The sequence below is a fragment of the Lethenteron reissneri genome, chromosome 70, assembly GCF_015708825.2.
Source record: "Lethenteron reissneri isolate LAM-NWPU_2019-01 chromosome 70, ASM1570882v1, whole genome shotgun sequence".
Lineage (NCBI taxonomy): Eukaryota > Metazoa > Chordata > Hyperoartia > Petromyzontiformes > Petromyzontidae > Lethenteron > Lethenteron reissneri.
The window spans coordinates 1061894-1193534 of NC_083848.1; the positions used below are offsets into that span (position 1 = coordinate 1061894).

The 131641-nt window shown below is 48.3% G+C and overlaps 2 protein-coding genes and 1 pseudogene across 4 annotated transcripts; 2 read left to right on the plus strand and 1 right to left on the minus strand.

Moving 5' to 3' along the window:
- Positions 1–10946: 10946 nt before the first annotated feature.
- LOC133360917 (tumor necrosis factor ligand superfamily member 10-like) lies at positions 10947–28079 on the minus strand. The gene is made up of 6 exons (XM_061579802.1): positions 27253–28079; positions 18251–18358; positions 17604–17649; positions 16728–16850; positions 15114–15306; positions 10947–14452 (listed from the first exon to the last, which is right to left on the minus strand). Exons 1-6 carry the CDS (start codon positions 27529–27531, stop codon positions 14155–14157), a joined length of 1047 nt encoding a protein of 348 aa, XP_061435786.1. The 5' UTR covers positions 27532–28079; the 3' UTR covers positions 10947–14154.
- A 33716-nt stretch (positions 28080–61795) lies between these two features.
- On the plus strand, positions 61796–80572 carry LOC133360943 (PABIR family member 2-like). 3 transcript variants are annotated; one of them, XR_009757318.1, is made up of 10 exons: positions 61796–62387; positions 65142–65220; positions 66870–66916; positions 68046–68097; positions 70891–71052; positions 71790–71869; positions 74058–74122; positions 75296–75413; positions 76400–77988; positions 78060–80572. XR_009757318.1 is itself a non-coding variant. In XM_061579827.1 (9 exons), exons 1-9 carry the CDS (start codon positions 62242–62244, stop codon positions 76539–76541), a joined length of 891 nt encoding a protein of 296 aa, XP_061435811.1. In that variant the 5' UTR covers positions 61796–62241; the 3' UTR covers positions 76542–80572. The 3 variants fall into 3 exon arrangements, 2 of the variants coding, with proteins under 2 accessions (XP_061435811.1, XP_061435812.1); XM_061579827.1 differs by having other exon boundaries at positions 76400–80572; XM_061579828.1 differs by having other exon boundaries at positions 71793–71869; positions 76400–80572.
- A 42692-nt stretch (positions 80573–123264) lies between these two features.
- On the plus strand, positions 123265–131099 carry LOC133360952 (DNA-directed RNA polymerase II subunit RPB1-like; annotated as a pseudogene).
- Positions 131100–131641: the final 542 nt, after the last annotated feature.

A 131641-nucleotide genomic window follows, 5' to 3' on the forward strand; every position in this document is an offset into this window, starting at 1 on the left:
CAGCACACACATAGCTAACACACACACAGCACACACACAGCACACACATAGCTAACACACACAACACACACAGCACACACACACAGCACACACATAGCTAACACACACACACATAGCTAACACACACACAGCACACACATAGCACACACACACATAGCTAACACACACAGCACACACATAGCTAACACACACACAGCACACACATAGCTAACACACACAACACACACAGCACACACACACAGCACACACATAGCTAACACGCACACAGCACACACATAGCTAACACACACACATAGCTAACACACACAGCACACACATAGCTAACACACACACAGCACACACATAGCTAACACACACAACACACACAGCACACACACACAGCACACACATAGCTAACACACACACACATAGCTAACACACACACAGCACACACATAGCTAACACACACACAGCACACACACAGCACACACATAGCTAACACACACACAGCACACACACAGCACACACATAGCTAACACACACAACACACACAGCACACACACACAGCACACACATAGCTAACACACACACACATAGCTAACACACACACAGCACACACATAGCACACACACACATAGCTAACACACACAGCACACACATAGCTAACACACACACAGCACACACATAGCTAACACACACAACACACACAGCACACACACACAGCACACACATAGCTAACACGCACACAGCACACACATAGCTAACACACACACATAGCTAACACACACAGCACACACATAGCTAACACACACACAGCACACACATAGCTAACACACACAACACACACAGCACACACACACAGCACACACATAGCTAACACACACACACATAGCTAACACACACACAGCACACACATAGCTAACACACACACAGCACACACACAGCACACACATAGCTAACACACACACAGCACACACACAGCACACACATAGCTAACACACACAACACACACAGCACACACACACAGCACACACATAGCTAACACACACACACATAGCTAACACACACACAGCACACACATAGCTAACACACACACAGCACACACACAGCACACACATAGCTAACACACACACAGCACACACATAGCTAACACACCACAGCACACACACAGCACACACACAGCACACACATAGCTAACACACACACAGCACACACACAGCACACACACAGCACACACATAGCTAACACACACACAGCACACACACAGCACACACATAGCTAACACACACAACACACACAGCACACACACACAGCACACACATAGCTAACACACACACACATAGCTAACACACACACAGCACACACATAGCTAACACACACACAGCACACACACAGCACACACATAGCTAACACACACACAGCACACACACAGCACACACATAGCTAACACACACAACACACACAGCACACACACACAGCACACACATAGCTAACACACACACACATAGCTAACACACACACAGCACACACATAGCTAACACACACACAGCACACACACAGCACACACATAGCTAACACACACACAGCACACACATAGCTAACACACACACAGCACACACACAGCACACACACAGCACACACATAGCTAACACACACACAGCACACACACAGCACACACACAGCACACACATAGCTAACACACACACAGCACACACACAGCACACACACAGCACACACATAGCTAGCACACACACAGCACACACATAGCTAACACACACACACATAGCTAACACACACACAGCACACACACACACATAGCTAGCACACACACAGCACACACACACACATAGCTAACACACACACAGCACACACACAGCACACACATAACACACACACACACATAGCTAACACACACACAGCACACACATAGCACACACACACACATAGCTAACACACACACAGCACACACACAGCACACACACACACATAGCTAACACACACACACATAGCTAACACACACACAGCACACACACAGCACACACACACATAGCACACACACACACATAGCTAACACACACACACACATAGCACACACACACACATAGCTAACACACACACAGCACACACACACATAGCTAGCACACACACACACATAGCTAACACACACACACAGCACACACATAGCTAACACACACACACACACATAGCTAACACACACAGCACACACATAGCTAAAACACACACACACACACACATAGCACACACATAGCTAACACACACACACACATAGCTAACACAAACACAGCACACACATAGCTAACACACACAGCACACACATAGCTAACACACACACACACAGCACACACATAGCTAAAACACACACACACATAGCTAACACACACACAGCACAAACATAGCTAACACACACACACATAGCACGAGTAGCTAACACACACACACATAGCACGGTTGGCTACGTACTGTGCAAAAGAAGTTCAACACACAGACACTACATTACCCTACACGCTACACTATACACTACACTACTATCCACTATACACTACACTATAAACACACTACATTACCCTATACGCTACACTATACACTACACTACTCTCCACTATACACTACCCTATACATACACTACCCTACACTATACACTACACTATAAACACACTACCCTACACTATACACTACTCTATAAATATACTACCCTACACTATACTATCCACTACACTATACACTACCCTACATTATACACGACACTATACACTACCCTGCACTACACACTACTCTACACTACACACTACCCTACACTATACACTACCCTACAAAATATACTACACTATACACTACACTATACACTACACACTACCCTACACTATACACTACACTATACACTACACACTACTCTACACTATACATTACACTATACACTAGCCTACACTATACACTACCCTACACTATACGCTACACTACACACTACCCTACACTATACACTACACTATACACTACCCTACAAAATACACTATACTATACACTACAATACACTATACACTACCCTACAAAATATACTACACTATACACTACACACTACCCTACACTATACACTATACTATATACTACACTATACACTACACACTACCCTACACTATACACTACACTATACACTACACACTACCCTACACTATACACTCCACTTTATGGTAGTGTATTTAAAGTGTAGTGTATAGCAGAGGTGGGACAAAGTCATTGTTATGCAAGTCCAAGTCGAGTCTGAAGTCATCAAATTCATGACTCGAGTCTGACTCGAGTCCAAGTCACATGACTCGAGTCCACACCTCCGAGGTGGGACAAAGTCATTGTTATGCAAGTCCAAGTCGAGTCTGAAGTCATCAAATTCATGACTCGAGTCTGACTCGAGTCCAAGTCACATGACTCGAGTCCACACCTCAGAGGTGGGACAAAGTCATTGTTATGCAAGTCCAAGTCGAGTCTGAAGTCATCAAATTCATGACTCGAGTCTGACTCGAGTCCAAGTCACATGACTCGAGTCCACACCTCAGAGGTGGGACAAAGTCATTGTTATGCAAGTCCAAGTCGAGTCTGAAGTCATCAAATTCATGACTCGAGTCTGACTCGAGTCCAAGTCACATGACTCGAGTCCACACCTCTGGTGTATAGTGTAGGGTAGTGTATTTATAGTGTATTCATAGTGTAGTGTATAGTGTAGTATATAGTGTAGGGTAGTGTATAGTGTAGTGTATTGTGTAGGGTAGTGTATTTATAGTGTAGTGTATAGTGTATTCATAGTGTAGTGTATAGTGTAGTATATAGTGTAGGGTAGTGTATAGTGTAGTGTATTGTGTAGGGTAGTGTATTTATAGTGTAGTAGATAGTGTAGGGTAGTGTATTTCTAGTGTAGTGTATAGTGTAAGGTAGTGTATTCATAGTGTAGTGTATAGTGTAGGGTAGTGTATTTCTAGTGTAGTGTATAGTGTAAGGTAGTGTATTCATAGTGTAGTGTATAGTGTAGTGTATAGTGTAGGGTAGTTTATTTATAGTGTAGTGTATACTGTAAGGTAGTGTATTCATAGTATAGTGTTGGGTAGTGTGTAGTGTAGGGCGGTATAGTGTAGCGTAGTGTTTTATAGTATATGTAGTGTAGTGTATAGTTTACTCTGTACAAGTGTAGAGTATAGGGTATTGTAGTGTGTCCTGTGTAGTGTATAATGCAGTGTGTAGTGTATAATGTATACAAATGAAGTAACTCATCGTCAAAACTTAAAATAGCATAGTCTTGCGCATTCTTGGATGGCATTGTGTTCCTTTAGGCGTTACGTTTTTTTTTGTAATTACTGGCAAAACATCGTAACTCAGAGTGTAAATGTTGTGGCTTGGCTCTCCAACACACACAACCGGTTAGTGCTGTACTAGTAACGAATTGTAAATGTTGTAGTGTGTTTAATTCTTCAACACAGAGCAACCGGTTAGTGCTGTACTAGTAACGAATTGTAAATGTCGTAGTGGGTTTAACTCTCCAACACACAGCAACCGGTTAGTGCTGTACTAGTAACGAATTGTAAATGTCGTAGTGGGTTTAACTCTCCAACACACAGCAACCGTTTAGTGCTGTACTAGTAACGAATTGTAAATGTTGTAGTGGGTTTAACTCTCCAACACACAGCAACCGATTAGTGCTGTACTAGTAACGAATTGTAAATGTTGTAGTGGGTTTAACTCTCCAACACACAGCAACCGGTTAGTGCTGTACTAGTAACGAATTGTAAATGTTGTAGTGGGTTTAACTCTCCAACACACAGCAACCGGTTAGTGCTGTACTAGTAACGAATTGTAAATGTTGTAGTGGGTTTAACTCTCCAACACACAGCAACCGATTAGTGCTGTACTAGTAACGAATTGTCAATGTAGTAGTGGGTTTAACTCTCCAACACACAGCAACCGGTTAGTGCTGTACTAGTAACGAATTGTCAATGTAGTAGTGGGTTTAACTCTCCAACACACAGCAACCGGTTAGTGCTGCACTAGTAACGAATTGTCAATGTAGTAGTGGGTTTAACTCTCCAACACACAGCAACCGGTTAGTGCTGTACTAGTAACGAATTGTCAATGTAGTAGTGGGTTTAACTCTCCAACACACAGCAACCGGTTAGTGCTGTACTAGTAACGAATTGTCAATGTAGTAGTGGGTTTAACTCTCCAACACACAGCAACCGGTTAGTGCTGTACTAGTAACGAATTGTCAATGTAGTAGTGGGTTTAACTCTCCAACACACAGCAACCGGTTAGTGCTGTACTAGTAACGAATTGTCAATGTAGTAGTGGGTTTAACTCTCCAACACACAGCAACCGGTTAGTGCTGTACTAGTAACGAATTGTCAATGTAGTAGTGGGTTTAACTCTCCAACACACAGCAACCGGTTAGTGCTGTACTAGTAACGAATTGTCAATGTAGTAGTGGGTTTAACTCTCCAACACACAGCAACCGGTTAGTGCTGTACTAGTAACGAATTGTCAATGTAGTAGTGGGTTTAACTCTCCAACACACAGCAACCGGTTAGTGCTGCACTAGTAACGAATTGTCAATGTAGTAGTGGGTTTAACTCTCCAACACACAGCAACCGGTTAGTGCTGCACTAGTAACGAATTGTCAATGTAGTAGTGGGTTTAACTCTCCAACACACAGCAACCGGTTAGTGCTACGCTGCGCTACGAACCCGGCGACCCAAGTTCGATTCCCGCTCACAGCCAACACCAGCAGACGGTTATCTGAACCGGTTATGTGCCTCCCGTAGGTCCACTCAGCCTCGAGTGAGTACCTAGTATAGTGTGTAGTGAACTTTGCCACTGGGGAGACAAAGGTCGGTCGGGCGTGGTGCTGGCCACCCACCCCCTCGTGTGTCATGCCGGCCTTCATAGGTGATGCTACTAATCGCTAACGGCACTTGCCCCAACAGCCCCTTAAGGCTACACGGGGGATCTTTGTTCTTGGTTAGGGTGGGGTGGGTGGCTTGAGTTGAACAAACATCGGACTCAGGATTTAAACTCCCGAACCTCTGATATCTCCCCGAAAGCTTTACCCAAACCGCCCACTCCCTGAGCAAACCTGACCCAGCCAGCAAACATCCCTGTTGGCCCTTTGGAGCGCAAACATTGAAGTAGTTAGCAGCAGTAGTTTGCCCATCAATCCTGCAGGCAGGGACGTTCACGGTAAGAAGGATCCTTTGCCTATAGGCACTGGGAGTTCACTCAGTGTTGTCGGTCCTCCTGGCCCGGCGTCAAACGCCTCCGCTGATGAGGCAGCCGATAGAAAAACCGTGGCCACCGGGTTCAAAGTTTTGCTTGCTTTGCGCCCGCTGTGGCCGATGAGAATGTGTAGAACAAAAAATATATATCCGCTGAAGTTTGACGTTTTTGCGGTGGCTTGGAGATGTTGACTCTCTCGCCGGGTAACCAGGAGGTCGTGGGTTCGATCCCCTGACGATGCCTGCTGGGGAGGGGGGTGGACTTAAACCTGGTGTAAAATAAAAGTGTATAATTGTATTTCAAGAATGGTCGTCTAAGGCACAGAGTCAATCGGGGCGTGCGTGTCCCGGCGTCAATCTGACGAAGTGAAAATCCCCACGATGACGGTGGTGAACAACTCTTGCGACTCGATTGAACGGCAAGCGTTAAAATAAATGAACGCGAAGTTGATTACCTCCGCTGCGTGGTACACAGGTACTCCTTTGTGTACGAACATTCAAATAACGAACTTTTAGATATGCGAACAAACGCTGTCCCGTATATAGAGTTACCCATTCGGACCGAGAGTCATAATTTCAACCGCCACGCAATAGATGGCGGTGGTGGCATCTACATCTGCAGAACGTGAAGAACCAGTGGCATCTACATCTGCAGAACGTGAAGAACCAGTGGCATCTACATCTGCAGAACGTGAAGAACCAGTGGCATCTACATCTGCAGAATTATAAGAATCAGTGGCATCTACATCTGTAGAACGCGAAGAACCAGTGGCATCTACATCTAGAGAACGCGAAGAACCATTGGCATTCACATCTACAGAACATGAAGAACTAGTGGCATCTACATCTGCAGAATTTGAACAACCAGTGGCATCTACATCTGTAGAATGCGAAGAACCAGTGGCATCTACATCTAGAGAATGCGAAGAACCATTGGCATTTACATCTACATAACGTGAAAAACCAGTGGCATCTACATCTGCAGAATTTAAGAACTAGTGACATCTACATCTGCAGAATATGAAGAACCAGTGGCATCTACATCTGCAAACAAACATTCCCACCAAAAAACATACGCCGCCATTTTCTTTTGTTATGACAAAATGGCCACCGAGGCACATGCCACAAAAGTTTGGCTACTAACGAACAGCTAACGATTTTTAATTTCACCAGGTAAGTCCCACTGAGCTACACTGAGCTCTTTTTCAGAAGCAACCTGGCCACACATTATAGCTCAACGAAATTGGCTTAATCATTATCGTGTGGAAATTTATAGCAGCCAAATAACTCTTTAAACACGTGACGTCGATTCTAAATGTGGAGGAACCAACTGGAGGGCCCAGAGGAAATCCACGCTGGAGAGAGAGAAACACGCAGTCTGCGAATATACAGCAAGCATCAGGGTCGGGATTATAGCTACGACCTCCTGCATACCAGGCGAGGTAATTAACATCTTTGAGTCACCGTGATGATGATGAGAGAGAGACGCAAACTCCAAATACATAGCAGCAGGCATCAGGGTCGGGATCGAACTCACGAACTCCTGTATACCAGGCGAGGTAGTTAACATCTCCTAGCCACCGTGATGATGATGAGAGAGAGACGCAAACTCCAAATACATAGCAGCAGGCGTCAGGGTCGAGATCGAACCCACGACCTCCTGTACACCAGGCGAGGTAGTTAACATCTCCTAGCCACCGTGATGATGATGAGAGACACGCAGTCTGCGAATGTACAGCAGGCGTCAGGGTCGGGATTGTAGCTACGACCTCCTGCATACCAGGCGAGGTAGTTAACATCTTTGAGTCACCGGAGGGAGGCAGACGGGGGGGGGGGGGATCCCCCTTTATCTGCACCCCCCTCCCTCCCGCCCTTTAATTACCCTATGAGCAATAGCGGCACAATAACAATAACATACTCTGAATAGGATGGTTAACGGCGAAGCACCTATTTATAGGCAGAGTCATTCAGAGCGCGAAAAGGGGGTTTTTGCGAGAATTCCTTCAACGGGCGGAAGGGGTCCAGGAGCTGTGGTAGGAGGTAGTGGAAGGCAGGAGATCTCGTAGTTTACCCCGCTGGTGACGATGGCTGAAGAACAGTGGACGAAGGAAAGCGAGGGAGTTGTGCAGAGGATAACGAGCGCAGAGAATATGAAACAATCGGAATTGGTGTGCTGTACCCTTCTCTGGCAATAAGACAGGAGTTGTGTCAAGATGGTCAAACAGCAAATAAATGTTACCTCTTGCAAGGAATCAAGTTACTGCATTAACCACACGCGGGAATTGTGGTGAACATCCAAACACACGTGCATTGTCTTTAATAATAATGTAATCATAATGTATTACATTAAATTTCGAATTAAAGCTTTCGTGACTGCAGGGATTAATCTTCTTGGTTCTTTCGGTAAAGTCACGTAGAAGGGAAGTAATAAAATAATAAAAATAAAACAATAAAATACAATTCTCACGACGTTTCGGCCACAACGCAAGCAGCCGTCCTCAGGTGAAGAAAAGGGGTTTCGGAAAGACAGCGTTCTTATTATGGTTTATTTTTGACCCAGCTTAAAAATACGCTGCCAAGCTTAGCAGTGTTCATTAGGACGCTGTCGTTCCGACAGCCCTGTTTCTTCACCTGAGGACGGCTGCTTGCGTTGTGGCCGAAACGTCGTGAGAATTGTATTTTATAATGTTTTATTTTTATTATTTTATTATTTCCCTTCTACGTGACTTTACCGAAAGAACCAAGAAAATGTATTACATTGTCTTTAATAACAATAATGAATGTATGGGCATTGTCTTTTAAACTGATTGGTCTACACCAGAGACAGCAGCGGGCCTTCTTCATGGCCTAGTCTCACCAGCAGTGTCAGACCAGAGGACAACGCCAAAAGGCGGACAGGACAAGGACAATGCCACGCGTATCAGAGCATTAATAGCTCGGCATCGACCAGCAGCTATACCATGGGGATACACTTTTTGCCAGTATCAAAGTACGATGAAAAATAAGCCGAGGTTGTGTACCCTTTCTGGCAGGAAACGGACACCGCTCAGAGGTTTTTCTTGAGCTTGCCCGGTGAAGATTTCGAGGCGGGTGCAGTGGGAGATCGATGCCAGACCCCCCACGACACTGCAGGGTAGAGTGTCGTGGGGGGTTTGGTGGCGACGAGAACCGGACGACAACCAAAGGTGCTCGTCGTCGGATCGTGGGGAACCCGGCGACTCATCTGCCGGAAGGGAAGTGGTGGGGAAGGGGATAGCCACGCGGGTAGGTCCCTCGTCCCGGTGCCCATCATGATTCGGGGCTTCGAATGTTGCGAGCGTCCGTAGGATTTGGTCGTGGGCACATAACCCGGTGCTGCTCGCAAGGCAGCGGGTCCCGCCGTTAACACTGAACACCCGGGATGCCTTAGGATGCCTTGGCCTGGCCTAGAGATTCTAGCAATGATGCTTTGGCCTGAACCACAGAGATTCTGGTAATGACTCCTTGTTCTGGCCTACAGAGATTCTGGTAATGACTCCTTGTTCTGGCCTACAGAGATTCTGGTAATGATGTCTTGGACTAGCCTACAGAGATGCTGGTCACGATGTCTCAGCCTGGCCTACAGAGATTCTGGTAATGACTCCTTGTTCTGGCCTACAGAGATTCTGGTCACGATGCCTTGGCCTGGCCTAGAGATTCTGGGCATGATGCCTCAGCCTGGCCTACAGAGATTCTGGTCATGATGCCTCAGCCTGGCCTACAAAGATTCTGGTCACGATGTCTCAGCCTGGCCGATAGAGAATCTGGTCACGATGCATTGGTCTGGCCTACACAGATTCTGGTCACGATGCCTCAGCCTGGCCTACAGAGATTCTGGTCACGATGTCTCGGTCTGGCCGATAGAGAATCTGGTCACGATGCATTGGTCTGGCCTACAGAGATTCTGGTCACGATGCCTCAGCCTGGCCTACAGAGATGCTGGTCACGATGTCTCAGCCTGGCCTAGAGATAATCTGGTCGTGACTTTATCCTTGAGACTAACTTCGTCTTGACAACTGGGGAGCATCTCACACGAACACTGAACTATAATGAAGCCTTAGGCTGGCTGGCTGTATGTATGCCACCCCTTGGTATTAGCACCGAACTATCCAACTCCTTGATCATTGGTTTTCTACCCTTCTATCTGGCAACAAAACTGACACCTTTTTTACAAGGAGTCATATTTACATAGACCACAATACCTGCGGTCGGAATGCAAACAAAAAACACAACTCTGATAATGTATACACTGTCCTTGAAATTGATTGGTCCACACCCGAGACAGCTTTTCTTAGAGCCTAGTCTCACATGGGCGTCATCTGGTCCAACACCATGTGAGACTAGGCTCTAAGGAAAGCTGTCTCGGGTGTGGACCAATCAACTTCAAGGACAGTGCACATTATCAGAGTTGTGTTTTTTGTTTGCATTATGACTGCAGGTATTGTGGTCTATGTAAACATGACTCATTTTAAAAAAGGTGTCAGTTTTGTTGCCAGATAAAAGGGTAAAAAAAACCAATGATCATATTTTTACTGGCAAATTAGGTTCCAATGGTATCCAACTCCTTAGTGTCTGGCCCACCCCGTGAGCTCTGATAGATGCCGAGGAAGCCTGCTATCTGGTGAGTGGGCCTCTCTCTCCGTGAGCGGAAAGGAAAAAATCTAAAACAAAAGATTGCTAACGTCGCATTTGAACTCCTTTATTTGATTTGAACACGCACGTAAAAAATATATATTTATACACATTACACATTTTTACACGGGCACAAAAAATAGAAAAACGTACGCTCAGATAAAAGTCCTGATTCGTTTACCTTTGCGTCCTAAATTAGCGTAATGCAGACCGTGCCGACATTCCAAGTCTCTGGTTTAAAAACATTGCCGCAGATTTAGATATTTGTTTTATATTTACAATGAATCCATTCAAATGAACGTTACAATGATGGTTTAACGCATATTAAGTAGTAGTTGCGATGTTATCCATAATAGAGGGTTTTTTGGGGGGGTTAGATCGCTTATAAAATATACAATGTGTCGTTAATAGCATCATTGCCCGACAGAGCAATGACGACTGATGAAACGACCCTTCGTGGTCAGGTGGGATGTGGAACAACAGCAAACCAATATATGTGTATCTGCTGTACTTTTATACAGTTTTGCGATGAATGTCGAGAGACAAACTATGTTTTGCTACAGGTTATGCCTGCCATTGTTCCACGCATGAAGCCAATGGTTTGTAGTTTCATTTGAACTCACTTTTCATGCCCACCTCTAACCATTATGAAAAAAACAAATATAACATTTTAATGATTCTCAGTATTATTCGATTTTATACTGCCAATATCATCCCGAAAGCATTTAAAACCAGCGTTCCTACTGTCACGTACATTAACACAATGTATTGGGACTGTATATAGGGTGCGGGATTTTTAAAAACAGAATCGTGGCTCCAGAAATCACGCGATTGGTTCTTTAGCACGTGACCGTGTCACATGCGCATTCAGTGAAATATACATTTTGTTATCAGAATTTAAGAATAGGTTTTACCTTTCTGGCAATAAAATAGAAATCTTTTGCAAGGAATCATGTCTGCATTAATCACACAGTACTTGTGGTGAAAATGCAAAATAAAAAACATGCTCTGGTAGTATATTATGCATTGTCTTTGAATCCGATTGGTCAACACCAGAGACAGCTTTCTTTAGAGCCTAGTCTCAAGCATTGTTAGACCAGAGGACTATGCCAAAAGGCGAACATTTTGTCACCTGTAAAAAACGATAAGATCACGTGGTACGAGCGACTCCCCAGGGCCACGTGGAGCTCTTCGAGGCCACGTGGCACGTCGGCCATATTGTTTCTCGACAACCGACGCCCCACCCGGAAAAAATATGTATTTTTAAAAAAGTAGTGCCACGCACGTTTCGCCAAACGTTAGAGCCTCTTTGTCTGTCTGTGTTCGGTTTTTGTTAAAGTGCAAAAAAGATCGGTTAGTGTTAAGCGTGGTGGGGGAGGGGGTAGGAGGAGATAATATAAAATATTGAGTCAAAGTAATCGGATAACATTGGGTCGGCGCAAACGGAGCGATCGTTCAGAGTCAACGTCATTGCGGAGAGAAAGGCCGGGGGGTGAGGGGGGAGGGAAAAGGGGGGCTGCCCCCCCCCCGCCCCACGCAGACCCCCTACCATTCTGATGGTAGCGCCCTGGTGTGGCACCACAGCCACACCATACCCACACCACCACACCGACACCACACCACACCAACTCACATCTCACCCAAACCACACCCACATCAGACCCACACCACACCAACCCACATCTCACCCACACCATACCCACACCACCACACCGACACCACACCACACCGACTCACATCTCACCCAAACCACACCCACATCAGACCCACACCACACCAACCCACATCTCACCCACACCATACCCACACCACCACACCGACACCACACCACACCGACTCACATCTCCCCCAAACCACACCCACATCAGACCCACACCACACCAACCCACATCTCACCCACACCATATCCACACCACCACACCCACACCACACACCACACCACACCCACATCAGACCCACACCACATCCACACCACACACCACACCATACCCACACCACACCACACACGACACCATACCCACACCACACAGCATATCCACACCACACCACACACCACACCCCAGAGTACCTCCCAAAAACCTGCATGGGAAGATGCAGCAGCTGCTGCCCTCGGACGCAGGGCCGGATCTTTCAAAACGCGACAACCCCATTGATCAATCGCTCGCTACACCCCCATCGATCTATCGCGACACCAACCCACCATCGATCGATCACAACACCCTCCACCATCGATGGATCGATCGCGACACCCTCCACCATCGACAGATCGATCGATCGATCGCGACACCGCCCCGATTGGTCGATTGACGACGCCTACTGGCAACGGAACATGACGTGGCCTCTTCCAACAGAAGTTGGGAAATCTGGTGGGCGGATGCGAGGGGAGAGGAGGGAGTGTGAAGATATTGGTGGCTTTCTCAAGGTACCGCATCTTCCTCCTCCTCCCTTCCACTCCACCCCGCCCAGAAGGGCCTCTTCCACCAGAAGTTGGGAAACCTCTGGGTGGCGGGGAGGACAGGGCAGGGCAGGATGTGGTGGTTTTTGGCTTTCTCAAGGTGCCGCCTATTCCTCCTCCTCCCACTCCACTCCACTCCACCCCACCCAGAAGGGCCTCTTCCACCACAAGTTGGGAAGCCTCTGGGTGGCGGGCGGCTGGGAGGACAGGGCAGGGCAGGATGTGGTGGTTTTTGGCTTTCTCAAGGTACCGCATCTTCCTCCTCCTCCTCCCACTCCACTCCACTCCACCCAGAAGGGGCTCTTCCACCACAAGTTGGGAAACCTCTGGGCGGCGGGGAGGACAGGGCAGGGCAGGGCAGGATGTGGCGGTTTTTGGCTTTCTCAAGGTGCCGCATCTTCCTCCTCCTCCCACTCCACTCCACCCCGAAGGGCCTCTACCACCAGAAGATGGGTAACCTGGTTGGGCGGCGGGGAGGGGATGGTGTGGCCGTTTTGGCTTAGTCAAGGTGCCACCTTTTCCTCCTACTCTCACCCCACACCACCCCACTCCACCCCACACCACTCCACTCCACCCCACATCACCGAGTCTCTCACACCAGAAGATGGGAAACTTGCGGGCGGCGGGCGGCGGGCGGCGGGGAGGGCGGTGGTTTTTAGATTTCTCAAGGTGCCATCTCCTCTTCCTCCTACCACCTCACCACCACCACCACCAACCACCACCAACCACCAGACCCAACGAGACCACCACCACAGCGCCCGCTTAGGCTCAGCCTCGAACTCATTTCTTTGCCGCCGCTTCGCGTCACTCGAGGAGGAAGGATCCGAAGAAGCTGGCCTCCGGGTCGAAGTCGACGAGCGTCGGGTCGGACACGGCGATGAAGAGCTGGTCGCCTCGGCGCAGCGAGAACACGCCTCCCAGTTGCACAGAGTGGAGGCCGTACTGGGCGGAGGCCGACCAGCACTTGGTCTGTGCCGCTTTGGCGAGCAGCAGGGGCTTGGGGTAGTGGTCTGTGCGCTTGTAGAGGTAGAGCACCATCGTCTGGACCTGCCGCTGGCGGGCCGACAAATCGGATGCGGGACCGGAGGCCTCGTGATGGCCCCTGCAAGCGTACGGATGGACGGACAGAGACGTGTGGCTTCAGCGAGACAGTCTGAAACTTAATGTCGCATGGACGGAGGCGCAGACAAACAAACGGAAGGACAGAGACGTGTGGATTTAGTAGGACAGTTTGAAACAAATGTTGCATGGACAGGCGCACGGGCGAAGAAACAGACGGACAGAGACGTGTTGATCTAGTAGGACAGTTTGAAACAAATGTCGCATGGACGGAGGCGCAGACAAACAAACAGAAGGACAGAGACGTGTGGATTCAGCGAGACAGTTTGAAACTTCATGTCGCATGGACGGGCGAAGAAACAGACGGACAGAGACATGTGGATTTAGTAGGACGGTCCGAAGACAATCGTCGCATGGACGGGCGCACGGACGAACAGACGGACGGACAGGGACGTGTGGCTTTAGCGAGAAGGTCCGAAGACAAACGTCGCGTGGACTGGACGCGCGGACCAACGGACGGACAGACATGTGTGAACTTGAACTAGTCAGACGGTCCGAAGAAACACGTCGGACAGACATGACGACACGGGAGAGGGGTGCGCGCACGGACACGTTTGCCTTTCGTGGCTGCGGCCAGCCGAAGCCGCGCTGCCGCCCGCTGCCAGGGGTGTGGGGGGGGGGGGTGGGAGGTCACCGTCCCTCACCTGTGCGAGTCCCCTTGCCGCGTGCTGAAGCGGAAGTAGGTCTGTGCGTAGACGTAGTAGGAGCCGTGCTGCCGGGCCGTGAGCGTCGCGCCTGTGAAGTCCATGTGCTGCACGTGGACCGAGCCCAGCTTCTCCTCCCAGCTGTACAGCACCTTGCCGCTCTGAGCACCCAGCAGCTTCTGCAGGTGTTCGCCTGGAGTGGGAGGTGGGGTGGGGTCGACGGGTACGTTCGGTTTCTCCCATCGGTGCCGCAGTTTTGCTTCTTGTTTGAACGGAACGGAAAAACTTGGCGAGGGCCACCGGCCTCGGCACGCTCCGTGGCGCGTCGCGTTAACCGGGGTGAAGCGGCGTGAACCGTTTGAAGGAGGAAAAAAAATTTTGAAAATTGAAAAATTGAAAAATAGATGGGGGGGGGGGGGGGGGCGGGGTGGTGAATGGGCCCCACTGCTGCCCCAACCAGGTGAGAGTAGCAATCACGTCGGGGGTGGGAAGGCGGGAAATTTCCAATGAGAGAATCAGAATCTGTATTTGTTACTGTGCAGGAGGAATCCGGTGGGCTGTGAAGATCTTTTTTTTGTTACCGCCACAGATGTCCCAGTAGGGGCCACGTGGTTAAGAACGCTACAACAACAAACACGGCTGACCACCACGGAGAGAGACACCGCAAACTCCAAAATGTGCGGAGTAGTATGTTGATGCTGCTACTACAGCTGCCACTAGTCCCTTCTCAGAAAGTACCAAACTTTGTGCGTTCGATAAACCGCCATGGTTCCCTGCGCACGACTGCGTATGTCAGGTCAGGCCCGGGACTTTGTTGTTGCATCAGCTGGGGAGGTCACGTTGAGAGGAGAAGCTTGCGACCCCAAGCCCGGGCGTCGCCATCGTCAGCAGAAGCAGTTAACGGGGCATTCCAGTTACGTATGGAGTTGCGTAGATATCCAGAGGGTTCCATAGAGATCCATAGGGTTACATAAAGATGCAAAGAGTTGCACAAAGATCTGCAGGGTTGCACAGAGACCGACAGCGTTAGAGATCAATGTCTCCATAGCGATATATAGAGTTATGTAGAGATGCATAGGGTTACACAGAGATGCATAGGATTACATGAAGATCTTATAGAGTTGCATAGATATCCACAACTTCAAAGGCAAGCTTGCATCCAAGGCCCCGTGTGTGTTCGTTGCTGTGTATAGTGTAGTGTATAGTGTAGTGTATAGTGTAGTGTATAGGAGTGTATGATGAGGGGTTGACAGGTATGTAATTGTGTAGTGTATAGTGTAGTGTATAGTGTAGTGTATAGTGTAGTGTATAGGAGTGTATGATGAGGGGTTGACAGGTATGTAGTTGTGTAGTGTATAGTGTAGTGTATAGTGTAGTGTATAGTGTAGTGTATAGTGTAGTGTATAGGAGTGTTTGATGAGTGGTTGACAGGTATGTAGTTGTGTAGTGTCTAGTGTAGTGTATAGTAGTGTATAGTGTAGTGTATAGGAGTGTATGATGAGGGGTTGACAGGTATGTAGTTGTGTAGTGTATAGTGTAGTGTATAGTAGTGTATAGTGTAGTGTATAGGAGTGTATGATGAGGGGTTGACAGGTAATACGGTCGCTCCCTCACCTTCACGAAGTTGCGTAACGGTGGCATCCCGCGGTTGCTTGCCCGTCACGTGAGCGATCGGCCGTTTTCTGGAGGCCGTGTGACCCAAACCGCCCAATGGGGACGCAGGATTCGACGACGATGCTGAAGGGGAACAGTGGTGGCGGAAACAACAACAAAAACAACAAAAACTTAAAACGCGGCGACATTTAGACATAAGAATATACTACCGGAGCATGTTTTTTTGTTGTTGCATGTTCACCACAATTATATGTGGTTAATGCAGACATGATTCCTTGCAAAATGTTTCAGTTTGGTGTATTAACATCTTGACACAACTGTGTTATTGCCAGAAAGGGGAAAACCTATTCTTATATTTTGATACCGGCAAGGGAGGTCCCGTGATTACATTTAGACACTCGGGCCCGTAGCTTTGTGCGTGCACGCGTGCATAGATTGCGACTGAAACGCAAATGTTTAAACTCGATAAAGTTAATCTACGGGGTTTGTTGTTGTCAATTTGTGTGTAGAGGAGGCCATCTTGACTGCAATGGGAACAAAATGGCCGACGTTACCATAGCGATGATGTTTAAGCAATTACTTTGAAGAGTGTGCGATTTTTATTGCACACAGCAAATCGTTCGAAGATTTATGTTCATTATTAACTTGACCTTGTCATCGTGACGAAATTTTAATTGAGGGAATATGAGAGAGAGGGATGAGTAGCAACCACCAATAGGGGAAACAAAATGGTCGACGTCGCCTTAGCGATGGGAGCTTTAAAGAGTTTAACATTGGATTACGAGCCTCATTTAATCTCATTAAAACTGCACTGGTTACAACTCAATGCAGTTTTGTATCGTTTTGTTGTTGTTGTTTATTAAGAATGTAACACACCTGCAATCGGGTCACCAAGTTGGCTTGACATGATTTCTCTTGATTTCTGCAAACAGACGCCCGTTACATTAAAACCCTCCGTCCCACTCATCACCACCATTCACCATCGACAAAGACAAAGATCCCCCGCGTAGCCTTTAACGCGCTGTCGGGGCAAGTGCTGTTCGTGAGCAGCGTCTATGAAGGCCGCCACTGTGGCACGCACGAGGTCGATGGACATCACCACCTGCCACACACCGCACCAGGTGACTCATTTGAGGCTGAGTCGACCTAGGGGGAGGCCCAGGACCGGTTCAGATAATCGTCACTGGCGGTGTTGGCCGTGAGCGGGAATCGAACCCGGGTCGCCGGGTTCGTAGCATAGCGCTAACCGCTACACAACCACTACACACCCACAACAACAACAACAACCGCCATTCGCCACTAAGTGGCGGTGACGTCACCACGACGCTTGTGCCAGGCCATGTGCACGTTGAGGCCACGTGAAGTGTCGAACGCCCGCTGGCAGGAGGCCACGGGGCAGACCCGGCAGGTGCCACGGGTCGACTGACACACAAGCACACGCACAGACACACGCACACACATGTACACGCACACGTACACACGTACACACACACGTACACACGTACGCAGGTGTGAACCCTCACCTTTGCGATATGATTGTCCATGTAATAGAGGAATTCTTGGCACAAGAGGTCGTCGCTGTCGGTCAACGAGAGGCATTTTTGCAGCTTCGTCGCGGATTCCTGACGCACCTACGTGTCGGAATTACAGAAAAAAGTGCGAGGCATGTTAACAAATCATCACCACCACCACGATCCAAGGGCAGATAAACCGTAGGTGTCCCACCGCATATTTCGTCGTCTGTTTTACACGTTTATCTCTGTGTGTGTGTGTGTTGTTGTGCCAAGATGCTTTACTTCATCAGGTGTCTGCGTGTGTCTCTCCTTCTCATCATCACGGTGGCTAGGAGATGTTGACTACCTCGCCTGGTGTACAGGATGTCGTGGGTTAGATCCTGACGATGCCTGCTGCTGTATATTTGTAGTTTGCGTGTCTCTCTCTCTCATCATCATCATCACGGTGGCTAGGAGATGTTAACTACCTCGCCTGGTCTACAGGAGGTCGTGGGTTCGATCTCGACCCCTGACGCCTGCTGTATATTTGGAGTCTGAGTCTCTCTCTCACTCATCATCACCACGGTGGCTAGGAGATGTTGACTACCTCGCCTGGTCTACAGGAAGTCGTGGGTTCGATCCTGACCCCCTTACGACGCCTGCTGCTGCTGCTGTATATTTGCAGTCTGCGTGTCTCTCTCCTCGTGGTCGCGTGGATTTTTGTTCTCCGGGTCCTCCGGTTTATCCCTCCACGTTTAGAATCAACAGTCACGCGTTGAGATTATTGAGATTATTTTTGACTGCTCATAAATGGTTCCAATTGATTGATGGTGGCCACTTTTGCTGAACTGTCATTTTTGGTGGCCAGGTCGCTTCTGAACAAATGTGTTCATATTCTTAGGGTTTTTCGGTAAAGTCACGTAGGTAAAAAAATCTAAATTAATAAAAGTAAAATAAAAAAATATTTTTTTTATTAACTTTTATTAATTTTAATTTTTTACCTACGTGACTTTACCGGAAAAAACCTAAGAATATGAATACTTGCAGTCACGAAAGCTTCAAATCTAGAAAAAAATGTGTTCATACCCTCGGTGGGGCTTTGCCTGGTAGGATGTGGCATGGTTTAGTGATGTATTGTTTGTGTGTGTCTGGGTGACTTGTGTTGACCTTTCATGTACTTTGCACTACCGTCTAATCGTGTTGTTGTCGTTACGTTCTTACCCTGTGGCCCCTGACTGGGACATCAGTGACAGGAATAGCTCTGTAGCTTATTGGATTCCTCGTGCAGTATATACATGAATAGTCTGACATTTGTATAATTATCATCACGGTCCGCACCCACTCCATTATGTGCGACTGCACTCATCCAGGACATAGAGCTGCATGTGCATTTTCGCTCGCACCAAAGTTTGAAAACGTAAAAATAGGTTTCGCAAAAGGCACCAGTGAAGATGTTCCGACCGCAAACAGCTGATATGCTTCTTCTTGGTTCTTTCGGTAAAGTCACGTAGAAGGGAAATAATAAAATAACAAAATAAAACATAATCAAATAATTCTCACGACGTTTCGGCCACAACGCAAGCAGCCGTCCTCAGGTGGAGAACAGGTAGAATCAACGCGTTGAAGACAGACCTGTTCTTCACCTGAGGACGGCTGCTTGCGTTGTGGCCGAAACGTCGTGAGAATAATTTTATTATGTTTTATTTTATTTATTTTATTATTTCCCTTCTACGTGACTTTACCGAAAGAACCAAGCAGATGAATCCCTGCAGTCACGAAAGCTTTAAATCTAAATATAATATTATTATATTATTGTTTTATTTTATTATATTATTATAATAATCGAAATATGATATGGTTCTTGCGTGGAATCAAGTTTTGCGTTAATCACACACGGTACTCGTGTGTGCTGATCTTTAAAAGTGCATTGATACATTTTTGATACTCCTACTGATTGATACTCGTGCTCTTATGGAGTGACTCATGCTGCCAGCGATGGCCTGCAAAGTGTGGTCGTACGTGTTATGGATTTATTTTTCGATGTAAAGCTTTCGTGACTGCAGGGATTCATCTTCTTGGTTCTTTCGGTAAAGTCGTCACGTAAAATGGAAATAATAGAATAATAAAATAATTCTCACGACGTTTCGGCCACAACGCAAGCAGCCGTCCTCAGGTGAAGAACAGGTCTGTCGGGGAGACAGAGTCTGATTTATTGTTAAATTTTAATCACGGTTCCTGTGATCGTTGTTGTTACATTGTTTTTTGTCGCTTTGTTTTGGTGATTTCGAAAACGTTTTGGTTTAGCCACGTTTGTTTGTTGTAGTACAGAGTTAGACTGGTAACTTTAATCTAAATTGGCTTACGATTCATCTTCTTGGTTCTTTCGGTAAAGTCACGTAGAAGGGAGATAATAAAATAATAAAAATAGAACATAATAAAAAAATACAATTGTATTATTTTATTGTTTTATTTTTATTATTTATTTTATTATCTCCCTTCTACGTGACTTTACCGAGAATAAAAATAGAACATAATAAAATAATACAATTGTATTATTTTATTACGTTTTATTTTTATTATTAAATTATTATCTCCCTTCTACGTGACGACTTTACCGAAAGAACCAAGAAGATGAATCCCTGCAGTCACGAAAGCTTTAAATCGAAATTATCTTACGGTTGTTATTGTTTGACTTGCATCCCACTGGGACTTTTTTGCACGCAGCGTTGAAACGCTGTGCTTTTTTCTGGAAGACGTTGCTGCTTTTTCCTGGATTTCCCTGTTGCATCATCCTCACTTTAAGATGTTTCTTTGTTCACGTGTTTGTCTGTTGCGGTTGCACCCGATTCAAGAGCCGCATGGCTCACAGGGCTACACCAAATACATGAAACTGAACTTGTGAACATGCAAAAAAACATTGCTCTGACGAAGATGATGATAATGATGATGATAATATTTGGGCATCGTCTTTGAAACGGACCGGTCTACACCAGATGATTGCAGCCGCCGTCTTGATGACCCAGCCTCAGCAGCAGTGTCAGGCCAGAGGGGGGCAAAGCCTCAAAGACGAACAGCACAAGGACAATGCCCGTGTGAGTGCATTCTGGGACCTCGCCCCAATAGAGACAAAGATCCCCCGTGTAGCCTCTAACAGGCTGTGGGGGCAAGTGCTGTGAGCAGCAGCTATAGACACACAGATAAAGGTCCCCCGTGTAGCCTCTAACAGGCTGTGGGGGCAAGTGCTGTAAGTGAGTTGCAGCAGCACTTACAGACACAAAGACAAAGGTCCCCCGTGTAGCCTCTAACAGGCTGTGGGGGCAAGTGCTGTTGGTAGCGAGCAGCACCTATAGACACACAGACAAAGGTCCCCCGTGTAGCTTCTAACAGGCTGTGGGGGCAAGTGCTGCGAGTAGCAGCAGCACTTATAGACACACAGATAAAGGTCCCCGTGTAACCTCTACCAGGCTGTCAGGGCAAGTTTTGTGCAGTGCCGGGAGTCGAACTCGTCTCGTTTCTGCCTCGGGGTTCGTAGCACACACAGAGACAATGATGCAATCACACACCCACCCCTCACTCACTCCCCCCTCGCCCACCCCCTCATCCACCCACCCACCCACCCACTCACTCACCCACTGACTCACCCACTCACTCACCCACCCACTGAACCACTCACCCACCCACTCAACCACTCACCCACCCACTCAACCACTCACCCACCCCTCACTCGCCCGCCCCCTCGCTCCCCCCACCCCCTCACTCACCCCCCACCCCCTCACCCACCCCCTCGCCCACCCCCTCATCCACCCACCCACCCACTCACCCACCCACTCAACCACCCACCCACCCACTCAACCACCCACCCACTCACTCAACCACTCACCCACCCACTCAACCACTCACCCACCCACTCAACCACTCACCCACCCACTCACTCACCCGTCCCCTCGCTCACCCACCCCCCCCACCCACTCACACACCCCCTAACCCCCCTCACCCCCCACCACTGCGGTGTTTACGAGTTTTGACTGCCCTGGAAATCCCCAGGTCTGAGCGAAGCGACTTTTGAGTTGAACAATACAGCCAACTTCCTCATTCGCGACATTTAAGTTTGAATGCTCCCCTCTGCACAAAGGACCCCCCCCCCACCACCACCACCCCCTCCATCCCCTCCACCCCCTTGGCGTATCCCCTTTATCGAACCCTTTCGGGCAAGGGGGTTTTGGGGGCAGCTAGTGTGAGGTTTGAATACTGTTTTTAAAAAAATATTTTTTGGTTTATTCCAGGATTCATACTCTTAGGTTTTTTTTCGGTAAATTCACGTAGGTAAAAAAATAAAATTAATAAAAGTAAAATAAAACAAATTAAAAATTAAAAAATTATAAAAATTCACGACGTTTCGGAAGCAACACAATTTTTTTACCTATTTGGTGACTTTACCGAAAAAACCTAAGAGTATGAATCCTTGCAGTCACGAAAGCTTCAAATCTAGAATTATTCCAGGATGTTTCTGTTTGCGCGTCGTCACTTTAAGATGTTTCTCTGTTCGTATTCTTGTTTGTTGTGGTTGTTGTGTTTGTTGTGGTTGTTGTGGTTGCACCAGACTTAAGAGCCGCATGGCTCACGGGGCATTACCAACTAAATAAAACTTGAAACTTGAAAAAGTTCCAGTGGCGTGGTTACCGTGCAGGCGAAGACGTCGCGAGTTCATTCATTATTAAATAAATGTTGTTGTTGCTGTTGTTGACCAATCTCATTGGTGGGTGGCTACGTACGGTGCTAAAGAAGTCCAGCACACACACACACATTAGCACGTTTGGCTCCGAGGCAAACGCCACAATTGGCAGAAGAAGGCCCCACGCCTATTGCTGGGCCAGTAACGAATGTTTAGACTCTGGTGTGTTGCATGTCTATGTATGGTAGTGGCGTCTCTCTCTCCTATCTCTCTCCTAACTCTCTCTCCTATCTCTCTCCTAACTCTCTCTCCTATCTCTCTCTCCTAACTCTCTCTCCTAACTCTCTCTCCTATCTCTCTCTCCTAACTCTCTCTCTCCTAACTATCTCTCTCCTATCTCTCTCCTAACTCTCTCTCCTATCTCTCTCCTATCTCTCTCTCCTAACTATCTCTCTCCTATCTCTCTCCTAACTCTCTCTCCTATCTTTCTCCTAACTCTCTCTCTCTCCTATCTCTCTCCTAACTCTCTCTCCTATCTCTCTCCTAACTCTCTTTTCTATCTCTCTTTTTTTATTTTCGGTGTAGTCAGCACTTTGCTTCGTTCATAATTTTTTTCTTTTTTTTCAATGTTTTGCTTTATGTGCCCCCTCCCCCACCCCCTTTTTTAAATTAAATATTTCACAAAATATTTACTGTGTGCCCCCCCCCCCCCACTCTCTCTCGTTCCCTCTCAATCTCTCTCTTTTTTTTCTCTCACTCCTATCTCTCTCCTATCTCTCTCCTATCTCTCTCCTCACTCCTATCTCTCTCCTCACTCCTATCTCTCGTATCATCTCTCCTATGAGAGATGATACGAGAGAGAGACGCCACGACCTTACATAGACATGCAACACAACAAAATCTAAACATTCCATTGGACCCAGCAACAGTCCTGACCCAGCAAATCCATTCGCTCCATCTTCAGGAAACTGTGGGTGGGGTGGGGGGCCTCTTGCCTGGCTAACAAGCGCCGTGACCTCAAAACGATGAGAAAGATGCTGCAAAGTGACACTGACGGCCGCTCTGTGCTGCTTCCAGTGTTCAGGGGCCTGCTCAAGGCGCGGCTCCGGCTGGAGCACGCCACGTACCACACACGTGTCGGTGATGTGCACGTCTTCTTCGAACGCTGGGGGGCCGGACAAGCCCCTCTATGTACCAGCGTGGACGGCACCCTCGTGGTGTTCACCTTCTGATGAAGCGCTCGCTCATCACCGTGGCGTGCGCGATGACCACCACCACTGCCACCACCACCACCACCTTCACCACCACCTCCACCACCATCTCCACCACCACTTCATCCACCTCCACCACCATCTCCAACACCACTTCAACCACCTCCACCACTTCCACCACCTCCACTACCACCACTTCCACCACCACCACCTCCACCACCACCTCCACCACCATCTCCACCACCACTTCATCCACCTCCACCACCATCTCCAACACCACTTCAACCACCTTCACCACTTCCACCACTTCCACTACCACCTCCACCACTTCCACCACCACTTCAACCACCTCCACCACTTCCACCACCTCCACCACCACCTCCACCACTTCCACCACCATCTCCACCACCATCTCCAACACCACTTCAACCACCACCACCACCACTTCAACCACCACCATCTCCACCACCACTTCAACCACCTCCACCACTTCCAACACCTCCACCACCACCTCCACCACTTCCACCACCACCACTTCCACCACCTCCACCACCACCACTTCCACCACCATCACAACCACCAGCACCACCACCACCGCCACCACCAGCACCACCACTTGACTTTTCTTTCGTGTTGTGCGCGGTGCATTTAGTGCCACAGCCGCGTGGATTTATAGCGATTGTTCATTTGTGTTGCTGGTGACTTTGTGCGTTTTTTCGTATCGGAATCGCATCCAGTGTTGTTGCTGCTGCTGGCGGCAATAAAAGTTGTTTAAAAGTCTCAAAGTCTCTCCCCTCTCTCTCCCCTATCTCTCTCCCCTATCTTGATCATCATCGCTGGTGTTGACAAAGACAAAGGTCCCCCGTGTAGCCTCTAACAGACTTTCGGGGCAAGTGCTGTTAGTAGCGAGTAGCAGCTATAGACACACAGGCAAAGGTCCCCCGTGTAGCCTCTAACAGACTTTCGGGGCAAGTGCTGTTAGTAGCGAGTAGCAGCTATAGACACACAGACAAAGGTCCCCCGTGTAGCCTCTAACAGACTTTCGGGGCAAGTGCTGTGAGTAGCGAGTAGCAGCTATAGACACACAGGCAAAGGTCCCCCGTGTAGCCTCTAACAGACTTTCGGGGCAAGTGCTGTGAGTAGCGAGTAGCAGCTATAGACACACAGGCAAAGGTCCCCCGTGTAGCCTCTAACAGACTTTCGGGGCAAGTGCTGTGAGTAGCGAGTAGCAGCTATAGACACACAGGCAAAGGTCCCCCGTGTAGCCTCTAACAGACTTTCGGGGCAAAGTGCTGTGAGTAGCGAGTAGCAGCTATAGACACACAGGCAAAGGTCCCCCGTGTAGCCTCTAACAGACTTTCGGGGCAAGTGCTGTGAGTAGCGAGTAGCAGCTATAGACACACAGGCAAAGGTCCCCCGTGTAGCCTCTAACAGACTTTCGGGGCAAGTGCTGTGAGTAGCGAGTAGCAGCTATAGACACACAGGCAAAGGTCCCCCGTGTAGCCTCTAACAGACTTTCAGGGCAAAGTGCTGTGAGTAGCGAGTAGCAGCTATAGACACACAGGCAAAGGTCCCCCGTGTAGCCTCTAACAGACTTTCGGGGCAAGTGCTGTGAGTAGCGAGTAGCAGCTATAGACACACAGGCAAAGGTCCCCCGTGTAGCCTCTAACAGACTTTCAGGGCAAAGTGCTGTGAGTAGCGAGTAGCAGCTATAGACACACAGGCAAAGGTCCCCCGTGTAGCCTCTAACAGACTTTCGGGGCAAGTGCTGTGAGTAGCGAGTAGCAGCTATAGACACACAGGCAAAGGTCCCCCGTGTAGCCTCTAACAGACTTTCGGGGCAAGTGCTGTGAGTAGCGAGTAGCAGCTATAGACACACAGGCAAAGGTCCCCCGTGTAGCCTCTAACAGACTTTCGGGGCAAGTGCTGTGAGTAGCGAGTAGCAGCTATAGACACACAGGCAAAGGTCCCCCGTGTAGCCTCTAACAGACTTTCGGGGCAAGTGCTGTGAGTAGCGAGTAGCAGCTATAGACACACAGGCAAAGGTCCCCCGTGTAGCCTCTAACAGACTTTCAGGGCAAAGTGCTGTGAGTAGCGAGTAGCAGCTATAGACACACAGGCAAAGGTCCCCCGTGTAGCCTCTAACAGACTTTCGGGGCAAAGTGCTGTGAGTAGCGAGTAGCAGCTATAGACACACAGGCAAAGGTCCCCCGTGTAGCCTCTAACAGACTTTCAGGGCAAAGTGCTGTGAGTAGCGAGTAGCAGCTATAGACACACAGGCAAAGGTCCCCCGTGTAGCCTCTAACAGACTTTCGGGGCAAGTGCTGTGAGTAGCGAGTAGCAGCTATGGACACACAGGCAAAGGTCCCCCGTGTAGCCTCTAACAGACTTTCGGGGCAAGTGCTGTGAGTAGCGAGTAGCAGCTATAGACACACAGGCAAAGGTCCCCCGTGTAGCCTCTAACAGACTTTCAGGGCAAAGTGCTGTGAGTAGCGAGTAGCAGCTATAGACACACAGGCAAAGGTCCCCCGTGTAGCCTCTAACAGACTTTCGGGGCAAGTGCTGTTAGTAGCGAGTAGCAGCTATGGACACACAGACAAAGGTCCCCCGTGTAGCCTCTAACAGACTTTCGGGGCAAGTGCTGTGAGTAGCGAGTAGCAGCTATAGACACACAGACAAAGGTCCCCCGTGTAGCCTCTAACAGACTTTCGGGGCAAGTGCTGTTAGTAGCGAGTAGCAGCTATGGACACACAGACAAAGGTCCCCCGTGTAGCCTCTAACAGACTTTCGGGGCAAGTGCTGTGAGTAGCGAGTAGCAGCTATAGACACACAGACAAAGGTCCCCCGTGTAGCCTCTAACAGACTTTCGGGGCAAGTGCTGTGAGTAGCGAGTAGCAGCTATAGACACACAGACAAAGGTCCCCCGTGTAGCCTCTAACAGGCTGTAGGGGCAAGTGGCTGTCAGCCCCTCTGCAGGCCGGCACTGTGACACACACAGAGGAGGTGGGTGACCGGCACCACGCCCGGCCGCCTTTGTCTCTCCCCCAGTGGTCGACGTTTTGACTTCACACAAGAGGCTCAACACGCACACACACACACACAGCCACGGTTGGCTACGCGCTTCGCGAACGACGTTCAAGGTCACTCACCTTCTGCAGGGAGAGCGTGAAGTAGCCAACGAAACTGGCGGTCGCGAGCAGTTGCAGCAGCACGAGGGTCAGAGCGACCACCACCAGCCTCTTGGTGGTGGTGGTGGTGGCCGTGGTGGTGGTGGTGGTGCAAGCTACGGATTTGATTGACACGAGTGGCAACTCTGAGCCAGATCCATCGCTGCTGGTGCTACTGGTGCTGCTACTGGTGCTGTTGTTTCGGCCGCTGACGCCACTTTCGACAAAGGAGGCATCACTCCAAGTTGACTTCGAAGCCATTTTGCTCTGCTCCGTGTCTCTTCTCGGATGCAGGCTTGGGGTGTCCCGGTGGCACGCCTGTGTTGGGAGCCGTGGGATGCGTTGGGATGTGTGGGATGTGTGGTGTGGGATGTGTGGTGTGGGATGAATGGGATGTGTGTGAGTGTGGAGGGAGCCAATTGATCGCTTGGCTCACAGCTGTGGCAACACTCGGCACACACCACCACCACCAACACCACCACTGTCTGCCCGCATGTGTCAGAGTGGTTGTGGTTGTTGTTGTTGTTGTTAACTGTTGCACTTAAGAAGTGCAACAGTCAACAACAAACAGCGTCGCCTGCGCGCGCGCGCGTGCGTGTGTGTGTGTGCACGCGCGTGCGTGTGTGTGTTTGTTGTTGTGTTGTTGTGTTGTTGTGTGTGTGTGTTGTCCTGTGGCTGAGCACAATGCATTAATAGCGCTCGGTCCGAGTGTGCTGCGTGGTATGATGATGATGATGGTGGTGATGGTGATGATGGTGATGATGATGATGGTGGTGGTGATGATCTGATGCACACACACACGCACGCGCTCACACACACAGAGAAAAACCCAAAACGCACCAACGCTTATATACTTTGGAAGCCACTCCCATTTGAAACGCGTCACATTTCAGCCACTCACCATTTCAGGCACTCAAGGGCCTTACTTTGCATTCTAAGGAAACGAGAGTGCTCTCACGATCGAGTTGGGGAGGGGGATGTTTTGTTTTGGAGAGGTTTATATTTCGATCGCGTAAAGCGTGGATCTTGGAAGATGCGTCAACGTAAATTTACGCGATCTAACCCCTAACCAACATCCAAACAGACGATAAAAACCACCCACACACACACGTACCCACCTGTGTTGTGTGTTGTAGGTGATATTGGTGACGAAATCATCCTCCTCCGAGCAGCGCCGCATGAAGTTATAGTGTGGGTCCTGGAAGATACGATGTTATAAAGGGGGCCCTAGATTTAAATTAAAAAAACACATAAATATGAAAAAAAATATTCTTGGTTCTTTCGGTAAAGTCACGTAGAAGGGAAATAAAAATGTTTTTAAATATTTTTTATCTTGTAAAATAAAAATATTTAAATTAATAAAATAATATTAATGTAAAATATTATTTTTATTATTTCCCTTCTACGCGACTTTACCGAAAGAACCAAGAATATGAATCCCTGCAGTCGCGAACGCTTTAAATCGAAATATTAAAACACATTTAAAAACATGTAACTCACGCAATAAACTTATTGTATGTTTTTAATTTGCTATACAGCCGGATAATACGACCAATCGTTAACCTTAAACACCCGGTCGTTCGTAAAACTCGAAGGACGGTATAGTACTATCAAGTTCAAGTTCATTGATTAGGTGTAGCCCTGTGAGCCGTTCGGCTCTTGAATCGGGTGCAACCGCAACAAACAAAAAACAAAAACATGAACAAGAAAACATCTTCAAGTGACTAAGTGCAAACAGAAAATCCAAGAAAAGACAGCAAAATGTTGCAGAAAAAGCACCGTACACCAACGCTGCGTGCAAAAATCCCAGTGGGATGCAAGTCAAACAACAACAACAACAACCACAAGACAACTTAGATTAAGGCCATCAGTCTTACTCCGTACTACAACAAAACAAACATGGCCAAATAAAAAAACCTTTCTAAAATCACCAAAATAAAGCCATAAAAGTCAAACAACAACAATAACAACAACCACAAGACAACTTAGATTAAGGCCATCAGTCTTACTCCGTACTACAACAATACAAACATGGCTAAACCAATACACTTTTCGAAATCACCAAAATGAAGCCATGAAAGCAATGAAAAAGCAATCATAGGAACTGTGACGGAATTTTCACAATAAATGACATAAACAACATGTACTACCAAAACCCTGCAGCCATAGCTGGCTGTATGAGTCACTCCACAACAGCAGGAGCATCAGTCGGAGTATCATAATTTTTCAATGCACCTTTAAGATCAGCGCACTAAATCAAAACACAGGTCATACTTTGCAGCGATCATCCGGAGCGAAACATTTTATTTTAGGCCACTGAATATCACTGGCAGCTAGGGGTGTACAACTCCTCTAGAGCATCTTCTTGGTTCTTTCGGTAAAGTCACGTAGAAGGGAAATAATAAAATAATAAAAAATTAAACATAATTAAATACAATTCTCACGACGTTTCGGCCACAACGCAAGCAGCCGTCCTCAGGTGAAGAACAGGTCTGTCGGGAAGACAGCGTCTAAATATACGGTCCAAGCCTGGGGGTGTTTCATTCAGACGCTGTCTTCCCGAAAGACCTGTTCTTCACCTGAGGACGGCTGCTTGCGTTGTGGCCGTAACGTCGTGAGAATTGTATTTTATTATGTTTTATTTTTATTCTTCTATTATTTCCATTCTACGTGACTTTACCGAAAGAACCAAGAAGATGAATCCCTGCTGCAGTCACGAAAGCTTTCACTCGAAAATCCTCCAGAGCAGTTTTGAGTGAAGATCTTATAGGTAGTGAATCAAGTTGCAATTTATTGGCAACAGCATTCCAGACCCTGGAGCAACAGAGAAAGTGCAGAATCACTGAATCGGAATTGATAGTTCTCGATTCGAAGTTTTCGTGACTGCAAAGATTCATACTCGTAAAGTCACGTAGGTAAAAGAATTAAAATAAATTAAATCACGACGTTTCGGGCACAACACAAGCAATAATTCTAGATTTGAAGCTTTCGTGACTGCAAGGATTCATATTCTTTGCAGTCACGAAAGCTTCAAATCTAGAATTAATGCCCTCTACGGGGAGGAATTCCACCGATCTGTTAAAGTTTTTAACAGACAACGAGACAAGAAGTCACAGCTTCTCGAGACGATGTTTTACCTACGTGACTTTACCGAAAAAACCTAAGAACACAAGCAATCATCATCAGGTGGGGATAACTTAGCGAAAGCACAACACACTTAAGCGGTATGAAATCAGAGGTCGCAACCGGGTACCCGATACCCGTACCCTACCCGAAACCCGGCTACCCGTACCCGGCCGGGTACGGGTAGCCGTTTGCGACCCTGGTGCGGCCGGGTACGGGTACGGGTAATGCCGTGAGTCACTGGTGAGTAACTAGATTTGAAGCTTTCGTGACTGCAAGTCACGTAGGTACCTACGTGACTTTACCGAAAAAACCTAAGAATATGGTGAGTAACTGTTTGTCACTAATTTCGGGTAGGGTACGGGTAGGGAACGGGTACCCGTACCCGGCCGGGTACGGGTATCCATTTGCGACCCTGGTGCGGCCGGGTACGGGTAAGGAATCAAAACCCGTTTGCGACCTCTGTATGAAATACATTAAATCGCGACGTTTCAATTGCAACACAAGCAATCATCATCAGGTGCGCAAAACCACAGCAAGAAACTTTTGATAGCTTGAAAGCGTTGCGCGCGGGAGCGGTGGCGTCGTGGTTAGCGCAGAGCCACGGACCCGGCTAAGACCCGAGTTCGATTCCAGCTCACAGCCTACACCACCGGTGGTGACGATGGTCTGAACCGGTACCTGCGGCCTGCCTTAGGTTGGCTCAGCCTGAGATGAGTAACACGGTGTGCGTGTGTGTGTGTGTAGTAAACGTCGCCAACTGGGGAGACAAAGGCGGCCGGGCGTGGTGCTGGCCACCCACCCCCTCGTGTGCCACAGCGCCGGTAGCCTTCATAGACGCTGCTCGCTACTAACAGCACTTGCCCCAACAATCTGTTAAAGGCTACACGGAGGATCTTTGTCTTTGTTGCGTGTGACAGGTGTCTGTGTGTGTGTGTGATGTAGATGGAGTGATGTGGTACAGGAGGACGTGGAGCTGAGTGGACTTGCCGATGACTGCTACCAGCGGTGTCAAGATCGGCCTCAGTGGAGGAGGCTCGTGACGGACGCTACTGGGCAGTTGGAGGCAGTCGCCTTCCAACAACAACGGAGGGCGGAGGAGCGACGCTCACAACAACGAGCGGAGCGCCAGGTGGCTAAAGCACAGCAAGTTGGTACAGTAGGGGGCACAGGTGGTGCATCAGCCAGTCATCTCGGTCATCTCGGTCAGTCGACCCGTGGCACCTGCTGGGTCTGCCCCGTGACCTCCTCCTGCCAGCAGGCGTTCGACACTTCACGTGGTAGCCTCAAGGTGCACTTGGCCTGGCACAAGCGTCGTGGTGACGTCACCGCCACTTAGTGGCGAATGGCGGTTTTTGTTGTTGTTGTTGTGTGTGTGAGAGAGAGACCTATGGGGAGCGGTGGTGTAGCGGTTAGCGCGCTGCACTACGAACCTGGTGACCCGGGTTCGATTCCCGCTCACGGCAAACACCAGTGACGATTATCTGAACCGGTCCTGGGCCTCCCCTAGGTCGACTCAGCCTCAAATGAGTACCTGGTTCGGTGTGTAAACATCGCCGCTAGGGAGACAAAGGCGGTCGGGCGTGGTGCTGGCCACCCACCCACTCGTGTACCGTTCCGGCCTTCATAGGTGCTCGCTAACAGCACTTGCCCCTACAGTCTGTTAAGGCCAGCCTCCACATGTCTTCGTAATCGGTGGGATATTTGTCTTTGTGATTGTGAAAAGTGGAAGTCAGAGGTCGCTTCGATTCGCAGAAAGAGGAACCCACTTATTTGCCATCATTTTGAGAAGCCCTAAAGGGGAGATTGACCCCCCCCCCCCCCCCCCAATAAAACGCGTGGGTAGCTGCCTGGATGTAGCATCATCAGCCGTTGTGCAGTTCCCAGAAAGAGGTTATTTTGTTGCAGCAACAACACACACACCAGGGGGCTCCTCAACTTACGAACAACACATACACCGTGTGCTCCTCTACTTACGAACAACACACACCAAGGATCCTCAACTTACGAACACACACACCAAGGGCTCCTCGACTTACGACTGAGAGGTCTGCTCGTAAGTATGTTCTTAAGTCCAACTTTACTCCTGACGATTCCAAACTCGTTGTACTCAACATTATACACTACTACATTACATTATACACTACTACACTACATTATATACTACAAAACTACATTATAGACTACTACTCTCCATTATACACTACTACACTACATTATACACTACTACACTACATTATACACTACTACTCAACATTATACACTACTACATTACATTACATACTACTACACTACATTATACACTACTACACTACATTATACACTACTATGCTACATTATACACTACTACACTACATTATACACTACTACACTACATTATACACTACTACACTACATTATACACTACTACACTACGTTCACGTTCTGCAGATGTAGATGCCACTGGTTCTTCACGTTCTGCAGATGTAGATGCCACTGGTTCTTCACGTTCTGCAGATGTAGACGCCACTGGTTCTTCACGTTCTGCAGATGTAGATGCCACTGGTTCTTCACGTTCTGCAGATGTAGATGCCACTGGTTCTTCACGTTCTGTAGATGAAGATGCCACTGGTTCTGCACGTTCTGCAGATGTAGATGCCACTGGTTCTTCACGTTCTGCAGATGTAGATGCCACTGGTTCTTCACGTTCTGTAGATGAAGATGCCACTGGTTCTTCACGTTCTGCAGATGTAGATGCCACTGGTTCTTCACGTTCTGCAGATGTAGATGCCACTGGTTCTTCACGATCTGCAGATGTAGATGCCACTGGTTCTTCACGTTCTGCAGATGTAGACGCCACTGGTTCTTCACGTTCTGCAGATGTAGATGCCACTGGTTCTTCACGTTCTGTAGATGAAGATGCCACTGGTTCTGCACGTTCTGCAGATGTAGATGCCACTGGTTCTTCACGTTCTGCAGATGTAGATGCCACTGGTTCTTCACGTTCTGCAGATGTAGATGCCACTGGTTCTTCACGATCTGCAGATGTAGATGTCACTGGTTCTTCACGTTCTGCAGATGTAGATGCCACTGGTTCTTCACGTTCTGCAGATGTAGATGCAACTGGTTTTTCATGTTTTGTAGATGTAGATGCCACTGGTTCTTCATGTTCTACAGATGTAGATGCCACTGGTTCGTCACGTTTTGTAGATGTAGATGCCACTGGTTCCTCATGTTCTGCAGATGTAGATGTTACTGGTGTCTTCATGTTCTGCAGATGTAGATGCCACTGGTTCTTCACGATCTGCAGATGTAGATGCCACTGGTTCTTCACGTTCTGCAGATGTAGACGCCACTGGTTCTTCACGTTCTGCAGATGTAGATGCCACTGGTTCTTCACGTTCTGTAGATGAAGATGCCACTGGTTCTGCACGTTCTGCAGATGTAGATGCCACTGGTTCTTCACGTTCTGCAGATGTAGATGCCACTGGTTCTTCACGTTCTGCAGATGTAGATGCCACTGGTTCTTCACGATCTGCAGATGTAGATGTCACTGGTTCTTCACGTTCTGCAGATGTAGATGCCACTGGTTCTTCACGTTCTGCAGATGTAGATGCCACTGGTTCTTCACGTTCTGCAGATGTAGATGCCACTGGTTCTTCACGATCTGCAGATGTAGATGTCACTGGTTTTTCACGTTCTGCAGATGTAGATGCCACTGGTTCTTCACGTTCTGCAGATGTAGATGCAACTGGTTTTTCACGTTTTGTAGATGTAGATGCCACTGGTTCTTCATGTTCTACAGATGTAGATGCCACTGGTTCGTCACGTTTTGTAGATGTAGATGCCACTGGTTCCTCATGTTCTGCAGATGTAGATGCCACTGGTTCTTCACGTTCTACAGATGTAGATGCCGCTGGTTCTTCACGTTCTACAGATATAGATGCCACTGGTTCTTCACGTTCTACAGATGTAGATGCCACTGGTTCTTCACGTTCTACAGATGTAAATGCCACTGGTTCTTCACGTTCTGCAGATGTAGATGCCACTGGTTCTTCACGTTCTGCAGATGTAGATGCTGCTGGTTCTTCACGTTCTGCAGATGTAGATGCCACTGGTTCTTCACGTTCTGTAGATGTAGATGCCGCTGGTTCTTCACGTTCTGCAGATGTAGATGCCACTGGTTCTTCTCGTTCTGTAGATGTAGATGCCACTGGTTCTTCACGTTCTGTAGATGTAGATGCCACTGGTTCTTCACGTTCTGTAGATGTAGATGCCACTGGTTCTTCGTGTTCCACAGATGTAGATCATCACAATGACTGGGAAATGTTAACTACCTTGCCTGGTATGCAGAAGGTCTTGGGTTTGATTCCTGCTTCATATTTGGAGTTTGCGTGTCTCTCTCTTTCATCACCATCACGGTGGCTAGGAGATATTGACTACCTCGCCTGTTATGCAGGAGATTTGGGGTTCAATCACGACTCTCACACCTGCCGTTGTATATTTGCGTGTCTCTCTCTCTCTCAACGTCACGCGTTTAGACTATTTTTTATCATCATTATTATTATTCTTGCTGCTATAAATGTCCAAATTACGTGGCCACTTTTGTTGAGCGGTCATTAGTGGTGGCCAAAGTCGCTTCTGAAAACAAAAAAGTGAATACCTCAACGGAGCTTTGCCTGATAATTGATTTTTTATCCTTCTATCTGGCAACAAAACTGACACCTTTTTTTACAAGGAGTCATAAGAGTAAAAAAACAATTATCATATTTTGCTACTGGAAAATGAGGTTCCAATGGTGTAAATGCTTACCCCGAGCTCTCATACTCTGATGGTGCATTGTCTTTGAGTTGTGCGCCTTTTGGCGTCATCTGGTCCAACACCATGTGAGACTAGGCTCTAAGGAAAGCTGTCTCGGGTGTGGACCAATCAACTTCAAGGACAGTGCATATATTATCAGAGTTATGTTTTTTGTTTGCATTATGACTGCAGGTATTGTGGTCTATGTAAACATGACTCCTTGTAAAAAAGGGTGTCAGTTTTGTTGCCAGATAGAAGGGTAAAAAAACAATTATCATATTTTTTTACTGGCAAATGAGGTTCCAATGGTGGGGCTTTGCTTGTTCGGATGGTAATGGTTGAGTGTTGTATTTGTTTGCGTGTTCGGGGATTTGTTTTGCTTTTCTCGCACTCTGCACTCCCTACCGTGTTTGAAGTGATCACCTTCTTACCACGTGCCTCCTACCGGAGATCTGTCACAAAAAGCGCTTCATATCTCATCTGATTCCTCCTGCAGTCGAAATACATGTTCTGATTCTTAGATATGGGGCCGTCCATAAATTACGTCACGCAATTTTGGACCCCCCTCGTCACACGGCGTCACAAAAAGTCAGACCCCCCCCCCTCAAATATGACGTCACAAAGCTCTGCCCCCCCCCCCCACAAAACCATATTTCCATTTTGAAAATAAAACGTGCTTCAAATCGCTTTAAACTATTGTCATTGTAGTGCGTATTTAATGTGGCGCTGCACTCTGATGGAGCATCTACAAGTCTACAAAAGGTGGGTCACGTTTGGGTGACATCATCCCAATCTCCCCCTTCCCCACCTCACCTCCCCATGAGTGATGGGGCAGTTGTGGAGAGGTACCCTGTCCTGGAAAATGTTTGTTGTGACCAGCTCCTGATTTTGACAGCGGAGGTCTCAATCCCAATCAAGTCGGTCTCTTCGTGTGCCCCTGTGTCGGTCTTCATAGCTGCTGCTGCTGCTGCTACTACTCGCTTGCACGATGATGAATCTTCGTCTTTGTTTTATTTTCGAGAACTTTTAGAGTCACTGCAGTAATGCGTTTCTGGGGTTTTGTTGAGCTTTTTACGACTCTTTTTTTAGAACATTGCGTTGTTGTTGTTGCTGCTGCTGTTATCGTAGCGAACTTTGTCTGGGTGTAGTTGTTGTCTTCTTGGTTCTTTCGGTAAAGTCACGTAGAAGGGAAGTAATAAGTTATAAAAATAAAACGTAATAAAATAATTCTCACGACGTTTCGGCCACAACGCAAGCAGCCGTCCTCAGGTGAAGACCAGGTCTGTCGGGGAGACAGCGTCTGAATGGCAGCCCTGTTCTTCACCTGAGGACGGCTGCTTGCGTTGTGGCCGAAACGTCGTGAGAATTATTTTATTATGTTTTATTTTAATTATGTTATTATTTCCCTTCTACGTGACTTTACCGAAAGAACCAAGAAGATGAATCCCTGCAGTCACAAAAGCTTTAAATCGAGTAGTTATTGTCGTCATAGTTTCACACTTTTGGGGGGCAAAGGAATGCCCCCCCCACGACACCCCCATTATGTCATTTGAGCAGAGAGGTCCAATAACCAGTTTTAATACGCAAAGTTGGTGGGTGGAAAATAGCCATACTATTTGGTTATTTCGGTAAAGTCACGTAGGTATGAAATAAAATGTATTTTAAATAAAATGTATATTTTTAAATTTGTATTTTATTTTTCTACCCACGTGACTTTACCGAAAGACCCAACAAGTATGGATTAATGTCGTCACGAAAGCTTCAAATCAATAATAGCCACGTAAAATTTTGATGTAAAGCTTTCGTGACTGCAGGGATTCATCTTCTTGGTTCTTTCGGTAAAGTCACGTAGAATGGAAATAATAACATAATAAAAATACAATTCTCACGACGTTTCGGCCACAACGCAAGCAGCCGTCCTCAGGTGAAGAAAGGGTGTCTGTTTCAGACGCTGTCTTTCCGACAGACCTGTTCTTCACCTGAGGACGGCTGCTTGCGTTGTGGCCGAAACGTCGTGAGAATTATTTTATTATGTAACATTTTTATTATTCTATTATTTCCCTTCTACGTGACTTTACCGAAAGAACCAAAGAGTATAGATCCCTGCAGTCACGAAAGCTTCAAATCAAAAATAGCCACGTTCTGTACTTTCGAGGCATAAGCAAATTGGGAAATACCACTTGCTACCCAGGAACAAAAAACTAGAATACATTTTTAGTTACACAGCGTCAAATCAAGATCGTGACACCACCGTCACGTGATTTGCATGTGTCTGCCCCTCAAAATCGCACCCCCCCCCCTTCTCTTAGCTACTACACGTGGTGTAACCACTACACGTGTAGTAGCTACTACACGTGTAGCTACTACACGTGTAGTAGCTACACGTGTAGTAGCTACTAAACGTGTAGCTGCTACATGAGTAGTAGCTACTACACGTGTAGCTACAACACGTGTAGATACAACACGTGTTGTAGCTACTACACGTGTAGTAGCTACTACACGTGTAGTAGCTACAACATGTTTTGTAGCTACTACACGTGTAGTAGCTACTACATGAGTAGGTACTACACGTGTAGTAGCTACTACATGAGTAGGTACTACACGTGTAGTAGCTACACCACGTGTAGTAGCTACTACACGTGTAGTAGCTACTACATGAGTAGGTACTACACGTGTAGTAGCTACTACATGAGTAGGTACTACACGTGTAGTAGCTACACGTGGTGTAGCTACTACATCGACTCCAGCTCAGTGACTCTGCACTTGCTCTACTGCTATAGTACTATACCGCCCGTCGACTTTGACGAACGACCGGGTGTTTGAGGTTAGCGATTTGTCGCGTTATCCGGCTGTATAGGAAATGAAAAAAAATCGGATTAATTTACTATGCGAGTAAAACACGTGTGTGTTTTAATATTTACGTTGTTTTTAAATCCTTTATATTAAGTTCGCTTGCTTGCTTGCTTAGGACCGTGCAAATCTTTCGGTCGTTTTTTAACCCACTTCCCGTGATCCAATCGAGCTGACATTTTGCACACAGACTCGTTGTGCGAGACAATTAATGTTCGTGAAATTTTTTTTCCAAAATTTTACACTGTTTAGGGAAAACAAATTAAATATTTAATTACCAATTGCTTAATACTGGCAGACAATCATCTGACCCATAGGTGGCAGCCATCTCAAGCCAGAGGACGAGAGGACTCTAGCCGCCACGCATATAAAGGATTTAGAGTGAAAAACTTTGTTTTTACGGGTTATACTTATTTGGTATTTTATTTAGGGCCCATTTATAACAAAGTACGATACAGGACCGCACCTCGCCTCATCTGGCACGGGGGGGGGGGGGGGAGTGAGGGGATATCAGCGAAGGACACGGAGACAAAGTCCACGCGACCACGAGGACAGAGACAGAGAGAGAGAGACACGCAGACTCCAAATATAGAACAGCAGCAGGCATCGTCAGGGTCAGGATGGAACCCACGACCTCCTGTAGACCAGGCGAGGTAGTCAACATCTCATAGCCACCGTGATGATGATGAGAGAGAGAGACACGCAGACTCCAAATATACAGCAGCAGCAGCAGGCGTCGTCAGGGTCAGGATGGAACCCACGACCTCCTGTAGACCAGGCGAGGTAGTCAACATCTCCTAGCCACCGTGATGATGATGAGAAAGAGAGACACGCAGACTCCAAATATACAGCAGCAGACATCATCAGTGTCAGGATGGAACCCACGACCTCCTGCACACCAGGCGAGGTAGTCAACATCTCATAGCCACCGTGATGATGATGAGAGAGAGAGATACGCAGACTCCAAATATAGAGCAGCAGCAGGTATCGTCAGGGTCAGGATGGAACCCACGACCTCCTGTAGACCAGGCGAGGTAGTCAACATCTCCTAGCCACCGTGATGATGATGAGAGAGAGAGACATGCAGACTCCAAATATAGAACAGCAGCAGGCATCGTCAGGGTCAGGATGGAACCCACGACCTCCTGTATACCAGGCGAGGCAGTCAACATCTCCCAGCCACCGTGATGATGACGAGAGAAAGACGTGGGGATAACCCCGGGGAAGAACCCCCGCGTGTCAGACGCGTGGGTGGTGTAGACGCTCACCTGAGGTCAACAGCTTACAACAACACCAACACCTGAGGTCATTGATGCCGTAAGTAATGAATCGGTGGGATTTTGGTTCTGAGTTGGTTTTTCCCTTTGCAGACATGTCCACGTGATAAGTCACGTGGTGAGCACACCGAAACGGATCGACCGGTCTGTTGTTGTTGTTGTGATGATGATGATGTTGTTTCGATGTAAAGCTTTCGTGACTGCAGGGATTCATCTTCTTGGTTCTTTCGGTAAAGTCACGGCTGCTTGCGTTGTGGCCGAAACGTCGTGAGAATTATGATTTGTTATGTTTTATTTTTATTATTGTATTATTTCCCTTCTATCAAGAAGATGATGTTGTTGTTGTGATGATGATGATGTTGTTGTGATGATGGTGATGTTGTGATGATGATGGTGTTGTTGTGATGATGATGATGTTGTGATGATGATGTTGTTGTGATGATGATGATGTTGTGATGATGATGGTGTTGTTGTGATGATGATGATGTTGTGATGATGATGGTGTTGTTGTGATGATGATGTTGTGATGATGATGGTGTTGTGATGATGATGATGTTGTTGTGATGATGATGATGTTGTTGTGATGATGATGTTGTGATGATGATGGTGTTGTTGTGATGATGATGATGTTGTGATGATGATGGTGTTGTTGTGATGATGATGATGTTGTTGTGATGATGGTGATGCTGTGGTGATGATGGTGTTGTTGTGATGATGATGTTGTGATGATGATGGTGTTGTGATGATGGTGATGTTGTGATGATGATGTTGTTGTGATGATGATGATGTTGTGATGATGATGGTGATGTTGTGATGATGATGGTGTTGTGATGATGGTGATGTTGTGATGATGATGGTGTTGTTGTGATGATGATGATGATGATGATGTTGTGATGATGATGATGTTGTTGTGATGATGATAATGTGTGATGATGATGGTGTTGTGATGATGATGATGTTGTGATGATGATGTTGTTGTGATGATGATGTTGTTGTGATGATGATGGTGTTGTGATGATGATGATGTTGTGATGATGATGTTGTTGTGATGATGATGATGTTGTGATGATGATGGTGTTGTTGTGATGATGATGATGTTGTGATGATGATGGTGTTGTGATGATGATGTTGTGATGATGATGGTGTTGTGATGATGATGATGTTGTGATGATGATGTTGTTGTGATGATGATGATGTTGTGATGATGATGGTGTTGTTGTGATGATGATGATGATGTTGTGATGATGATGGTGTTGTGATGATGATGATGTCGTGATGATGATGGTGTTGTGATGATGATGATGTTGTGATGATGATGTTGTTGTGATGATGATGATGATGTTGTGATGATGATGGTGTTGTTGTGATGATGATGATGTTGTGATGATGATGGTGTTGTTGTGATGATGATGATGTTGTGATGATGATGGTGTTGTTGTGATGATGATGATGATGTTGTGATGATGATGGTGTTGTGATGATGATGATGTTGTGATGATGATGATGGTGTTGTGATGATGATGATGTTGTTGTGATGATGATGATGTTGTGATGATGATGGTGTTGTTGTGATGATGATGATGTTGTGATGATGATGGTGTTGTTGTGATGATGATGATGTTGTGATGATGATGGTGTTGTTGTGATGATGATGATGATGATGTTGTGATGATGATGGTGTTGTTGTGATGATGATGATGTTGTTGTGATGATTATGTTGTTGTGATGATGATGATGATGATGTTGTGATGATGATGATGATGTTGTTGTGATGATGATGATGTTGTTGTGATGATGATGTTGTTGTGATGATGATGTTGTTGTGATGATGTTGTTGTTGTGATGATGATGTTGTTGTGATGATGATGATGTTGTGATGATGATGATGTTGTTGTGATGATGATGTTGTGATGATGATGATGATGATGTTGTGATGATGATGATGATGTTGTTGTGATGATGATGATGTTGTGATGATGATGATGTTGTGATGATGATGATGTTGTTGTGATGATGATGATGATGTTGTGATGATGATGTTGTTGTGATGATGATGATGTTGTGATGATGATGTTGTTGTGATGATGATGTTGTTGTGATGATGATGTTGTGATGATGATGGTGTTGTGAGGATGATGATGTTGTTGTGATGATGATGATGTTGTTGTGATGATGATGTTGTTGTGATGATGATGGTGATGTTGTTGTGATGGTGATGTTGTTGTGATGATGATGATGATGTTGTTGTGATGATGATGCTGTTGTTGTGATGATGATGTTGTTGTGATGATGATGATGATTATGTTGCTGTGATGATGATGTTGTTGTGATGATGATGGTGATGTTGTTATGATGATGATGATGTTGTTGTGATGATGATGGTGGTGTTGTTGTGATGATGATGATGATTTTGTTGTGATGATGATGCTGGTGGTGATGTTGTGATGATGATGATGATGTTGTTGTGATGATGATGTTGTTGTGATGATGATGATGGTGATGTTGTGATGATGATGGTGATGTTGTTGTGATGATGATGGTGGTGTTGTTGTGATGATGATGATGATTTTGTTGTGATGATGATGCTGGTGGTGATGTTGTGATGATGATGATGATGATTTTGTTGTGATGATGATGATGGTGGTGATCATGATCAGCTTTCAAACCCCTTATCAGTGGCCGACCTTGTTACAGACCAATTCAGACCGCATTGGTCAACACGTGTCCCTTGTAAGTCTCAACGTTTATCCTACAAATCGCCATCATCATCATCACCACCACCACGAGGGAGAGACACGCACAAATAGACAATTAAAATGTGTGGCCCCTTTTGACAACGGGCTTGACGCCGTATCAACCTGAAGACTCAATTTGCCTGCTCAAGAATACGCGGTGAACCGTGTGGGTTGACAGCTTTGCGATCACGATGTGTTGGGTTTCTTCTGAGCTCTTACAGATTTGAATATTCAAAGAATGGGGGAGGGTGGGGAATCCATTTCCGACATGAACGAGATTCCGTTCTCTGCAGCACTGGTTTGAGGCTGAGTCGACCTAGGGGAGGCACAGGTTACCGGTTCAAATAATCGTCACCGGTGCTGTTGGTGGCCGTGAGCGGGGATCGAACCCGGGTCGCCGGGTTCGTAGCGCTGCGTGGCGCGCTAACCGCTGCACCACCGCTCCCCAGACACACACGTGCACACACATACGTGGACACACACACACGTACAGACACACACGTGTACACACACACGTGTGCACACACACGTGTACGCGTGCACACACACGTACACGTGTACACACAACATGCACACACACGTACGTGTACACACATACAGACACACCTGTATACACACACACCGGTACACACACACACACGTGTGTGCGTGTACACACACACGCGTGCACACACACGCGTGCACACACACACGCGTGCACACACACACGCGTGCACACACACACGCGTGTACACACACACGCGTGCACACACACACGCGTGTACACACACGCGTGCACACACACACACACGTGTACACACACGAGTGTACACACGTGCACACACACACACACACGCGTGTACACACACACACACGTGTACACACACGAGTGTACACACACACACATCGGAAATACCCCGGTGTTTATGGGCGAATATGAGGAAGTCTTCCCATGCAAATGTAAACCGGGCCAATGGGTTTCCTTTCTGTCACCCTGACCACTGATTTTTGCAAATCGCGACGTGTGTGTGTGTACACGTGTGTGTGTGTACACGTGTGTGTGTACACGTGTGTGTGTGTGTACACGTGTGTGTGTACACGTGTGTGTGTGTACACGCGTGTGTGTGTACACGTGTGTGTGTACACGTGTGTGTGTGTACACACGCGTGTGTGTGTACACACGTGTGTGTGTGTACACGCGTGTGTGTGTACACGTGTGTGTGTACACGTGTGTGTGTGTACACACGCGTGTGTGTGTACACGTGTGTGTGTGTACACGTGTGTGTGTGTACACACGCGTGTGTGTACACGTGTGTGTGTGTACACACGCGTGTGTGTGTACACGTGTGTGTGTGTACACACGCGTGTGTGTGTACACACGTGTGTGTGTACACGTGTGTGTGTGTACACGTGTGTGTGTACACGTGTGTGTGTGTGTGTACACGTGTGTGTGTGTACACTGTGTGTGTACACGTGTGTGTGTGTGTACACGTGTGTGTGTGTACACGTGTGTGTGTACACGTGTGTGTGTGTACACGCGTGTGTGTGTGTGTGTATATTTAGCTCTGTGGCTACCCCCTCCTTCGAATCGGTGACATGTAGTGTATAGTGTAGTGTATAGTGTAGTGTATAGTTGTATTGTATAGTGTATTGTATAGTTGTAGTGTATAGTGTAGTGTATAGTAGTGTATAGTGTAGTGTATAGTAGTCTATAGTGCAGTGTATAGTGTAGTGTATAGTGTATAGTGTAGTGTATAGTGTAGTGTATAGTTGTAGTGTATAGTATCGTTTATATTAGTAGTGTATAGTGTAGTGTATAGTTGTAGTGTATAGTAGTGTATAGTGTAGTGTATAGTAGTGTATAGTGTAGTGTATAGTAGTGTATAGTGCAGTGTATAGTGTAGTGTAGTGTATAGTGTAGTGTATAGTGTAGTGTATAGGTGTAGTGTATAGTAGTGTATAATAGTGTATAGTGTAGTGTATAGTAGTGTATAATCGTGTATAGTGTAGTGTATAGTAGTGTATAGTGTAGTGTATAGTAGTGTATAGTAGTGTATAGTGTAGTGTATAGTGTAGTGTATAGTGTAGTGTATAATAGTGTATAGTGTAGTGTATAGTAGTGTAGTATATAGTGTATAGTAGTGGTGTATAGTAGTGTATAGTGTAGTGTATAGTAGTGTAGTGTATAGTGTAGTGTATAGGAGTGTATAGTGTAGTGTAGTATATAGTGTATAGTAGTAGTGTATAGTGTAGTATATAGTGTATAATAGTAGTGTATAGTAGTGTAGTGTATAGTGTAGTGTATAACAAACCTGTCACCCCCCTTATCAGTGCCCTACCTTATTACAAACCAACTCAGACCGTATTGATCACCCTCTGCCCCTATACATCTCAACGTTCATCTACAAAGTCCCACCACCACAAGAGAGAAAAACGCGAACAAATAGGCACACGAAACTATTTACTTTATCACCTGTTTGCCCAAATTGTAACTTCTACGCAACCGTATGGAACTGAAAACTCAATGACAGGAAGACGTTGGGGTGGGGGTGACACGTGCCACCCCCCCCTCACCCCCCCCCCTCCCCCAATGATCCGATCGAAATCCCTAATTTCGATCGGATCATTGGGGTTTATTGGCAATAAATCGATATTTTGAGACCCCCACTGCCACCGTGTAGCATATTATTATTATTATGAGATGATAAGACAATAATCCGAGTCTATAATTGGCAATAAGTAACGGCAAAGCGATTCTAAGCGACTCACAGAATTCCCTGAAGGCATCAACACCTTCAGCGAGCGCGATTCCGAACAGCCTGGCACAGCAGTCAACCCAAGGCACCTGCTGGGTTTGTCCCGTGACCTCCTCCTGCACCTAGCCTGGCACAGCAGTCAACCCACGGCACCTGCTGGGTCTGTCCCGCGACCTCCTCCTGCACCTAGCCTGGCACAGCAGTCAACCCACGGCACCTGCTGGGTCTGTCCCGTGACCTCCTCCTGCACCTAGCCTGGCACGGCAGTCAACCCACGGCACCTGTTGGGCCTGTCCCGTGACCTCCTCCTGCACCTAGCCTGGCACAGCAGTCAACCCACGGCACCTGCTGGGTCTGTCCCGTGACCTCCTCCTGCACCTAGCCTGGCACAGCAGTCAACCCACGGCACCTGCTGGGTCTGTCCCGTGACCTCCTCCTGCACCTAGCCTGGCACAGCAGTCAACGCACGGCACCTGCTGGGTCTGTCCCGTGACCTCCTCCTGCACCTAGCCTGGCACGGCAGTCAACCCACGGCACCTGCTGGGTCTGTCCCGTGACCTCCTCCTGCACCTAGCCTGGCACAGCAGTCAACCCACGGCACCTGCTGGGTCTGTCCCGTGACCTCCTCCTGCACCTAGCCTGGCACAGCAGTCAACGCACGGCACCTGCTGGGTCTGTCCCGTGACCTTCTCCTGCACCTAGCCTGGCACGGCAGTCAACCCACGGCACCTGCTGGGTCTGTCCCGTGACCTCCTCCTGCACCTAGCCTGGCACGGCAGTCAACCCACGGCACCTGCTGGGTCTGTCCCGTGACTTCCTCCTGCACCTAGCCTGGCACAGCAGTCAACCCACGGCACCTGCTGGGTCTGTCCCGTGACTTCCTCCAGCACCTAGCCTGGCACAGCAGTCAACCCACGTCACCTGCTGGGTCTGTCCCGTGACCTCCTCCTGCACCTAGCCTGGCACAGCAGTCAACCCACGGCACCTGCTGGGTCTGTCCCTTGACCTCCTCCTGCACCTAGCCTGGCACAACAGTCAACCCACGGCACCTGCTGGGTCTGCCCCGTGACCTCCTCCTGCACCTAGCCTGGCACCGCAGTCAAACCACGGCACCTGTTGGGTCTGTCCCGTGACTTCCTCCTGCACCTAGCCTGGCACAGCAGTCAACCCACGGCACCTGCTGGGTCTGTCCCGTGACTTCCTCCTGCACCTAGCCTGGCACAGCAGTCAACCCACGGCACCTGCTGGGTCTGTCCCTTGACCTCCTCCTGCACCTAGCCTGGCACAGCAGTCAACCCACGGCACCTGCTGGGTCTGTCCCTTGACCTCCTCCTGCACCTAGCCTGGCACAGCAGTCAACCCACGGCACCTGCTGGGTCTGCCCCGTGACCTCCTCCTGCACCTAGCCTGGCACAGCAGTCAAACCACGGCACCTGTTGGATCTGTCCCGTGACTTCCTCCTGCACCTAGCCTGGCACAGCAGTCAACCCACGGCACCTGGTGGGTCTGTCCCGTGACTTCCTCCTGCACCTAGCCTGGCACAGCAGTCAACCCACGGCACCTGCTGGGTCTGTCCCGTGACCTCCTCCTGCACCTAGCCTGGCAAAGCAGTCAACCCACGGCACCTGCTGGGTCTGTCCCGTGACCTCCTCCTGCACCTAGCCTGGCACAGCAGTCAACCCACGGCACCTGCAGGGTCTGTCCCGTGACCTCCTCCTGCACCTAGCCTGGCACAGCAGTCAACCCACGGCACCTGCTGGGTCTGTCCCGTGACCTCCTGCCGGCAGCGAGCCATGGACACGTCACGTGGCTTCTGAGTAGTGGCTGACCGTGGTGGTGACACCACCGCCTGTTAGTGGCGAATGGCGGTTGTTGTTGTTGTGTGTGGGTGTCGTGGATGTGTGGGGTGTGAGTGTGTGAATGAGTGAGTGGGTGGGTCAGAGGGTAAGTGACGTGTTGGGCGAATTCACGTAGACTCCAAATGTTAAATGTCTGAGTCGGACTAGACTAGAGGAATGTGGATTGTTAGTCAGTTCTTGAGTGATCATTGAATGCCATTGTTGTTGTTGTCGTCGCATCGAGCATTTAGCAACGTGTAGGAGGGGAAGGGAAATCCCCAAATAAGTATAACCCGTAAAAACTAAGTTTTTCACTCTAAACCCTTTATATGCGTGGCGGCTAGAGTCCTCTCGTCCTCTGGCTTGAGATGGCTGCCACCTATGGGTCAGATGATTGTCTGCAGTATTAAACAATTGGTAATTAAATATTTAATTTGTTTTCCCTAAACAGTGTAAAATTTTGGAGAAAACTAATTTCACGAACATTAATTGTCTCGCACAACGAGTCTGTGTGCAAAATGTCAGCTCGATTGGATCACGGGAAGTGGGTTAAAAAACGACCGAACGATTTGCACGGTCGTAAGCAAGCAAGCGAACTTAATATAAAGGATTTAAAACAGTCTGCCTCAGCAGCAGATCATGTCCATTATTCGACTAAACGATCAACTAAACTATTGTCTTGACTTGAAGCTTTCGTGTGACCGCAGGAATTCAGATTGTTTTTGGTCTTTCGGTAAAGTCACGTTGGATAGGTTGAAAGTAATAAAAAATAAAGTCAACAAAACACTACGACGTTTCGATCGCAACACAAGGAGCAAGATGACGATCGCTGGTTGATGACGTTCTTCCTGAGAATGCTCAATTTGAGAGAGAGATAAAACACAGAACCAGAGACATATAGACAGACATATAAGCAGACAGATATCTATGTATCTTTGTGATATCTGTCTGCTTATATGTCTGTCTATATGTCTCTGGTTCTGTGTTTTATCTCTCTCTCAAATTTAGCATTCTCAGGAAGAACGTCATCAACCAGGTAGGGTGTTGCTGTTATATTATCCGACTCTGTTGTATTACATTTCTAAGTGTACTAGATTTGTGTTTCTATTTCATTTATACCTGATGATGATTGCTTGTGTTGCAATCGAAACGTCGTATGCTATTATTTAATTTATTATTTTATCTATAGACGTGACTTAACCGAAAGAACCAAAGAGTAATTCCTGCAGTCACGAAAGCTCCAAATTAAGTTTCAGGTTTTAATTCTCCGAAATCGGGTTTCATTGTATTCAAGAAAAAACCCGATGCCTGCCGCTGGCAAAATCGGTTTTTAAATCCTTTATTAAATCCTTTATATTAAGTTCGCTTGCTTGCGTGCTTGCTTGCTTGCTTACGACCGTGCAAATCCTTCAGTCGTTTTTTAACCCACTTCCCGTGATCCAATCGAGTTGACATTTTGCACACAGACTCGTTGTGCGTGACAATTTATTTTCGTGAAATTTTTTTTCCAAAATTTTACACTGTTTAAAGATTTTTTTTTTATTTAATTACCAATTGCTTAATGCTGGCAGACAATCATCTGACCCATAGGTGGCAGCCATCTCAAGCCAGAGGACGAGAGGCCTCTAGCCGCCCCGATACCACGCATATAAAGGATTTAGAGTGAAAAACTTTGTTTTTAATTTTTCCCACCCATGATGTGTTCATAGTTCTTGTTCAGAAGCGACATCACGAATGATAGCTCAGCCAAGTGGCAGATCGTCGTCACCACGTGGAAATGTATTGTAGCAGTCAAATACTCTGAATACTTCATTAGACCACCTTTGCCAGTAACAAAATATAATAATAATAGGGTGTTTCCCCTTTTTTTATAGGTAAAAAGGTTTCAGTTTTGTTGCCAGAATAAAGGGGAAACCCCCTATTATTACTCTGAATACTATTTCGCTATTTCAATTTCTATTTAAAGCTTTCGTGACTGCAGGGATTCATATGCTTGGTTCTTTCGGTAAAGTAACGTAGAAGGGAAATAATAAAATAATACAAATTTTACGTAATAAAATACAATTCTCACGACGTTTCGGCCACAACGCAAGCAGCCGTCCTCAGGTGAAGAACAGGGCTGCCATTCAGACGCTGTCTTTCCGACAGACCTGTTCTTCACCTGAGGACGGCTGCTTGCGTTGTGGCCGAAACGTCGTGAGAATTATTTTATTGTGTTTTATTTTTATTATTTTATTACTTCCCTTCTACGTGACTTTACCGAAAGAACCAAGAAGCAGCACTATTGTCAGCTGTGTGGAAGGAACTCGCACTAGTTCAGTTTCCAGTAATGCTGTCACTCCCCCAGAGCCATTCTTTGAAGGCGAACCCTCAACAGCTAATGGTATACAAGAACCAGAAGTCGCAAACTGGTTTTGATTCCTTACCCGTACCCGTACCCGGCCGCACCAGGGTCGCAAATGGGTACCCGTACCCGTACCCGGCCGGGTACGGGTACCCGTTCCCTACCCGTACCCTACCCGAAATGAGTGACAAACGGTTACTCACCAGTGACTCACGGCCTACCCGTACCCGGCCGCACCAGGGTCGCAAACGGGTACCCGTACCCATACCCGGCCGGGTACGGGTAGCCGGGTATCGGGTAGGGTACGGGTAGAGCGCTTGGTGGAAAAACGAGAAGTTCCAACGATGGACTTTTGAACTGAATATTGCCAAATGGGCAGAAGGTTTCCAAACAGTGGCTACTGTACTCACCCTCAACAGGTTGTGTGCACTGTCAGTTTAACACGTAGCAGGCTTTCGCGACCAATATTATTCATAATCAACGTTTTTGGGTTAGATCAAGTTATTTATAAATGTGTCGTAACCCTCCACCACCCGACATGATGCTGGATGCAATTATCTAATGCAGCAACTTGATGGGGAACGCAAATACTGGAGGGACATTTTGAAAAGAGTTGTAGCAGTGATCAAGTTCTTGGGTGAAAGAGGACTTGCGTTTGGGGGGGGATGATGAACGGTTTGGGTCAACCCACAACGATAATTTCCTTGGCATCCCAGAATTGCCATCACAATTTGACCCATTCTTAGCTGGACATATTTAAAAGTTTGGCGGAACAGGAAGAGGCACAGTGTCCTATCTGTCGTCGACAATATGTGAAGAGTCTAACATGTAGGCTTTCGCGATGATGCTGGATGCAGTTACCAGCGAAACGTCGTACAACTCAAACATGGTAAATGTTGTGGTTTCACGCTTCGACACACCGGTGGGGCTAAAGCAGTGAACTATTTGTCTTTTGTCAACGTGACACTTTTTTACTGATTGGCCGTGTCGGGTGGTGGAGGGTTACGACACATTTATAAATAACGCGATCTAAACCACAAAAACGTTGATTATGAATACGTGAAGAACTCGTTGAGCTAATGGGTCAGAAAACTCGCCAAACAATAGCGGATGAGATTCGGGATGCCAAATATTTTTCAATAATTGTTGACTCCTTCACCCCAGACCTGTCACATGTGGACCAATCGACGTTCATATTCTGGTTTGTTAATAGCAGCGGTAATGTGGTGGGGCAATTCCTGGGATTTGAGCCAATCGAGAGACACACTGGTAAAAAGTTGAGCAGACTGTGTGACTTTGATGGTGGAGAGCCTTGGGTTGGACCTCTCAAACTGTAGAGGCAGTCATATGACAATGCAAGCAACATGTCAGGAAAATACAATGGGGCTACAGGCCCACCTGAAACAAAAAAACCCCTCTGATAGAGTGTGTGCCTTGCGCAGCGCATTCACTCAACTTAGTTGCTGTTAACGCCTTAGACGACAGGAGCCCAGAGGCTGACGAGTCTTTTTTTAACATGTTGCAGGAATTCATCTTCTTGGTTCTTTCGGTAAAGTCACATAGAAGGGAAGTAATACAATAATAAAAATAAAACATACCGAAAGAACCAAGAAGATGAATCCCTGCAGTCACGAAAGCTTGAAATCGAAATGTTGCAGTACAAATGTTGCTCTTCATCCACACACAGAGATGGGGGAACGTCTTTCGGAAGACAGATGTCAGACCGGCATTAAAATCGCTGTCCAGTACTCGGTGAAGTGCTCGGGCATAGTCAACCAAGGCACCGTAGAGGAGTGACACCCACATTAGAGAGGCCTTCGGTGGTGTGTGCAATGATTAATAATGAGAACAGAGATAATAGAATTGAGGCCGCTGGACTACGTGCTAAATTGGACACCTTAGAGATGGCGTTCATGGCGCATTTATGGGACGTCGTACTTGACCGGTTCCACGCTACAAGCGTGCACCTACATGAAAGTGGCATTGACATTAATTCTAGATTTGAAGCTTTCGTGACTGCAAGGATTCATATTCTTAGGTGTTTTGTCGGTAAAGTCACGTAGGTAAAACATTAAAATTAATTAAAGTAAAATAAAATAAATTATTTTATTTTACTTTTATTAATTTTAATAAAATAAAATAAATTATTTTACTTTTATTTATTTTAATGTTTTACCTACGTGACTTTACCGAAAAAACCTAAGAGTATGTCATTGACATCTCTGTAGCAACACAGATTTTGTCTTCTTTGGGGGATTTTGTGGCGGGACAGCGAGATCAGTTTGAGGCTTTTGAAAGGGCAGCCTTACATGTGACGGGTGTCTCTCAGTCATCTGAGCACGATCTTCAGCGGAAGAGGAAATGCAAAACATTTGCAGATGAGAGCTCAGAGCCAGATGTGACACTTAAGCGGAGGGAGAAGTGTGGTCACTGATAAGCGAGTGGCATGCCTTGAACATCGCTTGGACGCTTACAAGCGTTTGACCAGTCTCTTTGAAGTTCTGTTAAGTCAGATCAGGTGTCTAACAGTGATGTCATCGTGTAAAAGGTAAATGCGATCTCCGCTGCATATCCATCAGACGTGGACATGAACTTTGCCAACGAACTCATCCAATTCTCAAGTCCATCATGTCTCACTCTTGAGGCTGAGAATTGCCCAACTAAATTGCTTGAGACGTTGCCTGAAGACGGTTGCTTGTGTTGCGATCGAAACGTCGTGATCTATGAATTTTCAACCCACGTGACTTGACCGAAATAACCAAAGAGTATGGATTCCTGCAGCCACGAAAGCTTCAATTCAAGATTGATTCTATGGGAGCGTTTAATATTGAAGTCTATGGGGAGCCTTTAACATTGAAGTCTATGGCAGCGTTTAACATTGAAGTCTATGGGAGCGTTTAACATTGAAGTCTATGGGAGCGTTTAACATTGAAGTCTATGGGAGCGTTTAACATTGCAGTCTATGGGAGCCTTTAACATTGAAGTATATGGGAGCGTTTAACATTGAAGTCTATGGGAGCCTTTAACATTGAAGTCTATGGGAGCGTTTAACTTTAAAGTCTATGGGAGCCTTTAACATTGAAGTCTATGGGAGAATTTAACATTGAAGTCTATGGGAGCGTTTAACATTGAAGTCTATGGGAGCGTTTAACATTGAAGTCTATGGGAGCGTTTAACTTTAAAGTCTATGGGAGCGTTTAACATTGAAGTCTATGGGAGCGTTTAACGTTGCAGTCTATGGGAGCGTTTAACATTGAAGTCTATGGGAGCATTTAACATTGAAGTCTATGGGAGCGTTTAACATTGACGTCTATGGGAGAATTTAACATTGCAGTCTATGGGAGCCTTTAACATTGAAGTCTATGGGAGAGTTTAACATTGAAGTCTATGGGAGCGTTTAACATTGAAGTCTATGGGAGCGTTTAACATTGAAGTCTATGGGAGCGTTTAACATTGAAGTCTATGGGAGCGTTTAGCATTGAAGTCTATTGGAGCGTTTAACATTGAAGTCTATGGGAGCGTTTAACATTGGAGTATATGGGAGCGTTTAACATTGAAGTCTATGAGAGCGTTTAACATTGAAGTCTATGGGAGCGTTTAACATTGAAGTCTATGGGATCCTTTAACATTGAAGTCTATGGGAGCGTTTAACATTGAAGTATATGGGATAATTTAACATTGAAGTCTATGGGAGCGTTTAACATTGAAGTCTATGGGAGCGTTTAACATTGAAGTCTATGGGAGCGTTTAACATTGAAGTCTATGGGAGCGTTTAACATTGAAGTCTATGGGAGCGTTTGACATTGAAGTCTATGGGAGCGTTTAACATTGAAGTCTATGGGAGCGTTTAACATTGAAGTCTATGGGAGCGTTTAACATTGAAGTCTATGGGAGCGTTTAACATTGAAGTCTATGGGAGCGTTTAACATTGAAGTCTATGGGAGCATTTAACATTGAAGTCTATGGGAGCGTTTAACATTGAAGTCTATGGGAGCCTTTAACATTGAAGTCTATGGGAGCATTTAACATTGAAGTCTATGGGAGCCTTTAACATTGAAGTCTATGGGAGCGTTTAACATTGAAGTCTATGGGAGACTTTAACATTGAAGTATATGGGAGACTTTAACATTGAAGTCTATGGGAGCATTTAACATTGAAGTCTATGGGAGCATTTAACATTGAAGTCTATGGGAGCCTTTAACATTGACATCTATGGGAGCCTTTAACATTGAAGTCTATAGGGCGCCTTTAACATATGATTTTATTATGTTTTATTTGTATTATTTTATTATTTCCATTCTATGTGACTTTACCGAAAGAACCAAGAAAATCTATGAGAAGCCTTTAACAATGAAGTCTATGGGAGCGTTTAACATTGAAGTCTATGGGAGCCTTTAACATTGAAGTCTATGGGAGCGTTTAACATTGAAGTCCACGGGCTGTATGGGATGATAGCACCCTCTCTCGACTCTGTATGGTACCAAAGAACATTTCTTTTCGACACATCCCATCAGCCACTCGGCCTCCTGGGAGGGCAATTATTTCGTGAGCAATTTCTCTCATGAACAAGCAACAGTTTGTTTGAATGTTCACCACAAGTATCGGTGTGTGGCGGTCAATTTTGGTACTTAATTTCTTGCAAAAGTTTTAATGTATTTGGTGTTTGAACATCTTAACACGACTGTTTTATTCCCAGAAATGTAGTAGTGGGTTCAACTCTCCAACACACAGCAACCGGTTAGTGCTGTACTAGTAGCGAATTGTAAATGTTGTAGTGGGTTTAACTCTCCAACACACAGCAACCGGTTAGTGCTGTACTAGTAGCGAATTGTAAATGTTGTAGTGGGTTTAACTCTCCAACACACAGCAACCGGTTAGTGCTGTACTAGTAACGAATTGTAAATGTCGTAGTGGGTTTAACTCTCCAACACACAGCAACCGGTTAGTGCTGTACTAGTAACGAATTGTAAATGTCGTAGTGGGTTTAACTCTCCAACACACAGCAACCAGTTAGTCCACACATCTCCTCCATCACCACCATCACCATCACCTCCACCACCTTCACCACAACCATCTCTTCCACCACCACCATCACCACCACCATCACCACCTCCACCACCATCACCTTCACCACCACCATCTCCTCCACCACCACCATCACCACCACCACCTTCACCACCACCTTCACCACAACCTTCACCACCACCATCACCACCTCCACCACCATCTCCTCCACCACCACCACCATCACCTTCACCACCGCCACCACCACAACCATCACCACCACCTCCATCACCTCCACTACCTTCACCTTTACCACCTCCATCGCCACCACCATCACCTTCACCATCACCTTCACCATCACCACCACCATCACCTTCACCACCACCATCACCACCTCCACCACCATCTCCTCCACCACCACCACCATCACCTTCACCACCGCCACCACCACAACCATCACCACCACCTCCATCACCTCCACCACCTTCACCTTTACCACCTCCATCGCCACCACAATCACCTTCACCATCACCTTCACCATCACCACCACCATCACCTTCACCACCACCATCACCACCTCCACCACCATCTCCTCCACCACCACCACCATCACCTTCACCACCGCCACCACCACAACCATCACCACCACCTCCATCACCTCCACCACCTTCACCTTTACCACCTCCATCGCCACCACAATCACCTTCACCATCACCTTCACCATTGCCACCACCATCACCATCGCCAGTACGCTTTCGTGACCAACATCATCCACGATAGAGGTTTTTTGTGGTTAGATCGCTTGAATGTATAAACATTGTGTCGTTAAAACCACCCACCACCCGACACAGCCAACTAGTAAGAGTCGTCACGTGAACAGAACGTGCCAATTCGTCACTGGGGCAGATGCATTGATCGGCACTCCCCATGCGCCATTGGAACCTCATTTGGCAGTAAAAAATATGATAATTGTTTTTTTACCCTTCTATCTGGCAACAAAACTGACATCTTTTTTACAAGGAGTCATGTTTGCATAGACCGCAATACCTGCAGTCATAATGCAAACATCTGGTCCAACCCATGTGAGACTAGGCTCTAAGGAAAGCTGTCTCGAGTGTGGACCAATCAACTTCATGGACAGTGCACATTATCAGAGTTATGTTTTTTGTTTGCATTATGACTGCAGGTATTGTGGTCTATGCAAACATGACTCATTGTAAAAAAAAAAGGTGTCAGTTTTGTTGTCAGATAAAAGGGTAAAAAAACTATTATCATATTTTTTACTGGCAAATGAGGTTCCAATGGTGTAAATGTTTATCCCGAGCTCTCATACTCTGATGGTGCATTGCCTTTGAGTTGTGCGCCTTTTGGCGTCATCTGGTCCAACCCATGTGAGACTAGGCTCTAAAGAAAGCTGTCTCGGGTGTGGACCAATCAACTTCAAGGACAGTGCATACATTATCAGAGTTATGTTTTTTGTTTGCATTATGATTGCAGGTATTGTGGTCTATGCAAACATGACTCCTTATAAAAAAAGGTGTCAGTTTTGTTGCCAGATAGAAGGGTAAAAAAACAATCATCACTCCCCATGCTTCGATTTAAAGTTTTCGCGACTGCAGGGATTCATCTTCTTGGTTCTTTCGGTAAAGTCACGTAGAAGGGAAGTAATAAAATAATAAAAAGAAAACATAATAATAGTGAGAATTATTTTATTATGTTTAATTTTTATTATTTGATTACTTCCCTTCTACGTGATTTTACCGAAAGAACCAAGAAGATGACTCCCCATGCTATTAGCGGGTAGACCCCCCTTCTCAATTTTGGAGCTTTCGTGACTGCAGGAATTATTCTTCGGTTCTTTCGGTTAAGTCACGTCTAAAGATAAAATAATAAATTTAATAATAGCATATTACGACGTTTCGATTGTAACACAAGCAATTTCTTTTATGCCTGATGATGATTGCTTGTGTTGCAATCGAAACGTCGTAATATGCTATTATTTAATTTATGATGTTATCTTTAGACGTCACTTAACCGAAAGAACCAAAGAATAATCCCCAATTCTCGTCAACAGGGGGCGGAAGCGGGCCACTCAGCCACTTTCAGCGTCCATGACCCAATGGGCAAACGCCAATCCCTAGGGAAATGGATCCTGGGATGACGTCACCTTCCAGAATGTTCTGGAAGGAAGGCGTGGCTAAGGCGGAGCAAGCCACGGGCCTGGATATAAGCCGGATCTCTGAAGGGTCCGGCTCGGTCATCTGCAAGCCGAAGACCAAAGACGGAGCTGCAGGTATGGACCGGCCATAAATGACGTCACGCGATTTTGTACGATTTTTGACCCCCCCCCCCTTCCTCGGCGTCACAAAAATACAGACCCCCCCCCTCAAATATGACGTCACAAAGCTCTGCCCCCCCCCCCCAAAAAAAAAACATGCTTCAAATTGCTTTAAACTATTGTTTGCGTATTTAATGTGGCGCTGCACTCTGATGTTGTAGGAGAAAACATTTATCAAAAAGTCTATTTAATTAAGTAGAACGTGTTGTATATATTTATTTAAAGTTGCGCATTTTGATGTGACGTCACATTTCTCAACCCCCCCCCCCCTCGTCACACATCGTCACAAATTTCTGACCCCCCCCCCCCCCCCCCGGGTGCGTGACGTCATTTATGGACGGCCCCATAGGACCCTGGACCCCAAACTCCGCTGTCCTTCTAAGGGCCGGAGCTGAGTGAGGTCAATGGTCAAGACCAGGAGATTCTAGATTTGAAGCTTTCGTGACTGCAAGGATTCATATTCTTAGGTTTTTTCGGTAAAGTCACGTAGGTAAAACATTTAAATTTAAATTAATAAAATAAAAATCACGACGTTTCGGAGGCAACACAAGCTTCCGTCTTCAGGTGGAACCATCACACCTGAAGACGGAAGCTTGTGTTGCCTCCGAAACGTCGTGAAAATTTAAAATTAAAATTAATAAAAGTAAAATAAAATAACCATCACACCTGAAGACGGATGTGTGATGCCGCCGCCACGAAGCCGTTCGGCAGGCGCCCCATCCCCGACCTCGCCACCACCAAGCATCAGAGCCAACCCCTTGTCCCCCTCACCTCACCTCACATGAACACACCCGCACGCATTCCCCCCCCCCCCCCCCCATAGAGCTCCGAGGGGAGGTCACCTGGCCGACCGGTTTTTATCCGAGAAATCCTTATCGGGATTAACTCTCACGGTTTCCGGCGATCAGGGAATTGGATGACCTCCCCCGTGCTACATTGCGCCGCGGCGCTGCGACCGTCCTTAATATGGTGTGGTCGCGGCGTGGGGCATTCGGCCACCGCGGTTGAAGCGCATTTCCACTCACACACACCCCCACGGGTCGACGAGACAGACGGAGGAGGGAGGGGACAGCATGAATAGCGGGACCGCAGGGGCTCTTGCGCATAGTCATGGAGGGTTGGGATCATTACGCTTGAGCGCGCAGGCCCCATTGTTAGGAAGGGTAAGGGAGTAATTAGGATTACGAACACATTTTCAGAACGAATTATAATGCTCGCAATCCAAGGTTTTACTGTATTGTGTTTCCTCACCTAGGGTCTCCTCTAGTTCCTGACTCACTACACTACTGTAGATTTCCACATGATGATGATGATTCACTTGGTTGAACTATGACTTGTGATGGTCAGGGTGACTTCTTTGTGCCGTGTACGCCTTTTGGCGTCCTCTGGTCTAGCACCAATTGAGACGAGGCTCAAAAGAAAGCCGTCTCTGGTGTGGACCAATCAATTTCAAGGACAATGTCAACGCAGTAAAACCTCGGAGATCGAATGCCCCAGAACTCAAACAATTTGGTGATCGAACAAAAATTTCGACCATTTTTTGTCCCCGGACATCGAACAAAAATTCGGAGGTCGAACAACTGGAAGAACCTGTTTGGGCCAAGACGTGTAACCAGGGACAAAGGCGATTGACCCAGTTTACACGCAGCTCTCGCCCAGTGCAGACCCGCAAAACATCTTTCCGTTAACTTTTTCGTTAATTTCATTTATTTTAGTGTTTTTTTTTTGTGTTTAACCATACACAATGGCTCCTGAAAAGGTTAGTAGCAGTGATAAGCAGAGGTCGCAAACGGGTTTTGATTCCTTACCCGTACCCATACCCGGCCGCACCAGGGTCGCAAACGGCGACCCGTACCCAGCCGGGTACGGGTACCCGTTCCCTACCCGAAATGAGTGACAAACGGTGACTCACCAGTGACTCACGGCCTACCCGTACCCGTACCTGGCCGCACCAGGGTCACAAACGGCTACCCGTACCTGTACCCGTACCCGACCGGGTACGGGTAGCCGGGTATCAGGTAGGGTACGGGTATCGGGTACCCGATTGCGACCTCTGGTGATAAGCCAAAAATGAAGGTTTAGTTTTAATGGAGGGGGACTTCCCTTCCAAGCAACACTGACACCTCCTCCTCCTCCCCTCCTCACCACCTTCCACTGAAGCCATCCACTCTCCTTACTACAGGTAAAATGAAGTTCAATGTTAATTTATTCTATTAATTATAACTGTGTTGCTTGTTTTTTGAATGCTTTTATGTACTGTACTGTTTTGTAATATTGTAAACTTTGTGTAAAAATGGTCCATAATAGGAGCATCCTTGGGTGGGGAACCAATCTATGCTATTTCCATTCATTCTTATGGGGACAATTGATTCGGTGTTCGAACAAATCGGTGTTCGAACACGGTTTTGGAACGAATTAAGTTCGATCTCCGAGGTACCACTGTATATTATCAGAGTGGTTTTTTGTTTGCATTTTGAAGACACGTGTATTGTGGTTATTGCAGACATGATTCCTTGTTAAAAGGTTTCAGTTTTGTTGCCAGAAAAAAGGGGGAAAACCCCTATTATTATACTATATAGCAGCTCAGTGGGACCTTACACCTGATAAAATAAAAAAAAATAGTTTAAAAGTTTAAAAGTACTATACTATGAGACATCTCCTTTACCAGTGGCAAAATATAGTAATAGGTTTTTACCCTTTCAACTGGTACAAAAACTGACACCTTTATACAAGGCATCATGTTTGCAATAACCAGAACACAAGCAGTCAAAATGCAAACAAAAAGAAACAACTCTGATGATGATAATGATATGCACTGCCCTTGAAGTTGATTGGTCCACACTCGAGACAGCTTTTCTTAGAGCCTAGTCTCCATTGGTGTTGGACCAGATGACGCCAAAAGGCGTACAACTCAAAGACAGCGCACCATCAGAGTATTGAGAGCTCGGGGTAAGCATTTACACTATGAGACATCTCCTTTACCAGTGGCAACATATAGTAATAGGTTTTTACCCTTTCAACTGGTACAAAAACTATCATTATCAGAGTTGTTTCTTTTTGTTTACATTTTAACTGCTTGTGTTGTGGTTATTGCAAACATTATGCCTTGTATAAAGGTGTCAGTTTTGTACCAGTTGAAAGGGTAAAAACCTCTTACTACAGTTTAAAAGTATTTAGAGTAATTGTCTGCTGATACAAGTTTCTAAATGATGATGATGCGCTCACTCCACTGAGCTTTCATTTGTCATAGCCAGGCCAACTTCTGAATAAAACAGATGCTTTATAGCATCTTCTTGGTTCTTTCGGTAAAGTCACGTAGAAGGGAAGTAATAAAATAATAAAAATAAAATATTTTTTTATTATTTTATTATTCCCTTCTACGTGACTTTACCGAAAGAACCAAGAAGATGAATCCCTGCAGTCACGAAAGCTTTAAATCGATGCTTTATAGCAGTTCAGTGAGGCATTACCTGGTGAAATAAAAAAATATAGTGAAATAGTATGCAGAGTATTTGACTGCTACTATAATGTTTTACATGATAAGCTACTTGGCTGAGCTAACATCATTTGCGATAACCAAGTCCACTTATAAAACACATTCCTGCGGAGGGAGCTGGTAGGAACGTCGGGTTGCTCGGTCAATGGCCTGCAGGGTCAACGGCGGCGTGGTGTATTCCGCAAATATGCCCAACTGTGAGGGCGGGCACAAGCCGGCGTGAGTAGGTGAAACGTTGAGTTTTATAAGGGCACCACGGGGTGACCAGCCCCTCCCCACCCAGCCCCACCCCTCCCACCCTCCCCACCCAGCCCCACCCCTCCCCACCCAGCCCCTCCCCACCCTCCCCACCCAGCCCCACCCCCCACCCAGCCCCACCCTCCCCACCCAGCCCCTCCCCACCCTCCCCTTTCCACCCAGCCCCTCCCCACCCTCCCCTCCCCACCCAGCCCCTCCCCACCCTGCCCTCTCCACCCAGCCCCACCCTCCCATTTTTGGATGCACGACGGACGGACAGAATAATCCCCTGTGGGCTGGTGTAACCATGAGGTTCCTACCAGTAAAAAAAATTGCTCCTACATAGCAGTTCAGTGGGGCATTACACCTGGTGTAAGATTTAACAAATAACAACGTAGTTCTAAAATAAGGTTTATGAAAGACCAATCACCGATCAAATCGCTGATGAAGACTGCGAATTATAATCGCGTTGAAACGTATGGATAAGAGGGGCGAGGGGGAGAGGGGCCTTTACACCTGGTGTAAGAAACAAAATGACATTGTTTATAGTTTTAAAATAAAATAAAGAAAGATCAGCCTCTTACACCAGGTGTAAAGCCCCCCCCCCCCCCTGGCCTATGCAGACTGCGAATTCTGAACGCGTTGAAACGTATGGATGAGGGGCAAGTGGGGGTAGGGGGTTTGGGGGGGGGGGACGAGGGGGGGGGGCGAGGGGGGATAGGGACGAGGGGAGGGGGGGATGGGGAGGGGGGGATAGGGACGAGGGGAGGGGGGGATAGGGACGAGGGGGGGGCGAGGGGGGGGGCGAGGGGGGATAGGGACGAGGGGAGGGGGGGATGGGGAGGGGGGGATAGGGACGAGGGGGGGGCGAGGGGGGATGGGGAGGGGGGGATGGGGACGAGGGGGGGGCGAGGGGGGATGGGGAGGGGGGGATGGGGGCGAGGGGGGGGGCGAGGGGGGATGGGAGGGGGGGATGGGGAGGGGGGATAGGGACGAGGGGGGGGCGAGGGGGGATGGGGAGGGGGGGATGGGGACGAGGGGGGGGCGAGGGGGATGGGGAGGGGGGGATGGGGACGAGGGGGGGGGGCGAGGGGGACCTAGGGGTGGGTACGAGGGGAGCGAGGGGGGGGGGATGGGGACGAGGGGGGGGTACGAGGAGGGGGGGGGGGAGTAGGGGACGAGGGGGGGGGACTAAGGGGGGGAGTAGGGGGGGGCGAGGACGAGGGGGGGGAGTAGGGGACGAGGGGGGGGGACGAGAGGGGGGGGGACGAGAGGGGGGGACTAGGGGGAGTACGAGGGGGGGGGATGAGGGGGGCGAGGACGAGGGGGGGGGCTAGGGGGGTACGAGGGGGGGGGGGAAGTAAGGACCGAGGGGGGGGGCGAGGGGGGGGGACCAGGGGGGGGGTACGAGGGGGGGGGGGTAGGGGACGAGGGGGGGGCGAGGACGAGGGGGGGGGATGAGGGGGGCGAGGACGAGGGGGGGGGCTAGGGGGGGTACGAGGGGGGGGGGAGTAAGGACCGAGGGGGGGGGCGAGGGGGGGGGACCAGGGGGGGGGTACGAGGGGGGGGGGGTAGGGGACGAGGGGGGGGCGAGGACGAGGGGGGGGGATGAGGGGGGCGAGGACGAGGGGGGGGGCTAGGGGGGGTACGAGGGGGGGGGCGAGGGGGGGGGGACCAGGGGGGGGGTACGAGGGGGGGGACCAGGGGGGGTGGTACGAGGGGGGGGACCAGGGGGGGGGGGGTACGAGGGGGGGGGGGGTAAGGGACGAGGCCTCTAAGCGAAGTGGGATATCTAAACGCAGCGGACTCCCGCACAATTTGAGCCCAGCAAACTTATCGGTCCCCGCGGGCCGCCTGAACGAGTCACTTTCTTGTCGTCGTTTTTAATTGCCGCGGTGTTTTGTTTCACGTGTAACGCTTCGCATATATGTGTAAAATCTTACGAAAAAGTTTAGAAAGTTTAAGCGGCGTGAGGAGAAAGAGAGAGAGAGAGGTTTGAGGGAGAACTCCCGCTTGACGAGTCATCTCGAACGTGTGGCCATTTACGAAATTATTTTAATTACATTTTTTTGACGCGTTATAATTTTATTCTCTTTGCTTTTTCACGTTGCCCAACACATTTCGCGTTTAGAAGTCGACGTTTTAAAACTACAGCTCTTTCCCTCGCTTCCTTTTTACCTTAAAACAAACGGCGAGCGGAGCCGCTTTTTGGATTATGTGCAACGGCGTTTGCCGCCCAGGTTTAAGCGGCCGAGTTTTCACGATGGCACAGGAGTGCATGGAGTTGGAGTTCTGCGGCGAATCGATGCCCGAGAACGCCCTGCGACGCTCCAACAGCCTGCCCATGATCAACAACGCCTGGTGAGACGACCGATTCTATTTGGGTTCGTGAAAATGTTAAAAATGTTAAGAAATTAAATTCAGGCCTACTCCACCACCCCCCCTCCCCGTCCACAACGGAAGCCTACGGCCTTGCCTAGCGGGCTCTGCCGGCCGAGGTGCACCGCCGCCCGTTGGTGTAGAGCCATCGCACCTCCCCCCCCCCCCACACACACACACTCCCACACACTCCTACACAACCACTCCGACAGCCGCTTTCACCTCTCGAGATCTGCATTTGAGACCGCAGTTGCTGCTGTTAGATGATTATTTGAACTTGTCAGCGCGGGTTTAACGAGTTTAAAGAAGTTCAAGGCGTTACACTGTCGATTTTGAAGTCTGCGTGAAGAGTGGACGACTTTTTCGACATGGCCTTGATAAAGACATCCAGACCCAGTGATCGAACCCATGCCCTCAGTAGGCGTGGGTCAGTGTCTCTGACATGGTCGTCATGAACCCACACTTTATAGAGACGGTCAGACCCAGTGATTGAACCCATGCCCTCTCAGCAGGCATGGGTCAGTGTCTCTGACATGGCCATCATGAACCCACACTTTATAAAGACAGACCCAGTGATTGAACCCATGCCCTCGGAGGTCATGGGTCAGTGTCTCTGACATGGCCATCACGAACCCACACTTTATAAAGACAGCCAGACCCAGTGCTTGAACCCATGCCCTCTCAGCAGGCATGGGTCAATGTCTCTGACATGGCCATCACGAACCCATACTTTATAGAGACAGCGCGTGTCTCTCTCCCCGTGTCTCACTCTGCGTGTCTCACTCTGTGTGTCTCACTCTGCCTGTCTCTCTCTGCGTGTCTCTCTCTGCGCGTGTCTCTCTCCGTGTCTCACTCTGCGTGTGTCTCTCCCGTATCTCACTCTGCGTGTCTCTCTCCGTGTCTCTCTCTGCGCGTGTCTCTCTCCGTGTCTCTCTCTGCGCGTGTCTCTCTCCGTATCTCACTCTGCGTGTCTCTCCCCCGTATCTCACTCTGCGTGTCTCTCTCTGCGTATCTCTCCCCCGTGTCTTTCTCTGCGCGTGTCTCTCTCCGTGTCTCACTCTGCGTGTGTCTCCCCCGTGTCTCACTCTTCGTGTGTCTTTCTCCGTGTCTCACTCTGCGTGTGTCTCCCCCGTGTCTCACTCTGCGTGTGTCTCCCCCGTGTCTCACTCTGTGCGTGTCTCTCCCGTGTCTCACTCTGCGCGTGTCTCTCCCCCGTGTCTTTCTCTGCGCATGTCTCTCTCCGTGTCTCACTCTGCGTGTGTCTCCCCCGTGTCTCACTCTGTGCGTGTCTCTCCCCCGTGTCTTTCTCTGCGCATGTCTCTCTCCGTGTCTCACTCTGCGCGTGTCTCTCCCCCGTGTCTCACTCTGTGCGTGTCTCCCCCGTGTCTCACTCTGCGTGTGTCTCCCCCGTGTCTCACTCTGCGCGTGTCTCTCCCCCGTGTCTCACTCTGTGCGTGTCTCCCCCGTGTCTCACTCTGCGTGTGTCTCCCCCGTGTCTCACTCTGTGCGTGTCTCTCTCCGTGTCTCACTCTGCGTGTGTCTCCCCCGTGTCTCACTCTGTGCGTGTCTCTCCCCCGTGTCTTTCTCTGCGCATGTCTCTCTCCGTGTCTCACTCTGCGTGTGTCTCCCCCGTGTCTCACTCTGTGCGTGTCTCTCCCCCGTGTCTTTCTCTGCGCATGTCTCTCTCCGTGTCTCACTCTGCGCGTGTCTCTCCCCCGTGTCTCACTCTGTGCGTGTCTCCCCCGTGTCTCACTCTGCGTGTGTCTCCCCCGTGTCTCACTCTGCGCGTGTCTCTCCCCCGTGTCTCACTCTGTGCGTGTCTCCCCCGTGTCTCACTCTGCGTGTGTCTCCCCCGTGTCTCACTCTGTGCGTGTCTCTCTCCGTGTCTCACTCTGTGCGTGTCTCCCCCGTGTCTCACTCTGTGCGTGTCTCTCCCCCGTGTCTTTCTCTGCGCGTGTCTCTCTCCGTGTCTCACTCTGCGCGTGTCTCTCCCCCGTGTCTCACTCTGTGCGTGTCTCCCCGTGTCTCACTCTGCGTGTGTCTCCCCCGTGTCTCACTCTGCGCGTGTCTCTCCCCCGTGTCTCACTCTGTGCGTGTCTCCCCCGTGTCTCACTCTGCGTGTGTCTCCCCCGTGTCTCACTCTGTGCGTGTCTCTCTCCGTGTCTCACTCTGTGCGTGTCTCCCCCGTGTCTCACTCTGCGTGTGTCTCCCCCGTGTCTCACTCTGTGCGTGTCTCTCTCCGTGTCTCACTCTGTGCGTGTCTCTCCCCCGTGTCTCACTCTGCGTGTGTCTCCCCCGTGTCTCACTCTGCGTGTGTCTCCCCCGTGTCTCACTCTGTGCGTGTCTCTCCCGTGTCTCACTCTGCGCGTGTCTCTCCCCCGTGTCTCACTCTGCATGTCTCTCCCCCGTGTCTCACCCTTCGTGTCTCTCCCCCGTGTCTCTCCTCCGTGTCTGTCCCCCGTGTCTCTCTCTGCGCGTGTCTCTCCACCGTGTCTCACTCTGCGTGTCTCTCCACCGTGTCTCACTCTGCGTGTGTCTCTCCCCCGTGTCTCTCCCCCGTGTCTCACTCTGCGCGTGTCTCTCCCCCATGTCTCACTCTGCGTGTCTCTCCCCCGTGTCTCTCCCCCGTGTCTCTCCCCCGTGTCTCACTCTGCGTGTCTCTCCACCGTGTCTCTCTCTGCGCGTGTCTCTCCACCGTGTCTCACTCTTTGCGTGTCTCTCCCCGTGTCCGTGCAGCGAGAGCTTCCAGGTCACCGTGCCCGGCTTTCCCCGCCCGCGCAGAAACAGCGTCAGCCTCTCGGGGGGACACTCTCTGGTGAGACCCACGGTCTCCCTCGCCCGTCTCGCCCGTGACCCAGAGGTCGCAACCGGGTACCCGATACCCGTACCCTACCCGATACCTGGCTACCCGTACCCGGCCGGGTACGGGTAGCCGTTTGCGACCCTGGTGCGGCCGGGTACGGGTACGGGTTAGACCGTGAGTCACTGGTGAGTCACCGTTTGTCACTCATTTCCCAACGTCTTGTCTCTTCTCACAATTCAAGTTCCTAGAATCAACCCAACCGCGCCTGCAACATGGCTTCATCCCAGAGGTCGCAATCGGGTACCCGATACCCGTACCCTACCCGTTACCCGGCCGGGTACGGGTAGGGTGCGGGTACGGGTAGCCGGGTATCGGGTAGGGTACGGGTACCCATTTGCGACCCTGGTACGACCGGGTACGAGTAAGGAACCCATTTGCGACCTCTGCCGTGACCCCGTGTTGTCTCGCTCGTCCCGGAACTCGTCTCGTCCCAGTGTCTCCTTTGTCACTCCCAAGGACCACGTCCTCCGTGCGTCTTCTCGCTAGCGGCCTGTGGTCACCGCGGCGCTTTCGGGCGCGCCGCTTTTGCGGCCGTCTGGAACGCTCTCTTCCGTCCGATGTTAGGACGCCACTGGGCGCTGTGTTGCCACTTTTAAATCGTCGTCGCGATTGACAAACTCGTTTTGTTTGTAGTTGTTGAACTTCTCCCGCACCTCTGGGTAGCGCGGCTGGCTACGTACGGTGCGAAAGAAGTTGAACACACACACAGAACCCCTGTTAACTCCACCCCCGTTAACGACTCATCGCTTAACGATAGACCTCCATAGAGCCCTATGCGTAGTGTCGAGTCGTGTAGTTTGTAGTGTAGTGTAGTGTGTGGTGTGGTGTATAATGTAGTGTGGTGTATAATGTAGTGTGGTGTATAGTGTAGTGTATAGTGTAGTGTATAATGTGGTGTATAATGTAGTGTGGTGTATAATGTGGTGTAGTGTATAATATAGTGTAGTGTATAGTGTAGTGTATAATGTGGTGTATAATGTAGCGTGGTGTGTAGTGTAGTGTATAATGTGGTGTATAATATATTGTGGTGTATAATGTAGTGTAGTATATAGTGTAGTGTATAGTAGTGTATAGTGTAGTGTGGTGTGTAGTGTAGTATATAGTGTAGTGTAAATCGCTTGCCGTCGAGAACAGATTCATAGTTTGTTGAAAGAGAGAGAGCGGAGGGGGGTGGAGGGGGGTCCTGCTCAGAGGTCGCAACCGGATACCCGATACCCGTACCCTACCCGATACCCGGCTACCCGTACCCGACTGGGTACGGGTAAGGAATCAAAACCCGTTTGCGACCTCTGCCGTGACCTCGTGTTGTCTCGGCCGGGTATGGGTACGGGTACCCGTTTGGGACCCTGGTGCGGCCGGGTACGGGTAGACCGTGAGTCACCGGTGAGTAACCGTTTGTCACTCATTTCGGGTAGGGTACAGGTAGGATACGGCTACCTGTACCCGGCCGGGTACGGGTACCCATTTGCGACCCTGGTGCGGCCGGGTACGGGTAAGGAATCAAAACCCGTTTGCGACCTCTGGTCCTGTCCTACTGACGCTTTACCTCCCCGACTGCCCTGCGCCCCCCCTGCCCCCCCCCCCCCCCGCCCGCGCCTCAGGAGGAGGGGATGGACATGATGAACAGGGAGTCCACTGCCCAAGACAGGTAAGCGTCGACCTAAATTTCCCCGCCGGGCCCAACGACAAACGGCAAAAAATCAGCAGCAACAGCAGAAACCGAACGATTCTCTCAACTGCGGTGTGAACGCCCCCCCCCCCCCCCCCCCCCCCCCGATCGATAAGGGACACCCCACGGACAGTCCCGTGTCGCGGACCAATCTACGGGGATGTCCGTCGCCCGGTATACAGGAGGTCGTGGGTTCGAACCCTACCGCCAATGCCTGTTGTATATTTGGAGTTTGCGAAACGCCGGGTTGTCCTTCGCCTGGTTTACAGGAGGTCGTGGGTTCGATTCTGACCCTGACAATTCCTGTATTTTTGCATGATGCTAACTACCTCGCCCGGTATACAGGAGGTCGTGGGTTCGAACCCTACCGCCAATGCCTGTTGTATATTTGGAGTTTGCGAAACGCCGGGTTGTCCTTCGCCTGGTTTACAGGAGGTCGTGGGTTCGATTCTGACCCTGACAATTCCTGTATTTTTGCATGATGCTAACTACCTCGCCCGGTATACAGGAGGTCGTTGGTTCGAACCCTACTGCTAATGCCTGTTGTGTATTTGGAGTTCGTGAATCAACGGGGTTGTCCGTCACCTGGTATACAGGAGGTCGTGGGTTCGATTCTGACCCTGACAATTCCTGTATTTTTGCATGATGCTAACTACCTCGCCCGGTATACAGGAGGTCGTGGGTTCGAACCCTACTGCTAATGCCTGTTGTGTATTTGGAGTTCGTGAATCAACGGGGTTGTCCGTCGCCTGGTATACAGGAGGTCGTGGGTTCGATTCTGACCCTGACAATTCCTGTATTTTTGCATTATGCTAACTACCTCGCCTGGTATACAGGAGGTCGTGGGTTCGAACCCTCCCGGCAATGCCTGTTGTGTATTTGGAGTTTGTGAATCTACGGGGATGTCCGTCGCCTGGTATACAGGAGGTCGTGGGTTCGAATCGTACCGCTAATGCCTGTTGTGTATTTGGAGTTTGCGATTCGACGGGGATGTCCGTCAACACACAAACACAGCACGGTTGGATACGTACAGTGTGAAAGATGTTCTGCGTACGTGCGTCGTGTAATAATTGCGTGTGCCCTTTCGCCCTGTCTGCCGCTTCGACAGAGACGTGCAGGCCGCCATGCAGGTCGGCCAGCCTTGGGAAGACTTCTCCCTGGTGAGCATCCCCTACCCCGGCAGGCGACGCCGTGACCTCGTCCCTCGCTCGCTTGGAGTGCGGCTGCGAAACAACGGCCATCTCGGTCCCGGCCGGCCTGTCTGATCGGCGTGGTCGCCACGGGGCGCGTGGTGAACTTAGGGAGATGTCCAACCTACGAGGCTTGCGAGCTCGGCATTTATTTGAAAGGGGGAGCTTGGAGATCTATGTTTTTGGAGGGGCGCTTTCATATCCGGACAGCAGAGTGGAGAGGGGGGGGGAGCATCTTTAATAAGAGGTTTTTTTGTTCGTTACTAGTACAGCACTAACCGGTTGCTGTGTGTTGGAGAGTTAAACCCACTACAACATTTACAACTCGTTACTAGTACAGCACTAACCGGTTGCTGTGTGTTGGAGAGTTAAACCCACTACGACATTTACAATTCGTTACTAGTACAGCACTAACCGGTTGCTGTGTGTTGGGGAGTTAAACCCAGTACTACATTTACAATTCGTTACTAGTGCAGCACTAACCGGTTGCTGTGTGTTGGAGAGTTAAACCCACTACGACATTTACAATTCGTTACTAGTACAGCACTAACCGGTTGCTGTGTGTTGGAAAGTTAAACCCACTACAACATTTACAATTCGTTACTAGTACAGCACTAACCGGTTGCTGTGTGTTGGGGAGTTAAACCCACTACAACATTTACAATTCGTTACTAGTACAGCACTAACCGGTTGCTGTGTGTTGGAGAGTTAAACCCACTACAACATTGACAATTCGTTACTAGTACAGCACTAACCGGTTGCTGTGTGTTGGAGAGTTAAACCCACTACGACATTTACAATTCGTTACTAGTACAGCACTAACCGGTTGCTGTGTGTTGGAGAGTTAAACCCACTACAACATTTACAATTCGTTACTAGTACAGCACTAACCGGTTGCTGTGTGTTGGAGAGTTAAACCCACTACAACATTTACAATTCGTTACTAGTACAGCACTAACCGGTTCCTGTGTGTTGGAGAGTTAAACCCACTACAACATTTACAATTCGTTACTAGTACAGCGTGTGTTGGAGAGTTAAACTCACTACAACATTTACAATCTGAGAACCAACGTTTTTCGCCAGTAATTACAACAGGCATCATCGGGTGGACAGTAATGAATTGGCACGTTCTGTTTCAGCGACAAACCCCTGCGGTGGCTAGGAGATGTTAACTACCTCGCCCGGTATACAGGAGGTCGTGGGTTCGATTCTGACCCTGTGACGATGCCTGTATTTTGGCACGATGTTAACTACCTCGCCCGGTATACAGGAGGTCGTGGGTTCGAGTCTGACCCTGATGCCTGTATTTTGGCATGATGCTAACTACCTCGCCTGGTATACAGGAGGTCGTGGGTTCGATTCTGACCCTGACAATTCCTGTATTTTTGCATGATGTTAACTACCTCGCCCGGTATACAGGAGGTCGTGGGTTCGAACCCTACCGCTAATGCCTGTTGTGTATTTGGAGTTTGCGAATCACTCTCTCCGCGTAGTCGCGTTAATTTTTTTCCGGGTTCTCCGGTTTTCCCCTCCACATTTAGAATCGATTTCACGTTTTGAGTTCCTTTTGCTGATTAAAATTTCCACGTGAGGATGGTAACCCACCACTTGCTTGAGCTGATTTCATTTGGCTTCTGAAAAAACGAGCCGCTGCATCGCGGCTGAGTGGAGCCTCATCTGGTAAAATATAAAAATAGTCACGTAGCATCTCGAGTATTTGGACGCTACTATAAGTTTCCACATGGTGGTGGTGATGGTGGTGGTGATTGTGATGGCGATTGTGATGGTGGTAATGATGATGGTGGTGATGGCTGCGATGGCGGTGACGACGACGACGATGATGATGTTGATGGTGGTGGTGGTGATGGTGGTATGATGGTGGTAGTGGTGGTATGATGGTGGTGATGGTGGTGGTGATGATGATGGTCGTGGTGATGATGATGGTGGTGATGATGGTGGTGATGATGATGGTGGTGATGATTGTGATTGTGATGGTGATGATGATGATGATGGTGGTGATGATGATGATGATGGTGGTGATGATAATGATGATGATGGTGGTGATGATAATGATGGTGGTGATGATGATGGTGGTGATGATGATGGTGATGATGATGATGGTGGTGATGATAGTGGTGGTGATGATGATGGTCGTGGTGATGATGATGGTGGTAATGATGGTGGTGATGATGATGGTGGTGATGATTGTGATTGTGATGGTGATGATGATGATGATGGTGGTGATGATGATGATGGTGGTGATGATAATGATGATGATGGTGGTGATGATAATGATGGTGGTGATGATGATGGTGGTGATGATGATGGTGATGATGATGATGGTGGTGATGATAGTGGTGGTGATGATGATGGTGATGATGATGATGGTGGTGATGATGGTGGTGATGATGATGGTGGTGATGATTGTGATTGTGATGGTGATGATGATGATGATGGTGGTGATGATGATGATGATGGTGGTGATGATAATGATGATGATGGTGGTGATGATGATGATGGTGGTGATGATGATGGTGATGATGATGGTGGTGATGATGATGGTGATGATGATGATGGTGGTGATGTAGATGATGGTGGTGATGATGGTGGTGATGGCAATGGTGGTATGATGGTGGTGATTGTGGTGATGGCGGCGATGGCGGCGACGACGACGATGATGATGATGGTGATGATTCTGGTGGTGATGATGATGACGGTGACGGTGTCGTCGTCTTGTGTGCGTCGTTGCCTGCGGTGCGTCAGTGCGAGCAGATGTGCGACGCTGAGAGGCCGGCCGCGCCGACGGCTGCGTTGTCGACGCAGCGACGCACCGACTCGTTCCCACCACCACCACCTCTACCACCTCCACCGCCGTCGTGCCCAGCGGCTGCGGCGTCGTCATCGAACACTCGCGCCTTCAGCCGGGTAACAATGACGAGGGTCCCCCGTGTAGCCTCTAACAGGCTGTGGGGAAAGTGCTGTTGGTAGCGAGCGGCACCTATAGACACACAGACAAAGGTCCCCCGTGTAGCCTCTAACAGGATGTAGGGGCAAGTGCTGTTAGTAGCGAGCACTTGGATTTTCTGTTTGCACATAGTCACTTTGAGATGTTTTCTTGTTCATGTTTTTTTGTTTATTGCGGTTGCACCCGATTCAAGAGCCGAATGGCTCACAGGGCTATACCTAATACATGAACTTTGAACTTTGAGCAGCACCTATAGACACAGACAAAGGTCCCCCGTGTAGCCTCTAACAGACTGTAGGGGCAAGTGCTGTTAGCGAGCACCTACGAAGGCCGGCACTGTGGCACACGAGGGGGTGGGTGGCCAGCACCACTCCCGGCTGCCTTTGTCTCCCCAGTGGCGATGTCTACTGCACACCACACCAGGTACTCGTTTGCGGCCGAGTCGACCTAGGGGAGGCCCAGGACCGGTTCAGGTAATCGTCACTGGCGGTGTTGGCCGTGAGCGAGAATCGAACTCAGGTCACAGCCGGCTTCGTAGCGCTAACCGCTACAACTACTGCTCCCCATAACTATGCTAACACGAAGACACGCACGCAGACGCGCGTGTGTGTGTGTGCGCGTGTAAGTCGTAACCCTGCTCCCCCCTCTCTTCCCCCCACCACCAACCCCAATCCACCTCCCCCCCGTGTCCCCGTAGCAGCTGTTTGCTCCGTCGTTGCAGCAGGCGGTGGTGAGTGGAGGGGGGGGAGCGTTCTTCCAGCGGAGGCCGCAGCCTGCGTGAGTGAGCAGCACCAGTTACACGCACACACGCACGTACACACGCGTACGTACACACGCGCACACACGTACGTACGTACACGTACGTACGCGTAAGTACGTACGTACACACGCGCACGTACGTACACACGCGCACGTACGTACACGCATATACGTACACACGCACATACGTACACGTACGTACACACACGCACGCACGCACACGTACACACACGCACGTACGTACACGCACGTACACACACGTACGTACGCACACACACGAACGTACGTACACACATGTACGTACACACACGCACATACGTACGCGTACGTACGTACACATACATGCACGTACACACACACGCACGTACGTACACGTACGTACACACGCATGTGCGTACAAAGACGAAGATCACCCCCCCCCCCCCCCCCATAGCCTTAACATTTCCATCATGACACGGTAGTTGCCACTGGTTCTTCACGTTCTGTAGATGTAGCTGCCACTGGTTCTTCACGTTCTGTAGATGTAGATGCCATTGGTTCTTAACGTTCTGCAGATGTAGATGCCACTGATTCTTCATGTTCTGCAGATGTAGATGCCACTGGTTCTTCACGTTCTGCAGATGTAGATGCCACTGGTTCTTCACGTTCTGCAGATGTAGATGCCACTGGTTCTTCAGGTTCTGCAGATGTAGATGCCACTGGTTCTTCACGTTCTACAGATGTAGATGCCACTGGTTCTTCACGTTCTGCAGATGTAGATGCCACTGGTTCTTCACGTTCTGTAAATGTAGATGCCACTGATTCTTCACGTTATGTAGATGCCACTGGTTCCTCATGTTCTGTAGATGTAGATGCCACTGGTTCTTCACGTTCTATAGATGTAGATGCCACTGGTTCTTCACGTTCTGCAGATGTAGATGCCACTGGTTCTTCACGTTCTGCAGATGTAGATGCCACTGGTTCTTTGTGTTCTGCAGATGTAGATGCCACTGGTTCTTCACGTTCTGTAGATGCCACTGGTTTTTCACGTTCTGCAGATGTAGATGCCACTGGTTCTTCACGTTCTACAGATGTAGATGCCACTGGTTCTTTGCGTTCTGCAGATGTAGATGCCACTGGTTCTTCACGTTCTGCAGATGTAGATACCACTGGTTCTTCACGTTCTACAGATGTAGATGCCACTGGTTCTTCACGTTCTGCAGATGTAGATGCCACTTGTTCTTCACGTTCTGCAGATGTAGATGCCACTGGTTCCTCATGTTCTGCAGATGTAGATGCCACTGGTTCTTCAGTTCTACAGATGTAGATGCCACTGATTTTTCACGTTCTGTAGATGCCACTGGTTCTTCACGTTCTGTAGATGCCACTGGTTCTTCACGTTCTGTAGATGCCACTGGTTCTTCATGTTCTGCAGATGCCACTGGTTCTTCACGTTCTGCAGATGTAGATGCCACTGGTTCCTCATGTTCTGCAGATGTAGATGCCACTGGTTCTTCACGTTCTACAGATGTAGATGCCACTGGTTCTTCACGTTCTGTAGATGCCACTGGTTCTTCACGTTCTGTAGATGCCACTGGTTCTTCACGTTCTGTAGATGCCACTGGTTCTTCACGTTCTGCAGATGCCACTGGTTCTTCACGTTCTAGATGCACTGGTTCTTCACGTTCTGCAGATGCCACTGGTTCTTCACGTTCTGCTAGATGCCACTGGTTCTTCACGTTCTGTAGATGCCACTGGTTCTTCACGTTCTGTAGATGCCACTGGTTCTTCACGTTCTGTAGATGCCACTGGTTCTTCACGTTCTGTAGATGCCACTGGTTCTTCACGTTCTGTAGATGCCACTGGTTCTTCACGTTCTGTAGATGCCACTGGTTCTTCACGTTCTGTAGATGCCACTGGTTCTTCACGTTCTGTAGATGCCACTGGTTCTTCACGTTCTGTAGATGCCACTGGTTCTTCACGTTCTGTAGATGCCACTGGTTCTTGGCGTTCTGCATCATTTACGAGGTGGAACCGGTTTCCCCGCCGAGCGTTTTGCATTCAGCTTTACTTTTTCCCCGCGGCAAACGCTCTCATCACAGCGGCCGAGACGGCTCGCTCCGCCCTCAACCCGCAAGCCCGCACGTACCCCGGCAAGCACGTTCACTCCGGCTCTCCCTCCCCCCCCCCTCCCCGCAACCGCCTCCGTGTCTCCGTGTGGCGTTAGGAGGAGGAGTAACAGCCCCGGTAGCTGCCCGAGACCCGGCACCTTTGGCTGTCTCAAGCGTAAAGGTGAGCACCCCCCCCCACCCACCCCCCACTGTTCACCGACAACGTGCGAGTTTTTGTCTATCGCATCAGGTTTTTGAGATATCAAATATTGTATTTTCAATAAAAACTGCGGAAGAAAAATATTAAATAAATGTGGATATCTACATAAAATGATATTATAAACACACCATCCTAAAAATACAGCACCATGTTTTAACACTAAAGCAGTCACTGACTCGCAACAACTTGCAATCATAAGTTAATTTCGGGTAAAATCAATTAAAATGGGGTATGCCAGTAGCAGAAAAATGAGATGTGATAGAGCAAATCTGAGATCAGATTTGGAATCGGCACCCTGAAATTAGTCTAAAACAGCTGCAAAAGTCCAGGCCAGAAAAAAATATTTTTTTTGTTGACCAGTGTTATTATTGCACGGTCCTAAGCTTGCTTGCTTAGGACCGTGCAAATCTTTCGGTCGTTTTTTAACCCACTTCCCGTGATCCAATCGAGCTGACATTTTGCACACAGACTCGTGCGTGACAATGCATTTTCGTGAAAAAATAGGGAAAAAAATTAAATATTTACTTACCAATTGCTTAATGCTGGCATGCAATCATCTGACCCATAGGTGGCAGCCATCTCAAGCCAGAGGACGAGAGGACTCTAGCCGCCACGCATATAAAGGATTTATAGTGAAAAACTTTGTTTTTACGGGTTAATTTTTCTACCCTACGTGACTTTACCGAAAGAACCAAAGAGTATGGATTCATACTCTTAGTTTTGTCGGTAAAGTCACCATGTAGGTAAAAAAATGAAATTAAAATTAATAAAAATAAAATGATAAAAATCACGACGTTTCGGAGGCAACACAATTCTCCGTCATCAGGTGGGACCGTCACAGCCAGATTTGCTGCATCAAGCAAATGCATCAAGCAAATGCATCAAGCAAATCTGGCTGTGACGGTCCCACCTGATGACGGAGACTTGTGTTGCCTCCGAAACGTCGTGATCTTATTGTTAAATTTTTTATTAATTTCAATTTTTTACCTACATTACTTTACCGAAAGAACTAAGAGTATGGATTCCTGCAGTCACGAAAGCTTCAAATCAAGATCCAACAGTTTCGTCAAGGCTACGCGGATAAGCGTGGCTGGGTGAGATATTTATCTTGGCGTGTCGTCTTTGTGCGTGCAGTCGACCCAAGCAACGAGATGCCCTCTAAGAGGTCATTCCCAGGCCCCGCCGCGGCCGCCGCCACCTTACTCTCCACCTCGCCAGAATTTCCCATCATGCCTCACCCGCTCACGCACAGGTACGGCCCCCGAGTGACGTCCTCGCGTCAAAGTGAACGCCCACCCCGCCCCCCGTAGGTCTCCAGCGTGCCCGACTCCTTTCCCTGGTGTCTCTGACGCATCCCCGACCGCCTCTCTCACGTGCCCACCCACCCTCCCCCGCTTGTCAGGGTGGCTAGGAGATGTTGACTACCTCGCCTGGTCTACAGGAGGTCGTGGGTTCGATCCCGACCCTGACGACGCCTGCTCCTGTATATTTGGAGTCTGCGTCTCTCTCTCATCATCATCACGGTGGTTAGGAGATGTTGACTACCTCGCCTAGTACACAGGAGGTCGTGGGTTCGATCCCGACCCTGACGACGCCTGCTGCTGCTGTATATTTGGAGTCTGCGTCTCTCTCTCATCATCATCATCACGGTGGCTAGGAGATGTTGACTACCTCGCCTGTTACGCAGGAGGTCATGGGTTCGATCCTGACCCTGACGATGCCTGCTGCTGCTGTATATTTGGAGTTTGCGTCTCTCTCATCAACATCACGGCTGAGAGATGTCTCAGTGTCTCTCACACACGCCCCCTTGCGTCTCTCTCTGGTGTGTCCCCCGTGTGTCTCCTTGTCTCACACACGACCCCCCGTGTCTCTCGTGTGTCCCCCATGTGTCTCCGTGTCTCTCACAACGCCCCCTTGTGTCTCTCTCTTGTGTGTGTCACCCGTGTGTCTCCGTGTCTCTCACAACGCCCCCCCGTGTCTCTCGTGTGTCCCCCGTGTGTCTCCTTGTCTCACACACGACCCCCCGTGTCTCTCGTGTGTCCCCCATGTGTCTCCGTGTCTCTCACAACGCCCCCTTGTGTCTCTCTCTTGTGTGTGTCCCCCGTGTGTCTCCGTGTCTCTCACAACGCCCCCCCCGTGTCTCTCGTGTGTCCCCCGTGTGTCTCCCACGTGTCTTCGTGTCTCTCACAACGCCCCCTTGCGTCTCACTCTTGTGTCCCCGCCGTTCCCCCCCGCTAGCCTATCGTGGAGCAGCCTGGAGAGTGGAGGGAGCTGCAGCCCCCCACAAAAGGTGCCCCCCTCGGGACCCCAACCGGAGGCCCCGAAAGCGGACACCTTCCTGCCGCCCTTCACTCCCGCCTCGCGCCCCTCCGCCATGTGACGTCATTGTCACGGCGACGGTGGAATCGAGACTGTGCGCGGGCGGGTGACCGTCATCGGCGGGATTTGCCGCCGATGGGGCAATTTCACGTCGTTGGACGCGGCACGCAAAGGAGTGGTATCGTCGCCGGCAGGAAGTGATGTCGTCGCCGGCAGGAAGTGATGTCGACGGCGGCAGGAAGTGATGTCGGCGGCGTCATGAGGTGATTGTGTCATCGGCGGGAAGCGATGTCGTCGCCGGGAAGTGATGTCGTCGTCGGCAGGAAGTGATGTCGTCGTCGCCGGGAAGTGATGTCATCAGCGGCAGGAAGTGATGTCGTCGGCGGCAGGAAGTGATGTCGTCGTCGCCGGGAAGTGATGTCATCAGCGGCAGGAAGTGATGTCGTCGGCGGCAGGAAGTGATGTCGTCGTTGCCGGGAAGTGATGTCACCGACGAGAAGTGACGGTGGAACGTTAAGTCATCCGCAGGGCGCGCGACGCCTCCCCGGCACGGTTGCAAGTGGTGTCCTCGCGACGATATCGAACGTGCGGTCCGTGGGATGCGATGTCGTCGTCTCTGGGGATGGCGCAGAGATGGGGGACGGACGGACGAGACGGACAGACGGGCGGGTGGGTGGTGACGCGTCACAACGTCTGATCAAGGTCGTCTCCCTTTTGATCGTGCGACGTTCGTATCGCGACGTTCCCCTCCTCGGGGAGGTTTTTTTTTATTTTTGAAAACGAAACTTTTTTTATGCAACATTTTTACGCTCACACCAAAAAAACCCCCGAAAAAATACGAAGATGCGCGGCAAGTAGGCGGGGTGCCGTGTGGCGAGATGTTGACTACCTCGCCTGGTGTACAGGAGGTGGTGGGTTCGATCCAGACCCTGATGACGCCTGCTGTATATGTGGAGTCTACGTCTCTCTCTCATCATCATCATCATCACGGTGGCTAGGAGATGTTGACTACCTCGCCTGGTACACAGGAGGTCGTGGGTTCGATCCCGACCTTGACGCCTGCTGCTGCTGCTGTATATTTGGAGTTTGCGTCTCTCTCATCATCATCAGAGACACGGCACGTCTGAGATGCCCGTAATGCGAACGGGACGTTGCCACAGCGGTGTAACAGTTCACAGCAAACTGAGAGCTCCAATCCAGCGGTCCTCCCAGATGTCACTTGAAGGGATCTTCTTGGAGGTAGTTCTCTGATGTCTGCTTCTGCGAACCGTTCTGTGTGTACCAGACATCACTTGAAGGGATCTTCTTGGAGGTAGTTCTCTGATGTCTGCTTCTGCGAACCGTTCTGTGTGTACCAGACGTCACTTGAAGGGATCTTCTTGGAGGTAGTTCTCTGATGTCTGCTTCTGCGAACCATTCTGTGTGTACCAGACGTCAATCTTGAAGGGATCTTCTTGGAGGTAGTTCTCTGATGTCTGCTTCTGCGAACCATTTTGTGTGTACCAGAGGTCACTTGAATGAGGAGGGATCTCAGATGTAGCCCTGCTACGTCTTCTGGACCCTTCTGTGTGTACCAGAGGTCACTTGAATGAGGAGGGGTCTCAGATGTAGCCCTGCTACGTCTGCTTCCGCGGACCCTTCTGTGTGGACCAGAGCATCACTTGAATGAGGGGAGGGAGCGCTCTGAGGGTAGCTTTGCGATGTCCGCCTCCACGGGGCCGTTCCCTGACACGATAATCATCCGCGCTGCTTCTGCGTGAGATGCGGGCGGATTCCTTTTTGGCTCGTGATGCTACGCCGATAGCCGCAATTAGATTTCTTCCCCCACCCCGCTACCCCCCTCCACCCCCCCCCCCCCCTCCTAAAGTCTGTGGTAATTTTTCTTTAAAGGCACTTTCAAGGGTCCGCGGTATAGATCGTGGAGGGGGGCACACACACACGCATTGTATGCGTCTCTTGCGTCCAGTTTTCATTTCAGGTGGCGGAAGGGTCAATGATTGCATTTCTTTTTAAACGCCCATTTGGCTTTATTGAGGATGCTACCAGCGCACGGAGTCCAACATTGGACGTTCAATTCAGTACTTGAGGACGCTACTAGCGCACGGAGTGAAACATTGAACGTTCAGTTCAGTACTTGAGGAAGCTACCAGCGCACGGAGTTAAACATTGAACGTTCAGTTCAGTACTTGAGGACGCTACCAGCGCACGGCGTGAGACATTGAACGTTCAGTTCTTGAGGATGCTACCAGCGCACGGAGTGAAACATTGAATGTTCATTTCTTGAGGACGCTACCAGCACACGGAGTGAAGCATTGAACGTTCAGTTCAGTTCTTGAGGAAGCTACCAACGTACGGAGTGAAACATTGGACGTTCAATTCAGTTCTTGAGGAAGCTACCAGCGCACGGAGTGAAACATTGAACGTTCAGTTCAGTTCTTGAGGAAGCTACCAACGCACGGAGTTAAACATTGAACGTTCAGTTCAGTACTTGAGGACGCTACCAGCGCACGGCGTGAAACATTGAACGTGCAGTACTTGAGGACGCTACCAGCGCACAGAGTGAAACATTTAACGTTCAGTTCTTGAGGAAGTTACCAGCACACAGAGTGAGACATTTAACGTTCAGTTCTTGAGGAAGCTACCAGCGCACGGAGTGAGACATTGAACGTTCAGTTCTTGAGGACGCTACCAGCGCACAGAGTGAGACTTTGAACGTTCAGTTCTTGAAGACGCTACCAGCGCACGGATTGAAACATTGAACGTTCAGTTCTTGAGGACGCTACCAGCACACGGAGTGAGACTTTGAACGTTCAGTTCTTGAGGACGCTACCAGCGCACAGAGTGAGACTTTGAACGTTCAATTCTTGAGGACACTACCAGCGCACGGAGTGAAACATTGAACGTTCAGTTCAGTTCTTGAGGAAGCTACCAGCGCACGGAGTGAAACATTGAACGTTCAGTTCAGTTCTCGAGGAAGCTACCAGCGCACGGAGTGAGACATTGAACGTTCAGTTCTTGAGGACGCTACCAGCGCACAGAGTGAGACTTTGAACGTTCAGTTCTTAAAGACGCTACCAGCGCACGGATTGAAACATTGAACGTTCAGTTCTTGAGGAAGCTACCAGCGCACGGAGTGAAAGGTTGGACGTTCAGTTCAGTTCTTGTGGACGCTACCAGCGCACGGATTGAATTCGCAGTTCTCCGATGCATGGATTGAAATCTCAGTCGGCCAACCCACGGCACCTGCTGGGTCCATCCCATGACCTCCTGCCAGCAGCGAGCCTTCGACACTTCACGTGGCTTCGGAGTGGTGGCTAGCCGACAGAGTTCGCAACGGGTTTTGATTCCTTACCCGTACCCGGCCGCACCAGGGTCACAAGCGGGTACCTGTACCCTACCCGATACCCGGCTACCCGTACCCGGCCGGGTATCGGGTAGGGTACGGGTATCGGGTACCCGATTGTGACCTCTGCTAGCCGGACCCCTGGCCCGGCACAGGCGTCATGGCGACGTCAGCCGTCACTTTAGCGGCGAGGTTGGAGGCGTCGTCTCCCCCGTGGCGATGTTTACTGCACACCGCACCGGGTGCTCATTCGAGGCTGAGCCGACCTAGAGGGAGGCCCCAGGACCGGCTCAGATATTCGTCCACTGGTGTTGGCCGTGAGCGGGAATCGAACCCGGGTCGCCGGGTTCGTAGCGCGGCGCTAACCGCTGCGCCACCGCTCCCCACGCTCCCGATCACAACGCAGCAAAATTAATCGGGAGAAAAACGTCCTTTTTAAGAGAGGAAAAAAAATATCTTGAGGTGGCGATTTAAACAAACCGAGGTCGAATATTCGATGGAAGTGAATGGCCACGGCTTTGGGGGGCAACGCAGGAAAAGGGCCTGGCACACTTGGCAGGGTATGTGGGGGGGCAGTGCTCGTGACCAGATAGAGGCAGTTAAATTTCGATTTAAAGCTTTCGTGACTGCAGCAGGGATTCATCTTTTTGGTTCTTTCGGTAAAGTCACGTAGAAGGGAAATAATAAAAGAATAATAATAATAAAATAATTCTCACAAGGTTTCGGCCACAACGCAAGCAGCCGTCCTCAGGTGAAGAACAGGTCTGTTGGAAAGACAGCGTCTGAATGAGGAGCCGTCCTCAGGTGAAGAACAGGTCTGTCGGAAAGACAGCGTCTGAATGAGGACGCTGTCTTTCCGACAGACCTGTTCTCATTCAGACGCTGTCTTTCCGACAGACCTGTTCTTCACCTGAGGGACGGCTGCTTGCGTTGTGGCCGAAACGTCGTGAGAATTATTTTATTATGTTTTATTTTTATTATTTCCAGTGGCATCTACATCTGCAGAACATGAAGAACCAGTGGCATCTACATCTGTAGAACGTGAAGAACCAGTGGCATCTACAGAACGTGAAGAACCAGTGGCATCTCCATCTACAGAACGTGAAGAACCAGTGGCATCTACATCTGCAGAACGTGAAGAACCAGTGGCATCTCCATCTACAGAAAGTGAGGAACCAGTGGCATCTACATCTGCAGAACGTGAAGAACCAGTGGCATCTCCATCTACAAAACGTGAAGAACCAGTGGCATCTCCATCTACAGAAAGTGAGGAACCAGTGGCATCTACATCTGCAGAACGCGAAGAACCAGTGGCATCTACAGGAGATTAAACAACGACTTACGAACATACCTCTGGAACTTAACTTTATTCGTAAGTAGAGGGAGTCCGTGTATTTATCAACATGCTTTTTGTTTTTAACGATTCAGAACCAAAGGGGTGCAGGGTTGCAGTAAAAGGTTTAAGAGCCGCCGGTGTAAATAATCGTCACGTTGCCTCCTCATTCGTCGTCATCTCCCGTTCCCACGTCGGTGTCTCTGCTACCGCTGTTCCTGTTGTCCGCCTTTGACCGCCACACACAAACAACTGATCGGAATACGCCAAATAACATGTGTCAGGACAAGGGGGGGATGATTTTCAAACATGTTTGCACCTTGGGGGGAAAGATTTTGGAGGAACAAGGATTCGAAGCAGGTGTTTTATACAAATGTAGTTTTATAAGTCGAGACGATGGCGCAGGAACCCTTCCGTTTGTCGCTCTGTTTAAGCGTTGTGTGTGTGTGTGTGTGTATATATAACGTTGTTTTATTACCGTGTACATATGTGACTTGGTGGCATCTCTTCCGAGGGCCGGAGAGTTACTCTTGCAATATTATCGTGGTGAAACTGACGTAGGCGAATTTTTTTTCGCGTATATGCAATAAACGCCGCGCATTTCAAGTATGCCACTTGGCATCTATACAGACACACGGCTGAAACGAAAGAAACCCCAACGGGTTGTTAAACAAGTATTTTTTGTAAGCGTTGCATAGGCAAATGTTTTTCGGTGTTGCCATTTTGTTGTTCATAATTTAGACTGTAAATGTTCGTCACGCTTCAGCTCGTCGTCAAGACGCGAAGCTGCGCTTGACTTGTCGTTGGCCGGTTGGCGTGCCCTGCGCGCACGCCGATGTGACCAGCACGTTGCGTGTGCTACGCTCTGGGCCTTGCCTAGACCACCAACTCCTGGCCTAGACCACCGACTCACGAACTTTGACAACACGCAAAGCTGCGTTTGCTCGCAGGCAACGGGAAGATGCGACTGCCGTTCGCGTGCCTTGCACGCACGCCGATGTGACCAGCGCGCTGCGTGTGCTACGCTCTCAGCCTTGCCTAGACCACCAACTCACGAGCTTTGACAACACGCAAAGTTGCGTTTGCTCGCAGGCAACAGGAAGATGCGACTGCCGTCCGCATGCCCTGCACGCACGCCGATGTGACCAGCGCGCTGCGTGTGCTACGCTCTCAGCCTTGCCTAGACCACCATCTCAGAAGGAAAAAAAACTATTTCAAAGAGCCGCGATGCAACGGTGATGCGAATACGAGACGGCACGATACAGCAGTCCTTGAAGGACTCCTTGATTTAGGCCGACAACTCTAGAGGGTTGAAAATTGCGGACGTCCCATCGGGCGGCTGTGGAACGGACGACTACAGACCGACCTCGTCCCGAGGACTCATCATCCTCAGTGCGGTGAGGCTTGAGAGCATTGCTAATTTTTTGACGTCCCGTTCACATGACATCCACGCAGGGCATATGTGAGCAGCAGCAGTAGCAGCAGCACCTTTGCGTGTTGTTCAATTTCTCGATACGGTGGTCTGGACAAAGCTTATGAAAGCATTGTTCATGCAACGTAGCGGTCACATTACATCCACGCAGAGCATTTATGAGCAGTAGCAGCAGCAGCAGCAGCGCCTTTGCGTGTTGTTCAATTTCTCGATACGTTGGTCTGGACAAAAGCTTGCGAGAGCGTTCGTTCAATGTACGAGTGGTCACATGACGCCTCCTGAGGCGACGCATCCTTGAGTGTTGCTATTTCTGTAACTTGTTTTCTAGCCTGTACGACGATGTGTGGTTAGGGTTTGTTGTTTTTTTGTCTGCCCACATGCGCACGCACACAGAGAGAGTTGCATTTGTATGCATCGTCGTTGTCGTCGTCTCACAGGTGGTCATATCAAACGGCGCACACGCTGTGATGTGTGTTAACGTACCGTCGTGTGTGTATATACGTGTCGTTTTGTTATACAAAAGCACCTTGCGAGGTAACCGCGTTGCCTTGCCATTTCTTGGTTGTTTTCACAAATCGACTCTGGCGAGCGAGTCTGATTGGTTAAATGGAGAATGGGGGGGGGGAAAACCCAACGGCTCAAAAAAAAAGCGTGGCCTTTTTTTCGTAATAAATGAAAGCAAAAAAACTAAACCGGCAGTAAAAACAAAAAAACAACAACTTGAAAACCTCCGTGCTAGCGTCCACTCTCACCAAGGGGGATCATCAGCGCAGCGTCTAACCCCCCCCCCCCCCACTGCTGTAGTAGCCCTACTGCCAAAACGTCGTGCCGATAAATTCACTGCAGGGGGTGGCGACTTGGGTTGGAGGGTCGCTTGAATTGAGCCGACGAGAGCTGTTGGTTTGAAGTAGTCGCGCCGTTAAGGGCTGTGTCTCTGATCGTGCGAAAGTAAAACAAAATCCAAAGAGCAGTATTGTTTTTGGCGGGGGGGGGGGGGGGGCGGTTGAAACCAATCAAACGCCAGCCAGCGTTAATGACCACGGCATAGGCGGTCACGTTTTTTCTGCAGCGCAAAACTCGGGTTTTTACCGCGTGTTGTTTGGCCCAGTATTCACGACGTTTCCCGCCACGTGCTAGGAAAAACTAGCATCGGGTTGCCCACGTAGAAGCGTGTGTACGGCTCGCTGTGGACAGAACCGGCCCTAGACCTTTGGGGGCCCTAAGCAAAATTTGGTTGGAGGCCCCTTTGCTGTATGATTTTTTTCACCCACTCGCTAGCAGTGACTCTAGGGGGCCCTTTGCTGGCCACGGGGCCCTTTGCAATTGCAAGGGTCGCTTAGTGGCTGGGCCGGCTCTGGCTGTGGATGATGAACACTCGCTACGGGGATTGGCGGAGGGAAAAGAAATCCCAATCTCGTACCCCGTAGAGCATGGCCAATTGTTGACGCCACTTTTGGCTGCCTTGCCGCTCTCGTTTCTGGCTTTCCCATGCCTCGAAATCGTTAACGAAAGCAAATAAAATACAAAAAACACATCTGCGTGGGGGGAGGGGGGGCGAATCGTCAGGCATCGTTTTGATGAGCGATACGTGGCGCAACCTGGTAACGCATCGGGAGAGCCCATAGTTTGGTGACAAGGCGAATCAAAAGCATCGAATTGCGACAGGGCAGGGCTTCGCAATTGGCTGGCGATGGCGAATGCGATCGTTTGATTGGTTACTTGCTTAACTTGCGCGTCCTAAGAAGTGCCGTCGAGTAACGGGGGGGGTATGCTCGTCACTATAAATGTTACTTTGCTTTCTTCCAATGATTATATTACCATCCCAGAGTGCCATCCACCGCTTTGTCTGATAACTCACAAGTGTTACATATATATTTTTTCTTTCTTTCTCGGTCGGGCCTCGCAGTTTGTTTCTGGGAATTGTTTATCAGTTTGCATTCGTGCGTGATGGCGACTGTGATGCGTAACACCCCCCTGGCCATTGTTGGCGGTCGCCTTCGACACCGATAGCGTGGCAAGCAAGTGGACACCAAAATGGCCACCGCCTTCGCACGCATGCCACGGGCTACTCGGACGATGAAAATCGCATTTGTGTTCTTTGCTTAATGTGGCACGTGCCAACCGCCAATATGGAAGTTGCCCACCGTCAATATAGATGCTCCCCCACCGCTAATATCGAAGCTCCCCCACCGCCAAAATGGAGGCTCGCCAACCGTCAAAATGGAGGTTTGCCCACCGCCAAAATGGACGCTTGCCAACCGTCAAAATGGAGGTTCGCGGGGTTTGCCCGTGTACTTTTTATGGAGCCCGAAGGTTTTTTTGCAAAAAAAATTCTCGTCGCGTGTTACCGTTAACTTTAACGTATTCATATTTTTATATTTATGCTGTAAAAAAACTACAGAAGTAAAAAAAAAACAACAGTTCAACTGTTTCAACTTGTAAATTAAACAACTTGTACAGCGGCGGTCGCCTTGTGGTATGGTTTTGATGAGAGCGATGAACAAATACAAGTGTGCATACACTCATATACACCAATACAGTTGGGTCACAATATACATAGTTTAATAGTTATAATTTAAACCTATATACAGTAAAACCTTGGATTGCGAGCATAATTCGTTTTGGAAACGTGTTTATAATCCAAAGCACTCGTATATCAGTTGTGATCACGTGACGCTCGGCAGACAAAGCGTATACGTACTACTCGTATTGCAAGACCTCGCTCGTTTATCAAATTCATTTATTTTTTAAAAACATTACTCGTTGAAACCTCATTTGCCAGTAAAAATATGATGATTGTTTTTTTACCCTTCTATCTGGCAACAAAACTGACACCTTTTTACAAGGAGTCATGTTTGCATAGACCACAATACCTGCAGTCATAATGCAAACAATAAACATAACTCTGATAATGTGCACTGTCCTTGAAGTTGATTGGTCCACACCCGAGACAGCTTTTCTTAGAGCCTAGTCTCACATGGGTTGGACCAGATGACGCCAAAAGGCGCACAACTCAAAGACAATGCACCATCAGAGTATGAGAGCTCGGGGTAAGCATTTACACCATTAATGTTTACCCTGAGCTCTCATACTCTTATGGTGCATTGTCTTTGAGTTGTGCGCCTTTTGGCGTCATCTGGTCCAACCCATGTGAGACTAGGCTCTAAGGAAAGCTGTCTCGAGTGTGGACCAATCAACTTTAAGGACAGTGCACATTATCAGAGTTATGTTTTTTGTTTGCATTATGACTGCAGGTATTGTGGTCTATGCAAACAGGACTCCTTGTAAAAAGGTGTCAGATTTGTTTCCAGATAGAAGGGTAAAAAAACAATTATCATATTTTTACTGGCAAATGAGGTTCCAATGGTGTAGATGCTTACCCCGAGCTCTCATACTCTGATGGTGCATTGTCTTTGAGTTGTGCGCCTTTTGGCGTCATCTGGTCCAACACCATGTGAGACTAGGCTCTAAGGAAAGCTGTCTCGAGTGTGGACCAATTAACTTCAAGGACAGTGCACATTATCAGAGTTATGTTTTTTGTTTGCATTATGACTGCAGGTATTGTGGTCTATGCAAACAGGACTCCTTGTTAAAAGGTGTCAGATTTGTTTCCAGATAGAAGGGTAAAAAAACAATTATATTTTTACTGGCAAATGAGGTTCCAATGGTGTAAATGCTTACCCCGAGCTCTCATACTCTGATGGTGCATTGTCTTTGAGTTGTGCGCCTTTTGGCGTCATCTGGTCCAACCCATGTGAGACTAGGCTCTAAGGAAAGCTGTCTCGAGTGTGGACCAATCAACTTCAAGGACAGTGCACATTATCAGAGTTATGTTTTTTGTTTGCATTATGACTGCAGGTATTGCGGTCTATTCAAACAGGACTCCTTGTAAAAAGGTGTCAGTTTTGTTGCCAGAAGGGTAAAAAAAACAATTATCATATTTACTCGTCTTGCAAAACACTCGCAGACCAAGTTACTCGCGGGATAATCACTTGGAGGCACGAGGAACCACACAGGCAGGAAGGCAGCAGACAAGACGGTGGGCCGGTGAGACACAACAATTTCCCAAGATCTGTGGTGGCTCGGAGATGTTGACTACCTCGCCTGGTGAACAGGAGTTCGTGGCTTCAATCCCGACCCTGACGCCTGCTGCTGTATATTTGGAGCTTGCATGTTCTCCCCGTGGTTGTGTGGATTTTTCTCGGGGTCCTCTGGTTTTTCCCTCCACATTTCGAAACATGCATTTAAGATTTGAAGCTTTCGTGACTGCAGGGATTCATTTTCTTTGGTTCTTTCCGTAAAGTCACGTATGTATAAAATAAATCACGACGTTTCGGGCACAACACAAGCGTCCATCATCAGGTGAGGCAGCAGACCATGCTTTCCCACCTGATGATGGATTTTCCTTGAAGCCATAATTATTTATCTAAAAGTTCTACGTTGTCATTCTTGGAAATGTTTATTACAAGCTGCGTGCTTAAACCGAACAAAAACGTTGCTCCGGTTCATCTGAAATCCACGTGATCGCCTCTACAGCACAGTAGTTGCCATATATTTACACCAGTGGGCGGAGTTTGATGTTGATTGGCTGTGGCTCTGCTGCTGTCCACTTAGTGGGCCGATAATTCTGCTGGGTGGGAGCGGGAAAGTTATTATCACTGAGTACGTGCATCAATCGATACATTATTTCCTGCAAATGTTTGTCGTGTTAATTAACAAACTCAATTTTCTTAACCTCAACAATTTACACCTATAAGTGGTTTTTGGCATAGAGATCCGCGGGAACATTTATATTTTTGGATCTATCCGCGATTTTGAATTGTCCGTGGCCGTCCTCCCCATTATGAGCGCGGATAATCGAGAGGCGACTGTTCAGGGACTTCTCTACTAATGAACATGAAGAGATTTTATTTCGATTTAAAGCTTTCGTGACTGCAGGGATTCATCTTCTTGGTTCTTTCGGTAAAGTCACGTAGAAGGGAAGTAATAAAATAATAAAAATAAAACATAAAACAATTCTCACGACGTTTCAGCCACAACGCAAGCAGCCGTCTTCAGGTGAAGAATGAGACACTGCCAAGCCTGGAGTTTATATATAAGCTGGGTTGGAGGTGGAAGAAGAGCGCCTTAACAAAAGAATGTGCATATCAAGAGGATCATGGGAAATGTGTAGGAGGTGGGCGGGGGGGGGTTTCAAAGTCATATTATGCCCATGCATTATGCAGAATTACTAGCATCAGAGGGAGGGGGTAGGGGGTAGCATTAACAAAGGGAGGGAATGTTAATAGTATGTAGAAGCAATGAAACATGGAGAGATGTGAGCAAAGCCGTCCCTATGTCCAATTGCTCGTTCACACTGAGAGTCGTGAGTTCAACCGCAGCGCAATAGATGGCGGTGGTGGCATCTACATCGGTAGACGTGAAGAACCAGTGGCATCTACATCTGGAGAACGTGAAAAACCAGTGGCACCTACATCTACAGAACGTGAAGAACCAGTGGCATCTGCAGAACGTGAGGAACCAGTGGCATCTACATCTACAGAACATGAAGAATCTGTGGCATCTACATCTGCAGAACGCGATGAATCAGTGGCATCTACATCTGCAGAACGTGAGGAACTAGTGGCATCTGCAGAACGTGAAGAACCAGTGGCATCTACATCTGCAGAACGTGAGGAACCAGTGGCATCTGCAGAACGTGAAGAACCAGTGGCATCTACATCTACAGAACGTAAAGAACCAGTGGCATCTGCAGAACGTGAGGAACCAGTGGCATCTACATCTGCAGAACATGAAGAACCAGTGGCATCTGTAGAACGTGAAGAATCAGTGGCGTCTACATCTGCAGAACGTGAAGAACCAGTGGCATCTACATCTGTAGAACGTGAAGAACCAGTGGCATCTACATCTGCAGAACATGAAGAACCTGTGGCATCTACATCTGCAGAACGTGAAGAACCAGTGGCATCAACATCTGCAGAACGCGATGAATCAGTGGCATCTACATCTACAGAACGTGAAGAACCAGTGGCATCAACATCTGCAGAACGCGATGAATCAGTGGCATCTACATCTGTAGAACGTGAAGAACCAGTGGCATCTACATCTGTAGAACGTGAGGAACCAGTGGTATCTGCAGAACGTGAAGAACCAGTGGCATCTACATCTGCAGAACGTGAGGAACCAGTGGCATCTGCAGAACGTGAAGAATCAGTGGCGTCTACATCTGCAGAACATGAAGAACTAGTGGCATCTACATCTGTAGAACATGAAGAACCAGCGACATCTGGGTCTGGCACTGAACAGGCTCGTCTGGAGGTAAAAACCTCTGAGTCTGGCACCAACAGCCTCGTATGAAGGTAAAAACATCTGAGTCTGGCACCAATTAACCCAAAACAGCCTCGTCTGGAGGTAAAAACCTCTGGGTCTGGCACCAACCGCCTCGTCTGGAGGTAAAAACCTCTGAGTCTGGCACCAACAGCCTCGTCTGGAAGTAGAAACCTCTGAGTCTGGCACCGAACAGCCTCGTCTGGAGGTAAAAACCTCTGAGTCTGGTACCAACAGCCTCGTCTGGAGGTAAAAACCTCTGAGTCTGGCACCAATTAACCCAAAACAGCCTCGTCTGGAGGTAGAAACCTCTGAGTCTGGCACCAAACAGCCTCGTCTGGAGGTAAAAAACCTCTGAGTCTGGCACCAAACAGCCTCGTCTGGAGGTAAAAACCTCTGAGTCTGGCACCGAACTGCCTCGTTTGGAGGTAAAAACCTCTGAGTCTGGCACCAATGAACCGAAAGCAGCCTCGTCTGGAGGTAAAAACCTCTGAGTCTGGCACCTAATTGCCTCGTCTGGAGGTAAAAACCTCTGAGTCTGGCACCGAACTGCCTCGTCTGGAGGTAAAAACCTCTGAGTCTGGCACCAATGAACCGAAAGCAGCCTCGTCTGGAGGTAAAAACCTCTGAGTCTGGCACCGAACTGCCTCGTCTGGAGGTAAAAACCTCTGAGTCTGGCACCTGAACAGCCTCGTCTGGAGGTAAAAAAAACATTTGAGTCTGGCACCAAACAGCCTCGTCTGGAGGTAAAAACCTCTGAGTCTGGCACCGAACAGCCTCGTCTGGAGGTAAAAACCTCTGAGTCTGGCACCGAACTGCCTCGTCTGGAGGTAAAAACCTCTGAGTCTGACACCAATGAACCGAAAGCAGCCTCGTCTGGAGGTAAAAAAACATCTGAGTCTGGCACCAAACAGCCTCGTCTGGAGGTAAAAAAAAACCTCTGAGTCTGGCACCAATGAACCGAAAACAGTCTCGTCTGGAGGTAAAAACCTCTGAGTCTGGCACCGAATCGCCTCGTCTGGAGGTAAAAACCTCTGAGTCTGGCACCAAACAGCCTCGTCTGGAGGTAAAAACCTCTGAGTCTGGCACCGAACTGCCTCGTCTGGAGGTAAAAACCTCTGAGTCTGGCACCGAACAACCTCGTCTGGAGGTAAAAAACCTCTGAGTCTGGCACCAATGAACCGAAATCAGCCTCGTCTGGAGGTAAAAACCTCTGAGTCTGGCACCAAACAGCCTCGTCTGGAGGTAAAAACCTGTGAGTCTGACATGCGCGGTGCTGCCCTGCCGTGTCCTCGCTTAACCCATTGACTCGCACACCGCCGCTTAAAAAAATCCTCGGCCTATTTTTAAACTTTACAAGAGGCAAGATTTAAACAACAAACGTTGTTATGACACAACACTCGTCAACAACAACAACAACTGCACTAATTGTGGTTGGGAAATGTTATGTTTTGATTGTGGCGAATGGCACGGGTTTTTTTGTTGTTAAGTCCTGTTGTTACTCGCCCGTATTAATTAGATTTAAAAGATATATTCGCGTTATTTTTTTTGTTCGAGGCAGCTAGCTTCTAGTTTGCAGTGCAGAAACGTTTTTAATTATCGTCGGTAATGGTTAGGAATGAGTTTGCGTAGAGTTAACGCGGTTATCGTTTTCCCGCCAAAAAATTGCACGGGTACAGTAGTGTACAGTGTGCACAACGAATTACGTAAGCAAATTACATTCTAGCGTTACCTTACGTAACATCATAATCTAACTATTAAATGCGTGTGTGTATATAATATATACTCTACGTATACACACTTAAGCACAATGCTTCAAGATGTTTGACACTGAACAATATAAAGTTGTCTTATGACTAACATTACCTCACGTAACAATCTTAATTAATTGTTTGTGTTTATAATCAATGTCTACACACATAATGCTTCATAATATATACTCTACGTATACACACTTAAGCACAATGCTTCAAGATGTTTGATACTGAACAATATACAGAAGTTATATTTTCTTGTGTGACATCACTCATGTAACAATCTTAATTGTTTTATATAATCAATGTCTACACACACAATGCTTCAATATGTTTTACACAACAATTTTAATAAGTTGTCTCGTGTGACTAACATTACCTCACGTAACAATCTTAATTGTTCGTGAATATAATCAATGTCTACACAATGCTTCAATATTTTATACACAACAATATAAAGAGTTGTCTAATGACTAACAATGCCTCACGTAACAATCTTAATTAATTGTTTGTGTTTATAATCAATGTCTACACACACACAATGCTTCAATATGTTTTACACAACAATATACATAAGTTGTCTTGTGTGACTAACATTACCTCACGTAGCAATCTTAATTGTTTTATATAATCAATGTCCACACAATGCTTCTATATTTTATACACAACAATATAAATAAGTTGTCTTGTGACTAACATTACCTCACGTAACAATCTTAATTGTTTTATATAATCAACGTCTACACACACAATGCTTCAATATTTTATACACAACAATATAAAGAGTTGTCTAATGACTAACAATGCCTCACGTAACAATCTTAATTAATTGTGTTTATATAATCAATGTCTACACACACAATGCTTCAATATGTTTTACACAACAATATGCATAAGTTGTCTTCTTGTGTGACTAACATTACCTCACGTAACAATCTTAATTAATTGTGTTTATATAATCAATGTCTACACAATGCTTAAAAAAAGTTACACTAAACAATATACAGAAGTTAGATTTTTCTGTGTGACTAACATTACCTCACATAACAATCTTAATTGTTTTATATAATCAATGTCTACACAATGCTTAAAAAAAGTTACACTGAACAATATACAGAAGTTATATTTTCTTGTGTAACTACCATTACCTCACGTAACAATCTAACAATTAAAAGTGTATATACACTACGTACATACACTTATACACAATGCGTCAATATTTTTGACACTGAATAATAGTTGTCTTGTGTGACTAACATTACCTCACATAACATTATAATCACAATTAAATATGTGTGTATGATATATACTCAACGTGTACACACTTATACACAATATTTTTTACATTGATGACGATCGCTTGTGTTGTGATCGAAACGTAGTTTTTATTTAATTTGTATTAATTTGAACCTATCTACGTGACTTTACCGAAAGACCCAAATAATATAATATGCAGTAAGTTGTCTTACGTGACAGACATTACCTCACGTAACATAATCTAACAATTTAATGTGAGGCATTACCTGGTGAAATAAAAAAATATAGTGAAATAGTATGCAGAGTATTTGACTGCTACTATAATGTTTTACATGATAAGCTACTTGGCTGAGCTATTATCATTTGCGATAACCAAGTCCACTTATAAAACACATTCCTGCGGAGGGAGCTGGTAGGAACGTCGGTTTGCGAGGTCAATGGCCTGCAGGGTCAACGGCCAGGACGTGGCGTATTCCGCAAATATGCCCGACTGTGAGGGCGGGCACAAGCCGGCGTGAGTAGGTTAAACGTTGAGTTTTATAAGGGCACCACGGGGTGACCAGCCCCACCCCTCCCACCCCCCACCCAGCCCCACCCTCCCCACCCAGCCCCTCCCCACCCTCCCCACCTCTCCCACCCAGCCCCACCCAGCCCCTCCCCACCCAGCCCCTCCCCACCCAGCCCCTCCCCACCCTCCCCACCCAGCCCCTTCCCACCCTACCCACCCAGCCCCACCCTCCCCACCCAGCCCCTCCCCACCCTACCCACCCAGCCCCTCCCTCCCCACCCAGCCCTTCCCCACCCTACCCACCCAGCCCCTCCCTCCCCACCCAGCCCCTCCCCACCCAGCCCCACCCCTCCCCACCCCCCCACCCAGCCCCTCACTCCCCACCCAGCCCCTCCCCACCCTACCCACCCAGCCCCTCCCTCCCCACCCATCCCCTCCCTCCCCACCCAGCCCTTCCCCACCCTACCCACCCAGCCCCTCACTCCCCACCCAGCCCCTCCCCTCCCCACCCAGCCCCTCCCTCCCCACCCAGCCCTTCCCCACCCTACCCACCCAGCCCCTCCCTCCCCACCCATCCCCTCCCCACCCTACCCACCCAGCCCCTCCCTCCCCACCCATCCCCTCCCCACCCTACCCACCCAGCCCCTCCCTCCCCACCCAGCCCCTCCCTCCCCACCCATCCCCTCCCTCCCCACCCAGCCCTTCCCCACCCAGCCCCACAACTCCCCAACCCAGCCCCACCCCACCGAGCCAGTCATCTCAGCCAACCCATGGCACCTGCTGGGTCTGTCCCGTGACCTCTTGCACCTAGCCTGGCACAGCTGATGCATCTGCCAGTCATCTCAGCCAACCCATGGCACCTGCTGGGTCTGTCCCGTGACCTCTTGCACCTAGCCTGGCACAGCTGATGCATCTGCCAGTCATCTCAGCCAACCCATGGCATCTGCTGGGTCTGTCCCGTGACCTCTTGCACCTAGCCTGGCACAGCTGATGCATCTGCCAGTCATCTCAGACAACCCATGGCATCTGCTGGGTCTGTCCCGTGACCTCTTGCACCTAGCCTGGCACAGCTGATGCATCTGCCAGTCATCTCAGCCAACCCATAGCATCTGCTGGGTCTGTCCCGTGACCTCTTGCACCTAGCCTGGCACAGCTGATGCATCTGCCAGTCATCTCAGCCAACCCATGGCACCTGCTGGGTCTGTCCCGTGACATCTTGCACCTAGCCTGGCACAGCTGATGCATCTGCCAGTCATCTCAGCCAACCCATGGCACCTGCTGGGTCTGTCCCGTGACATCTTGCACCTAGCCTGGCACAGCTGATGCATCTGCCAGTCATCTCAGCCAACCCATGGCACCTGCTGGGTCTGTCCCGTGACATCTTGCACCTAGCCTGGCACAGCTGATGCATCTGCCAGTCATCTCAGCCAACCCATGGCACCTGCAGGGTCTGTCCCGTGACATCTTGCACCTAGCCTGGCACAGCTGATGCATCTGCCAGTCATCTCAGCCAACCCATGGCACCTGCAGGGTCTGTCCCGTGACATCTTGCACCTAGCCTGGCACAGCTGATGCATCTGCCAGTCATCTCAGCCAACCCATGGCACCTGCTGGGTCTGTCCCGTGACATCTTGCACCTAGCCTGGCACAGCTGATGCATCTGCCAGTCATCTCAGCCAACCCATAGCATCTGCTGGGTCTGTCCCGTGACCTCCTCCTGCCAGCAAAGAGCCTTCTCCACAAATCTGGCCGCCGCCTGATGATGCCTGTTGTAATCGCTGGCGAAACGTCGTAACTCGGATTGTAATGTTGTGGCTTTGCTCTTCAACACACAACAACCGGTTAGTGCTGTACTAGTAGCGAATTGGCTACGATCTGTTTACGTGACAAACTCCTTACTAATTGGTCATGGCGGGTTTAACGTCACATTTGTATATTTACGTGAGCTAACTGAAAAAAACTTTTATGGATGATTGTGGTTGAGACCCCACCAACTCCCCCCCATTAACCCCCACCCCACAAACTCCCCCCCACCAGCCCCCATCCCCCCCACCAACCCCCCCCACCAACTCCCCCCCACCAGCCCTACCCCACCAACTCCCCCCATTAACCCCCACCCCACCAGCCCCCATCCCACCAACCCCCCCCCCCACCAACTCCCCCCCCCCACCAGCCCCCACCCCACTAACTCCCCCCACCAATTCCCCCCCACAGCCCCCACCCACCAGCCCACCCCACCAACTCCCCCCCACCAACTCCCCCTCACCAGCCCCCACCCCACCAGCCCCCACCCCACCAGCCCCCACCCCACCAGCCCACCCCACCAACTCCCCCCCACCAACTCCCCCCACCAACTCCCACCCCACCAGCCCCCACCCACCAGCCCACCCCACCAACTCCCCCCCACCAACCCCCACCCCACCAGCCCCCACCCCACCAGCCCCCACCCCTCCAACCCCCCACCAACTCCCCCCCTCCAACCCCCACCCCACCAACCCCCCCCACCAGCCCCCACCCCTCCACCAACTCCCCCCCACCAGCCCCCACCCCACCAATTCCCCCCCTCCCCCACAGTCCCCACCCCACCAGCCCCCACCCCACCAACTCCCCCTCACCAGCCCCCCCACCCCACCAACCCCCACCCCACCAACCCCCTCTCCACCAGCCCCCACCCCACCAGCCCCCACCCCACCAACTCCCCCTCACCAGCCCCCCCACCCCACCAACCCCCACCCCACCAACTCCCCCACCCCACCAACCCCCCCTCCACCAACCCCCACCCCACCAACCCCCACCCCACCAGCCCCCACCCCACCAACTCCCCCTCACTAGCCCCCACCCCACCAGCCCCCACCCCACCAACCCCCCCTCCACCAACCCCCACCCCACCAACCCCCACCCCACCAACCCCCACCCCACCAGCCCCCACCCCACCAACTCCCCCACCCCACCAACCCCCTCTCCACCAACCCCCCCCACCAACTTCCTCCACCAGCCCCCACCCCACCAACCCCCCCCCCCACCAACTCCCCCCCTCCAACTCCCCCCCACAGCCCCCACCCCACCAACTCCCCCCCACCAACCTCCACCCCACCAACCCCCACCCCACCAACTCCCCCCCTCCAACTCCCCCCCTCCAACCCCCCCTCCACCAACCCCCACCCCACCAGCCCCCACCCCACCAACCCCCCCTTCCACCCCACCAACCCCCACCCCACCAACCCCCCCCCCACCAACTCCCCCCCTCTCCCCCACAATGCCCCGCGCGCGCTAACGGATTTTCAAAGTTGTCCGCCGTTTTCGGCGCCATTTTCGAGTGAGGCGCCTCTCGAGCGGGTCACGCGGCGGGAGTGCGCGGCGTGATTTTTGTTGTTATTGTTGTTGTTGACGTCGTTGTTGTTGTTGTCTCTTCGGGAGGACAAGGGGGGAGAGTGGGGGGGGTGTCTTCTACCCCTAACCAAACCATCCGCTCAGTAGCGGCTTCTTAAAAAAAAAAATTTCGCCCCACGCGACAACGCTGCTGCCCGCTCCGCTGCTGCCGCCCGCTCCGCTACTGCCGGCGACGCGACGCGAGGGCAAGCGAAACGACCCTAAGAACTTTGTTTTAAAAAAGGGGGAAAAAAAACGAGCGCTGAGGTAAAGGGGGGGACACCCCACAACTGGCACCACCCACCACCGAAACGTGAGAATTATCTTATTAAGTTTAATTTTATTATTATTTCCACTCTCCGTTCTGTTCTTGATTTGCAAATTATGTTGTCAAGGCGCTCTTCTTCCTCCTCTTCACTCCCAGCTTAAATAGACGCTCCAAGCTCACAGAACGTGTCATTCAGACTTCTTGTCTTATCGACATAAATGTTCTTCACCTGTGGCCGAAACGTCGTGAGAATTGTATTTTATTATGTTTAAATTTCCATTCTACGTGACTTTACCGAAAGAACCAAGAAGATGTATATATACACATTTAATTGTTAATATTGTTACGTGAGGTAATGTTAGTTACACAAGAAAATATAACTTCTGTATATTGTTCGGTGTAAAAAATATAGAAGCATTGTGTAGACATTGATTATATTAAACAATTAAGATTGTTATGTGAGGTAATGTTAGTTACACGAGAAAATAACTTCTTTATATTGTTAACATTTTACCATTAAATTTCAATTTAAAGCTTTCGTGACTGCAGGGATTCATCTTCTTGGTTCTTTCGGTAAAGTCGCGTAGAAGGGAAGTAATAAAATAATAAAAATCAAACATAATAAAGTTATTCTCACGACGTTTCGGCCACAACACAAGCAGCATTTTACCATTAATTTCGTTATCTTGAGTTAAAAGTGAGCGATTTTAACCCTTCCTAATGTTTTTACACACGCGCTCGTACGTTTTCTTTGGTAGTGTCATTATAACTACAATGACATGCAATTTTTTTAATGTTTTAACTTTATCTGACTTAAGACACATTTTTGTGTGAAGAACGTCGTTTTTTTGGGGTCAGTTGTGAAGATTTATATCGTCTCTTAAAGTTTTTAAGTTGTGTTTGACGCAGATTTTCTCTAATCTAGTAAAAGTAGTCTTCAATATAATGACTTTGCTGGCATTAGATCCCGAGGTTTTGAGAAATATTTGTGTAGTTTGAAGAGGTGTAAAGTATATTTTTCCCCCGTCTTATTTTTTTAAAGTGTAAAGAAATATAAAAATAGCAACGTTCCTTATGCATTGCGGTTAATGTAAATCTATGTCCCCTCGTGAGGTAAACCAGTAAACTTTTTTGACTTTTAAAGAATATATATATCGTAAATATATAACGTGCATGCTATTCTTGCTTTTTAAAGTGTAAAGACATTTGAATGTAGCAACATTCGGGGGCATTGCGGTTAATGTAAATCAAAAAGTCCCCTCATGAGGTAAACCAGTAAACTTTTTATATATATTTTTTAAATATCGTAAATATATAACGTGGATGCTATTTGTAAATCTACTATCCGTCTTGTTCAAACTGTTAACAGTGTAACGTAACAGTATTTTAAACGTGTCATTTGAATAGTTTTATTTATTTTTGCCGACTTTGGCTGTGTGGGGCGTGATTCCTTAGAGTCGTTAATGTTTAAATGTAAAATAAAAATGCGTTTCAAAATATAAACTATAAACATTTTTGTACTTTAACAAAATCAAGTAACCATTTTGTTTAACCTAACGATGGCGTTAAACATTAGCCGTTCACTTTAGTAACGTTACAATTGGATATATATAAAGTGTCTAACTTTTGAGAATAAAAGTCTATTTATAAACTGCATAACTATTCTCTTGGAAGCGTCTCCAAATCGCGTTTTGTAATCTTAAATGAAGTATAAATACATCTTAAGTAAAGTACTGTATAGTGATATGCCGACTAATGACATGGTAATACATTATAACGAGTATGACGACACTTTCAATGTAATGTTAATGTTTGTGATAACGCTTAATTATAAGTGTATACCCGTAGAATTTCGTGTAACAGACTTAAGTCTTATACTGTACACTGCTTCATAGTTTACATGCTGACATGTATACTGCATTTAACCGTGTGTGTGTGTATACTGCATCGATATGAAGACGTGCATTAGAGAACAGGGTAGATGCATCACATTTATATTTATCCAGCAGTGGATAGGCCATGATGCTAATGAAACATGAGAGATGCATACAGGAACATATTTGGGTTGTATAGGATACAGGAACATACTTGGGTTGTATAGGATACAGGAACATACTTGGGTTGTATAGGATACAGGAACATACTTGGGTGTATAGGATACAGGAACATACTTGGGTGTATAGGATACAGGAACATACTTGTGTGTATAGGATACAGGAACATACTTGTGTGTATAGGATACAGGGACATACTTGGGTGTATAGGATACAGGAACATACTTGGGTGTATAGGATACAGGAATATACTTGGGTGTATAGGATACAGGAACATACTTGTGTGTATAGGATACAGGAACATGTTTGGGTGTATAGGATACAGGAACATACTTGTGTGTATAGGATACAGGAACATACTTGGGTGTATAGGATACAGGAACATACTTGGGTGTATAGGGTACAGGGACATACTTGTGTGTATAGGGTACAGGAACATACTTGGGTGTATAGGATACAGGAACATACTTGGGTGTATAGGGTACAGGGACATACTTGTGTGTATAGGATACAGGAACATACTTGGGTGTATAGGATACAGGAACATACATGGGTGTATAGGATACAGGAACATACTTGTGTGTATAGGATACAGGAACATACTTGGGTGTATAGGATACAGGAACATACTTGGGTTGTATAGGGTACAGGAACATACTTGTGTGTATAGGGTACAGGGACATACTTGGGTGTATAGGATACAGGAACATGCATGGGTGTATAGGGTACAGGGACATACTTGGGTGTATAGGATACAGGAACATGCATGGGTGTATAGGATACAGGAACATGCATGGGTGTATAGGGTACAGGGACATACTTGGGTGTATAGGATACAGGAACATACTTGGGTGTATAGGGTACAGGGACATACATGGGTGTATAGGATACAGGAACATACTTGTGTGTATAGGATACAGGAACATACTTGTGTGTATAGGATACAGGAACATGCTTGGGTGTATAGGGTACAGGGACATACTTGTGTGTATAGGGTACAGGGACATACATGGGTGTATAGGATACAGGAACATACTTGTGTGTATAGGATACAGGAACATACTTGGGTGTATAGGATACAGGAACATACTTGTGTGTATAGGATACAGGAACATGCTTGGGTGTATAGGATACAGGAACATGCTTGGGTGTATAGGATACAGGGACATACTTGAGTGTATAGGATACAGGAACATACTTGGGTGTATAGGGTACAGGAACATACTTGGGTGTATAGGATACAGGAACATACTTGGGTGTATAGGATACAGGAACATACTTGGGTGTATAGGATACAGGAACATACTTGGGTGTATAGGATACAGGAACATACTTGTGTGTATAGGATACAGGAACATACTTGGGTGTATAGGATACAGGAACATACTTGTGTGTATAGGATACAGGAACATACTTGGGTGTATAGGATACAGGAACATACTTGTGTGTATAGGATACAGGAACATACTTGGGTGTATAGGATACAGGAACATACTTGGGTGTATAGGATACAGGAACATACTTGGGTGTATAGGATACAGGGACATACTTGGGTGTATATGATCAGAGGACATACTTGGGTGTATAGGATACGGGAACATACTTGGGTGTATAGGATACAGGGACATACATGGGTGTATAGGATACAGGAACATGCTTGGGTGTATAGGGTACAGGGACATACTTGGGTGTATAGGATACAGGAACATACTTGGGTTGTATAGGATACAGGAACATACTTGGGTGTATAGGATACAGGAACATACTTGTGTGTATAGGGTACAGGAACATACTTGTTTGTATATTATCAGAGGACATAAACAAGTTAATGACAATCATCCAAACTGTTATAAAAAATCTAATTCAGTGGGCATGGTTGGAATCAGAGTCTGTATTTTATACTGCAGGAGGAATCCGATTAGCTATAAAGCACTTTGTCACAGATGTCCAGTTAGGGGGCACGGTGGTAAGAAAGTTACAAAAACAAACACAATTCAAAAACACGATAGGAGTGCACAATGTAAAGGTGAGCAAATTACTAAATATATAGATTATCTTATATTTATTTTACGAGGTAAAGCCCACTGAGCTATTAAGTTTGTTTTCAGAAGCGACGTGGCCATCGAAAATTATAGCTCAACGAAGTGGCTTATCATCATCATGTGGACATTTCTAGCAGCCAAAATACTCTTAAACACTTGACGGCTATAATGGATGATGGGTCCAGTGGTCAAGAATGATTTGTGTTTTGTTCTGTTGGCTAAGTATGGTGCAAAAGAAATTCAACATACAGTACATACATAATAATAACGGGAGTAACAGCTAAACAATGTGATAGCCACCGAGGAGATGGGAGTGATGAAATTATTTTGTGTGGTGGGTGGATTAATGGATTAGATTTTGACTTAAAACTTTCGTGACTGCAGGAATTCATATTCTTTGGTTCTTTCGGTAAAGTCACGTAGATGAAAAAAAAAATCAAGGGAATAAAGATATCACGACGTTTTCCTGATGACAACCGCTGGTGTTGCGATCGAAATGCTAGTGCAATTCGCGCTGTAATAAGTATGGTATAAAACGGGTCGAATGTATGTTGAACGTCTGTCGCACCTTAAGTAGCCAACCGTGCCAATCGGAGTGACCAGTTGTCTATGCTGTGGATGGTCTACTCCCGTCATAGGGCTGTGTAGTTGCCAAGCACCGCCTTGGTTTCCACATGAGGCCTTTTGGTGATAATTTACATTGTGTGTAATGCGTTAATGTCTCTCTGCCACTGTGACGCATCTGAATATTTATTACTGGAGGAATCCGGTGAGCTATTAAGCTCTTTTTATTTGTTCACAGACGCCCAGTAGGTTTTCGCAAGATGGGTGGGGGAAATGGCGGGCGAGTGAGACTTGACACGACTGTTAAACTATTTTTTTTATGTTACTAGGTGTAAGCCCCCACTGAGCTATTAGCTCCCCTTCAGAAGTGACCCTGGCTATCACGAACGATAGACAATGGAGGCATTTCTTTCCCGCACCTGATTGGCTTACAAGTGACGACATCACACGTATCCCTCTATTTAAGACCCGAAACGGGAGGAGGATTTTTCCACAACTCTGGGCTGTCGCTTTGACGATGCTGGTTGGAATTACCGGTGAAATGTCACGGTCCTCGAATGGTAAATGTTGTCGTGGGTTTACTCTTCCAACACACCGGTTAGTGTTGAACTAGTAACGAATTTGCATCTTTTGTTTACGTGACAAACAGGTTTTTGGGTTATAAATATAAATGTGCCGTTAAACCCGCCACCACCCGATACAGCCAATTTGCAGGGAGATTGTCACGTTAACAAAACGGGCCAACTGGTTTGTCGAACACCACACGCCTGTCCGTTGGAGAGTAAACCAACAACATTTACAAATCTAACGCGACGTTTCACCAGTAATTACAACTAGCATTATCAGGCAACAGCCAGAGTTGTGGATGTATGTTGATAACCGATGAATAACCCAACTGGTAATGGTTATCCAGGGCGAGGATTCTACACAACTCTGTGGCTGTCGCCTGACGATGCTGGTTGTAATTACCGGAGAAATGTCACGGTACTTGAATTGCAAATGTCGTAGTGGGGTTAACTCTCCCAACACGCAACCGGTGTGCTGAACTAGTAACGAATTGGCATCGTTTGTTTACGTGAAAAACGTACTAATTGGCTGCGGGTCAAACGACAAATTTATACAGGGTGACCCAAAAAAAACGGGCCCCGTGTACACTTTATGTGATATCTCCTTTATTTATTCACCGATTGCCCTTATTTTACAGGACATGGCAGAATCAACGACCGTGAGTACACCAAGACCCCAGTGGGAGCTGGGACAAAGAATACACTGTGTTAAATTTTACTACAAGACAGGCTCGTTTAAGAAAACCCAGGACAGTTTCATGCGTCAGTTCGAATGTGAAAAGGCTCCATCCAAAAGCAGAATTCAGAACTGGGTGGACCACTTCGAGAAGTATGGGACCGTGGATAACCTCAACGCTGCCAGTGAGAACCGTCCAAGCCACTCGGGACGTCCCAAGAAGCGAACAGCCGAGCTGGTCGAAAGTGTGAGAGAGTCTCTCCAGCAGAGTCCGAAACGCTCTGTGCGTAAGCGAAGTCAGTCCCTCGGTATGTCCCGTGAGACTTGCAGGAGAGTGCTGGTGAACGATATCAGGGCTTACCCATAAAGAATACAGACGCTGCAGACCCTTACAGCCTCAGACAAGAAGCAGAGGAGCGCTATGGCAGTCAAGATGCTCGAGAAGATCGAGGAGACACCAAGTTTCCTTAACCTCCTTTGGACCTCAGATGAAGCCCACTTCCATCTTGACGGAAAGGCGAACTCCAAGACAAATGTCTTCTGGGGGTCCTCCAGACCCAATGAAGTAGCCACCAAGCCCTTGCACTCTCCTAAGTGCACGGTGTGGGCTGCAATCTCGGCCAGAGGCATCATCGGACCAATCTTCATCGAAGAATCTGGCGCAGCAGTGATAGTCACCAAGGAGCGGTATGTGGAGGTCCTCAAAACCTTCAAGAGTGAGCTCCAGACCCTCTACCCGTCGCTCATGAGCAAGTTCTGATTCCAGCAAGACGGAGCAAGTTCTCACACCTCAAACCTGTCCCGAGATTGGCTGAAAGAGAACTTCGGAGGCCGAGTGATCAGTCTCAAGACTGATTTTGAGTGGGCACCCCATAGCCCGGACCTAAGCCCCCCAGATTTTTTTCTTTGGGGCTATCTTAAGGACAGAGTCTACGCAGGGAAACCCAGAACCATCACGGAACTCAAGGAAGCCATCAGGGAGGAGATGAGAGCCATTACCAATTCAGTCTGTAAGAACGTCATGGACAACTTCGTGCTGCGCCTCAAGAAATGCACGGAGCTAAATGGAGGCCATCTAGAACACATGCTGTAGAACGGAGAAAAAAAGGCCAAAGACCCTAGTGTTTTGATGTTTTGAATATAATAAACTAGTTATGACCAAAGTTTCATTTCATTCGGACAAAACACTAAGAAACGGGGCCTAATTAGAGTTGGGGCCCGTTTTTTTTGGGTCACCCTGTATTTACGCGATATAACCCCAAAAGAAACCTTGTTAATAGACGAACGTGTTCCTGACGTCGCTTCACATTTACGTTATGTTTACGAATCAAATACGAAACATGATGTTGTTTCTGGCCATCCAAAATGTTCACTATGAGCCTATTTTTCAAATTCTTGGGTCGAAATAAAAGATGATCTCTAACATCCTTAGTATATATTCTCTCTAGTAAGTGAACTCCGGTAAAATCTTCAGAAAATTAGGTCTTGTAAAATCCTAAGTATTATTGAAGATGTTGCCTTGAGAATATTGTTAAATCACCCAGTATTATAAAAATGGTGCAATAATATATCTAGCCAGGCGCTGACCTATCCTGTGTTTTATAAAGAGCACTTGTATTCACGTGTACATCGCAGACATAACCGAGCATTGATAAAGTGGATCTCAATGGAATCACTTTGTGCCACTGAGCGGTTATGGAGTCGATCGCTTGGCTTTGCAGCTTTGAATAATACAATTGGATGCATGCATGGGGTTAACCCACGTCCAATAATTGCTGCAAATGCCCTGGTGCCACCTAATCAAGCAGTTTTAAGTTTGGGCAAGACTGCTGAACAAAGTAGTCTAAATCAACACTGTTCCTAACCATAAACCCTAAATCTGAACTCCTAACCATAACACCTTTAGCAATCCTAAACGGTAATCCCTCGTCTGAACAATAACCCCTAATCCTAACCCCTGAACCTCTAACACTAATCGCTAAACCTTAGTGCCTATCCCTAATCTTAGACCAAACTAAAGAAGCTTTGTCCATGTTTCATTAACTGAAAGTTCAGGAATCAGGATTGGGCAATGACTGCTACTGCATACCTGTCAACCCCTTATCAGTGGCCCTACCTTATTACAGAACAATTCCGACCTAACTGGTCACCCGTGCTCCTTATAAAGCTCAACGTGCATCCTACAAAGTCCCATCACAAGGGAGAATCATAAACAAATAGACGAAAATATATTTTTTGTTGCCAGTATTGAAACGGCTGTACGCCGTATGGACCCGAAAACTCAATTTCCCTGTTACAAGAATCCGGGGTAAACCGTATGGGTTGACAGGTATGGTATAGTGTCGTTTATAGTAGTGTATAGTATAGCTGTCAACCCGTTATCAGTGCCCTACCGTATTACAGACCAATTCACACCTTATAGGTCACCCCGTGCCCTTACAAATCTCAACGTTCATCCGACAAAGTCCCATCGCAAGGGAGAGAACACAAGCAAATATACGTCCCGGAGAAGAGCGGCGGTGAACGCGGAACCAAGCGGGAATTCCAGTCTGCTACGGGAATCGACTGCACGAGCAACCACGGCGGAATCCTTCGTCATCCGGTAAAGTTGCAGGTGCAGGAGTTGGAACCCCCCCCCAATAACAGCAGTGCTGAGTCTATGGTGCAGTGTTGAGTCTAGGGTGCAGTGTTGAGTCTATGGGCAGTGCTGAGTCTATGGGTAGTGCCGAGTCTATGGTGCAGTGTTGAGTCTATGGTGCAGTGCTGAGTAATGGCAGTGCTGAATCTATGGTGCAGTGTTGAGTCTATGGGAAGTGCTGAGTCTATGGTGCAGTGTTGAGTCTATGGGCAGTGTTCAGTCTATGGTGCAGTGTTGAGTCTGTGGGCAGTGCTGAGTCTATCGGCAGTGTTAGGTCTATGGTGCAGTGTTGATCAATTGTGAAAACTAGGGAGTGCAGTAGGTGGAGAATATGTGCAGTGGGTAATACACCCTCGGTTCAGTAGATAAAAGCCCTCCCCGGGGTTGGAGCTACTGTTGCGACGGATAAAGCCCCGTGCTGAAGGCATGGAGCTGCCCCTTTTGCAATGCGTAAACTCCCTAGGTGTGGAGTCCCAAGACGCAACAGCTCTCTGTTTAACCAGGGGAGGGTTACGTATGTTGAACTTCTTTCTCGCCATACGTAGGCAACGGAGGTGCGGGTGAAGGACAACAAACTAAAATGCAACAAAGGTGTTTTAAAGGAATGTGTTTTTGATCGAGATGATTTAAAAGTGCATAACAGTTCCCGGTGGCTTCCTAATATCGGGAAGGAAGAGCGTTCCAGACGGCCGCAAGAAGAAGCGCGCCCCAAAAAAGCGCCGCGCGACGACGCGGTGAACCGGCTTCGTTCGATGGCTCGCCAAAAGCTGCCGCTGTCAGGATGAGCGGAGTTGGCGGGAACCGACGGTTCATCGCTCCCGGACGAGATGAAGTTTCAGAGACCAAGATAGAGTCGTTTTGCAAGACTGCGACCCCTTGGGCCACCAAAGTTCGGCCAGAGAAGCACGGCGATGAAGCAAGAGAAAGAAAAATTAACCCGTAAAAACAAAGTTTTTCACTATAAATCCTTTATATGCGTGGCATCGGTTTTATTTTATTATTCATTTCTGTTTTTCTTGAGTAAGAGTTTCATTTTTATCACATTGGTATTTAAAATAAAATATGAAAAAAAAATTCCTAAAAAGTGTAAAATTTTGGAAAAAAATTTTCACGAACATTAATTGTCACGCACAACGAGTCTGTGTGCAAAATGTCAGCTCGATTGGATCACGGGAAGTGGGTTAAAAAACGACTGAAAGATTTGCACGGTCCTAAGCAAGCAAGCAAGTGAACTAAATATAAAGGATTTAAAAACAAAGAACGGGCGCGGAAGATTGGGAAGTTCCCCCAAAGCATGACACAGGTGGGGAGGCCCCTGGTACCGTAGCAGCACATCATGGATTGCGGGTGTTTGTAGATGCAAGCCATGCTGTGCGGCCTTGGTGCCAGGGAGCGCTAGCAACTGGTGAAATGAAAAGAAAAAGTAGTTTTTAAACAGACCTGTACCCAAAAGAGCGACGGATTTACGAGTGAAGATTCTTTGGCGGTGGCGGCGGCGATGCTGCTACTGCTGCTCCGTACGAGGGACGTGTTTTGTCGCGATCGTCCGCGCTAATGACGGGGAGGACTGCCGCTGATAACTCATCATCGCGGATAATCCAAAAGTATCCATTTACCGCGGATGTTTATGTCAAAAACCACTCGTATGGGTATAAAGTGTGTTTAAGTCAATAAAATTGAGTTTGTTAGTGAACAAAAATTGTAGTACTAACGATCGATCGATGCGCGTGCTCAGTGGCTCTGCTGCTGTCCACTTAGTGGGCCAAAGTCTTCTGCTGGGTGGAAGCAGGAAAGTGTTATTATAATTATAATAATTAGAAGACTCGGCCCACTAAGTGAACATCAGCAGAGCCACAGCCAATCAACATCAATCAAACCCTGCCCCACTGTTGTAAAGATATGGCAACTACTGTGCTGTAGAAGCAATAACGTGGATTTCAGATTAACCGGAGCAACGTATTTGTTTGGTTTAAGCACGTGACTTGTAATAAAGATTTCCAAGAATGACAACGTTGCATAACTGTTTTCAGATTATTATTTTGGGCTGAAAGGGAAAATCCACGCGTGATAAATTTATGTTAAAATCTCAGGTGCGCGGGTTAATCCGCAGATCTGATAACAACCGCACCCAGTTAATCGAGAGTCTTAATTGTATTTCAGAAATGTAGTTTTTTTTTGGGGTTAGATCGTGTAAATATAAATGCGTCGTTAAACCCGCCACCACCCGACGCAGCCAATTGGTAATGATTGTCACGTAAACAGAACACGCCAATTCGTTACTCTTACAGCACTAACCGGTGTGTTGTAGAGCAAATCCACAACAATTACAATCGGTTGTGGATTTGCTCTCTAACACACAACCGGTGTGCTGTACTCGTAACGAATTGGCTACATTCTGTTTACGTGACAAACCTTATTACTGATTGGCTGTGTCGGGTGGTGGCGGGTTTAACGACACGTTCACATTTTCGTGATCTAACCCACAAAAAACCTGTTACGGATGGTATTGCTCTCGAAAGCCGACTGCGTGTTAAATTGTATTTCAGAAATTCTGCAAAAACTATTGCCAGTTACCGTTGCCCACAGCACGACAAGGCATTCCCCGACTTACGAACACCCACGCTTCAGAACGACCTTCCCGTAAGATAGATTTATTACTTTGAACCATCCGCACTTTGCGAACGCGAACTCGCTACATGCCAACCGAACCGGGGAAACTTATTTGGCTTTGGTTAAAAAGTTGCACAACGTTTCTTCTTATGAGTTGAACAACGTTGCTTTCCCTGTGTCGCACCGTCACACATTTCACGACGCTGAACTCCGCGCATTTGAATACGGCGCTGTTGCTGTGTTCCGAGCTTAACCTACGGCCCACGCTCTCGCCATCAACTGCGCCATCAACTCACAGCAGCGACGACCGGCGGTGAGGCTCGTGTTCTTCAAAGATCCCCGAGGGCCATGTTGGTGGGGGTGTCTGGCACCCGGCAGCTTTAACCATACCGGCGGTGAGGCTTGTGTGCTTCAGAGATCCCCGACGGCCATGTTGGCGGGGGTGTCTGGCTCCCGGCAAGTTTAACCGTACCGGTAGTGAGGCTTGTGCGCTTCAAAGATCCCCGATGGCCATGTCGGTGTGGGTGTCTGGCACCCGGCAGCTTTAACCGTACCGGCGGTGAGGTGTGTGCGCTTCAAAGATCCCTGACGGCCATGCCGATGGGGGGTGTCTGGCACCCGGCAGCTTTAACCGTACCGGTGGTGAGTCTCGTGTGCTTCAAAGATCCCCGACGGCCATGTCGGTGGGGGTGTCTGGCACCCGGCAGGTTTAACCGTACCGGATTGGTCTCGGGCAAAGGGAGCATACCGGCACCTTCCGGGTTGGCGGTTTGGGCGTACCGCTCGCAACGCTTCCCACGGAAAAAAAAATGGTTACGGAAACCGAAATGAGAAAGGGAGACGACGCTAGGGCTACGGGAGGGCGGCTCAAGCCTCTCTACCGGCAGTATGACCACTCCCGATAGGTTTTACCCTTTCTAGCAATAAAACTGGAGTTGTGTTGAGATGTTCAAATACCAAAGGGATTATAGTTCTTGCAAGGAATCAAGTTGCTGCATTAACCACACACCAGTTTCATTTATTTGGTGTAGCCCTGTGAGCCATTCGGCTCTTGAATCGGGTGCAACCGCAACAAACATGAACAAGAAAACATCTTAAAGTGACTATGCTTGTGGTGAACATGCAGACTCTGATAATAATAAAATAAGAAATATTTTTTTAAACTTTTAAAAAACAAGCTTTAATGAAATGTACCGTACGAGTAATGGAAGAACTCCACGACTCCAGGAAGTGGCCCCGAAGCTTGCCACAATGTTAAGGACCGTGGGCAATTACAACCAACGTCAGTTGAGCGGGGACAATTAGACCCAAGCCGAAACATAACATATAAAAAGAATGTTTAACAATATATGTTTTTTAATGATAGAATATAGTATTGTCATCAGTATGACATAAGTATACCAAGTTTGCAGTCGAGACCACATTGGGAAGTGGGTAAAAATTGAGTTACAAGATTTGATACAGCTTCCATGAATGTGTCAGTTTTTTAAATCCTTTATATTAAGTTCACTTGTTTGCGCGCTTAGGACCGTGCAAATCTTTCGGTCGTTTGTTAACCCACTTCCCGTGATCCAATCGAGCTGACATTTTCCACACAGACTCGTTGTGCGTGACAATTAATGTTCGTGAATTTTTTTTCCCAAAATGTTACACTTTTTAGGACAAAAATATATTTAATTACCAATTGCTTAATGCTGCCATGCAATCATCTGACCCATAGGTGGCAGCCATCTCAAGCCAGAGGACGAGATGACTCTAGCCGCCACGCATATAAAGGATTTATAGTGAAAAACTTTGTTTTTACGGGTTATACTTGTTAAACAATCGACTTACAACGCGAACTCTTCACTTGCAAACTGAACCGTGGTTTCAGACGAGTCATCCCAGCAAGATGCGAATGAGTCGGCCTCACGCTCGCGGTAGTGAGCGTTTGTGTGTGTGCATGGTGGGGAGGGGGGCATTTAAATACACAGTAGATTACAGGTAGTCCCCGACTTAAGATATTTCGATCTTACGATGGCGATGCGACAAAATTGTTAAATATTTAACATTTCCCGCGGCAGGCAAACGCAGTAGCGTACGAGGTACGATACTGTACGTTGGGATTTCATTTTAGGGTTACCACGATACGATACGTTCCATGCATGTCAAACGTTTTTATAGCAGATAGGATTGTTTCCTGAAAAAAACTTTCTGTTAAATTGCAGTTTATATAGGTAGGCTAAGAATTTACCTTGTTTTTTGCTTCACATTTTACTGTGCAATACAGTATTGTAATTAAGAAATACATACGGTATATAGTTTATACAGTACGGTACTGTAAATTGCTCTGTTTTGCTAAATTATCTCCATTCTTTAAGACTCCTGGGTAGGCTAGGCCATCTTCGACTTACGATATTTTCAACTTACGATGGGGTCGTAACGCATATCTGTCGTAAGTCGGGGACTACCTTACTGTATTCCGACTTACGAGCCGTTCCTACTTACGAACGGGTCTACGGAACTCGGTGTTCTCGGGTTTTTACGGTAAAGTCGCGTCGGTAGAACGTGACTTTACCGAAAGAACCAAGAGATTATGGATTCCTGCAGTCACGAAAGCTTCAAATCGAGACTGAACTCGGTCTGTTCGCAAGTCGAGGGCTGCCTACACATGACGGGCAATTGTACAGGCTGGTCCAGATGTATTGTGACCCCCCCCCCCCCCCCCCAATTTAATTATCTAAAACGTAATCTTTTTTGCGTGGCAAAACAGATTTTGAACGATTTCTGACCCCCCCCCCACCCTTCGTCACACGACGTCACAAAAAGTCAGACCCCCCCCCCTCAAATATGACGGCACAAAGCTCTGCCCCCCCCCCCAAATTTTTTTTAAACATGCTTCAAATCGCTTTAAACTATTGTCATTGTAGTGCGTATTTAATGTGGCGCTGCACTCTGATGTTGTAGGAGAAAACATTTATTAAAAAGTCTATTTAATTAAGTAGAACGTGTTGCCTATATTTATTTATGAAAGTTGCGCATTTTGATGTGACGTCACATTTCTCAAACTCTTCCCCTCCCCCTCGTCACACATCGTCACAAATGTCTGACCCCTCCCCCCTAGGTGCGTGACGTCATTTATGGACGGCCCCTAAACCAACAACACCGGACGGACCAATCTGCGTTAAAACAGAAGAGATCTTCTAGATTTGAAGTTTTCGGTAAAGTCACGTAGGTGAAAAATAAATTAAAATGAAAACAACTAAATTAAATCACGACGTTTCGGGCGCAACACAAGCCTCCTTCAGGTGGGGACATCGTAGTCGAAAGCACAAACGCTCAAGTGTGTCTCAGAGATGGCTGTGACGAGGGATTATAAAGTCGCGGGGCATGGAGGGAGGGGCCATGGCAGAGGTCGCAAACGGGTTTTGATTCCTTACCCGGCCGCACCAGGGTCGCAAACGGGTACCCTACCCGTACCCGGCCGATTAGGGTACAGGTACCTGATTGCGACCTCTGGGATGAAGCCATGTTGCAGGCGCGGGTGGGTTGATTCTAGGAACTTGAATTGTGAGAAGAAACAAGACGTTGGGAAATGAGTGACAAACGGTGACTCACCAGTGACTCACGGTCTACCCGTACCAGGGTCGCAAATGGGTACCCGTACCCGGCCGGGTACGGGTATCGGGTACCCGGTTGCGACCTCTGGGCCATCGTGAGTGTGGGGGCGGGGTGTGGGCTGGGAGGCACACGACTGGAGCCAAAACTGAGGCTTTGTGATGCAGATGGCGGAAGCAGCTCATCGGATTTCTCTCCTCCCTGCAGTTGCAAATAGATGGTCTGGCGTGGGCTAAACGGGTGTGTGCGTGTCGCAAGGCCGTAGTAGCCATGGAGTCAACATTGGGGGGGGGGGGGGACCAAATCTTCCGACCCCCCCAGAAAAAAAAATCTAAATTTGAAAACTAATTTCCTGCCATTTAAAATATTTTAAAAATTCACTAACACATGGGATGGACTTTTTATTTATTTTGTACAATATTGTCTAATAGTGTATTGTATTACATTGCTCTGTTTTTTTTATTTTTTTCTACCTTTTCTTGTTTCATTGTATGTAATGGCAGAGATTCGGGATTAATACTGGTAGGAACCTCCTGGTTACACCAGCCCACAGGGGATTATTGTGTCCGTCCGTCGTGCATCAAAAAATGTGAGGGGTGGGGCTGGGTGGGGGTGGGAGAGGTGGGGCTGGGTGGGGAGGGGCTGGTCACCCCGTGGTGCCCTTATAAAACTCAACGTTTAACCTACTCACGCCGGCTTGTGCCCGCCCTCACAGTCGGCCATATTTGCGGAATACACCACGCCGCCGTTGACCCTGGCCATTGACCGAGCAACCCGACGTTCCTACCAGCTCCCTCCGCAGGAATGTGTTAAAGTACAACCATAACCATATTGACAGAAATCTATTTTATAGCAATAAATGGGGGGGGGGGGGGGGGGGGTGATTTTGAGCACAATATATATTTTAATTACGCCTTGGCGTGTCGTATCTTGTCGATCAGTGTGAACCCAAGCAGCCAGGTTCGTAGCGCAGCGCGCTACCCGCTACACTATCACTCCCCCCAACAAAGACAGGCACAGACATAGACACACATCGACACACATAGACACACACACAGACACACATCGACAGACACACACCGACACACACAGACATACATCGACACAAACAGACACACATCGACACAAACGGACACACATCGACACACACAGACACACATCGACACACACACAGACACACATCGACACACAAACAGACACACACACAGACACACACAGACACACATCGACACACATAGACACACACACAGACACACACATAGACACACACCGACACACACACACAGACATACATCGACACAAACAGACACACATCGACACAAACGGACACACATCGACACACACAGACACACATCGACACACACACAGACACACATCGACACACAAACAGACACACACACAGACACACACACAGACACACATCGACACACAGACACACACACAGACACACATCGACAGACACACACATCGACACACACATAGACACACACCGACACACACACACCGACACACACACATAGACACACATCGACACACACATAGACACACAGACACACATAGACACACACCGACACACACACCGAATCACACACACATAGACACACATCGACACACACATAGACACACAGACACACATAGACACACACTGACACACACATAGACAGACACACACACACTGCTGGGTGAGTGGCCGTTGGTCGTAGACACCGGTGGGGTTGTCGCCCCCTTGTGACCGAATGTAGCAGCTGCGTTAGCGAAGCCACCCCACCCACCTCACCCCACCCACCAACCCAGCCAATCCACTCACCCCACCCACCCCACCCAGCCAACCACCCCACCCACCCCAGCCAACCCACCCATCCAACCCCACCCACCAACCCAGCCAACCCACCCACCCCAACCAACCCACTCACCCCACCCACCCCAGCCAACCCTAACCAACCCACTCACCCCAGCCAACCCACCCACCCCAACCCACCCCAGTCAACCCCAACCAACCCACCCACCCCAACCAACCCACTCACCCGAACCAACCCAGCCAACCCAACCAACCCACCCACCCCAGCCAACCCTAACCAACCCACCCACCCCAACCACCCCACCCACCCACCCACCCCAACCAACCCAACCAACCCACCCACCCCAACCAACCCACCCACCCCAACCCACCCCCAGCCAACCCTAACCAACCCACCCAACCCACCCACCCAACCAACCCAGCCAACCCACTCACCCCAACCCACCCCAGGCAACCCCAACCAACCACCCACCCCACCCACCACAGGCAACCCCAACTAACCCGCTGTGTGTCGTTAATACCCGCCAGGGCCAATTAGTTTATGGGGTTTGTGTCACATAAACAGAACGTGGTCAATTCGTTACTAGTACAGCACTAACCGGTTGCGGTGTGTTGGAGAGTTAAACCCACTACAACTTTTATAATTTGTTACTAGTACAGCACTAACCGGTTTCTGTGTGTTGGAGAGTTAAACCCACTACAACATTTACAATTCGTTACTAGTACAGCACTAACCGGTTGCTGTGTGTTGGAGAGTTAAACCCACTACTACATTTACAATTCGTTACTAGTACAGCACTAACCGGTTGCTGTGTGTTGGAGAGTTAAACCCACTACCACATTTACAATTCGTTACTAGTGCAGCACTAACCGGTTGCTGTGTGTTGGAGAGTTAAACCCACTACAACATTTACAATTCGTTACTAGTACAGCACTAACCGGTTGCTGTGTGTTGGAGAGTTAAACCCACTACAACATTTACAATTCGTTACTAGTACAGCACTAACCGGTTGCTGTGTGTTGGAGAGTTAAACCCTCTACCACATTTACAATTCGTTACTAGTACAGCACTAACCGGTTGCTGTGTGTTGGAGAGTTAAACCCACTACAACATTTACAATTCGTTACTAGCACAGCACTAACCGGTTGCTGTGTGTTGGAGAGTTAAACCCACTACGACATTAACAATTCGTTACTAGCACAGCACTAACCGGTTGCTGTGTGTTGGAGAACAACCCACAACATTTACAATCTGAGTTACGACGTTTCGCCAGTAATTACAACCGGCATCATCAGGCGGACGGCCAGATTTGTGGATAAATCCTCCCGTTCCTTAAATCGAGAGTTAGATGTGATGACGTCACATCTAACATGTCCGGTTCGCGCAGAACGAGCGTCGTGGCGGGGAACTGCGGCTTGCAGCAGCTCTGACGTCAGCAGGCCACGTGATTGACCAGAGGGGGATCTAGGGGGCGGGGGGGAAGGTCACAGTAGGGTCACAACAGGAACACATCTTATTGGTTCTTTCGGTAAAGTCACGTAGAAGGGAAGTAATAAAATAATAAAAATAAAACATAATAAAATAAAATAATTCTCACGACGGCTGCTTGCGTTGTAGCCGAAAAGTCGTGAGAATTATTTTATTATGTTTTATTTTAATTATTTTATTACTTCCCTTCTACGTGACTTTACCGAAAGAACCAAGAAGATGAATCCCTGCAGTCACGAAAGCTTTAAATCGAAACAGGAACACAGTTTTCAGTTTCATGTATTAGGTGGCCTAAAATAAAATGTTTCGCTCCGGATGATCGCTACAAAATATGACCTGTGTTTTGATTTAGTGCGCTGATCTTAAAGGTGCATTGAAAAATTATGATACTCCTATTGATGCTCCTGCTGTTGTGGAGTGACTCATACAGCCAGCTATGGCTGCAAGGTTTTGGTAGTACATGTTGTTTATGCCATTGTGAAAATTCCGTCACAGTTCCTATGATCACTGTTTCATTGCTTTCATGGCTTTATTTTGGTGATTTCAAAAAGTGTATTGGTTTAGCCATGTTTGTTTGTTGTAGTACAGTTAGACTGATGGCCTTATTTTAAGTTGTCTTGTGGTTGTTGTTGTTGTTTGACTTGCATCCCACTGGGATTTTTGCACACAGCGTTGGTGTACGGTGCTTTTTCTGCAATATTTTGCTGTCTTTTCTTGGATTTTCTGTTTGCACTTAGTCACATATTCACTTTCAGATGTTTTTTGTTCGTGTTTTTGTTTTTTGTTTGTTGCGGTTGCACCCGATTCAAGAGCCGAATGGCTCACAGGGCTCTTCCTAATCAATGAACTTGAACTTGTATAAGTAGGTGTAGCCCTGTGGCTCTTGAATCGGGTGCAACCGCAACAAAAACAAGAAACATCTTAAAGTGATTCATCTTCTTGGTTCTTTCGGTAAAGTCACGTAGAAGGCAAATAATAAAATGATAAAAATAAAACATAATAAAATACAATTCTTGCGACGTTTCGGCCACAAAGCAAGCAGCCGTCCTCAGGTGAAGAACAGGCTTGGCAGCGTATATTTAAGCTGGGTTGGAGGGGGAAGAGCGCCTTGACAAAGGAATTTGCATATCAAGAGGAATTTAGCATATTTATTGGGGAATGCAGATATGGGATTAGTCACTACAAATCCCCGGTTCCTAACGGGACAGGGACCGGCTACCGGTCCGTGGCCTGGGGGTTGGGGACCCCTGCTGTAGTGGACCTCGGGGCTGTCGTGTGGAGTGGGAGGGGGGGTGGATCTCCGTGTCGTGCTGCTCAAGTCCTTCGCCACCGTTCCTCTCGTCGTTCTTCACCGGAGCGTCGCCAGTCAGGCAGCCGACCAACTTTCCCGGACCCGAGTAACGTCGCCCGACAACAGACGGACTGATTACACTGGTCAACACCAGAGGTCGCAAACGGGTTTTGATTACTTACCCGTACCCGGCCGCACCAGGGTCGCAAACGGCTACCCGTACCCGGCTGGGTACGGGTAGCCGGGTATCGGGTACCCGGTTGCGACCTCTGGTCAACACACTTTTTGTGGCATAAGGTATTCCAACGGTTTTAAGGTAATTTTGGGGTGCTGATTCCAAATCTGATTTCAGATTTGCTCTATCGCATCTCATTTTTAAATCCTTTATATTAAGTTCGCTTGCTTGCTTGCGTGCTTGCTTGCTTACGACCGTGTAAATCTTTCGGTCGTTTTTTAACCCACTTCCCATGATCCAATCGAGTTGACATTTTCCACACAGACTTGTTGTGCGTGACAATTAATGTTCGTGAAATTTTTTTTCCAAAATTTTACACTTTATAGGACAAAAATATTATATTTAATTACCAATTGTTTAATACTGCAGACAATCATCTGACCCATAGGTGGCAGCCATCTCAAGCCAGAGGACGAGAGGACTCTCGCCGCCACGCATATAAAGGATTTAGAGTGAAAAACTTTGTTTTGACGGGTTATACTTATTATGCTATCGGCATACCCCATTTTCATTGATTTTACCCGAAATGGGGTATGCCCATAGCATAAAAATGCGATGTGATAGAGCAAATCTGAGATCAGATTTGGAATCAGCACCCTGAAATTACATACAGCCGTTCTAAACAAATTAGTTTTCAATTTAGTGTAGTGTAACGTGTAGTAGTGTATAGTGTAATGTATAGTAGTGTATAGTGTAGTAGTGTATAGTGTAACATGTAGTAGTGTATAGTGTAGTGTATAATGTAATGTGTAGTAGTGTATAGTGTAATTATAGTAGTGTATAGCAGTGTATTGCTTAGTCATTCGGGAACACAACGATGCACTGCTTTTAAATGCACACTACACTATACACTACTACACACAACACTATACACTACACTATACTACACTACAATACAGCACTACTATACACTACTATACACTACACTATTATACACTACACTATATTATACACTACTACACACTACACTATACAACACTACAATACAGCACTACTATACACTATATACTACACTATACACTACACTACGCTATATTATACACTACACTATACACTACTATACACGACACTATACACAACACTATATTACACTAACGAGGGGGTGGGTGGTTCAGCAACCACGACCCGACCGCCTTTGTCTCCCCGAGCGGCGATGTCTACACATCGCACCAGGTAGCCATTTGAAGCCGAATCGACCCAGGGGAGGCCCAGGACCGGTTCGGGATAATCGCCGCCGGCGGTGTTGACCCGCGATGGGGAATCGAACTCGGGTCACATGACCGGGTTCGTAGCGCTAACCGCTGCACCACCGCTCCCCGCACCATCCACTACTATCTCACCCACACAACACCCACGCTGCTATACCGGTCTCCCAAGTCGTCACTTGTTTAAGCAAAATAAATTTTCAAGTGTGATTAGGTCTGCAGTCAAGGAGGGAACGCACGCACACACACACACAGCTTCTTAAGCAGGAGTTTTATTCACAGCATCAAGGGCATTACAATAATTGCATAACCGTCATTAAGTCAATTGAATCACACAACCGTAATGCACTACACACGGGGCGCCACGGTGGCTATGAGATGTTGACTACCTCGCCTGGTGTGCAGGTCGTGGGTTTGATCCCGACGCCTGCTGCTGTATATTTGGAGTTTGTGTGTCTCTCTCATCATCACGGTGGCTCGATGTTGACTACCTCGCCTGGTGTGCAGGAGGTCGTGGGTTCGATCCCGACCCCGACACCTGCTGTGTATATTTGGAGTCTGCGTGTCTCTCTCTCATCATCATCACGGTGGCGAGGAGATGTTGACTACCTCGCCTGGTGTGCAGGAGGTCGTGGGTTCGATCCCGACCCCGACACCTGCTATGTATATTTGGAGTCTGCGTGTCTCTCTCTCATCATCATCACGGTGGCGAGGAGATGTTGACTACCTCGCCTGGTGTACAGGAGGTCGTGGGTTCGATCCAGACCCCGACGCCTGCTGTGTATTCGGAGTCTGCGTGTCTCTCTCCTCCGTGGTCGCGTGGATTTTTCTCCGGGTCCTCCTGTTTTCTCCCCCACACATTCAGAATCGACGTCACGCGTTCAAAACCATTTGGCTGCTGCTACTCATTTCCACGCTACGATGATGAACCAACTGGTCGAGCTATCATTAAGTGATGGCCAAGTTGCTTCTGAAAAAAACACGAGCTACTGCATAGCAGCTCATTGGGGCCGTACACCTGGTCTACAAATATTTTTTAACACATTCCTGCGGAGGGAGCTGGTAGGAACGTTGGGTTGCTCGGTCAATGGCCAGGGTCAACGGCGGCATGGTGTATTCCGCATATATGGCCGACTGTGAGGGCGGGTACAAGCCGGCGTGAGTAGGTTAAACGTTGAGTTTTATAAGGGCACCACGGGGTGACCAGCCCCTCACCACTAAGCCCCACCCTCCCCACCCAGCCCCACACTACCCACCCAGCCCCTCCCCTCTCCACTCAGCCCCCACCCCTCCCATTTTTGGATGCACGACGGACGGACACAATAATCCCCTGCGGGCTGGTGTAACCAGGAGGTTCCTACCAGTAAATGTTTAGTTTAGTTTATAAGCCAGAGAATAAAGGTAACTGGATTGCACCGCCAATGTTACTGTTACTCGAGCTCCGAAAGAGCGTGCGTTGGTCGACCGCTGATGAAGAACGACTATCATTGGCCGTGGTCTCTCCACTGCTGGATTAAGGCCTACCCAAGTCTCTGCCATTCTCTCAGTCCTGGGTTGCACCAATTACACGACCCCCTTCAGGGTCGGGATCGAACCCACGACCTCCTCGCACACCAGGCGAGGTAGTCAACATCTCCTAGCCACCGTGATGATGATGAGAGAGACACGCAAACTCCAAATATACAGCAGCAGGCTTCGTCGGGAGCGGGATCGAACACACGACCTCCTACACACCAGGCGAGGAAGTTAACATCTCCTAGCCACCGTGATGATGGAGAGAGAGAGACACACGCAACAACACTACCACCAACAACACCAACAACACCACCACCACCACCACCAACAACACCACCACCAACAACACCACCAACACCACCACCAACAACACCACCGACAACAACACCACCAACACCGCCAACACCAACAACATCACCACCACCACCAACAACACCACCACCAACAACACCACCAACACCACCACCACCACCAACACCACCACCACCAACAACAACCACTACACCACCACCAACACCACCACCACCAACACCACCACCACCAACACCACCACCAACAACACCACCACCAACAACAACACCACCACCACCAACAACACCACCATCACCAACAACACCACCACCAACACCATCACCAACACCACCACCAACAACACCACCAACAACGATACCACCAACGACACCACCAACAACGATACCACCAACGACACCACCAACAACGACACCACCACAACGACACCACCACCAACAACACCACCACCAACACCACCACCACAACCCCACCACCACCACCAACAACCCACCACCATCACCACCACCACCAACGATACCACCAACGACAGCACAACCAACGACAACCACCACCACCAACAACACCATCACCACCAACAACACCACCACCATCACCAACAACACCATCACCACCAACAACACCACCACCAACAACACCACCACTAACAACACCACCACCAACACCACCACCAACACCACCACCAACAACCCCACCACCAACAACAACATCACCACCAACAACCCCACCACCAACAACACCAACACTACCACCAACTCCACCACCAACAACATCACCACCACCAACACCATCACCACCAACAACATCACCACCACCAACAACACCACCACCACCACCAACGATAACACCACCACTAACAACACCACCAACAACCACCACCACAACACCACCACCAACAACACCACCAACAACACCACCACCAACACCATCACCACCAACATCACCACCACCACCACCACCAACAACGATAACACCACCACTAACAACACCACCAACAACCACCACCACAACACCACCACCAACAACACCACCACCACCAACAACACCAACACCACCACCAACCCCACCACCAACACCACCACCAACAACACCACCAACACCACCACCAACACCATCACCACCAACAACAACACCAACATCACCACCACCACCACCAACATCACCACCACTACCAACAACACCACCACCACCACCAACAACACCAACATCACCACCACCACCACCAACATCACCACCACTACCAACAACACCACCACCACCACCAACAACACCAACACCACACCAACACCACCACGACTACCACCACCAACACCACCACCACCAACAACAACACCACCAACACCACCAACAACACCACCATCACCACCACCACCAACACCACCACCACCAAGGCCCCTCTGCGGCCTTGCCGATGGCAGCCACCGCGCCTCCTGTAATGGCGGCGCTCCACCACCACCGCCGCCGCGTAACGAAACTCTCCCTCATCAAACACAAACTAACAATTAAACAAACTACAACAAACACACACACAACAACAGCAACACACACACAGCTATCGAGAAGCATCGTCGTCGTAGAGACGAGAGAGATGTTTGTTGGGTGATGATGATGATGGTGGTGAAGATGATGATGATGGTGGTTGTTGTTTGTAACGCGGGAGAAGGAGGAGATGGGGGTTGGGGAGAGAGCACAGCTCCCTTCGCGTTCGCCTCGGGGAAGGGCCTCAACATCGCACATCAGTCCCGAAAGGGGGGCGGAAGGAAAGGCGAGAAGAAGGAAAAACGAAAGGAAGGGAGAATGAACGAAAAAAAAAACCGAACACCCAACCCCGGTCGCGTTGCGTTAGTGGCGGGCACGACTACAGCCTCGCGTTTGCCTTGAGGAGGGCCTCATAACACATCAATTCCGAAAGGGCGAGGAAGGATAAGGAAGGAAAGGGGAGAAGGAAAGGTAGGAAGGTAAGAGAAGACGGAAAGAACGAAAGGTGAATGAAAAAAGTGGTAAAAAACTAACCCAAAAACACAACCCCGGGTCGTTTGCATTAGCGGCGAACACAGCCTCGCGTTTGCCTTGGGGAGGGCCTCATAACACATCAATTCCGAAAGGGCGAGGAAGAATAGGGAAGGAAAAGAGCGAAGGAAAGGTAAGAAGGTAAGAGAAGAAGGAAAGAACGAAAGGTGAATGAAAAAAGGGGTAAAAAACTAACCTAAAAACACACAACCCGGGGTCGTTTTGCATTAGCAGCGACCACGACCACAGCCTCGCGTTTGCCTTGAGAAGGGCCTCATAACACATCAATTCCGAAAGGGCGAGGAAGGATAGGGAAGGAAAAGGAAGAATCAAAGGTAAGAATGAAAGGGAAGAAGGAAAGAACGAAAGGTGAATGAAAAAAGGGATAAAAAACTAACCCAATAACACACAAACCGGGTCGTTTTGCGTTTATGCAGGGACCACGACCTCGCGTTTGCCTTGGGGAGAACCTCATAACACATCAATCCCGAAAGTGAGAGGAAGAATAGGGAAGGAAAGGGAAGGAAAGGTAAGAATGAAAGGGAAGAAGGAAAGAACGAAAGGTGAATGAAAAAAGGTGTAAAAAACGAACCCAAAAACACAACCCCGGGCCGTTTTGCATTAGTGGTGGACACGACCTCGCGTTTGCCTTGAGGACTTCATAACATCAATCCCGAAAGGGAGAGGAAGGATAGGGAAGGAAAAGGAAGAATGAAAGGTAAGAATGAAATGGAAGAAGGAAAGAACGAAAGGTGAATGAAAAAATGGGAACAAATGAACACCCCCAACACACAAACCCGTGTAACGTTAGCGGCGACCACGACCACAGCCTCGTTCGTTCGCCTTGGGGGAATGAGCTCATCGTACATCAGGAAGGAAGGAGGAATGAAGGAATGAATGAAGAAGGATGGAGGCAAGAAATCCCAAAGTGACAACCCCGGGTCGTGTAGCGTTGACAGCGGCCACGACCCACAGCCTCGCCGCTAAGAGCCCCTAAGAGCGAGGAATGGAGATTAGGAATGAAATGTGAATGAAATAAAAGCCAAACTCACCCAGCAACACCACCACACAAACACAACAACCACACAACAACCACACGTACAACAACCACACAACAACCACACGTACAACAACCACACACAACACAACAACCACACATACAACAACCATACAACACACAAACACAACAACCACACATACAATACACAAACACAACAACCACACACACAACCATACCACACATACAACACAACAACCACACAACACAACAACCATACATACAACAGCCATACAACACACAAACACAACAACCACACATACAACCATACAACCACACGTACAACAACCACACACAACACAACAACCATACATACAACAACCATACAACACACAAACACAACAACCACACATACAATACACAAACACAACAACCACACACACAAACATACCACACATACAACACAACAACCACACAACAACAACCACACACAACAACCATACATACAACAGCCATACAACACACAAACACAACAACCACACATACAACAGCCATACAACACACAAACACAACAACCACACATACACCACACAACAACCACACACAAACACACATACAACACAACAATCACACAATAAACAGACCGGGTCGTCATTTCGCGACGACACTTACCCGGCGGCTTCGTCCGTCGTAATTATATATATTTTTTAAAATAAAATGTAAAGCTTCATCGAAACGGGCGCTTGTAATTCGAGCTGTCGGGAAACGGTAGATCGGTAGGGTTCGCGATCGAGGAAAATGTTTTACAAAAAAACGAATTAAAAAAGAAATTACAAACAAATCATCTGTTTTCCCCTCCCCCGCCACAAAACGATAAGGTTTGTTTAACGTTAGCACCACAACGTTGCCTTTAGCTTCATCGACTCGGCTCCAATGGCGTAAACAACAACAACAACCACAACCCAGACAACAAAATAATAAAATATCGGAACCGTAGCCGACATCGGTACGAGGCCCTCGCCCGTCCCCCCTCCCGCCCGCCGCCCAGCGCCTCATCCCGGCCAAGCGTCGCTATCCGAGCACGGTGCGACTCCCCCGAACCCCGACGCCTCCCCTAGGCCGCGGCCGACTTCGCCGAGCCGCCGCCGGCGAACGGAGCGTCGCCGAGACGTCGCTCGAACGGCGGCCGCTCCGCCGGGCGTTTTCCAAGCGCGTCGCGAAGATCCCGAGGCGATGGGTGCTACGGCGCGGATACGGCGCCGTCGTGAACGACCGGTCCCCCCCCCCCCCCCTCCATTGCTTCGATTTCGCTATTGACGCAGGCGACGCGGCGAGAAGCCGCAGCGCCGCGAGTTGCCGACACGGTGGGGTGGGGCGGGGTGACGATGCCCCGCCCCCTGCGGTGACGTCACGGGCGGGGTGGGGGCGACGGTCATCCAATGGGAGCGAGGCGCCGCCGGGATGCGCGCGCGATTAACATAATTTATGCGGAATAATTAGGCGATCCCGTGCGTCCGAGTTCGGGAAACCCCGCGAGTTCGGCCCCTATATAAGTGGCTGCTCGACGGCTTCGCACTCAGATCGGGGTGGTCGCTCCTCCAGCGCGGAGCTCTGGAAGAGGCAGGACCACGCCATCCGGCCGCAAGCCCGATCCGTATACTTTAAAGATATAGTATATGTTAATCAGGGGGGGGGGGGTGTGGTTTGCGTGTGACAATTAAAGCAAAAAAAGTTATTAGTTAACGTTATATTCGAATAATAAAGAAACTTTTCGTAGAGACACAACTCTTTCCCCCCCCTACCCTCCCCCCCTCCATCTTTCCCCTTACCCTCCCCCTCTCCCGGCTTAAACGTTAATCGACTTAAATTAAAAACTATATAATCCGTAACAAAATAAAAGTGTGCCGCAGGTAAGCGGCGGCGGGAGGCGGCGTTGTTGTTTTTTTTTAAAAAGAAGGAAAAGTTTTGTTAAAAGATTATTATATAAATAAAATAATAAATTTCAAAAGAAAGCCATGCCGCATTACGGGCCACCCTCGAGCGAGAGCGCCTGCCCGCTCCGCACCATCAAGAGGCTGCAGTTCGGAGTGCTGAGCCCCGATGAGATTGTACGTGGTGGGTGGGTGGCTGGTGGGTGGGTGGTGGGTAGGGGTGGGTGGGTGGCTGGTGGGGTAGTGGATGGGTGGGTGGCTGATGGGTGAGTTGGGGTGGATGGTTTTTCGGTCAGGGTAGTAGTGGGTAGGGGTGGGACTCTTAACTTGAAGTGGTCTCCTAATGTTAAGCCTATGGGGTGAACGCGTGATAAGTTGTGTAACGGCGCGTAAAATGTGTCTATTTTTAAAACTCTTATTAAAGTAAAACGCGCCTTTGTTAAATGGATGTCGTCGATTTTAAAAGCGCGTGTTGAGTTTGAATTTTTTGACGCGGGTTACGCATTCTGTTTTTTGATCGCCCAATTATTTTTTTCTCAACTCGTTCGGCGACTTTTAATTTGTCGTCCTCCACCGGGGACTTTTAATTTGATTTTTGATTCCTCAAGCGGTGACTTTTAATTTTTATTGTATTTCGATTCCTCCGGCTGCAAATTCGAATTTGGATTCCTCAAGCGGGGACTTTTAATTTGAATTTGGATTCCTCCATCGGGGACTTTTAATTTGAATTTTGATTCTTCCAGCGGTGACTTTGAATTTGGTTTCATCCAGCGGGGACTTTTAATTTGAATTTTGATTCCTCAAGTGGTGACTTTTAATTTGTATTTCGATTTCTCCGGCTGCAAATTTGGATTCCTCCATCGGGGACTTTTAATTTGTATTTCGATTTCTCCGGCTGCAAATTCGAATTTGGATTCCTCCAGCGGGGACTTTTAATTTGAATTCCTCCGGCTGCAACTTTTAATTTGAATTTGGATTCCTCCATCGGGGACTTTTAATTAGAATTTTGATTCCTCAAGCGGTGACTTTTAATTTGTATTTCGATTTCTCCGGCTGCAAATTAGAATTTGGATTCCTCCATCGGGGACTTTTAATTTGAATTTTGGTTCTTCCAGCGGTGACTTTGAATTTGGTTTCATCCAGCGGGGACTTTTAATTTGAATTTGGATTCCTCCATCGGGGACTTTTAATTTGAATTTTGATTCTTCCAGCGGTGACTTTGAATTTGAACTTTGATTCTTCAAGTGGTGAATTTGGATTAATCCAGCGGTGACTTTTAATTTGGATTGACTACCACCACCACCGTCCCCAATGTTAAATGTTGAATTCCGATCTACTTAAATGGGGACGTCAACTTAGCGGTGTCCATTAACGCGTGAGGAGGAGGTTTTTAAGGACTTTGCAGGTGCCTCCTCAAGGTTACGGGGATGAATCGTTGCGGGTTTTTCCTCGTTACAGTTGTGCAGGTGACGTGTTTGGAGGGGTTTTGTTATCGTTTATGGACTTATCGAACGCGTCTGTAATGTCGATGCCTCTGATCAGATTTGTGTCGTTACTTAACTTGCAGGAATTCATGATCTTTGGTTCTTTCGGTAAAGTCACGTAAATAGAAAAAAATAAAAAAAATACTAAAATAAAAAATCTAAAAACTCACGACGTTTCTTGTTTTTTTATATTTTTATTTTTTAAATATTTTTTTATATTCTATCTACGTGACATTAACGAAAGAACCAAAGCATATTGTTGTTTGTTACGGTGTGTTTTTTTTCGCGTGTCGAACTTAATCTGGTCACGAAAAGCATTTTCGGTAATATTTTCGAGTTCGATTTTAATCGATAGGAGGGTGGGGGGGGGGAATCATCACGATCAATATTTTTGGTGACTTCCAAGTGAATTTGACCACCACCCGTCAGAGGTCGCAATCGGGTACCCGATACCCGTACCCTACCCGATACCCGGCTACCCGTACCCGGCCGGGTAAGGGTAGCCGTTTGCGACCCTGGTGCGGCCGGGTACAGGTAGGCCGTGAGTCACTGGTGAGTCACCGTTTGTCACTCATTTCCCAACGTCTTGTCTCTTCTCACAATTCAAGTTCCTAGAATCAACCCACCCGCGTCTGCAACATGGCTTCATCCCAGAGGTCGCAATCAGGTACCCGATACCCGTACCCTACCCGGCCGGGTACGGGTAGGGTACGGCCGGGTACGGGTACCCGTTTGCGACCCTGGTGCGGCAGGGTACGGGTAAGGAATCAAAACCCGTTTGCGACCTCTGCCACCCGTGAACGTTACTGGACACTGAGACCGGATAAATGTGAAGAGCTTCGCAGCCTCACGGATTTCCTCCGACCAAGTCGGAAAGTGCGAAAGGCCAGGGGAGACGTTGACCTTTGCTCGGGGGGGAAAAACTAAATTATATATTTTTTGGCTCGGGATCGAGGTGCCCTGCGGACGACAAAAACGATTTGTTGATTTAAACAGACTAAAAAATAACAAACCCAAGCGGCTAACTATTTGGAAACGAATAGAGGCGGTGCCAGATGAAGATAGTAGCGAGGCCTGTAGCATATGTGGTTATGAAGGGGCCCTAAATGAAAAAAAACCCACAAATATGAAAGCACAATTTTGACTTGCACAGTAAACTAAATGTATTTATTTATTTGCTTTGCAGCCCAGATAATACGACAAATGACTAACCTTAAACACACGGTCGTTCGTAAAAGTCGAAGGACGGTATAGTACTATAGTAATAGAGCAAGTGCAGAATCATTGAACCGGAATTGATAGCTTGAAAGCGTTTAGCGTGGGGCCCTTGAAAGTGCTTGGCCCATAGCATTTGATACTTTTGCTGCTAGGATCATCCGGCTGGGAGATGTTGGCTACCTCGCCTGGTATACAGGAGGCCGTGGGTGCGATCCCAACCCTGACGAATTATTTTTATTTGGAGTTTGCGTCTCTCTCTCATCGTTATCACGGTGGCTGGGAGATGTAAACTACCTCGCCTGGTATGCAGGAGGACGTGGGTGCGATCCTGACGCCTGGTGAATATTTGTAGTTTGCGTGTCAATCAATCACGGTGGTTAGGAGATGTTAACTACCTCGCCTGGTGTGCAGGAGGACGTGGGTATAAGCCTGACGCCTGCTGTATGTTTGGAGTTTTCGTGTCTCATCACGGTAGCTAGGAAATGTTAACTACCTCGCCTGGTGTGCAGGAGGGACGTGGGTGTGATCCTGACACCTGCTGTATATTTGGAGTTTGCGTGTCAATCATCACGGTGGCTAGGAGATGTTAACTACCTCGCCTGGTGTGCAGGAGGTCATGGGGTGCCACCATGCCGGCCTTCTGCTCGCTGCTAACAGCTCTTGCCCCAGCGGTCTGTTAAAGGCTACGCGGGGGACCTTCGTCTGTGTGTTCGCAGAAACGGATGTCGGTGACGGAGGGTGGCATCAAGTACCCCGAGACCACCGAAGGAGGGAAACCCAAACTGGGGGGTCTCATGGACCCCCGGCAGGGAGTCATCGACCGCAACGGCGCGCTGCCAGACCTGTGCCGGTCAGTGGCCTCGCAATGCACCCCTTTTTCGTTACCACTGGCGTGCAATGGGGTGGCCAGCACGGTACCGGTGGGTTTTTCCACTGGCACATTCTGAGCCAGTGTTGAGGCCCAGCACGGTATGGGTGGGTTTTTCTACTGGCACATTAAGAGCCTGTGTTGGGGCTAGCACGGTATGGGTGGGTTTTCCACTGGCACATTAAGAGCCAGCGTTGGGGCCAGCACGGCACGGGTGGGTTTTTCCACTGGCACATTCTGAGCCAGCGTTGGGCCAGCACGGTATGGGTGGGTTTTTCCACTGGCACATTAAGAGCCAGCGTTGGGGCCAGCACGGCACGGGTGGGTTTTTCCACTGGCACATTCTGAGCCAGCGTTGGGGCCAGCACGGTATGGGTGGGTTTTTCCACTGGCACATTAAGAGCCAGTGTTGAGGCCAGCACGGCACGGGTGGGTTTTTCCACTGGCACATTCTGAGCCAGTGTTGGGCCCAGCAAGGCGCGGGTGGGTTTTTCCACTGGCACATTCTGAGCCTGTGTTGGGGCCAGCACGGTATGGGTGGGTTTTTCCACTGGCACATTCCGAGCCTGTGTTGGGCCCAGCACGGTTCGGTGGGTTTTTCCACTGGCACATTCTGAGCCGGTGTTGGGGCCAGCACGGAACGGGTGGGTTTTTCCACTGGCACATTCTGAGCCAGTGTTGGGGTCAGCACGGTATGGGTGGGTTTTTCCACTGGCACATTCTGAGCCGGTGTTGGGGCCAGCACGGAACGGGTGGGTTTTTCCACTGGCACATTCTGAGCCAGTGTTGGGGTCAGCACGGTATGGGTGGGTTTTTCCACTGGCACATTCTGAGCCTGTGTTGGGCCCAGCACGGTACTGGTGGGTTTTTCCACTGGCACGTTCTAAGCCTGTGTTGGGGCCAGCACGGTACGGGTAGGTTTTTCTCACTGGCACATCCCTGAGCTAAGGCCCCGTACGTCATCGATCGGAACGGAATCGGAATCAAAACCGGTGACGTTTATTACACGTACGACGTCGCAACGTGAAAGTGTCAATAACCGCACCCCTATTTTTTTAAGACTCTGAAGATCGATTGCTCAGTTGCTCTGTACTTGTTCGTTTGAACGGGCAGGCAACATGACCGAGTGCCCGGGTCACTTTGGCCACATCGAGCTGGCCAAGCCGGTGTTCCACGTGGGCTTCCTCACCAAGACCATCAAGGTGCTCCGATGCGTCTGCTTCTTCTGCTCCAAGATGCTCGTGGATTCGGTGAGGCTTTGGGTACCCGGTGGGGCTGGGTGGGGGTAAGATGCAGGGATTGGCACGAGGTTTGGTGGGGATGGAAGGGGGAGCAACGTTTTTTTTTTAAGGTGGGCCCCACAGATCATCTGAGATCCTTGCCCTCGATTGTGGTACCCTGTAGTAGTTTTTACCGTTTAAACTGGTACTAAACTGACACCTTTATACAAGGCATCATGTTTGCAATAACCGCAACACAAGCAGTCAAAATGCAAACAAAAAAAAATTTACCCGTAAAAACAAAGTTTTTCACTATAAATCCTTTATATGCGTGGCGGCTAGAGTCCTCTCGTCCTCTGGCTTGAGATGGCTGCCACCTATGGGTCAGATGATTGCCTGCCACCATTAAGCAATTGGTAATTAAATATAAAAAAAAATTCCTAAAAAGTGTAAAATTTAGCAAATGTTTTTTTCACGAAAATTAATTGTCACGACACAACGAGTCTGTGTGGAAAAATGTCAGCTCGATTGGATCACGGGAAGTGGGTTAAAAAACGACCGAAAGATTTGCACGGTCGTAAGCGCGCAAGCAAGCGAACTTAATATAAAGGATTTAAAAAGAACAACTCTGATAATGGTAATGATATGCATTGTCCTTGAAGTTGATTGGTCCACACCCGAGACAGCTTTCCTTAGAGCCTAGTCTCCATTGGTGTTGGACCAGATGACGCCAAAAGGCGCACAACTCAAAGACAAAGCACCATCAGAGTATGAGAGCTCGGGGTAAGCATTTACACCATTGGAACCTCCTTGCCAGTAGCAAAATATGATAATTGTTTTTTTACCCTTTTATCTGGCAACAAAACTGACACCTGTTTTTTTTACAATGTGTCATGTTTGCATAGACCACAATACCTGCGGTCGGAATGCAAACAAAAAACACAACTCTGATAATGTGTGGCACTGTCCTTGAAGTTGATTGGTCCACACCCGAGACAGCTTTTCTTAGAGGCCCAGTTCTCACTTGGTGTTGGACCAGATGACGCCAAAAGGCCGTACAACTTCAAAAACAGTGCACTATCAGAGTTTTGAGAGCTGTTTTAAAGGGTGAAAACCTACTACTATATTTTGCCACTGGTAAAGGAGGTCTCGTAGTGTGGTACCCTGGTCACCAATGATGCACACGCGGAGACCCGCGCAACAGACTGAGCTACCGTGATTAACCGGTGTCTCTCTCTCTTTCGTTGCCACCTGGCGAATCAAAAAACACACCCAGCTTGAACGTTCCTGTTCTATTCCTTGTTCAGAATAACTCTCCCCCCCCCCCCCCCCCCCCCAAAAATAATCCACACTCGGCTTGAATGGTGCCCCGGTTCCATCTCTTGCTGTTCAGAACAACCACAAAACACTCGGCTTGAACGTTCCTGCTCCGTTTTGTTTGTTCAGAACAACCCCAAAACATAGTAGTAGGTTTTTACCCTTTCAACTGGTACAAAACTGACACCTTATTACAAGGCATCATGCTTGCAATAACCACAACACAAGTAGTCAAAATGCAAACAAAAAGAAACAACTCTGATGATGATAATGATATGCACTGTCCTTGAAGTTGATTGGTCCACACCCGAGACAGCTTTCCTTAGAGCCTAGTCTCCATTGGTGTTGGACCAGATGACGCCAAAAGGCGTACAACTCAAAAACAGCGCACTATCAGAGTATTGAGAGCTCGGAGTAAGCATTTACACTATGAGACATCTCCTTTACCAGTGGCAAAATATAGTAGTAGGTTTTTCACCCTTTAAACTGGTACAAAAACTGACACCTTATTACAAGGCATCATGTTTGCAATAACCACAACACAAGCAGTCAAAATGCAAACAAAAAGAAACAGCTCGGCTTGAACGTTCCTGCTCCGTTATGTTTGTTCAGAACAACCCCAAAAACACACTTGGATTGAACGGTTCTGTTCTGTTTATACTGTTCTGTTTATACAGAACAACACCATAACACTCGTTGAACGTTCCCCTGTTCCATCGCGTTTGTTCAGAACAACCCCAGAACACGCAGCTTGAACGTTCCCCTGTTCCATCGCGTTTGTTCAGAACAACCCCAGAACACGCAGCTTGAACGTTCCCCTGTTCCATCGCGTTTGTTCAGAACAACCCCAGAACACGCAGCTTGAACGTTCCCCCCCTCCCCGTTTCATCTCCTCGTCCGGAACAACCAGAACAAAAACCCACACGCCCATCGGCTTCACGAACGTTCCACCCTCACGCCCCCCGCTCAACCCCCGTTTCCGTGTCTCTCTCTTTCCCCCCCCCCGCTTCCTTCACCTCCGTTCAGAACAACCCCAAGATCAAGGACATCCTGCTTAAGTCTCGTGGCCAGCCTCGCCGGAGGCTCACGCACGTGTACGACCTCTGCAAGGGCAAGAACATCTGCGAGGGTGGCGAGGAGATGGACTCGCGCTTCGACGGAGACCTCAAGGAGGGCGCCTCGGAGGAGACCAAGGAAAAGGTGCGTCAGAGGTCGCAAACGGGTTTTGATTCCTTACCCGTACCCTACCCGTACCCGGCCGGGTACTCGTGGAAATTTAAGGTATTCTATACAGTTTCTTCAATGTTATCTGACTGAATGAAAGGCAGAATTGCGTTTTTAGAGTTGTTCACGTCTGCCTGAGTGGCTTATATTTGGTTACATTGTCATTTGAAAAATAAAAGGTAATTGTGACAATGAAAATAGTTTGATAACGGTGTGTGTATTTCCACGTAACTTTTTGCGGTAAAAAAAATGTCAAAAGGAACTATTGGCCCCCGGGCATCTTCACTTTATCAAATGTGGCCCTCTTTGCAAAAAGTTGGGACACCCCTTGCCTTAGGGCCTAGTCTCAATGCCAGTGTCAGACCAGAGGACTACGTAGTGGCGGCTCCTGCAAAATCTCTCGGGGGGCAAATGTCTGGATGATTGATAAGGATAAGGTCCACCCATGCAATGGATAAATTAACAGCTTAAGCATGTAAAGGCAACTTCACTTCTTTAATATTAATGAAAAATAAAGTGACTCTTACAATACATCTCCTTGTTTGTTTCTATACTCACTATTATTACAATCCACTCAGTATCTTTTATTAAAGATTCCACTAGGTGGCGACAAATAATACTGTTGACTGAAACGTGCTTACGTATGATGACGTAAGCACGTTAGTGCGAGCCCTCCCGGAAGCCATAGAGAATGCATTGGAGCGCCCGCCGT

Excerpts from the sequence above, each read along its gene's own strand:
- LOC133360917 (XM_061579802.1), bottom strand. The coding sequence starts at position 27,531 with ATGGCTTCGAAGTCAACTTGGAGTGATGCCTCCTTTGTCGAAAGTGGC. Across the intron at positions 18,359-27,252 it reads TCACGCTCTCCCTGCAGAAG|GTGCGTCAGGAATCCGCGAC; the intron begins GTGAGTGACCTT and ends TCCGACACGTAG. Across the intron at positions 16,851-17,603 it reads ACTTGGTGACCCGATTGCAG|CATCGTCGTCGAATCCTGCG; the intron begins GTGTGTTACATT and ends GTTCCCCTTCAG.
- LOC133360943 (XM_061579827.1), top strand. The coding sequence starts at position 62,242 with ATGTGCAACGGCGTTTGCCGCCCAGGTTTAAGCGGCCGAGTTTTCACG. Across the intron at positions 66,917-68,045 it reads GAGTCCACTGCCCAAGACAG|AGACGTGCAGGCCGCCATGC; the intron begins GTAAGCGTCGAC and ends CCGCTTCGACAG. Across the intron at positions 71,053-71,789 it reads ACACTCGCGCCTTCAGCCGG|CAGCTGTTTGCTCCGTCGTT; the intron begins GTAACAATGACG and ends GTGTCCCCGTAG.